This window comes from Canis lupus, chromosome 21 (genome assembly GCF_003254725.2).
Source record: "Canis lupus dingo isolate Sandy chromosome 21, ASM325472v2, whole genome shotgun sequence".
NCBI classification, from domain to species: domain Eukaryota; kingdom Metazoa; phylum Chordata; class Mammalia; order Carnivora; family Canidae; genus Canis; species Canis lupus.
This window is the reverse complement of record NC_064263.1, coordinates 22,181,790-22,323,726: the sequence shown is the minus strand read 5'-3', so window position 1 is coordinate 22,323,726 and position 141,937 is coordinate 22,181,790. Positions and strand designations below refer to the sequence as shown.

The 141,937-nt window shown below is 50.9% G+C and overlaps 2 protein-coding genes and 1 long non-coding RNA gene across 8 annotated transcripts in view; 1 reads left to right on the top strand and 2 right to left on the bottom strand.

Moving 5' to 3' along the window:
• Positions 1 to 2,706, top strand: part of LOC112642151 (uncharacterized) — a 7,347-nt gene extending 4,641 nt beyond the window's left edge. Inside the window, exons 1-4 of the long non-coding RNA XR_003125070.3 lie at positions 1 to 351; positions 1,296 to 1,400; positions 2,015 to 2,250; positions 2,341 to 2,706. The exon at positions 1 to 351 is cut by the window's left edge and continues 4,641 nt beyond it. This is a non-coding gene — a long non-coding RNA (uncharacterized LOC112642151). The remainder of the gene's footprint in view (positions 352 to 1,295; positions 1,401 to 2,014; positions 2,251 to 2,340) is intronic.
• A 43,067-nt stretch (positions 2,707 to 45,773) lies between these two features.
• Positions 45,774 to 65,214, bottom strand: LRRC32 (leucine rich repeat containing 32). Of its 6 annotated transcripts, XR_003125069.3 has the most exons (5): positions 65,074 to 65,214; positions 61,012 to 61,363; positions 60,259 to 60,346; positions 53,809 to 56,631; positions 45,774 to 47,518 (listed from the first exon to the last, which is right to left on the bottom strand). XR_003125069.3 is itself a non-coding variant. In XM_035704106.2 (4 exons), the coding sequence occupies exons 3-4, from the start codon at positions 60,340 to 60,342 to the stop codon at positions 54,727 to 54,729; spliced, it is 1,989 nt and encodes a 662-aa protein (XP_035559999.1). In that variant the 5' UTR covers positions 60,343 to 60,346; positions 60,915 to 61,363; positions 65,074 to 65,214; the 3' UTR covers positions 52,645 to 54,726. The 6 variants fall into 6 exon arrangements, 5 of the variants coding, with proteins under 5 accessions (XP_035559999.1, XP_035560000.1, XP_035559998.1 ...); XM_035704106.2 differs by lacking the exon at positions 45,774 to 47,518 and having other exon boundaries at positions 52,645 to 56,631; positions 60,915 to 61,363; XM_035704107.2 differs by lacking the exon at positions 45,774 to 47,518 and having other exon boundaries at positions 52,645 to 56,631; positions 60,972 to 61,363.
• A 14,623-nt stretch (positions 65,215 to 79,837) lies between these two features.
• Positions 79,838 to 119,657, bottom strand: LOC112641940 (guanylate cyclase D-like). The gene is made up of 19 exons (XM_035703664.2): positions 119,603 to 119,657; positions 117,145 to 117,903; positions 114,530 to 114,825; positions 112,152 to 112,506; positions 108,834 to 108,918; positions 108,114 to 108,210; positions 107,899 to 108,027; positions 106,511 to 106,591; positions 103,199 to 103,375; positions 102,812 to 102,968; positions 102,386 to 102,535; positions 98,723 to 98,871; positions 95,507 to 95,670; positions 94,903 to 95,095; positions 88,554 to 88,728; positions 87,438 to 87,536; positions 86,316 to 86,410; positions 84,465 to 84,550; positions 79,838 to 80,144 (listed from the first exon to the last, which is right to left on the bottom strand). The coding sequence occupies exons 1-19, from the start codon at positions 119,655 to 119,657 to the stop codon at positions 80,036 to 80,038; spliced, it is 3,411 nt and encodes a 1,136-aa protein (XP_035559557.2). The 3' UTR covers positions 79,838 to 80,035.
• Between the last annotated feature and the right edge of the window lie 22,280 nt (positions 119,658 to 141,937).

The window sequence follows — 141,937 nt, the reverse complement described above, 5'->3', positions numbered from 1 at the left end:
CATTTCTTCCTTTAAGCCACTCAGTTTGTGCTACTTTGTTACAGCAGCCCTCAGAACCAATTATCTTCTTTTCACAAATGAGCAAAACCAAGATTATGAAGTGACTTCCCCAAGGTTACCTGCGCACAGTGACCCTCTTGGGTGCTTATTTCTCTGCCACTTCTTAAATGTGGATCTCCGCCCCTATCTGAGCCCCCCACCCCCCACCCTAACCCTGTGCCCTCAGCTCTCCAGGTGTTCATCCATCCATACACCTTGAGGCAGACAGTGTGCTGCGCACAGGGGCCCAGCAGAAAAACAAGCAACAGACACAGCCCCCACCTCCACAAAAGGCAACAGACAATATGCAAAGTAAGTGAAATCCAGGTCAATAAATAGTATGTTACATAGTCTCACTGCCACGGGGGACATAGGGCAGGGAAGGGGCACAGGAAGTGTGGAGGGGATGGGGTTTTGAACAGGATGGTTGGGAAGGGTAACCCAGAGGTGATGGTCTGGGTACCACTGCACCCCCCCGGGCTGCATCTCCTACTGAGACACACCTCCCAGACCCTCCCCAGTTCCTGCTCCCCTTGGGGCACCTCCCTTGGGACTCATGCTGCCCAACCTGAATTCAGCCTTTGCCTCCACGTGCTCCACCCCGGGGGCGCATCCCAGCAAACGGGATCACCATCCACATTCAGCTGCTCAAACCAGAAGCCCGGAAGCCAACTAGATTTGCACCCCTCTTCCCCTTCACCCATCCAACCCTGAGAGAGAGAGGTGTTCCTTCCACAGGTGCTGGGGCTGCTGGCTCAGCTGCCTCTCAGCTGGGGCAGGGAGGGCTATTTCTCATAATGGTGGACCCAACACCATTCTAGTCACTGGTAGACCCACCTGCTACCTTTGGTGGCTCCATCTGCAGAGGCCATAGTTTGGGCCCTGAGATCTGTACATCTGCCTCCTCTTCTGTATCGACCAAATGCTGTACCCCTTCCAGGCTTCCGGGGGGCCTTCAGTGACCTGCCCAGGGAAAGCCGGCAGGAGTACCAAGTTCTTACCCTTTCTGTGCCTTAGTCTCCCCATCTGAATAATGGGCACAAATCCCTGCAGGGCTAGCCTCTCAGGTTATCCTGGCTGAGCCAATGGAAGTGAATGGCATTGCTCTGAACAGCAGGTACCCATGGATGGGCTAGCTGAGGGGAGGATGGGGTGGGATGCCATATGTGTCAATGTGAACAAGCCAGAAAGGGCAAAGTGATCCAGGCTGACCAGTCCTCACAACGTGCTCTCTCCTACCCTTGGTTTCTCTACAGGCCTCTTTTCTTCTGCCATCATCCTCTGTAAAAAAAATTCTGGCTCAGATGCCTCCTTCCTCTGGAGGCCACATTGTACAGGAGGCAACTCATCTTAATAATAAGGTATGGTCTGAAATCTGGGATCTTGGGGTTTTCATGGACTTCCCAGGGGTGCTAGAGGCTTTATGGGGGAAGAGAGGGAGATCTAGACATGTTCCTCAAACTGCAACATTGGACAGAGCCTTCTTATTCTCTTGCCTCTGAGAAGCTCCAGGGCAGAGCAGCACAGGCCCCAGGGGGATGGGAGGGAGAGAGAGCAGTCTCTGGCCAGATGACCACATTTGGGTGTCCCCTAGGCCTTGACACAGAGTGGATGCTCAAGGCAGAGACGTTATATATCTGAGGTGGGGTGGTCAGTGGACTTAGATCTTGTGTGATGCTTTTAGCTGGTGACTCAGTTTCTCCATCTGCTGAATGGAGCTGCCTGCCAGTCCCCTATCCAAGCTGAATGGCACCCCCTGCTCTACTCTGTGTGTGTGTGTGTGTGTGTGTGTGTGTGTGTGTGTTCGTGTGCACGCACATGCATGCCTGTGTAGAATAATGGGGAAGGAAGGGGAAAAGCCACATCCTAGTTGGGCCTTTCTGGCACCATCCCTACCAGCCTTTGACAGGGCAAAATAAAAGAGAAACAAGCTGTGCTGTCCACCCCCTTTCTGGTTTCTCACTTCCATGTGAAGGTTGGTGACTGAAGGAAGTTCCCTGGTTGTGCCTGTTCCTCACTTGGTGGCCCAGGAGATCAGTGAGTTCAGCGATCCTGGGGCAGGGGATCCTCCTCCACTCATCTGTGCTCCTGATGTGGGCTGGGCTGCAACATCCTGTCAGTGCTGGGGGAGGACTAGACTGTCATCCTGCTGTGTGACCTTGTGAGAGCCACTTGACTACTCTGGGCTGGCTTCCTCCGCTAGCTAAAAGGGTAATCATACTTACCTCATGGGATTGTTGAGGGGGGATTAAATGACACATGACCAGTACCTAAATCCCTGTTGTCATTTCTGGCCCCTAGCCTGGTCCGCACCTTCTTCACTCCAACTTGGAAAGCCAGTGTCCTCAGATGACTCCTGGGCCTCTGTAACTGTGCTCTCTTATTTAGTAGCTGCTAGCCACGTGCAGCCGTTCAGCATCTGACGTGCTGGCTTGTCTGAATGCAGATGTGCTGTAAATATAAAGTATATATCAGATTTCAAAGACAATATAAAAAAGGAATTAAAATATATAATTAATGGGGGCACCTGGGTGTGTTTCAGTCGGTTAAGTGTCTGCTTTCGGCTCAGGTCATGATCCCTGGATCCTGGGATGGAGCCCCACATCAGGCTCCCTACTCAGCAGGGAGTCTGCTTCTCCCTGTGCCCCTCCCCCAACTCATGCTTCCTCGCACTCTCTCAAATAAATAAATAATAATAAATAAATAAAGAATCTTTTGAAAATGTGATTAATGATTTCAATACTAATTAATATTAATTACATGATTAAATTATTAAATTTTTTACGTATTAGGCTAGATAAAATATGTGAAAATTAACTTCACCTGTTCCTTTTTACTTTCATACTGTGGTTACTAGAGAAATTTAATTAAATGTATGGCTTGCATTATATTTCATTGGGTAACACTGCTCTAGAACTTGAAAGGCCATTTGCAGGGCATCTTCCTAGTGGCTCTCAGAAAAAGCAGCCTTTGGAATTCCCACTGAATTCCACTCAACCTCAGCCACTGAGGAATGTCTGCTTTCCAGACAGCCTGTGGGTTCTGGAACCCACTCTGGGTGGCCTCACTCACTTCTCCTCGATTCCCCAAGCATCATGTGGCCTCCCAAGAGGCTTAGACCCAAATGAGGAACCTGTGCCCCCAGGACAAGTGTGGCCAACAGAGCCTGCAAGCCCCGCCCTTCAAACCCTATAGCTATCCAGCTGGTCAGAACCTCCGAGCTGTGTGGGAATCTGCCTGTGTCGCTTTCTCCCCCCGCAGACCCCAAGGATGTGGCTTTCTCACCCCAGGGCCTGAGTCGGCTCCAAGGAATCTCTGTCCTCTCAAGAGGATAATGAGGGGGGAGAGGCAGACCGTATGATGCTGGAGAGCTTGGCTCCAGGAGCCAGAGAGAGCCATACACCAGATAGTGTGGCTGGGACAGGTCCCCTCTTCTATACACCTCAACTTTCTCATTTCGAATGGGCATAGTTATTGTGCCTGCCTCATGGCGTTGTGGGGGCACTAAATGACACCATCGATGCATGGCCTCTGGCACAGTGCCTGGTTCATAGCACGCTGTAGTAGTGAGAGGGACAGGAAAGAGTTAGGGATGTGGCTTTTGGCCACAGCCTCCTTCAACCAGCCACAGGAGGAAGGTTCCAAGGGGGCGGGGTCAGGGTGGGAAGGAGGCAGTGGACCATAGTTCCCTTTAGACTTTGGGCTATATGAAGCCCGACATGTAGCCCAGCTGGCCCATTTTCAGATGAGAAAACTGAGGCTCATTGCAGTGAAGTGACTTGCCCAAGGATGGCACTAGGGCTGCTGTTGGGGGCTGCCTGTCTCTAAAACCTGTGCCCTCTCCCTTCGACTGCACTGTGAAATCTGAGCATGGTCTTGGGGGTAAGAGGACTTAAGAGAGCTTAAGAAGAAGCTTGAGCTAATATGGCCCCTTTCTCACTGTGACACTGAGTCTTTGAAAGAAAGAGATCCCCCCCTCTTAAAACTGGGTTTCCCCAAAGCAGGCCCTAGGGTCAAGGACTTGGGTGTAGGTTGTTCTTTTGGAGGTGACCCTGGAAAACACTTGGAGGGAAGGAGAAATGAGATGGGGAGGGAGAGAGCCCCGGAAAGTATGTTTGATGAGCAGGGCACCCTGCGAGCTGGTGTACAGAGCACACAGCAGAATTTTCAAACTAAGGAGCTGAAGGCTGGAGTGTCTCTCCAGCTTCCTCTCATGATTGAAGTTTGTCCCTGGGAGTGTGGGATTTCTGGCACTCTCCTGCATGGGCTGAACGAGGTCCTTTGGTGCCAGAGGAAGTCCTTGGGTAAAAAGAGAGGAGCAGGGAAACAGACAAAGTTGGGCTGGTATTGGGCATGGCGTCCATGGAGTTGGCCAGAGGGCCCCATGCCTGCCCATTCCTCTTGAGAAAAGCTTTTAAACTATGCAATGAGATGTGTGTGACAATTCAACATATATATATATATATATATATATATATATATATATATATATATATATGATAGTGGATATTTCAAGTAACTTAAATATTCAGCAAGAGGGATTGGCCTAGTAAATCATGGTGCCTTGGTGAGACAGAGTATTCTGTAACCCAGAGTGAAGACCCTGTTGCAACATGAAAAATATTCGGGGAGGAATGTTAAGTAAAAACCGGCACAGGCACACAGTGTCCCCGTGGATGGTGCATCCTCAGGGCTCCATCAGGGAAGCAGAATCACTAGAAGGGCATGAGGGCTGGCTAGGCAAGTCTGCAGGACAGCCTGGGCTCTCCTGAGGCCACGGAGTCTGCAGATCTCCAGCTGCAACAAGCTGACACTGCTTTAACCTGAGGCTAGATCTTTCCAGAACTTCCTCCCTCTACCCCCCCTACCCCATATAAGGTGGCAGGGTGGGGCCACTTTCTCTTCTGTTTCTCAGCCTTGGCCTCAGCATACATCATCTTTGGGCACTGTGCCTGGACTGACACAGCACAGACCCCCCTCCCCCTCTTATCTCCTGGACCTCTTGAGGCTGGGCCGGGAGGTCTGTGGTGGGGGACAAGACTTAACACACAGATCCCATCAGTGACCTCACCCTGAGTGGCCATCACTAGACTTTCCCTGGCCTAGGAAAGGGCTGGCTTGAGGCTGCCCTCACCCTGGGTGTAGGATTTGTACACTCCAGCCCTCCTGGATGGACCAAGGCAAAATAGAATATGAGTCAGGCTTTGATTGGCTGTGTTACCTTGGGCAAGCCGCTCTCTGGCCACTCTTCACTCTCCCATGGAAAGTGTTTGATATGCCGGTCGGTGGTAGCTTCTGTGCCTCTTGGGGCTGTGTGGACGTGGGGGTTGGTGAGTGGCATGAGCTAGGACCAGCCGGCCTGGGGCAAGGGCATTTGTGGCTGAAGTCTACCCTACTAGTCCCAGTCTCAGGCCTGCAGACTTGCCTAGCCAGCCCTCATGCCTCCTGAGGAGGAGACACAGGGGCTCCCTGGGCCTGAGAGGGTGGCCAGAGGGTGGGAGTTCTTGGCAGGCAAGGCTCTGAGAGGCCAGAGGCTCCTGACTGCCCTGAAACTTCCCGCTCGGCTGCCTGGGAGTGCTCCCAGCCCGGCTCCTTCACCTCCTCCTTCCTCTCTGAGGCTCCATCTCTCCATGCCTTTCTCTCCCTGTTGGGCTATATCCCTGTTGCTCCATTAACTCTGCTCCGCCACGGTCACTTCAGCTTTAGTCCTCATCTTGCCCAGCTCTGTCTCCGAGTCTCTCTCCCTGTCACCTTTGGTCTCTGATTTTCTCCTGGCTTCTGTCTCATGCTCCCTCCTTCAAGCCACCAAAGCCCTGCCTGCTGCTCTGGACGATGCCCCCCCACCTTCTCCCCACGCCCCCCCACCCCCCCGTCTTGTGCACCTCTGGTAACAATTACTTTGGGCTGGAATGGAAACCTCCAGCGCCCCAGACAGACCCACAGGCAGCACATGGGGACCAGATGGTGACAGATTCTTCAAGAAACTAACTGCTTTGGGCAGGGGAGCAGAAGCCCAGGGAAGGCCAAGCCAGCCAAAGAGCAAAGACCCAAGTCCTGTGACAGCCAAATCCCACCCAGGAGCCTCTTGGGCTGCTTTGGCCACTGGGCTGGGATGCACAGGGGTAGTGCTGGACACCCAAGCCACCGGCACCAGAAGGCAAAGGAGCCAAAGGCAAAGCATCGGGGCAGCTGGAAACCAAATAGTCCTGCCCATAGCTGGAGAGGCTGGAGGTCAGAGCCCAGATCTCTTCAGTGACCTTCTCAAGGTCACCAGCACCTGGGCAATAGGCCAAAAACTCTGAGTTAGAATCCAGACTCTGCTCTCAGGAGTGGATTGTTTCGTCTTTGCTGAGTCTTACTCTGGAGCCAGACTGCTTGGGTTGCAGGCCCAGCTCCATGGGTACCTGAGCCTCTCCTTGTCTTCCCCTGGAAGTCGGCAATAGTAGTACCTGCCACAGGGGGCCCATGGGAGGGCTTATGAGTCAATATGCCTAAAGTACTAGCACAGGGCTTGATCAGCTGGAGGGTTCAATCGAATGATAAATAAACAATACAGTATAATTATAATAAACAATTATGATATATTATAATAATAATTATTATTATTAATCTTTCTGAAGTACAGCTCAACTCAAGCCACTACCTGCTCAGACACCTGCCACCATAGACACCCCCCAGTATCTATGGAATAAAGTCCAAGAGAGCTACAGCGATTAATCTTCTGCCTTCATCTTGTTCAACTTAGATACAGAGGCATTTTGTTCACCGGGCCTGGGTCTCTGCCCACCCCACCGGAAGCTTATTGTCCCTCCTCTGCTGGGGATGCCTGACCATCACCGTTCACCCCTTTAGCATGGCCAGCACCTGGGGCTTTTTCCACGCACACATTCCCTTGGCCATCTCAGGTAGGCAGTGGCTCTCCAGGTCATCAGACAGCAGAGATGCCAATGCTCAAACCTGCAGGCTGGAGCCCTCCCCTGGCTCCCCAGCTGCTCCAGATGAGTGTCTCATTGACCTTCACAGTTGGCTCCACTAATCCACAACTTGCGATTTTCTCCCTCGATCCTTTCCCTCCTCTGTCCCTCCAGCTTCTCCTGACCTCATGGCCACTCTTCAGTGCCTCTCACACCTGGCATCCCAAGCGTCAGCAGATCCTTAAGCTCAACCTTCAGAAATACACTCAGGGCCACCTGGGTGGCTCGGTGGTTAAGAGTCTGCCTTCGGCTCAGGTTGTGATTCTGGGGTCCTGGGATCGAGTCCTGCATTGAACTCCCCACAGGGAGCCTGTTTCTCTCTCTGCCTGTGTCTCTCATGAATTTTTAAATAAAATCTTTATTTTTTTAAAAAAGAAACACATATCGAAGCTGCCCGAGCCACCACCCCTCATCCTGGCCATTCCAACAGCCTCTATCTAGCCAGTCCCTCTGTGGCCACGTTTGCCTCCTCCAGCCTTGTCTCAACTCAGCAGCATGTGTGACCCCCTTAAAAGCAAAACAAGAGGTTTACACGATTGCACACATTTGCCAAAACTTGCAGAAGTGTACACTAGAAAGGGTATATTTTACTGCATGTAAATTACATGTTAATTTAAACAATGGAACAAAAAGCAAAACAGATCATGTCACTCTTCTGCACAAACCTGTCCAATGGCTTCCAGCTCACTCCTTGCAGTGGGTTCTATGGCTCTATGCCACTGTTTCTCAAACTGTGGGCCGTGACCCTTTAGTGGGTCAGGAAATCAACTGAAGGATCATAACCAGCATTATTTTTTGGATTAGATAAAATAAAATATATATGATATAAAATAAAATATATACAGATGCATACATATAGTAAAGCTATGTCTTATGAAATGTTTCCTTTGGTGTTATTTTTGTACGTACGTGTTCATACTGGATTATATTATAAAGTTTATGTCTTACTGTAGCTTGTAATCAACAAAAATGTAAAGACACTGGGGGCGCCTGGGGGCTCAGTCGGTTGACCATCCAACTCTTGATCTCGGCTCAGGTCATGATCTCAGAGTCGTGAGACTTAGTCCCACCTCAGGCTCCACGCTCAGCACAGTCTGCTTCTCTCCTGCTCCCTCTGCCCCTCCTCCAGCTCACACGTTCTCTCTCCCTCTCTCTCTCTCTCTGTCTACAAAATAAATAATTTTTTTTAATTAGAAAAAATTAAACGGCGCTGTTCAGTCTGCTTTGCCCCTCAGCCTCCGTTACTCCCATGCTTTCCTTCTCTCTCCCCCTCGCCCACTCTGCCACAGACTCACTTTCTGGTCCTGCACCACTCCTCGCACACTCTTGCTTCAAAGCCTTTATACCAATTGTTTTGTCTGGAACATTCCTCCTCTAGATATCCCCACAGCTCCCTCTCTCACTTGTTCCAGGTCTTGATCCAAATGTCAACTTTCAGAGGGAGGGTGTCAACATTACAGACCAGCCTGTTTATTTATTTATTTATCTTATTTTCTAAAGATTTTATTTATTTATTCATGAGAGACACACACAGAGAGGCAGAGACATAGGCAGAGGGAGAGGCAGGCTCCCTGTGGGGAGCCCAGTGCAGGACTCGATCCCAGGACCCCGGGATCATGACCTGAACCAAAGGCGGATGCTCAACCACTGAGCCACCCAGGTGCCTCCCTCCCGCCCCTTTTTAAGTAGGCTCCACACTCAGCACGGAGCCCAACGTGGGGCTTGAACTTCTGACCCTGAGATCAAGACCTGAGCTGAGATCAAGAGTCAGACACTTTTTTAACCGGCCTGTTTAAAGCAAGCCCCCCTCCCAGCCCTTCCTGTAGTCCCCTTTCTTCACTTCATTTGCCTTCAGAGCACTCATGGCTCCCTGGGATATTATATGTTTACGTGTCCACTTCCCTCCACTAGAATGTCAGTCCCAGGAGGGCAAGGGCTGTGCCGGTTTTACTCACTGCTGTACCTCCGTGCCTAGAACAGTGCTCGGCATAGGGTGCACATACTGAATAAATTTCTGTTGAATAATTACCGTCCTTGCCCTGATGGAACATGCGGTCTGGTTTAGATGGCAAAGCTCCTGGAAGCTGCCTCCGACCTCTGCTGAGAGGAGAGCGGGCCCCCCCGGGAATTCAGGGGGTTTCACCGACCTGGAGAGACCTGACTATCCTCTGGAGGCTTTGCTGCCTCCCGGAGCCCAGCGAGAACGGGCTCCCTGTCCGAGCTCCAGAGCACCTCTGCTGGGGTTTCTTATCATCCTGCCGAGATCCCGGTGGTCCGTGTGGAACTCCTGGGCCTGTGCCCTGTCGAAGTCAAGAGCGTGGAAATGCTGTGGTTGGGATGTCTCATTCCAGTTGACAAGACTTGCCGGCTGAACGCCCCAGCGGAGAGGGAGAAACCGGAACCAGATGGCTGGTGACACGGAGGCCTCCTCACTTGGGAGGTTTGGAAGCCAGCCCCACCCCAGCGCCCCATCCCAGGGGCACCAGCCAGAGAGCCCGGCCCTCGGGAGCCCGCACCTGCCTCAGTGCCAACTGGCTCTGTGGGGCAGGATGGTGAAAGGAGGAGACCGCACCTCCAGGAGCTAGAGGGCCAGAGCGTGTTCTGTCTTCCAAAATGACCTTATGCCCCCAGATGGTGAATCTCAGGTTTGGCCTCCGGGGAGCCCCAAGAAGTCATGTCCTACAACTTCTCCATTTCACAGGCAGGGAGACTGAGGGCCTGACAAAGGGATTACACCCCCCAAAGCCACACGGTAAATGGAGGCTGGAACCGCCTTCCTCCAATCATCAGTCTGGGCGTTTTGAACCAAGCAGAAGTTCCAGAGAAGGCAAGCCCAGGGACCAGGGACAGAGAGCTCTGCCCCGAAGCCGATTCCCCTGAGCCCACGGCAGAGGAGGGCCTCTGTGGGTCAGGTAGCATTTGAACTGATTTTTTGCAGACTGGCTGCATTTCAACAGAGAACAAAGACATTCCTGGGGTGCGGGTGGGGGAGGTGGGCAGCCCTGTGCCCGGTCAGGATCTAAGTGAACAGTGTGGCTAGTGTTGGGGTGGCATGGTGGGGGGAGTGGTGGGAGATGAGGGGCACGGCTTTATTCTGGAGTCCAGTCAGCCTTAACGCACAGTGGAGGAATTAGAGGCCAAGAACTGTGCTCAGAGAGGATCAGGGAACTCAGAGTGTGCAGGCTGGGAGGTTTCTTTCCAGGCGATGCCCCCCTTCCCGCCGCCCCAGGCAGCTCTAGCCCTACAGGTGGCCATCTCTCCTTGCCAAGTGCTGATGCTATTTTGGGATGCGGAACCTGCCAGTGGAGGGGGGCCTCAAGCTTGGGGCCCCACCTCCTGCAGGGATTCAGAGGGTCTGGGAAGCAGGAGCAGGGCCTGGGAAAACAGGCCATCAAAGCTGCCCGGGCAATTCCCTCCGGCCATGGGCAGCGCAGGGCTCCAAGGTCACAGCAGAGTGCTAAATATAGGGACACTCGGAGGTGGAAGTGGTTCCTGCCGGCCACAGGGGGCTGTCCAGTTCCTTCTCAGAGGAGCAGGGGTGAGGCTCTTGGGAATGGTGTTTGTGGCGGGCTCAGGTGCTTGGAGGCTCAGCCTGGATTTGGCTCATGATCCTCGTCTACAGCTGGGGTCATGGTGTGGGTTACCCCTGAATTATTTGTCAGTTCCCACCTTATCTATCGGCCCCCTAATCTGGGCTAGGACCTCCCTACTCTTAGGAACAAATGCTTTCCTGGGGAGACAAACTTGAAAATAGCCAACGACCTGTGGGTAAGCAGCAAAAGGACTGACCCTACAACATCAGCGTCTACCCCACTAGAATGCCAGCTCCCAGAGAGAGGGATTTTTGTCTGTTCGGTTAACTGCTATATGCCCTGTGGCCTCTAGATCAGTATCTGGCATATAGTAGGTGCTCAGGAAGTATTTGTTGAATAGTTGAATAAGTAAATCTGGCCAGAGAATCAGACTCTATAGGCGGGTGGCCTGGGGCTGGCTCTTGAAGAAAGGATAGAGTTTTGAGCTAGTCCACTGGGAATGGGCATATCAGGCAAAACATCTTGTACTAGAAAGACACAAAAATGTGCAATGTACTTGGAAACACTGAATCTAGTTTTGCATGGGAACCAAGATGTGAGAAAGACTGACACAGATCCTGAGGAGCTGTGAACATATGGCCAAGGACCCTGCTGTGCAGCCAGAGGGATCCAAAATGGGGTGCACAAGGTGATCCACTCATGTAGAAAGAATGTTCTAGAACTTTCATGCAGACTTATTTTCACCTTTTTTAAAAAAGGAAGAAAAACTGAAGGTCTACTAACATTTAATAAATAGCCTGGCAGGGCACCTGGGCGGCTTAGTGGTTGAGTGTCTGCCTTTGGCTCAGCGTGATCCCCAGGTCCTGGGATGGAGTCCCACATCAGGCTCTCTCCGCAGGGAGCCTGATTCTCCCTCTGCCTGTATCTCAGCCTCTCTCTCTCTGGTCTCTCATGAATAAATAAATAAAATCTTTTTTTAAAATAAATAACTAAAATCTTAAAAAAAAAAAAAAAGTGTCTGCCTTCATCTCGGGTCATGATCCCAGGGTCCTGAGTTTAAGTCCCATCGCATCAGGCTCCCTGCTCAATGAGGAGTCTGCCTCCCCCCCCACTCATGCTCCCTCTCTCTCACACTTGCTCTCTCTCTCTAATAAATAAATTTTAAAATTCTTAAAAAAAAAACCAAAATGAAAAAAACAGGGAAATAGAATTTTATAAGCTGTTGTAAAATCTTTTAAGAGTTTCAGGGGGTGGGATCCCTGGGTGGCGCAGCGGTTTGGTGCCTGCCTTTGGCCCAGGGCGCGATCCTGGAGACCTGGGATCGAATCCCACGTCGGGCTCCGGGTGCATGGAGCCTGCTTCTCCCTCTGCCTATGTCTCTGCCTCTCTCTCTGTGTGTGACTATCAAAAGTAAATAAAAATTAAAAAAAAAAAAAAGTTTCAGGGGGTTTTGAATTTATCAAAAATATCAAAAAATAACCCCATTTGATTAGTGTCCAATTACCAACTGATCTCATTTAAACCAAATTTCAGCAAAAACCTCTCACAGAACTGAAAATTGCACTTGCAATCTAGTCAGCATGGCACCAACACACTTCTTCCCTGTGGTGCTTCTGCTCTTGCGAGGTGTATTTTTCAACTACAACAGGCATTAATCCAAGTGGAAAATGTGGAGTTTAGTACCAGATTCTCAAATGAGTGCATCGCATCTTTAAACCTAGATTCTTTTAAAAAATGAAATACACTGGGAGCACCTAGCTGGCTCTGTTGGTGGTGCATGCGATTCTTGATCTTGGGGTTGTAAGTGCAAGCCCCATGTTGGGTGTAGAAATTACTTTAAAAAATAAAAATTTAAAATAAATAAACAACAAAAAAAACACACTTAATCACAATTTTGGGTAATAATATAGTTAGAGCAAGAAGCTTTGTTTAATGCTATTAAATACAAAGAAAACAAAACATAAATAGGCATTTACCCTTCGATTTTTTTCAGTTTCTATTTTTTGGTATGTATTTTATTATTTATGATATTTGTATGGTGGCACATGTATATAATTTATAAATTATTAAGTGTTAAAAAAATAAATTATTAAGTGTTTATATTGGTTAGACTGTATGAACTTTGCTTTTCCTGGTGGGGGAGATGGTGAGATTCATCCCTGGCTGAGAATGATGGAGACACACTTTAGGGTCTGGAGGCCTAGAGTCTAGAGGGAAGGCTGAGTTTTGATCTAGATTGACTCAGGGAGCCTGAGCTGGGCCTGGGGCTGAGGGCAGGGAGGAGTGGAAAGGAGAGAACGCCAGAAGTTCTGGACAAGGCAGAGGTACAGGCTGTGTGATGGATGGGGTGGTGAGGGAGAGCTGGGGAGGTGCCTACGCTGCTGCCCGGCACCCTGGTCCATGCATTGAGGTGCCCTGCGAGGTCCCTCCAGGCTGAGCTGGCCCCAAAGGCCCAGACATCTCCTCCCCGAGCCTTATTCTCCTGCATAGCCCGGCGGAGCCAAAGAGGGCTGTACTGTAATGCTCATGCCAGCAGCCAGTACAGGGTGGCCAAAGCCCCAGGTCCCAGGCCGCTGGGTCTGGAGGTTGCCCTGGCAACGGGTTCTGTTTTGATGCTTCCCAGAGCCAGGGGCTTGTTAGTCAGAGCCACACAGGAAGGTCCCCTCTGACCCTGGCAGGCCGGAGGCCAAATCCAGACACCCTTGGGGGTGGTCCAATGACTGACCATTGTCTGGCCTTGCTGCCAGGCCAGGAGAAGGGCAGCTGGTCAAAGAGGAGAGCTACGTCCAGCAGGGATCAGAGCTCAAAAATCAATCTATTGCCCATTAACAAACTGTACTCAGCCTTCGGGTAAATCAGGTCTTACCTGGGGTGGGGAGGAGGGGGGAGGATCCCCGAGTGCCAGGTGAGATGCTATAACAGAGGTGGCCCCGGTACCGGGACATGCCCTTCCAATATGCCTCGGCCCTTGAACCAGTTCCCTTGGGAGAGTGCAGCACTCATGCCAGTGATGAAGCCAGGTACCTACATTTTGGGACTCCGAATGGGGGCTGCTTCAGGGCCACAGGAGGAAGGCAACTCACTTCAGCTCTGGGCTGCTGTATTCTAGTTGAACCTAGAATAGACAATCCCCCTTTTCCTGGACCACGGTCTCCCTGTAGTATGCCAGCAGGTTGCCCAGGACACCGGCCCCCTCACCCCCGCAGAGCCCACCTTCCTCACCCGAGCACTACAAGCCTGCATTCCACACTGAGCTTTGCCCGGGCCACCGGTCTCACGCCCACATCATTGCACATGTTCCTGCAGTTTACTGTTCCTGCTATAGGGCCTGTGGGGAAGGCAATGAGAGACCCTATGTCCAGCCACCCCTCCCAAGACTGGATTAACGTCCCCAGGCTGTGGTTTCCTCCCTGCTATGTCCAGATCTGCCCCCCCCACACACACACCACACACAGATGTCCCTCGGGGCACAGTCTCTACATGACTGGCTTCGGTGGAGCCACTTCTCTCCGTGAGTCTCAATTTCCTCATCTGTGGAAGGAGGGTAGTGAGAGTGACCTCACAGGAAGGAGTGACACGCAGAGTTAGCTCCCATGCTTCTGATCACATTTAAGGAATTATTTTTATTAACGTGGGCGTCTCTTGTTGGCCTCTTTGGGTTGTTTGATGAATAATTTGGGCATGGGTCAAACCCCACTTCCCTTGATCCTCCTGTGGGTTGAGGAGCTGCGGGGGTGGCGGCTGGGAGGCCACGCCCTCCAGGAACCTGCCCCTCAACATGATGTCAGGAAGCTGTGTCAACAGCTGAGCTGACCTGAATCACGAGGCCCTCCCCATCCCCTGGGAACTCTGAGAATAGATCCAGGAGCCCTTCCCAGATGCGGCCCAGAGCACTGGGGCGGCAGACAGGCCCCAGTTAGAATCCTGCCCCTGTGGATGACTCAGAGCAGGTCACCTGAGCTCCCCGCAAACTCAGCTGCATCCTCACCCCTACCTTCTTCCTGGACTCCCCTCCATGAATCCCCCCACCCCAAAGGCTCCCATCTCTCCAGCCCTGTGGTTTCCTGCTGCCATACTCTTTTCCTTTTTAAATTCAATTTATTTAAAAGAGAAGAGTTCAGGGGTGGCTGGGTTAAGCAGTTAAGCATCTGACTCTTGGTTTCAGCTCAGGTCATGATCTCAGAGTCTTGGGATCAAGCCGCACTGGGCTCGGTACTCAGAGCAGAGTCTGCTTCTCCCTCTCCCTCTGCCACCCCCACGCCCTGCTCTCACTCGCCCTCACATGCACTCCTACTCTCTCTCTCAAATAAATAAATAGAATCTTTTAAATAAAGAAATAAACAAACAAAAAGAGTTCCCTCATTTTTACCACACCTCACTTTGCCTATCTCTGGCAACCAGCAATCTGTTTTCTGTATCTAAGAGCTTGGGTTTTTCTAATTATTATTATTTTTTAAGATTCCACATACAAATGAGATCATACAGTATTCGTCTTTCTCTGTCTGGCTTATTTCACTTAGCATAATGCCTTCTAGGTCCATCCATGTTGTCATCACGACAAGATTTCATTCTTTTTTCTGATTGAGTAATACTGCATTGTATACATACAAAGATACACTGATTTATATCTACATAGATCTCATCTTCTTTATCCATTCATCCACTGATACACACTTGGGCTGATTCTGTATCTTGGCTATGGTGAATCATGCTATAGGGAACCTGAATATGCAGATTATCTTTTCTAGTGTTTTCGTTTTCTTTGGGTAAATACCCAGAGGTGAAATTGCTGGATCATACAGTAGTTCTATTTTTAATTTTTATTTTTGACTCTTTTGGAGGCTCTCCATACTGTTTTCTTTTCCTTTTTTTTTTTTAAGATTTTATTTATTTATTCATGAGAGACACACACACACACACAGAGGCAGAGACACAGGCAGAGGGAGAAGCAGGCTCCTCGCAGGGAGTCTTATGCAGGACTCAATCCCGGGACTCCAGGATCACGCCCTGGGCTGAAGGCGGCGCTAGACCACTGAGGCACCCGGGGGTCCCTCCATACTGTTTTCCACACCAGCTGCACTGGTTTACGTTCCTGCCAACAGTGCACGAGTTCCTTTTTCTCTACCTCCTCGCCAACACTTGTTATTTTTTGTCTTTTTGATTCTGGTCCTTCTGACAGGTGTGAGGTGGTAGGGGATTGTGGTTTTGATTTGCATCCCCCCCGCCCCCCCCCCACACACACACCATGATCAGTGATGTAGAACAGCTTTTCACATACCTGCAGGCCATCTGGGTGTCTTCTTTGGAAAATGTCTCTTCAGATCTGCCCATTTTTTTACTGTTGAGTGGTATGAGTTCTTTCTATATTTTGGATGCCAGCCCTTTATCAGATAGATGATTTGGAAATATTTTCTCCCATTCAGTAGATTTCCCTTTCATTTTATGGATGGTTGCCTTTGCTGTGTAGAAGCTTTTTATACTCTCACCTTTTTCTGCTTTTGTTGCTTGTTCTACTGCCATGCTGTTGCTTAGGCTGTTGCCTCTGTCTTCCAGATCGTCCTGGGCCCAGCCACTGCCTCCAGGAAGTACTCCAGGCTCCCCCAGGGGGTGGGGGGCTTTTCCTCATCTTGTAGGAAAGCTTTAAAGGCTTTAAAGGCTCCAAAGAGGAGCTCTGACTGCCCATGTTCGGAAGGGAGCAGTGCCTTTCACGTGTAACATCTCATCTTCTATTTTACAGATGAGGAAACTGAGGCTCAGAAGGGTCGACTAACTTGCCCTGGAGTTTGCCACACTAGGATGCACTGCATGGGGACACAGAAGCCCCTGTGCTTTTCTTAGCTGCTCCCATCACCCCCATCCCACACATTCCCATTTCTATGCCCTCTTTGTCTAACCAGACTATTGAAGATAATGTCCTCAAGGAAATCGGAGTTGAGCGACATTAAAATTTAATCCAAAGTGACTCCCCAATTCACCGATGACTCTTCCAAGTTCATTCCTCCAAACCGCTAGCATTATAAACCTCTTTTTGATTCTGGTGGAAATAGAGTTCCTAAAACAAAAGACCCTCCACAAACTCAAAGACCTGAGAGAAATATGGAAGCCAATTATCCCCTCTGTAGGGCCCTAGATCTGTTCCTCACAGGGACTAGGCAAGGGGCCCAGCTGACAGCTTGCCTGGCACTAAGGACAGTGTGATAGCTGCATCCATGCAGGGCTCAGAGGGCTGAGGTCCTTGCTCATTTCACCCTCACGGCAACCCATGACCCTCACAGCAACCCAGCCATGTGAACACCGTGACCCTCATGGCATGGGACAGGGGAGACTGTGGGTCAGAGAGATTGTGGCCACCCCAGCAGATCTTCCTAGCTCACAGCTCATGTTCCTAGCCCACCAAGTGGAGACCTTGCCTCCCACCATGGCCAGGGATCTCTTCCTGGGTGAAGCATTGAGCCTTCTGCCTTTGAGAAGCTTTGGCTTCTCTTCGGGCTCTCCCTTCTCCCAAGGGCTGCAGAGCTTGGCTACTGCCCAGCACCTTCTGGTCTGGTCCTGCCCCTGTTGTCACATGGATGGTGGCTCTTCATAAGTGCACTGGAAGCAGCTCTTGAAGGGAGAGTCGGACTCAGAGTCGAGAGCCTGGGGTTTGAGTCTTTGCTCTGCAACCTATGTGCTGTGCCACGACCCTGGATGAGTAACTCTCCTCCCTAGGCCTCCCAGGGATTGTCTCCCAGGTGAAATGAGGGTAGGTGACTTGGGCAGGAATATAGCAAGCCTTCCTGGAAGGGGGCTGGGTCTGAGATCAGGGTGGAGGGACAGGCAGGAGAAGGCTTGGTCCAGAAGGCCAGGCCATTCCAGGTCTGGGTCAGGAAGCTGAGGGGGGAGGGAAGAAGAGCAAGAGAGCAAGGACGTGCTTATCAGTGGTGTTCGGGCAACCTCAGGGAGCATCACTCTCCTCCCATGGACAGAAGGAAGAAAGAGCTTTCCCCTTTGGAATGTGGCCCTCCGCCTCCCCCACGCCACAAGACACAGACCTCCAGCATTTGGGCTGAATTAAGAGCCTCAGACATCAGCTGCCTCTGAATCACGGCTGCTCTAAGCTGAGCCTGGGAAGCATGTAGGAGCATATCCTGGACAGTGATTTTCAGTGTGTCCTGTCTGCTTTGGGGGACCTCGGGTGTGCAGTTCCCTTTATTTGTGTTCTATATGGGGTTCCTCTTATTTCATTCAGGTGAAGAGAAAGTCCTGCATCCCCATAAAGGAAAGCAATGAACCACCTGTGTAGCCAATGGGTTGGTTTAGAGTACCAGAGAAGTCACACAGCCAGAGTGCCCTCTCTATGCCAGGCATGGTGCTGACCCCGAGGATTCAGGGGAAGCCACAACAGATAGGATTCCTGCCCTCAAGGAGTTTAAGGTCTAAGGAGATGATAGTGATCACTCAGAGCTCATACATTCAACCTTATTACCCCCTACAATGTCCCTTACATATATCAACTCCCACGACAACCTTATCAGGTAAGTGAATCCTCTATTCACAGATGAGGAAATTAAGGTAGACGAGGCAAAATGATACAGCAGGCTGCTAGGAAGAGGCAAAACTGGGATTTGAAGCTTAGCTGTATGTCTCTAGAGGGTATGCTCATGACGACATTATATGGACCTATAAATATCATTTATAACCTACAGTGCTACCTATGTGTTTTGTATCTACTGGGTAACCTGGCTAAGCAGAGATTGAGCATTATCAACAGAAGCTTCCCCGAGGAAGTGATGCTTGGGTTCAGACAAACGATGACATTGACAGGCAATTGATTTTTGGCAATGATGCCCAGACCATTCCATGAAAGAAAAGACGGTCTTTTCAGCAAAAAGTGCTGGGCAAACTGGACATTAACATGCGAAAGAATGAAGTCAAGCCCCTATCTCAGCAAATACAACATACACGAAAATTACCTCAAAATGAATCAGTCATCTCAATGTAAAGACTAAAACTACAAACTCTTAGAGGGAGACATGGTTGTAAGTCTTTGTGACCTTAGATCAGGCAAAAATTTCTTGGATATGGCATCAAAAACATAAGCAACAAAAAGAAAATTAGAAATGTTGGATATCATCAAAATTAAATACGTTTGGGGTGCCGGGGTGGCACAGTTACACATCTGACTCTTGGTTTCAGCTCAGATCATGATTTCTGGGGCATGAAACAGAGCCCTGTGTTGGGTTCTGCACTGAGCACGGAGTCTGCTTGACATTCCCTCCTGCTATCCCCCCTGCTTCTATGCTGTCTCTCTCTCTCTCCTTTTATGCTTCAGAGAACACCATCAAGAATGGGAAGACGTGGAGGGCCTGGGTGGCTCAGTGAGTTAAGTGGCTGCCTTCAGCTCAGGTCATGATCTCAGGGTCCTGAAATCAAGCTCCATATCTGGCTCCCTGCTCAGTGGAGAGTGTGCTTCTTCCTCTCTCTCTCTGCTCTGCCCCCATCCAGCTCTCTCTTGCTCTCTCATAATCTCAAATAAATAAATAAATATGATCTTTAAAACATTTTTGCAAATCATATATCTGATAAGGGATTTGTATCTGAAATATATCTGGAATTCTTAAAAGTTAATAACAAGAAGACAAATTTAAAACTTGGCAAAGGATCTGGATAGTTATTTCTCCAAAGAAGGTGTCCACATGGCTAAGTACATGAAAAAAATGATCTGATATCATTAGTCATTAGAGAATGTAACTCAAAGTCACAGTGAGATACCGCTTCACACTCACTACAATACAAAAACAGATAATAAAAGGTATTGATGAGAATGTGGAGAAATTGGAACCCTAACACCCTGCTAGTTGTAATGGAAGATGATGCAACCTCTGTGGAAAACAATCTGGCTGTTCCTCAAAATATTAAACATAGAATTCCCATATGATCTAGCAAGTCTACTCCTAGGGATACATGCAAGAGAAATGAAAACTTATGTCCACACACATGAATTTGTGCATGAATGTTCATAGCAGAATTATTCACAATGGCCAAACTGTGGAAACAACCCAAATGTCCTTCAATTTGTGAATGTATAAATAAAACATGTTATCATCCATGCGGTGGAATATTATTCAGCCATTAAAAGGGATGAGGTCCTGGTATTTGCCACAACATGAGTGGATCTTGGAAACACTATGCCAAGTGAAAGAAGCCAGTCCCTGAAGACCACATATTATAAGATTCCAAATAGTATGAAATGTCCAGAATAGGCAAACCTATAGACAGAAAGCAGATTAGTGGTTGTCAAATGAATGATGTGTACGTGTGTGTGTGTGTGGTGGGGGGGGGTTGCTGGGAGACAGTGACTGCTGAGTATATTTTAGAAGGGGATGTAAGTGTCCTAGAACTGATTGTGGTGATGGTTACCCAGATCTGTGGATATACTAAAAACCATTGAATTTTATGTTTTAGATAGGTCAATTGTCTGATATATGGATTACATATCAATAAAGTTGTTATTTTAAAAAGATGGAGGGATAAAGAGGCATTAGCTGTGGACATGGAAGGGGTTGGGGCTTGGGGCATGCCTTCTAAACTAGGGGAACTGCATATGCAAAGGCCCTGTGGCTGGAAGCTTGGTATGTCTAAGAAAGCAAAGAAGACCATGTGGCAGGAGCTCAGGGGACAAAACGGGAAGAAAGGAGAGAAGAGGCCAGACAGCCAGCTGGGCAAGGCGGCCCGAGGCCTTGAGGGCTCGGCATAGCCTCAGGTCCATGCGGAGGCAGGGTAACAGGGTGAAACTCCCACATTGGTGCAGGTGATGGCAATATGGTATGCGGCTCACCAAGCTCAGGTTGTCCTGCCTTCCTTCTTCCTGACCTCTCCCATCTGCCTGGGGGACCCTAGGATAGGATGTGAGTTCTGGAGGAACTGTGGGAATCAGAGTCAGAAGTCTCTGCAGATGATGGGTTTTGTGGCAGAGCCAAAGTCTGAGTCCCAGCTCCATAACTGCTGTGGGACTTTGGGCAAGTTCTTTCCTCCGAGAGCCCCAGTTTCTGCATCTGTGTAGTAACAGCTCTTCCTTCCTGTTCTACCTTCCTCAGAGGACTGTGGCCAGGGGGCTCCATGTGAAAGAAAAGAAAGTTTAAAAACCCAGACAAAGGTCATTGTCTATTTGCTGCCAGCTGCCATCTTTCTGAATTCCAGGGTGTGCTCAGAGTCAGCACACCCCTGCTCTGGGTTTGATGGCAGTTTTCTTTCTTTTTTTTTTTACATAATTTTTTTTTAATTGGAGTTCAATTTGCCAACATATAGCGTAACACCCAGTGCTCATCCCATCAAGTGCCCCCCTCAGTGCCCGTCACCCAGTCACCCCTGCCCCCTGCCCACCTCCCCTTCCACCACCCCTAGTTCGTTTCCCAGAGTTAGGAGTCTCTCATGTTCTGTCTCCCTTTCTGATATTTCCCACTCATTTTTTCTCCTTTCCCCTTTATTCACTTTTACTATTTTTTATATTCTGATGGGGTTTTTCTGAGGAGCTGGCTCTAATCCTGAGATTGGAGGGAAAGCCTCAGGCCTGCAGGCTCCTCCTCTCTGGCTCCAGGGCACTCAGGGGGGTCAGGGAGCTGGAGGGCTGGGAGCAGACAGGCTGTGTCCATGTCCTAGGAGCTGACTAATTGAGAGCAGGGGGCAGGCCAACTGTCCTGTGAGGCAGGGCTGAGTGTGGACTCCTGGAGAGGAGCAAAGTCTGGGGCTTTGGCAGCTGGAATCTGCTGGCTTTCTCTTTGAACAAACACTGAGGCCCTCTGTGCAACCTTAGAGATCATTCCTGTCTAATACAGGCTCTGGATTAGAGGCAGCTGGGGCCCAGAGTCGGGGGAAGCCTTGTATAATGCTGCACGGTCAGTAAGGGCCAGAGGGAAACAAAGAAGCTGGAAAAAGTCAGAAAGGGAAGTGGCTTGGAGGTCTTCTAGTCTAACCCCCACACTGCACACACAGAACAGAAGCCCATATAGCTCAGATCATCTACAATTATAGGGTGAGGTCAGCTTGTGGATGGAAGGATGGGCCGAGCCACCCATGCTACCTACAGGTTTCTGTTATCCTATCCCTGAAGCCTCCTCTCCAGACCCTGGAGAAGACACCTGGGACATCTTCCCAATGTCTCATTCCTTGTCCTAGTCACTCCCCACTACACTCCCTCTGCAATGGCCTTTCTCATCCCCTCCCCACCCCCACATCCCATTCCCATGCTTGAAGTGGAGCCTGCCTGCCCTGAGCCCAGGATCCAGCCACCATATAAGAATGCTTTGTGTGTCCCAAATAGAACCTGTTTCTGGACCCCAGTAACACTACCACTTTCTAGCACCTGTCAGTGATGACACCATCACCCACACTGTCCAAGCCAGACACCTGGGGTCTCCTTCCCCTGATAACCACCCGAGCCCCGAGGCCTTCCCTTCATCTCTGAAATAGCCCCTCCTTGCCTACTTCCCTTGACTGGGTTCTGGTCTCCTCTCTTGCCTATGTCTCTGGTGCCCTCCCAGCCTCCCATCTCCCCACTCTGGCCCAACCTCTAACCTCTGAACTGCAGCCAGAGACACATTTTGGACGCACTGTTCTGATCACATTCCTCCTCCCCTCAAAACCATCCCATGGCTCCCCAGCACCCTGAGGGGAGAGCCCAGGCTTCCTAGCCTGGTGTTCCAGGCCCTTCCTCTTAATCCTCTGGCTCCTGCCTCCTGCTGACCTGGTGAGCCCCTGGGTTCTAGCCATCCATCCTGGCTGGACACACACTCTCTTTCAGATTCCCACCTCCAGGCTTTGGCCCTTAGCTCCCTCTACCCAAGGCTTTTTTTCCTCCTTCTCCCCCAGTCTGCCTGGCAAACACCCACCCATTCTTCAAGGGCTATGTCCCCAGGGATTTTCCCACAAGGAATCTTGACCCCTCTCTCACTCTGTGCTCCCTCTTTCACTGTATCCAGTATAGACCTTGATCTGAGCCCCTGTGACACAAAGCTGACAGCTCCCTGCCCAGCCTGGGGATAAGATCTAGTTGGGCTGGGAGGAGGGTAAAGCAAGGGAGGCAAGCAGGGAGGAAAGGGAGAGGAAAAATATATATATTTCAGGTTCTTGCTCAATGCCTCCTCCCCCAGGAAAACCAGCAAATGGCCCCTTGCTTGCATTTCTGCTGGTTTTGACACAGATGCTCAGGTTCACACAGTCTGGAATGTCAGAGCCCAAGGCCCTGGAAGAGCTTCTAGGCCACACCTTGTTCCACAGGTGGGGGAAAATGAGGTGCAGGGATGAGCAGGCCCTACTGAGCATCGTTCTGCCAGATTGGAGCAGAGCCAGAATTTAAACTCCCATCTCTTGGATTCCAAACCCCAAGCCCTTTCCCTGCTCCCGCTGCCTGATGTGGGCACCTCTGGGTCCTGGGAGCACATCGTGAAGGGGCCTCATTGACCTGGGAGCCCCAGGCCATAGGTCCCAGCTCGATGGACACAGCAGGGGCCTGGGAGCAGGTGGTGGGGAAGGGGCCTGAGCCTTATGGGGCACGCACTCGGGGCTGACCCCTCTCCATCTCACTCCAGCTCAGCCAGCAAGGGCTATTTATGGTCGGAGCCCCTGATCACAGCCCTCACCGCACAGTCTACAGAGCTAGGCCTCTGGGGCTCGAATCCCAGCTCTGGGAACTTGTGTAAGTGCTGTCCCTCCCTGTGCCGGGGCTTCCTTCTCTGGGAAAAGGAAATGTTAACAAAGTTACTTAAAGGGCTTCTCATGATTTCAGTGGGTTGATGGGAGCTGATCACTCAGCAGGGCACATGGCATAAGAGTAAAGGACCCCCAGGCCACTGGGGAGGCTGGGATTCCCTCCCCACCCCCCAGCACAGGGTTGCAGACTGAATGGGGGCAGGGACAGGGGCCACCGCCCTGCGCATCTGCTCTGTATCTTCCCAGGGCTGGCTCATCACAGGGCTGTGTGTTTACATTCCCAAGTACCCCAGACGACGGCAGCCTGATAAGGATGTCTCTGGCCTGGGAGCCTCTGCGGTGACTTTATCTCCCTAGATAGAGCTGGGCCGCCGGGGTTGGGGGGAGGGAGGGCTCCCTTCAGTTTCTGAGCAGCCTCCAAGCCCACGCACAGGTGCGGCTGAGCCCACCTGGCTCCGGCGGGATTTCCCTGTCCATCCTTCTAGATCCTGCTCGCTGTGCCCTCCACTACTTCTCTCAATCATCCTTGACCAGATCCTGCCACACCTGCCCAGCCCCACTCCCCTCCTTCCCATAGCTCCATCAATCTGTGAGCGAGCTGAAGGCCACACTCCTGCGGACCTGGTCCTGCAGGGAGCCCGGCTTCTCACCCGTAATGCAACCAGAACTGACCACTTTTCAGCCTCCTGGAAACACACTCCTCCTCCTCCCCTTGACCAAGTCAGAGACTGGAGCCACATATCATCCTTCCTCTCTGGCCTCATATGCCTGCATCCACCTAAGGAGCACTGTAATGAATCCCCCAGTCTCCTGGGAGGTACTATTGCAGTTCCCATGTGACACAGAGGAACCTGAACATCACAGGAGTTGGTGACTTGTCCAGGGGCACGTAGCTGCAAGTGACAGAGCCAGGCCCAGCAGCTCTGTCACTGAGGACTGAGGTCTGGTTTTGCCTGCAGGGTGGGAGTGGGACACGGGGAGGGGCTCACCTCTACCTGGCTGGGGTGACTCCGAGGGCTGCCGGGCTGCCAGGGAGGAAGAAAGCTCTTCTCCTTACTCAGTGCTGTGCATCCAAAACTTAAGTGCTTGAAACAATGACATTGATTTTATTCTCAAATCTGCATTTGGGCAGGGTGTACAGGGGATAGTTCATCTCTGCTCCACTTGACATTCATTATCTGGGATGGTAGTGGTCAGGAGCAGGAACCATTTGGAGAATGGTCCATGCATTTGTCCCACATTGAAGCTGGGCTCGGCTGAGACCTTAAGTGAGGTTGTTGGCCAGAGCACCTCTAGTGGCCTCTCCATGCGGCCCGGCTTCCTCATAATATGGCTGCTGGATTCCAGAGAGAGACGGAGACAGATAGATAGACAGGGAGAAGCTGTATCACCTTTGAAGATTTAGCCTGGGAAGTTATGCAGTGTCACTTCGGCTCTATTCTGCTCACTGAGGCAGTCACAGAGTTAGAAGGGGCAGGGCAATCAGCTCCATCTCTTGCTGGAGAATGACAAGGCCCCAGTATGTGGAACTGGGCAATACCCCTGAGGCCGTGTTTTGGAAAGTATGCTGGACCTCCTTTCCTGTGTGTCTCCAAATGTCCTCTCCTTGCCCCTCACAGCTGTCCCCAAGCTCAAGATAAGGAAGGGGTGGAGGGTGAGGGACTAAGAACATGGGCTTTGGGATCAGAACAACTGGGTTCTCACTGGAGACCTTTGACCTTAGGTGAGTCACTTCATGTCTCTGTGCCTCCATTTCCATATCTGTCCAATGGGGTCATAACCTCTATACCACAGATTTTAAAAACAAACCAGTGAAGTGAAGGAACCTTGTCGCCAGGTTGGCACACACAGCCTCTGGCACGTCGTACATGTGCCCAGAGCATCCAGCGCCCCCCCACCCCCAGACAGGACCTGCGCATCTGTGGGCCAGAGCAGGCTGCGGCTGCCTGGGGGATGGGCATCCTACCACTCACCAAGGGGAGCCCCCGGCTCCTGGTGGCTCAGGGCGGGCAACCACAGAACCACATGTAGGGTTTACCACGGCCCGGCCAAGCCCGGAAGAACAAGAAAACACATCTGATGACAGCGGTGGACCTCTGAAGTCAGGTTGGGCCCCCGCTCTTTCCAACATCGCCAGGTCGATTTGAACAAAGTGGGAGAGCCTCTACGGGGCTCTGTTTCCTCACCTGTAAAATGTGGATGACTGTAGGCACAAGAGCCTGCCTTTTGGGGCTGCTTCCACGGGCCTGATGTGGATGGGCCACCTCCTGGCATCAGTTCAGGTGGCCTCACATGACTCTCGCCTTGAGGGAGGCTAGCAGGCAGAAGTAGCCCGGATAGAAGAGGAGGCAGGGGCGGAACCAGGCCAGTCCTGGACACTACGCTGCTCCCGGCCTCCTCAAACAGACTCCAGGAAGTGTACAAGGACGAGCTGAGATGATGGATGTGGGTATGCTTTGGAAACTGTAAACCAGAATGGAAACTGAGCAGGCCAGGGACAGCCTAGGCTTTGAGTAGAACCGTGTTCCTGGAACCTCTCCTGGCCTCGCAATCCCAGCCGTCAGCCACATGCCTCCCACTTACCCTTCTGCTTTCCACCCAGGAGGTCCTGCTGAGATGTTATGTTAGCTCGATGAGAGGAAAGAAGAAGAAAGAAGAAAAAGAAACAAGAAAGAAAGAAAGAAAGAAAGAAAGAAAGAAAGAAAGAAAGAAAGAAAGAAAGAAGAAAGAAAAAGAAGAAAGAAAGAAAGAAAGAAGAAAGAAAGAAAGAAAGGAAAGAAAGAAAGAAAGAAAGAAAGAAAGAAAGAAAGAAAGAAAGAAAGAAAGAAAGAAAGAAAGAAAGAGAAAAAAAGGCTTTGAAAGCCACCGAAGTGTGGGCTGAGGCCTCAGGGTGGCAGTAACACTCCCCAGGGCACACAGCAGGCACTGAGGTCCCCATGTGTCCCCACTCCCTCAGCAACCTGGTCCACAGCAGTGACCCTTGGGGCCTCCACCCTTGGGCCACCTGCTTCCTCACTCACGGGGGACCTCTGACATTGGTACCCCCCAGGTCCAGGAAACCATGTTCCTGGAAGAGCTACCGGCCATGGTTAGGACTCAGAAGCTCTGTAATCCCCCAAGAGGAAAGCAAAGCAATGGGCAACAAGGGAGGGTTTGTATGTGCACACACCTGCAGCCGTATGTCCTCGTACATGCCACACACATCACACATGCAGGGGCACACACCACATGTGAATTCACCTGTACACACACATTTGCGGATCTACGTACACACACCTGCTCACAAAGGCACCTACAAAACACCCCCACAGGCACCCATACCTCCACACCACACCTATCCATACTCCTACATCAAAGTGTGCCTCCAGAATAATATGCACCCCACACATACAGGTGTATCCCATACACTCATATGGATGAACATAAATGCACAGTGTGTATTTATGCAAACAGCACAAATATGCACACATACATCCCCAATCATCATACACTCCCATGGATAAACAGATGCATATATTCAACATACTTGCATTGTGAAAACTTGTGTATAAGTGGATGCTCACACAAACACAGCCGTGCCAGTAGGAGTGTCAGTACACATATGTTCTTCATTTATACGTATTCAGACACAATAGCAATCAACACAGATACATAAGCATAAGCATCTGTATCTACATAACAACACATCGCAGCTCTCCCTACACCTGTGTGCAAACACACCCGCACACCTGCACATTTGCGCACACACACTCCCCTTGCACGTACATGTGTGAACTCACACTGCCGCGTGCCAGGTATGCACACTGCCTTTTCTGGTTCTGTTGTTGCCGAGCGAACCTGCAAAGATGCAGAGACATAAACACCTAGTTCCACTTCACCTGAAAACCCCCTGCCCCTGGATGTGTGGGAGGGTGAACCAGACGCCCTCCCTGCAGGGGACATGATGGAAAGTATGACCCAAGTTGACTTTTGCAATAAGAGCAAAGGTGAGGGTTTTTTCCACCGTTACCTCACTGTGTCAGGGGATGACCGGAGCCACCACTGCTAACCCACCTCCCATCACCCTCTCAACCCTCAAGGACGTTCAGGTCCAACATCAAAATTCCCTATCTTTAGTTTATTCAGCAATTAACTTGCCAATGCCTGACCCCATCGTGTGCCAGGCCCTGGGCCAGGCACTTGCAGCAGAGGGAAGAGCTGGGCCTGGCCCTCCTCACAGTTAGGAGGAGGGGTGGAGGGGCTCTGAGTCAAGTCCCTGAAAATGTATTCACTTGTTGGCCAATTTACCAAGTGATCAATCTTTTTTTTTTTTTTTTTAAGATTTTTTTATTTATTCATGAGAGACACAGAGAGAGAGAGAGGCAGAGACACAGGCAGAGGGAGAAGCAGGCTCCACGCAGGGAGCCCGATGTAGAACTCGATTCTGGGTCTCCAGGATCACGCCCTGGGCTGAAAGCAGCGCCAAACGGCTGAGCCACCAGCGCTGCCCCCAAGTGATCAATCTTTCAAAAGACTGGTTTGCCAAACATACCAAATTATCAATTTATTACTAATTGTTTCTTTCTGTTCAAAAGTATACAGCAATTTTATCCGATGCATTGAAATGTGTTTTTATTTGGTTTTCATAATAGCATTCTAAGGAGTGTTCAGATGTTCAAAAGCTAAGAGTCAGGGAGTGGTTTGGTTTAATAAAGGCACTTAATAGTTATAACTGTAGCAGTGCATTCTGGGAGCCCTGTGGCATGGCAGGCCTCACGGGCCTCTGACCTCCAGTGTCTGTGACCTGTAACCGGGTTCTCATCTGATTTCCCTGTGATCCTGGCCATGTTCCTTCTCCTCTCGTCTATAGGGCCTTGCTGACATTTAATGAGCCCCCAGAGCCCCCTGTCACCTCCGTCTCTGCGTGTGGCCTGGGTCAGGGCCCAGGAGCTGGAGACAGTGCTGACTCTGTTGGTGGTGAACTAGCGCGGCTCAGAAGTCAGCACTGTGACAGTCGGCACTCACCCATACTGTCTGAACCGTGGCATTTCTGGGTCCTGTCCCCCGCTCCAGCAGGAGGGCCTGGTGTGCCGTGGGGGGTGGTGGGGGAGGAACGTGGGGCTGCAAAGGGTGGGGCCCAACTAACTTTCCTTTCCTGGTAACACGCTTGCTAACCTCATTTCCTTTTTCTGAAAGGAAATGCCATTGACATCATACAACTGGATTTTCAGTGAGGCTAAATGAGAACTCATGACCCCCTCGCAGGCAAGAAGGATGCACACATAGGCTGGCTGCAAATCTGTCTGGGATGGATGGTCTCAATGACCTGTACCCGCCCCCACCCCCGTCTTCCCCTGATCTGCCCCTTTGCTCCTTCAGTGCAGACATTACTTGCCATCCCCAGACTGTGGAACTTTCCTGTACTGGCTCACACTGTTCCCTCTACAGAGAACTGCCCTCCCCCCCCATGCACGTTCCTGCCTGGGTTCACTCTGGAGGGAGTCAGCCCTCCAGCTCTGCCCCAACCCCACCTTGGAGGGAACCAGCCCACGTCTTCCTCTCCACTTCCCTGAGAGCAGCAAAGACATCTTATTGTGGAAAACTCCAAGCACACACAAAAATGCACACCAAAAAAGGCATATTCCTCAGTCAGATTCAACCCTCACCAACTCGAGGCCACTCTTATTTCGCTGATAACCCCGACTCCTCCCGCACTGAATTACTTAGAGCAAATCCAAAACATCAAATGATTTTGTCCACAAATATTGCAGCCTGTGAAAGATCAAGTCCTAAAAGAATAGCACTATCATACTTTAATTTCAATAACAATTTTTTATTTTCACCCAATATTCACTAGTGCTTACACTTCCCCAATCTGTCTTGTAAATGGCTTTTGAAGTTGGTTTGTTCAAAATCGGGATCCAAATGAGGTCTGTACATTTCACTTGGTTGCTGGGTCTCTTAAATCTCTTTCAATGTATAGGTTTCTCCTCCCTCTCTTATTTCGTCTTGCGTTTATTCACTGACTAACCAGGTTGTCTGTCCCCTGTAGGTTTTCTGCATCCTGGACTATCCCCGCTGCATCCTCCATGGTATTGTTTATCATATTCTTCAATCCCCTTTTCTACAAATTAGCAATTAGATCTAAAGACTTGATTAGGGGTGCCTGGGTGGCTCGCTTGGGTTAAGCATCTGCCTTCGGCTCAGGTCATGATCTCAGGGTCCTGGGATGGAGCCCCGCATGGGGGTGGGGGGTCCCTGCTCAGCGAGGAGCCTGCCTCTCCCCCTCCCTCTGTCCCTGCTCATGTGTGCTCTCTCACTCTCTCTGTCTCTCAAATAAATAAATAAAATCTTAAAAAAAAAAAAAAAGACTTGATTAGATTCAGATTCAAAGTTTTGGCACAAATACTTCCTAGGAGGTGTGTGGCCTTTCCTCCAAGGCACATAATGTTTGGTTACCTGTCTTTTTGCGTTTTCAGATGACTTTGGTGATCACTGCCTCGATCTGTATTTGGCTAGAGATATCGTTTCTTCTTCATTTATTAGCTGGAATAGTTCTGTACAAAGAAACTCCTCTCATCAGCTCTGGTTTCTCTGAGGTACAATTTATTTAGGAAAAGCAGGATAAATGCTGGATGCTTGCACCTTGTTTATCAATTTTCAGAATAACAAGTTGATTCTCTAACAACTTCTTTGAAGATATCCAACAAGGATTTTTTTTTTTTTTTTTTGTATCACGGTTATCTCATAGTTTGTAATACATTCGATATTTCTATCCATTTCAGTTAGTATCCTTGTTATCCCTCAAAGTGTCCCGTGTCTGGCCAGAGGGGATCTCTTTAATTGGCTTCTGAGTCCTTCTGACCTGACCCTGGCAGTGTTTATTTGCTTCTGACTTTCTAGTATGATGAGATGTCCAGGTTTGTCTTGTGCATTTTCTGCCCAGACATGGAATCAGTCAGTTCTCCAAGAGGCTGTGGTTCTTTTAATGAGAAATGGTATTAAAAAAAATAATAATAATAAAAAAAAAGAAATGGTATTTACAGACCACGAATCTGGATGCTAGGAGTGCTCAGTGCTGCTTGGTTGGTCGCTGCCTCTAGCCTCTTTGGTGTGCAGAGCTGGGAGATTTTTTTTTTTCGTAAGAAAAATAAACATCAAACGTTCATACTGATATTTTAAATAAAAGCTAAGGCTATAGGTTTTTTAGTTTACTTTTTTGATCTTATATTTGTATGTCCTTTTCTTTAATACTGAAAAGCTTTGCTCCTAACTATTAACAGGATTACTAACTTGTTTTCTCCTACTCTCTTTACGTATTACAGAAACTTCAGAACAACAACCTACCAGTAGTATTACTAACTATATGATGACTGAACACATTTATGATTTGTCTGCAGTTCTTTTGTCTTCAGAATGCATACACTACTGGTGATCAGCAGTCAGGGCACCAAGTTTCCAAATCACTTGAAATAATTCAACTCTGCATGGTGAAGCCATCAGCTCAATATACAGATTCATTTATTTCATTTTGCTTTTGATTTGGAGGGGATTGCTTTAGACTTTATTTTGATTTAATCCTGCCCTATTTTTATGTAAAGTGTATGCCAACCACATTCTCAGGTGAATCTACACAATAAGGCATACTCAGAGAGGTCTAGCTTCTGCCTCAATTCCCTTTACCATATTTCCTCTCCCATTAGATAAAGAACCATCTTAATATTTTATTTTTTACATTTTAGCTGCTTGTTTTAATAAAGAAAACATGCATTTTTTATATTCCTTTCTCTTTCTTTCATAAATGACGATGTAGTATACACATTTTATTCCATCTTGCCTTTTTACTTAACATTGTACCCTAGAGATGATTTTATCACAGCCCCTTAGAGATCTTCCTCATTCCCTTTCCTAGATGTAGAACTGTCCATTCTATAGTCAGCTAATCCCTACAGGTGGGCATTTAATTGGTTCCTAGGGTTTTCCTATCAGAAATATGGTGCTTTCATGAATAGCTTTATATATACTCTTGTCTAATTTTGCCAGTGTATCTTTGGGATAGATTCCTAGACGTGGATTTGCTAGGTCAAAAGGTAAACACATAAGTAATCTTGCTAGAAGTTACCAAATTTCCCTTCAGCTGGGCTTGCACTATTTTGTACTCCAACCAGGTTATCTATGAGAAGGTCTGCTTCCCCACAGTCCTACCAACGAAGGGCATTGTCCAATTTGGGGGTTTTTGCCAACCTGAGAGATAAGATTTTGTGGCTTGGTTTTAATCGGAATTTCTCTGCTTATGAACAAGTTTATGTGTCTTTTTGATATGTTTAGATTCTGATTCGCTTTCAGGTCCCTAGTGCCTAGCTGGCTCAGGTGAGGCTCTTAGGAGAGATTTCTAGAATGAATGAAGGAAGGAACGAATGAACAAACCAATGAGGAAATTAAGTCATGAAGAGAGTGGTTGACTTGCCCAAGGCCATGTGTCCAATTATCACCAGAGTTGGGACTAGAATTGATCTCTTTTCTCCCCATCGTCTAATTAATTTTTCCAGCTATAAAATGAGTGTTTGTATATATGTATATGTATGTATGTATTTATTTATTTTTAAAGAGATTTTATTTACTTATTCATGAGACACACATAGAGGGAGGCAGAGACACGGGCAGAGGGAGAAATAGGCTCCATGCAGGGACTTGATCCCAGGACCCCGGGGTCATGACCTGAGCCACCCGGGTGACCCCCAAAATGAGGAAATGTTTACAGCAGAGGTTTTCAGACAATAGAATGAAGACAAGTTTACAGTAGAAATTTTGGAGAGTGCGGGGAAGTTGAAACCAAGGAAAAATTGTAATCTTTCCACCACAGGTCAACCATTTTTAGCATTTTAGTCTATTTCCTCCCGGTCTGTGTGCATTTTTTTCAGTTATGATCGTACTACACATATGGTCTCATACTCTGTTCTTTTTCACTTAATGCTTTTCCGTGCTAAGAACAGCTTTCAAAGATAATTTTAATGGCCACACAATATTTCACTAGCTGAATATATGTTAATGCATTTAACCTTTCTGCTAGTGCCAGACTTCTAGATTGCTTCCAGATTCTTGCTATTACGAATAAGTTTTGCCATGTTCATCTTTGTTCACATTCTAGATTTTTCCCCTTAGGATTAATTCCTGGAAGTGGAGCTCCTAGAATCCCAGCACTGAGTTCCAAGTTCAGGGCTTTTCTTGGCTGCACTCAGAGAGGACTGTTTGTTAAGATTTGCCCCTGTAATATCCCAGAGTCCCGGGCCTGGCTTGGTTTTCAGTGTCTGTGATCCTGAGTAGAGAGAGAGACACTCACACCCAAGTCAGATTAGCAGATAGGCTGAACCTGGTGCAGGGTGCAGGCAGCCAGTGGTGTTGAGTGGACGTGTCTCTGTTTTGGAAGCGTTCACCATCCAGTGGAGCCAAACCATCCCACCCTGAGAAGGGCTCCAGCACAGCACCATTCAGAGATGGAGGGATCTGGGAAAGCTGCCTGGAGGAGGCATCGATTGAGTTTAGTAGTAAGGAAGGAATACAGGGCTTGTTTGACAGGTGAGGTTAGGCAATGGCCAATCCGAGGGGCTTGTAAGCTAGGTTATGTATCCTGGATCTTGTCCTATAGACGGAGAAGCAGGGGACAACAGAGTTAGGTCTGTGTTAAGGACAATCCCCCCCAAAAAACAAAACAAAACAAAACAAAACAAAACAAAACAAAAAAGGACAATCCCTCTGGCTGCTAGAGGAGGGAACAGCAAGATTACAGGTGGAAACTGTATAGACTGTTAGTTAGAATGAGGCCAACCCTCAGGCAAGAGGGTATAAAGCCTGAACCAGACCAGTGGCCATGGGGATGGAAAAGAAGGATCAAGACAAGAGACACCAGGTATATAGTCGATACTCAACACAGAAAAAGCTGTGTCAATGTATAACCTTCCTCTAGCCTATGGGAAAGACTCCTGGACTGAGAATCAAGGCACCTGGGTTGTGACCAGGTAAATTTTCTTGCTTTTGTCTGGGCCTCAGTTTCCACTTTAGTACACCAAGGAATCTGTACTGGGTCATCTCCGAGGGGGTCTCATGTTCTAAAAATTCTATGATCTGAAGGCTGCAAAGTGGCCACGGTCCCTGCAGATGAGAGGAGGGGAAAAAAACCAGAGGCTAAGCAGAGGGAGAAGCTGGGGCTGGGGTCTCAGGGTCCAGGCTCTCGGTCTCCCCACCTCATCAATCTTGCAGCGTTAATGTCAGTGGGCCGGCCTGGGCTGAGGCAGAGGCCAGCTGCGGAGAGGGAGGAATTGTCTCTGGCTCAAGGAACAGAGGGGAAAGAATGCAGAGCTTCCAAAAAGCCGCGAACAAGTCGTCAGCCCTGGCCAGGAGCCCAGAGGTTTCGCAACTGTCTTCCCGGCTTAAGTATCCAGAGGGAGCCAACGTGGGGAGGGCAGCTTGTTTCCCCTCTGTGCATCAGAAGCTGCAAGGTGATGAGGAGCGCTGAAGATGCCTTTGGCTGCAAATAAGAGACAGCTGCCTCCAACATCTTAATAAGACACGGAACCTCATGTCCCTCCCCTGCAAGTCCGGAGCTGGTACCAGCGGCAGCTCCTGCAGTCCTGAAGAGCACAGGCTCTTCTAGTTCTCTCTTGTCCGTAGTTGACACCCTGGTGGCCCCATGATGGCTGTCACTCTCCTGGGAGTGGAGACACTGCTGCCAGTGGCGACGGGGGCTACGTGCTTCCGTGTGCATGTCGGGCAGGAGATGGCAAGAGCCTTGTCTCCCAGTCCTGGACCATAAGACCACCTCTTCCGTCTGGATAGGACAACTGGGTCATGTTTGCAATCAGTAACAGTCTCTGGGGACCTGCCATGTGCTGACTGGCTTAAACTAATTGGGATCTTGTGTTGAACCTGGGGGTGGGAGGAATGAGCAATATTGGGGTCCTAGGAAGAAGAAACTGGTGTTGGATGGGCAGCCAACGCGTCCAGGTGATGATGAGCTTCCTCTCCCTATCAGTTCATCTGATTCCTACCCACCCCGGGCCTTGGCAGAATGGACATCTCCAGATGACCACCGAGGTCACTGAGGTAGAAAAAAGTGGACTGGCTCCCTCAGGTCATGCTGGGTAAGTGGCAGAGCCTGAACCAAGAAAAATAAATGCACAGCAAACAAACCAAGCAGCCAGCTCTTAAGTCAAGCTCCCGACTCTACTCTCCCAAGCTCAGGGCATGCTGCTCCCCTGGGCGTCCGCAGCGCCTGCCCACCAGCGGCCCTCTGACTCAGAGCCCACCTTGCAGGGCTGGGTGCTGCCTCCCTCCTTAGCAGGCACACTCTCCTTCATGGTGTGAGGCTTCCTGAGAGCTTCGGGATACAAGGTCAAGGGTGTGGGTTTGAATCCTGTCTGAATTTCTGGGCCCCACTCTGTGCAAGGGGACTGTGCACCCCACCTATACCTCTTGGCATAACTATTGGGGGAGCAAATGAAATGAGGAGATGACGCTTAAATAATTGTGAAGCTCTGTAGAGCCATCGGGTTTCCCGTCTTCTTGTGAAAAAGGGTCCTTCCATGGGCTCATCTACACTGGAAGACACCAAGAGACAGGCCACCAGAGAGCCCCATCAGATGGCCAGATGCGGATCTGTTCAACTACAGATGCATAGTTTGAATCTGTCATTTGACAGATGAGGAGATATGTCCAGAGAGGGGTGGTAATCTGTCCAAGGTCACACAGGACTAGAACCCCACCACCCTGGCTCCCAGCCCTGTCCTCCTTGACCAGACCCCAAGGATCGGGTGAGGTCCACTAACCAGCCTGAGGTGGGGTGCTGCAGCTGGAACATTGGTCCATGTTCATCAGCATGTCTCCGAGTTTCTTGGGGGCCACTCTTCAGGGGTTTGCTGAGGTGAGGCCACACTTCCCCTTGGGCGGCTTCCTGTTTGGGCCAAACAATGACTTTTGCTGGGACCTAGTGCCAGCTGGCTGCAGCTGTTGCCAACGCCTCAACCTCTTGCATGCAGAGAGAGGAGATCCTGGCTCCCCAGGATCTGCTGTGGGCCTTTCCCAGCCAGGAACCCTACACTCGGATGGGTCTCACTGAATTCAGTCATCCCTTCATGTACTGATCACACACACATGAGCACCTTCTGTTTGCCAGGCTTCATCTGGATACTCAGGATACAGTCCATGAGGCAAGAGTAGAACAATTCTGCAAATATTTATCCTCTACCCATGAGGCGGAGGAGGACATTGTACTAGGCACCAGTGATGCAGACGTGAATAAGATACACCCTATAAACTCACTGACTGACTCATCTGCTTGTCCTCCCTGTCCCTTGAAGAACTCAGAGTTGGTTGTCGTTAGTCATTCAGTTGTGTGAATTAGTGAAGGCAGCTCCTTCCTGAAAGAATAACTCAAGGGCACATGGGGAAGGGGTAATAAGGAATGTGGGTAAAAATAATAAGATGAAATGTTTATAATGACTTTTTCTAATGGGCGAGAAAAGCAAGATGCAGATATGTAAAGGGAGTTGCTAAGGTACGGGATGGCGCTAGGACCCTGACCCAGGTCTTTAGACTCGAAGCCTTGCACACCAAGATGCTTCGGATCTAATTTGAGGATTCACAGGACTGGAGATGCTGTAGGGTGCCCGTGGGTACGTGGGGTGGGAGGCTTGCTGCTGAATAAAATGTAGGGGGACTGGATGACAGAGGGAGTTATGGAGGGCTTGTATGTATGTGACCGGCACCCAGCCTCTTGCGGTTGTACCTATTCCCCAGATGCCGAAAGTAAAGAGGCAGAAAATCTCCCTGAGCATCTGGAAAGCAGTGCGGCGAGCACTTTCACCCAGGTTCCATGCTGTGCCGGTCACCCCCATCTGCCCCAGTCTGTCCCGTGCCCTGCTCTGCGTCCTAGGGTGCTGACTTCTGTGGCTGCTTTACTTTTCCAGCAGGTTTGGCCAATGGGAGGCTGTGGCAAGAGACCAATGAGAGGGAAAGACAAGTCCACGCATTGCATTTGGTCTCCCTGCTCCTCCCTGCCTGGCCACACTCTTTTTTTTTTTTTTAATTTAGTTTTTATTGGTGTTCAATTTGCCAACATATAGAATAACACCCAGTGCTCATCCCATCAAGTGCCCCCCTCAGTGCCCGTCACCCAGTCACCCTAACCCCCTGCCCACCTCCCTTTCCACCCCCCTAGTTCGTTTCCCAGAGTTAGGAGTCTCTCATGTTCTGTCTCCCTTTCTGATATTTCCCACACATTTCTTCTCCCTTCCCTTATATTCCCTTTCACTATTATTTATATTCCCCAAATGAATGAGAACATATAATGTTTGTCCTTCTCCGATTGACTCATTTCACTCAGCATAATACCCTCCAGTTCCATCCACGTTGAAGCAAATGGTGGGTATTTGTCATTTCTAATGGCTGAGGAATATTCCATTGTACACATAGACCACAGCTTCTTTATCCATTCATCTTTCCATGGACACCGAGGCTCCTTCCACAGTTTGGCTATTGTGGACATTGCTGCTAGAAACATCGGGGTGCAGGTGTCCCAGCGTTTCACTGCATCTGTATCTTTGGGGTTAAGAAGTGGAATTGCTGGGTCGTAGGGCAGGACTATTTTTAACTCTTTGAGGAACCTCCACACAGTTTTCCAGAGTGGCTGCACCAGTTCACATTCCTGCAGTCTTGACAGCTCCCCCTTCTAGAGCTCCAAGCGCTCCTGGCCTCAGAACACCATTGCCACCTCTTGACCCAGTAGGAAGGTAACGGCTTCCTGCTGTTGCTTGTCCGGGTGCTCCTCCCTGTCTGTTGGCTCCCTTCACTCTGTCCATCTGTTCATTCATCACTCTTCAGCCCCTCACTTTGAGTGGCCCCATTTCCTGCTGGGGTCCTGCCTGCCAGAATCCTAGCCAGCCTGAGCTGGACCCTTCTCCCACCATCCTGCCTTATGCTCTGTTTCCATTAGGATGCCCCCCACGACCCCATCCACACCCGCCTGAGACAGGGCAGTGACTTGGCAAAGCCTGCTTCCCCCTGGGCCTCTTGAGTTGTTTCTGGGCTGGTGCCACTGTGCAAACAATGAGAGGCAGGCTTCCAAGGGCTGGGACTGGGTCTCTCTGTGTCCCCCACCCCCTGGGACAGGCTGGATGTCCCCGGCTCTAGGCTGAGAAGAGGCAGAGAGTCCTGCTGGGGGATCCTGGGAGAGTAGAGATCTGGACCTAGTTTGTTCATCCTCAAGTTGGTGGTGAGGAAGGTACCAGAGACAGGGGAGCTGCAAGACCATTAGGAGACATCAGGGCAACCCCTCTTGGTTCAGCAGCAGGAAGAGGCCCAGGAGTGACAGACAGCACTGAAGTCCCTAGGTAGACACTGCCACACCTACTTCAAGCCCAATCTCCCTCCCAGGAGCAGCACACAACCCAGATACCTTCATAACCCATGAAAACCCACACCCAACATGTCCCCATCCTCCCCGACTCCAGTCTCACGTCCCCTCCAAGTTCTGACCAAGTGCAGAAGTTTGACCTTCTAAACTACCCTTGACCCCATCCTCCTCTCTCCCTCATCTGGGTCTCATCATCTACACCTGTATGACAGTGGCCTCTTAGCTTGTCTTCCTGACCCCAAATCTAAGCATGTCTCTTCCATGCTTATGTGAGTCCAGACCCTTTATCTTTTTTTTAAAAAGATTTATTGATTTATTTGAGAGAGATGAGAGAGAGAGAGAGAGAGAGGGAGAGAGTCTCAAGCAGATTCCCCGCTAAGCGTGGAGCCTGACCCAGGGCTCGATCCCACCACCATGAAATCACAACCTGAGCCAAAACCAAGAGTTGGATGCTTAACCAGCTGAGCCACCCAGGCGCCCTGAGCCTAGACCTTTTCACCTGTGTGCATGCCAGGCCCCCCTCTCCAACTGTCCCTCTACAGCAAAATCCTATGAGCTGAGACATAATCCACTTGACTTTCCTGGCTTCCTGCTGTGTGGCTCTGAGCCCGTCGTAGACTGGCCCCTTGGAAGGGGCTCCTCCTCATCTCCTCCTGTGCCAGCACCACTATATTAGTTTGGGTTCCTCTAAAAGCAGAGTGTTATGCCAGGTCTTGGTGTGAGTATTTTACCAGGGTGGTGAACCGGCAGTGGGGAAGTGGGGAGAGCAAAACCGGGAAGGAAGAAAAGCCTGTGCTAGGGCGTGTTGCATCGTCTCCACAGTGGGTGACGGGGCTGCATTCCCCAGGACCCCGTGACACCTGCAGAATGCCCCCCAGAACCTGCCACCTGCAGGACGGGAGCTGGATGTCTATCTGCTGCCCCACTCCCGTTCAGGCAAGGCCCTTCAGACCTCTTGGCTGTGCTCGCCCGCCCAAGCCAACTCCTGTGATGCTCAGGAGCCTGGGGCTCGAGCTTGGGGTCAGATGCTGCCCAGGGGAGGTGAGCTTCTGCTGAAGTCCAAGGTGAGCCAAGGGATGTGACCATGGCTTTGGAGGTGGCTGCGCGACAACAGGCCTCCATCCGCCCATACCTCTGGCCTGTTGGAGCTCAGCTGTGCACGAGGTCCTCCGGTGGCCGCAGGGAGGCTGTGGTCAGAGTGCAGCCGAGGAGCTCTGGAAGGAAGATGGGCTTTGCTGTTGAACTTCCTGGGTTCAAAGCCCTCTTTGGCTGGTACCTGCTGAATCAAATGCACCCTCAGAAGTGAACACGTACGGCAGAGTCCGATGCCAGATACAATCAGCGGTGTCTGTTTCTTCTTCCCTCACGAAGCTGCCGCCCTGGACCTTCCTCACTCCACTCCCTCCATCAAGAGCCCCCAGCGCCGTGGGTGTACCCACGTTACCCAGGGGCCCTGGCGCCCGGTGGGCAGCACCGATTTGGCCCGGTCCCGCCTTTGAGGCCAGCACGTGTGCAATCCCCTCCCCTACTCCGCTGTTCAGAGCATAAATAGCTTTTGTGGAAACACGGAAGAGTAGACAGTGCATACCACACAGCAATAACTTTTTATTATTTTTTTAGCCTCCATGAGCTGATTCTGTCTTTCTCCCAAATCCCTCTTCTGACCTGGCTGCCTTTCTCACTTGGGCAATTGCGGCTTGAGCTAGCACCTTCCATTCTATTCCTCTATGCTCATCCCTGCCCTTTGGGCCCTGGCCTCTATTTACCTGTTACAGGTTGAATTTCATCCCCCAAATATTCATATGTTGACACCCTAACCGCCCCCCCCCCCACCTCGGAATGTGGCCTTATTTGCAAATAGGGTCTTTGCAGATGTTGATTAATTAAGAAGAGATCCTACTGGAATAGGGTGGGTCCCTGACCTCATCTGACTGACACCCTGGGGATTTGGGGCGGAGACAAGCACACAGCAGAGGGGGAATCCCTCTCCAAAGACTGGAATTATACCGTCCAATCCAGGGAACAACAGAATCAAGGAGTGGAACCTGGAGCGCCTCCTCCACTCATGCCTTCAGAGGGAGCCTGGCACCATCTACACAGTGACCTCGGACCTGCAGCCTCCAGAACCAGGAGACAGAGATTTTTGTTGTTTGAAGCCACCTAGTTTGTGGTATTTTGTTCTGGCAGCCCTGAGAAACTCATAGACCACCTGAAAGGGCAACTTAGTTTTTCTGCTACAAATAGCATTTTCCAATCCTTCCCTTCAAGTCCCATTGTGTCTGTGTTGATGGGCTTATCTTTCTCAGCTCCCTGGTGGATGCCCGTGTCACCCTCACTGCTGTGCTCTCAGGGCCCAGGACAGACCCCAGCCCACAGGAGCCCTCCAGTAAAGTCTCTCTGAAGACTTCTTGAAGGAGGTGACTTTGATGCTTGCCCTTGAAGCGCAGAGCTGTCAGGGGAAGGAATTCCAGTGGGGAGAGCAGTGTGGGAAGGAGCCAGCAGGCTGAAGATAGGAGGCCAGGGAGGTCAGGAGGCCACAATCCAGGGGCTCAAACACTTCCCAAGGCCTGAATCCACCAGCCGAGAGAAGATGAGAGACACAAAGGAGGATGAAATGTGGACCTGATGACTGATCTGAAGCCATTTCCCCTTTGACGTGCCTGCCTCCAAGCTCCTCCTCCTTCTGAAGATGCCATACTGAGAATTTCCATGATGTCGGCAGGCAGTGACTTATAAGTCACCCTGCTTCCGGTCCCCTGTCTGACAGCTGGCAGTCTTGGTGAGGGAGCAAAGGAATGAGCCACCCCCGGCCCAGGCTGCTGAGGTTTCTGGTCCACAATTCAAAATGTCAATTCATGGAAGCAAGTCATTTTTCACCTTTTTAAAAAATATCATTTTTCTCTTATCGCTCCTGAGTAAGGTAAGTTCACTGTATGTATATATATATATATATCTCAAAATACAATGGCCCTGGATCTTAGGAGCACAGGGTGAAGTTGCATTCAGCGAAAATGATTCTGGATAATCCCTTCAGTGGAAGGACCTAGGATGTTAGAAATTCAAAAGACAAAGATAACACTGTGTAATTTTCTTTACCTCTTGACTGTGACCTCCTTAACCCTAGAGCACCAAAGGCCAAAGTGCAGGGGGTGAGAGGGCAGGGTTTGGAGGTGGGGGGTGGCTGGATGCAGGGTTTGCTGGATGCGAGTCCAATAAACACGTAAGTCAAAGAAGGAAAGTAAAAATCACCTGAAATCCCCCTCCCACTCTTATTTTTTGGCCACTATCCTCCTTCTAGTCTTTTCTCCCCCTAATATATAGTAAAAGCCACACTCAGTGATGAGGGCCTTCTGAAGTGGTGACCGGAGAAAAACAAACATCACTTCTGTGACATTCCTGTCCAAAAGACAGGATCTGACAGACGAAATGTCAGACAAAACCGAATTGAAAGCCAGTCTACAAAATAATTGGCCCAGACTCATCACAAGTGTCAATGTCATAAAACACAGTGAAAGACGAGGAGCTGTTCCAGACTAAATGAGGCGAAAGAGACATGGCAACCAAATAAATACAGGATCCTGGATTATGTCCTGGATCAGAGGGGAAATTGTTAAAAGGACATTATTGGGGCAAGTCTGAAATTTAGATCTGGCCTGAAGATTAGATGATAGTATCATAGCAAGGTTACATTTCCGGGATTGATAACTGTACTGTAGTTACATAAGAGAGTGTCTTTTTTCCTTCGGAAATAACATGTTAAAAATTTGGAGTAGTGATGTATGCAATTTACTCTCAGATGGTTTGGGGAAAATGGGTATATTTAGAGAACATGACAAAGCAAAATGTTAACAATTGCTAACAGCTGGGGAATCTGGGTGAAAGCTCTATGGGCACTCTTTGTACTATTCTTGCAATTCTTCTGCAAGCCTGAAATTGTTTCAAAACTGAAAGTTAAAAACAAAACAAAACAAAAACAACTCAGTCCAATTCAACTGAAACTTCAGTCTCTGGGAGAAAATATTTGCAAAAGACCTATCTGATAAAGGACCGCTCTTAAAAAAGTCTGTCTGTAAAAACAACAACGACACATACACCCACAGAAGAAACTTCATTCTCCCACTACACTCCTATTAATTAGATCCATGAACAACAATACCAACTGTTGGGGAGGATGAAAATCAACTAGAAATCTTACATGTTGCTGATGGGAATTAAACATTAAACAATCATTTTGGAAAACAGTTTGACATTGGCTTTGAAAGTTAAACATACACCTGGCTTAGGATCCAATAGTCCCACTCCCTGGTTTTACCCAACAGAAATGAAAACCTTATGTCTGAACCAAAACCTGTATGAGAGTGTTTATTGCAGGTGTATTTACAGTTCTAGCCAAAAACTGGAAACAGCTTAATTGTTCTTCAATAGGTGAATAATTACACACCTCATGGTACCTCTTTTTAATGAAGCCCCGTTCAGTACTAGGAAGGAACTTTGATCCTTTCAACAACATCGATGAACCTCAAGTGCATTGTACAAAGTAAAAGACTCAAAAGGCTACATACTGTATGATTTCATTTATATAACATTCCGGGAAAGACAAAATTATAGCAGAAGATAGATCAGTGATTAGTAAGGGCTGGAGATGAAGGAGGTGGTTGATTACAGAGGGTCACAAGGGAACTTTCCAGAGGGATGGCCATGTTTTATATCTCAGCTGTGGTGGTGATTACACAACTGTAGGCATTCGTCAAAACTCGTAGAACTCTATACAAAGGGTGAATTTTACCATATGTAAATTATACCTCAATTATACAAGCCAACAAATGAACAAGCAAACTGGAGTTTCTCAAAGCTTCTCTCCTCCCCTACTGCTCTCAGCCAGAGTTCAGAAACCTGCGGTAAGGAAAGGAAGGATCGTTTGCCTCTCCTTCTGTTCTGCATTTTTGAATCAAGGCTCAGAGTTTAATGGAAGTTGGGGGACGGTAAAGCAAAGTGCTAGGTCTGCTCAGAATGGGGTTTTGTAAACCGATGTTTGAACCCTCTGGGTGGCAGATGCCCAAACCCTGGCCCTTGCTCTTATGAGGCAAACACTTTTGGGGGTGCATAGACCCTCTTCTGTGGTCTCTTCCCACTAGTGGTGGGCTTAGGGGAGCTTGGGGGAAATACACCCGGCTGACCACCGGAGCCTGTCCTCTCCACGCCTGCTGACAAGTCCTTCTGTAGAGACAGGACAGACATCTTAGGCAGAGATCTTTCAGGCTGACTCACACTCAGCTATCATGCAGCTGGAAATGTTCTTCTTTTACTGTCAAGCTCTGGAAGCGCAAGCTACTCTTGCAGCAGCCCCCATCCCCACCTTGGGCTGGCACCAAGGCACCTGCCACCTTGTTCTCATCTTCAAATTTTTCCATGCAAGAGGTGGACTCAGGTTCTGTGTCCTCTAAGCTCCAGAAAGCCCCGGTTGCTTGGCTTGAGCCATGTGGGGTGGTGTCAGGCACTTGGATAATTGACCCCCTGGAAAGCCTTAGCTACCATCCTCCTTTCCTGGATCAGTGCCTACTGCAAAGTTAGAGGGAGCTGAGGCAGGTGAGGACACTACTGTCTCTGCTCTAGTCCTGCTGGCTTGTGTCTGGTGCTACTTAGGAGGCTCTGGGAGACAGCAGCAATTCTGAGACAGGACAAGTCCCATTTAACACCCTATTACACGTAACTAGAATGTTATTTTAACAAACTGGGATCCTACATATATTTTATAACTTGTTTTTTTCATTTCATACTATGTTTTGAACATCTTTCCATGTCAGTAAATACACCTCTGCATTCATATCATTTTAGAGATTTTTTAAAAAGATTTATGTATGTATGTATGTATGTATGTATGTATGTATGTATTTATTTATTTATTTATTTATTTGAGAGGAGAGAGAGAGAGCATGGGGTGGAGGGAAGGACAGAGAGAGAGAGAGAGCATCTCAAGTAGACTCCCCACTGACTGCAGAGCCCAGTGTGGGGCTTGAGCTCACAACTCTGAGATCATGACCTAAGCCAAAAACAGGAGTTGGATGCTTAACAGACTGAGCCACCCAGATGCCTCTCATATCATTTAAATAACTGATCAGGGGATATGTGGGTGGCTCAGTGATTGAGCATCTGCCTCCAGCTCAGGTCATGATCTTGGAGTCCTGGGATGGAGTCCTGCATCAGGCTCCCCACAGGCAGTCTGATTCTCCCTCTGCCTATGTCTTTGCCTCTCTGAATAAATAAATAAAATCTTAAGAAAAATAAATGATCAGTATTCCCTTGTATAGATATACTATAACTTACTATATCAAACTCCTAAAAAAAAAAAAAAACTCCTATTGTTGGCTGCTTTAGGTTATTTCTAATTTTAGATTATTATTGCTAATGCTATGATTGGGTCAATTTATGTGAAGTTAATGAAGCTTCAGTTGCAGGGTCTCTCTCAATTGTAGAAAGTCAGGCCCCACAAAAGCTGGATGTGCACTTGGCTCTGTTAAACATCCTCACACTCAATTTTCCTTTGGCTACATCTTTATTTCCTTAGGATAAACTCCTAGAAACAGAATTGCTAGGTTAAAGCAGATGCACATTTTTAAGATTCTTGGAACATATTGCCTAAGGGTCCTCCAGAAAAAGTGATCTAATTTACACCCCAACTCCACCCTAAACGAGAACACCCAGGATTGGGGTGGTTTCTATGGGATTATGTTTCTCTGTTATTGTGGCTCTATCGTAATTGTCATTAGCACCTTCTTCCAAAAGCAGAGTCCTTGAACTGAGATCCAGGGGACCCATGGGTAGAATTCTTGAGGTCTATGACCTCAAATGAGAAAAAAAAAAGTGCATTTTTATTTCCATCGTTATCTTTGAATTGAAACATAACAGCTCTTTCCATCATAAGTGTAGGCCTTAGGCCTTGTACAAACCCCTGTAGTATTAGCAGTAGCAGTCCCTTCGCCAACAAAAATCACAGGTGTTTTCATGCCTTATTACAGTGCTTTCACTGTGATCACTTTGAGTAGTCACTTTGAGTGCTGCTGCAGATCACTCGAAATATTGTTTATGCTCATCGGAGCTTTGATTTTACAGTGGTTATTAGACCTACCACTAGATCTCATTATTTAATACATTAATAAAAAGCATATATTACTCAATCACGATTATTTTCTTAAATATTTTGATAACTGCATTCAATAGAATTTATTTCCTTCGTAATCATATGTATTTTTTGTCTTACAAATTAAAAAGCCTCATTCTGAGAAAACGTCCATAGGCTTCAACAGATTGCCAAGGGGTCCATGGCACAATAAATGTCAGAACCCTTACTGTAAGAGACTCTTACTTCACAAGTGCTTGAAATCTATGCATGATACTGAACAAAAGAAATTGAACTTTCATGACCCCTGCCTGGAACCAAGCTTTGTGTCAGGTGCTGGAGTACAGAGGGGACAGGATGACACTCAGCTTTTGAGAAGCTCATAGTCTAGGTAGGAGATACGGCACAGCTTCTGCCTCTCATTGCCCTGTTGGCTGGCATCCAGTTTCTCAGATTTTCCAGGATTTTAAGAAAAATCAGAAAGCCAGATTTTATATGCTCTCATATAAAAAACCTTCCAATTTTTAAGTGTTGGCAATTAAGCCAGGTTTTAATAAACCACTATGTGGGCCAAATAAAGCATGCCGAAAGGCTAAATCTGACCCCTAGGCCACCAGTTTTCAACCTTTGGTCTAGGAGAAGGATAGAATTCCAGTTGGGGTAAAACAAAGCAGTAGGGATTCTGAGCGCCCCCGACCCACACCTCCATTCTGCCCCTGCAAATCAGGGAGACAGAGGATGAGACCCTTGAGTCTTGAGAAGAGAGGCCCTAGAAGAAAAAGCTCTATGGTGGGCAGTGTGTGTACATGTGTGTGTGTGTGTGTGTGAGGGGGTGTCCCTGGAACCTGCTGTAGGCCAGGCAAGGAGAGGCCTGGCTGAGGCAGATGCTGCTGTGGGGAGGGTATCAAGGGAGCTGTGGGAACAATGAAGTCATTAAATGACTGTATACCTAGAAAACCCAAGAGTCTCTAATAGAGAAACAGAAAGCAAAAACACATGCAGAAACAAAAGAAACAAAAGACTTTATTTGAATGAAGAAAAAAATTGATAAGGCTATTGGGTGCAAGGTAAATATTAAAAACCACTTTTCTCTGTTTTGAAAACAAACACATAAAAATGGAAATAGAAAAATATTCCATTGACAATATTGCCAAAAAGCACAAAATAGTTAGGAATAGATTAAACAAGAAAGGCACAGGGCTAACATGAAAAAAGCTTGTCGAAGGATTGAAAACAAGTTCTGAACAAATAGAGAGACATACCATAGTCTTGGATGGGAAGCTTTGATATCCCAGAAATGTCAAAACTCCCCAGATCAATTCCAAACAGCATGAAATGTTTATTTGGAAGAATTAATGCCTGAAAATAGCCAAAAATTTATGGATGATAATAGCAATGCAGGAGGACTTACCTTATACATCTCAGAACAAACTCTAAAATCAATCACTAGAGCACTAATAGAGGAATAGATCTAGATCAGTGAAATATACAGAGGAGGAAATCCAGAAATAGACACGAAACATATATCAGAATTTAATATTTGATAGAGTAACCTTTGATTATTTAGTAAATGATGCTGGCACAATCACTCTTCATCTGGAAGCAAAATTTGACCAATTACCCAACTGCATAATCAAAAATCCATTTCAGATTATTTAAAGATCTAAGTGTAAAAAAAATAAAAGAAGAAAAAAAATTTAGAAGACTATACGAACAATCTGAGTGAAACAATTGAATCAAGCTACAAAGGAGAAGTGAGGCCGAAAAGCATTGTGGGGCAAAGATACACAATCACAGTCAACAGACAAAGGAGAGCTTTGGAAAACATTTGTTATAAAAGTGCTAGATAAAGTTGAATAACTACAGTGTACAATGAGGTTTACAAATCGACAAGGAAAAGATAACAGAAAAATGGGCAAAGGATAAAAATGGATGTTTCATGGAAGAACCCATCCAAATGGCAAACAAGGAAACGAAAAGCTGCTCAGATCCAGCAGTAGAGAAATGTGATTTAATGTAACAATGAGAGGGCCGCCTGGGTGGGGGTGCCTGGGTGGCTGGCTGCCTTGGGCTCAGGCCAGGATCTCCTGGGATCAAGCCCCAAGTTGGGCTCTCTGAGCTCAGCAGGGAGTCTGCTTCTCCCTCTCCCATGGTGCTCCTGTTCTCTCTCTCTCTGTCTCAAATAAATAAAAATAAATCTTTAAAAAAAATAATAACAATGAGAGACGACTCTCTAGACGTCTCTCTTTATATCACCCGCATTCTGGCAGGGAAGTGCAGAAAAGATACTCTCATAAGTTGTTTATGGAAGGGTGAAACAGGACTCTTTTTAAAAAGTAAGATTTATTAAAATCATATACATCATATATATAATATCTATCCATTGATCTAGAATTTTACCTGTAAGAACTTATCTGACAAATACAACTCCCAGAGATATGGGCATATGAACAAGGATGTTTTTGCAGCATGTTTATAGTTGAAAAAAAAAAAGATTAAAAAGTGAATGTTCCATTAAGTGGTAAACAGCTGAATAAATTATGGAATATTCACACTATGGAATATTATGTACCGTCAAAAATGAATTAGAGGGGAGGATTTCCTTGAAGTATTGTTCAATTAAAAAAGCAAGATGCAGGGGCAGCCCGGGTGGCTCAGTGGTTTAGCACCTCCTTCAGCCCACGGTGTGATCCTGGAGACCCGGGATCCAGTCCCATGTTGGGCTCCCCGCATGGAGCCTGCTTCTCCCTCTGCCTGTGTCTCTGTCTCTCTCTTTGTGTCTCTATGAATAAATAAATAAATAAATAAATAAATAAATAAATAAATAAATAAATAAATAAATCTTAAAAAATAAAAGCAAGATGCAGGAAAACATACTTACTATGATCCTATTTTTATAAAACTATGATACATGTATGTGTGTATTCGCAAATAATTTAAATGTGTCTGTCAATGATAATTATGGAGAAAACACACAGGTGTTACTAAACCCACATAGATATGAGAAGGTTTGAAGTTACCTAGGATGGAAGAGAAGGGTTGGTCCAAGCTAATATGGTTGGTGCCGGAATGGAGGAGGGCGCCAAGCCCATGCTACCTGCCTCCCCCACCGGTCCCAGAATTCAAAAGCAAGGGTCTTTGGAACTGGACTCTCACCCTGCAGCCTAGCCCCCCCACCCCCACGCTGCTTGACTCCTGGGCCCCCTCCCTTGGCGATCACTCCCACTAATCTGTATGTGGCCTTTCCTATTTTTCTAGTGATTCTAGAATAGCACAGTCAACGCATTGCGAGGCAGAGAAGACAGAGAAGGTTTCAGTGGAGGGGGCTGCTTTCAGTGCATGAAAACTGGCCTCGGGGTCTAGCACGCGGCTCTTACTCTCCTGGGCATTCTGGCAACTCCACAGGAAGGAGGGCCAGAGGCGAGAAGGACTAATACTAATCCACTCTCTCAACAAGTCCTCCTCGAGGCTCAGCTTCTAGCCGGAGTCCTCAGGGAGGACATCTCAGCCTGCCCATCTCGACTACACCTCCCTGCTGTGTCCGGCATAGGACTCATCACAGGTGCCGTGCTGTCTTGATCCGAGTGCGCGTGTGTGCGCGTGCAAGCCCCGGTGTGAACGTGCATCTCCTCCAATAGGCAGCGAGTGCGGCGAGGGGCGGGATCGCGTTTGCCCAGCACCTAGTGTGAGTGAAGCCGCTTAAGAAACGTCCCTTGAATGTAGTAATTCGCTTACTCACTTGTTCTCCTTCTCATTGACTCACTCTTCTATTCATTCCTTTATACATTTATTCCCTTGTTCATTCCAGAAACATGTGCTATTGGCCAGTGATTTTTCCCTTGATCTGAGTCTTCCACTTTCTGGGGTGGCTTTCGGTGGGGCGCTGGAGGGTGGGGTGGGGTTGGGACATGACTGCCGAATTCCAGGAACACATCCACGGCTTGGATGAGTCCGAAGCTCTCCAGGGAAGGAAGGACGATTCCAGGAGGCTGGAAGGCTGGGATGGAAAGTGCTGAAGGTCCAGAGAGGACAAAGTTGGGAGTCTGGGGAGGAGGCTGGCATAGGCACACTCCTGTCTGCCCAGTCCAGACCCAAGTTTGCTTGGCTCCCATTTGTTCTGCCTGGAAGAGCCTCTCCCCACCTCCGTGAGCTGAAATCCTAGCCTTCCCCGCCTGGCCAGCCCAGATGTGCTCCAAGCCTCCCTTCACTCCTCCAGCTGGAAGGGCCGCTCCCTGCTGCAAACAATCTTCCAGAGCACAAAATCTGGACCTCCCTCACGGCGCTGACCACTTCCTGCCTGTGATGTGGTGTGGCCTCTCCTTCCACCCAATAGGCAGAGGCCCTTTCTGGCTGTTCCCAGGAACCCTGCAGGGCCTGGCACAGAGTGGGTGCTCAAGCGACTCGGGCCTACAATGTGAACAGCACTGTGCATTTGGTGGGCAGTGACTATGACCCCGTTTTCGGGATGAGGAAATGGAGGCACAGACAAGTGGCAGGACTTGCCCTTACACCCAAAGCAGAGCCTAGACTTAGCCCTGCATTTCTGGTCCTGGAGGCGAGGCTCTTTCCAGGGCAGAGGGAGGTGGGAGGAGGGTGGGGTGGGGTGGGAGCTGGGTCCTGAGAACCAGCAGGCCAGAGAGATTTGAGTTCGAATGGCCAAGTTCAGGAAAAGCACAGCTGGGGAGGAGCCAAGGTATTTATTATGCTTGGTCTCCTGCTCCAAACAGAGCTGATGGATGGAGCTGCTCCAGTTCCTATAAACAGCTCGGGCCTCACTCCCTCTCTCTCCCCTCTGCTCCTCCCCACCCTCAGCTACCACGGCCCCAACTGCTTCTGGGTTAGGAGGGGGATGATCAAGGGAGGGAAAGGAGAGATGAAGAGGGGGAAGGAGGAAGGGAAGAGAAGATAAGACAGGGTCCCAGAGGCAAGAAGAAAGTGGAGGGAAGTAGAGGATGTCGAGAGAAGATTTTTCCTTTGCCTCCTCACTGGTCACTGCTGCCCTGGGCAGACCACATCCTGCATCCCCCTCTGTGTCCTCCACGTCCCCTGCACCTGTCTGAGAAGCCCACGACCCCCTTCTCTATCTGAGGGCCGATCTTAATCCCTACAAATGTCTAAGTCCTGCAGGGCTGGGGTCCTGCATTCAGGAAACCTTTTCTGAACTCACAGTCTGTGTTGGCTCACAGGGCCTGGGGACACAGAGAGGGCTGAGGTAGAACTTCCCTCCAGGAGTTCTTAATTTGGTGGCATATCAGGCAGAGATCCTCATCACTGTGGCCCACAGCAGCCTGGGGCTGTAGAGGAAAATCAGGGCAGACTCCCCAGAAGAGGTGGTACAGGCCAGGGTTGACATAGGAGTTTGGCAGGTGGGTCAGGGCGGGTGAGACATTTCAGGTGGAGAAGGTGGGAGAGAGCCTGGTGTTGGGAGGTGGGGAACCCCATGGTTAAGATTGCTGCTCTGGAGCAGGGCATACCTGGGTTCCAGTCTCAGCTCTCATGCTTTACAGCTGTGGGACCTTGAGTCTCAGTGTCTTTATTTTTTTAAGATTTTATTTATTCATTCATGAGAGACACAGACAGAAAGAGAGAGGCAGACACACAGGCAGAGGGAGAAGCAGGCTCCATGCAGGAAGCCTGATGCAGGACTCAATCCCGGGACCCCAGGATCGCGCCCTGGGCTGAAGGCAGGCGCCAAACCACTGAGCCACCCAGGGATTCCCCAAGTCTCACTGTCTTTAAAATGAGGTTAATAGTAATAGGAATCTCTTCAAAGATGATAAGAATTGCATATAACAATGTACATCAACTGTTTGGTGTAGGGCCAACCGGAAATGGCCAATAATTGTCAGCTCTGAGCACAGGGGCGGAGGTGGCCAGAGAGAGATGGACTGCAGGGTCCTTGTGAGCTGCCTGAAGGGCAGGGGCACAGAAAGCAGACCTTGCCTCCCTGGAGGGTGGGGGTAGGGGTGTGACAGCACAGGGGACCAAGAAGTTGAGGCAGTTCGTGGGCCCTGGGTGCTGCCTTCCTTCCCTCCTGCCCACCAGGCCTGTAGCCTGGCTCCTGCGGGGCCCCGCACCTCCAGGAGCCCCATAACAGCTTACTGAATTGAATGGGCTGGGTGACCTGGCACCGCAGGCTGCGACATGGGTAGCCGAGGGCCTCCCCTCTCTCTGGGACTTGCCGGATGCTCTGATGACCTAGTTGGCAGCTGTGTCCATGTTTGGCTGAAAACAGGAATTTCTGCCTTGTTGGGGGTCTTGGCCAGGTGAACAAACTCCCCTGTTTGCCAGGAAAAGGGGCCAGGGACCTGGTGGGCTCCAGCTGGATTGGAGGTCTGCAGAGCCCTGGGCTGAGTGCAGCCTATGCTCTTGACTTCCCTTAGGCCTTCACTGAGCACCTGCTATGTGCCAGCGAACTGAGTCACATGCCTTCTCACCCCCCAGCCCCATCTATGAAATAGGCATTTAAAATTATCCTTTGGAGTAGGAACTGGGAGGGGAGAGGTCAGGGCCCAGAGAAGCTGCCATGGAGAAATCTCCAGGATGTTTGGGGGATAAAGGAGGTGGAGCATCACTGAGCTGGAATTTGTGGGAGAGGAAGTAAGGAAGGGAAAGTAGGTGCCGCCAAAGAGGGCAATGTCTGGGTGTCAGGCAGCTAAGATGGGGAGACAGGGCCACATGAGGACAGGCACAGGGGTCTGCAAAGTAGAGGGTGGGGAATGCCCTGCCCTCTTGACTCCACCTCAGAGCCCCTCAGCCCCACCCCCACCATGGGTGAAGTGGCTCTTGTCCCTTCCCCAGACCTCACAGCCCACACCCTCACCATCCAGCTACCTTCCAGGAACCAGGAAAGCTCTTCTTCCTACCCTCACCCCCTGCTCCCTGGCTCTTCTTCCAAGGTCAGTCTTGAACTGCGGCCTGGCCACTCACTCAGTTCTCTGGCCATTGGGAGACCTTTAGCTCTCCAGCCGGGGAGGCCTCTGGGATTCAGGGTATCAGGGCCAGATGCTCAAGGCCGGCTGGGGCCGGAGCCAGAGATGTGGGCATCATTAGAGCAATGGAATGGCTATGACAATGAGGGTGATGACATTCCTGAGGGAAGACGGCCTGGGACAGAGTCCTGGTGATCGCCATTCAGATGGCTTGAGGAAGGTGATCCCGTAGCAGAGTCTGAAAAGGAGTGGACTGAGAGGAAGGCAGAAACCACGTGTGGGAGGCCTGGATGCCAGGAGAGTGTGCCAAGGGGAGGGCATGGGTGACGGGGATGATGGGGTGAGGGACCCCTGCAGCGAGGGGTCGAGAAGGGGCAGTCCAGAAGGTGCACAGAGTTCAGCAAAGGATCTTCTTGGTGACCTCAGCCAGGCCAGCGTGGGAGTGGGGTGGGTAAAGTTACCCCAGGCGAGTTGAGATTGGAGGGGAGAAGGAGGGGGCTACTTCGCCAAGAAGTTTACCCATGAAATAAGAGAAGGAAAGGGAAAATGGCTTAGGGGTCTTTTTACTATTTTTCAGATCGGCAAGTCTTCCACACAACCACTAGGGGAAAGGAAATCACGGAGAGAGAATTGAGCCTGCAGAGGGGGCCCCAGAGGGCGGGTAGGACAGACAGGATGGCCTCTGCCATGAGGCAGGGGGCTGGGCACAGGGGCTGCCCAAGCAGGAAGGGCAGGGTGGGGTCAGCACTGGTTGAGTGAGAGGATCAGGGGGATGGCAGAGGAATGAGGGCTGAGGCCCCAAGGGCAAGGGCGGTGAGGATCCAGAGCCTCAGTCTCCCCTCAGCGGCCCTCAGCCCATCTCCCCAGGGGTTTGCCATGAAGATTCAAAGACCCGGATGGAAGTAGAGGGAGCAGGGTTCAAGTGGATGCAATAATGCCCATGATCTGCAACAAGGAGGACGCTGGCAGGCCCCACTGTTTCTCCAAAATTATTTTTTTAATACATTCATGTGGGTTATACAAAGAGCTGGTCCCCAGGCCACACTGTGGCCTGGCTCCTGGAGGTGAGAGCAGCATTGTGTAGTGTTTTCAAAGATCAGGCCTGAAGGGGCCCACCCCGTCACTCCAGGCCTGAGGAAGAGTGTTTCTGTGCAGTGAGCACCTGTGGTTGTGATTCCCAACCAGGACTGGGTCCACCTGGCTGCCCCACACACCACCAGGGCCCCAGGCTGGGGCCAGGACACCAGCTTCTAGCCCCAGCTCTGCCACTGACTCCCTGAGTCCTTGACCCTCTCTGGGCCTCAGTTTTCTTGTCTGTAAAATGGGGCAGAGAGAGGGCTGTTTTCATTGTCTCACACTTTACCAAGCACCATCATGAGCCAGACCACGGGCCAAGCATAGGTAAGATAGTGAAGACAACAACAGAGGGTCTTGGGCTACCCCCAGGGCTTCCTAGACAGCCCATGATTCCAAGGCCATGAGGAATAGAGGGTTATATCTAGATGGGTTTTTCTACCACTTTTCTAAGGGAAAAAGTCCCTGCATGATGAGGACCCAAAAGTGTTTGGGGCCAGCATTATCTTGTCATATGACAGCTGAGAGAGAAGAAAATCACTCAGGTCCAGCTCCCAATTTCCCTTGACACCCTCAATGAGGTCTGAATCCACTTTTGTCACAGGCTTTGCCACTGGCTCGTGAAGCTCTGAGCAAACTCCATTCTCTTCCTCAGTCTCAGTTTCCCTATCTGTACAATGGGAAGGTTGGACTCAATGGTCTCAAACTGCCAGCTGTGCTCAATGGAGGACCAGGGAATGCAGGAGCAAGAGAAAAAGATGAACACACATCGGTCTACAAAGGAGGGAATAAGGGAAACTGAGGCAGAGAAGGAGAAGAGAGCCTGTGTCTGCCTGCCTGGGAGAGAGAAGGGAGAGGAGTGGGTGGGAATGTGCAGCACAGGATGCTCCCAGGCCCTGCTCCCTCAATGTGGGGCCGTTTCCTGTCCACCTAACAGCAGACAGCCCCCGCAGTGGCAAAGGGCAGGCCCTGGAGACAGGAGGATTTTAGCCTGAATCTCAGGTATGGCATTTCTTAGCTGGAGGACCCTGGAGGGAGTTTTTGTAAAATGGGTTAAAATACCAACCTCAGAGGGCTGTCCGAAAGAGGCTGCCAATGTTCCAGCTGCCAACAAGCCTGGTGCAGAACAGAACCGGATCGCTTGGGTTCTGACTCCTGGCTCATCAGCCGGGGTGGGGCTGGGGATGAACAAGGGGCCTGCGTAGGGAGCTGGGGGGCTAGGGCAATTGTGTGCAACCCCAGCATGCTAGGCAGGGAAAGAGCCTGTCGGGAGCAGGAAATGGAATGGTCCAGCACAGGGCCAGAACCCGGGCAACAGCCTCTTAATCAGGCTCTGCTGGAGCCGCTGTGGCCTCAGAGCTGAATCCAAGATGTACTCATGTGGCTCCAGTTCTCTTCCGGTCACAAGCTCTACATGTTCCAAAGAAGCTGAAAGTCATTATTGGAAGATGTGACAAACAGTCTGCTTGGAAACGTCTCAGACCAGTCTTGTTGGTCTTGTCCCTCCTGTGCTCCGGCCCCACCGGGGCAGGACTCTCCATAACTCAGCAGCCCTGGAACTTCCACACTCGGCGTGGTCACTGCATGGCTTTGGGACCACCTCCCCACCAGGACTGGGGGACACTCGAGGGCAGGGATATGTCTCATTCACCAGCGTCCCCAGTGCCCAGAGCAGGATGTGGCACAAAACATGCTTGGCAAACATGTGTCGGTCAGATCTGTCAACCTTATTCTCTGTCACTCCTGAAACTGCCTGACTTCCGGCTGCCACAGCTGGACCACATGTGTGGCCTGGGAAGTGGGTTGCCTACCAGTACAGCACGACATAAGGGAAGGAGCCCTGGGCGGGGAGTTAGAGACCAGAGTTCTCAGACTCTGGCTCACTGTGTGACCTTGGGTCAGTCCCCACCCTTGTCCGTGCCTCCGGCACCCCAGCTGACCTGGGAGGTCTCCAGGCTGAGCTGTCCCGCAGCTCCTGGCTTCCCTAAGCTTTGTACTGTTGGTTGAACTTCTGCCGACGGACGCAGCAACAAGTGGCCAGTGTGGTGAGGAGGATGGCAGAGACCAGTGCAAAAGTGAGGATGATAATGAGGTTGACATTCTTGAGTCCCCCTTTCTCACAGTCCTCAGGACGCACGTGGCTCAGGGATACCTCCTCCTGGGAGCCAAAGCGGCAGGTCAGGTCCTGGGTGGCATCCACGTCCACACGGCCCTGGTGCAGCTGGGCAGCCAGCCAGGCATTGCCACAGCAGCTCAGTGGATTCCCCTGCAGGTAGAGGCGCCGGAGGCTGGTCTCCAGGCCGCCCATGGCGCTGCCCGGCAGCAGGCTGAAACTGTTGTTCCGCAGGTCCAGTACCTCCAAGGACACGGCCTGTGTCCAGGCAGGCAGGTGGCTCAGGCGGTTCTCGGCAAGATTGAGCTGCTTAAGGCAGCTGAAGCAGGGCAGGTCTACTTGCAGGATGGCTAGCCCATTGCCCTGCAGGGCCAGGACCTCCAAGGAGGCCTCCAGGCCCGCCAAGGCCCCCGTGACCACATCCAGCCCTGGGTTTGCAGAAAGGTCCAGCTCGGTAAGTGGCGTGTGGAGGAAGGCACCCGCCCGGAGCATCTCCATCTCATTGTCCACCAGGTTCAGGACTCGGAGGGAGGAGATGCCAGAGAAGGCCACACATCCTGAGGGGCTGGGCTCACCTGGCCCCCCACAAGGCCTGACCCGGTTTCCCTGAAGGTTAAGCCTCTGCAGATTGGCCAGGCCACCAAAAGTGTAGGGGGGCAGGTCCCGCAGGGCATTGTCCTGGAGGAGGAGCGTCCGCAGAGACCCCAGGGCCCTGGAGCCCAGCTCTAGCGTCTCCAGCGCGTTGTGGCCGATGTCCAGGTACACAAGGCAAGGCAGGAAGCCCGCGCGCTGCACCTGGAAGGCTCGCAAACAGTTCCGGCTGAGATTCAGGAAGCGAAGGGAGGTCAGGTGCTCGAGAAAGCCCTCAGGGACCAGCTCAATCTCATTGTAGCTCAAATCCAGGTTCAAGAGCTGGGAGAGGGGGTGGGTGCTGGCGTTGCGGCTGGGGTGGGAGAAGGGCAAGGCCGACCAGCCCTCTGAAGGCGCGTGGATGCCCTCGCCCCCCTGGGATGGCCCTGCAGGGAGCCGGATGAGGTTGTTGGACATGTTCAGGTAGATGAGTCGCGGGAGCGCAGCCAAGTCCGGGAAGCGGAGCAGTCTGTTCTCCCGCAGGTCGAGCCAGGCCAGCTGGTACTCAGCCTGGGGCTCTGGGGCCACCTGAAAGGCCTCGATGCTGTTGCAGCTCAGGTCCAGTACCCGCAGCTGCTGGAGACTGAAGTCGGAGATGCAGGTGAGGGAATTCCTGGACAGATTCAGGTGGGCCAGGTGGGGTAGGGCCTCGAAAGCACCGTCCTCGATGTCCATGAGCACGTTGCTGTGGAGGTCGAGCCGCTCCAGCGCGGGCGTGCCCCGGAACGTGTGGCGGGCCAGGCGAGTCAGGCTGTTCTCGGCCAGCGAGAGGGTGCGCAGGGCGGGCGCCTCCCCGAGCAGCTGCTCCACCAGGCCACTGTACAGGCTGTTCCCGGACAGGTCCAGAGATGTCACATGAGGCAGGGGGCCCAGGCTGGGGGCGTTCAGCATGGTGCCCACTGCCAGGTTGTTGTGGGCCAGGTTGAGGTGCTCCAGGTGGGGCAGGGCCTGGAAGACCCCGGTGTAGATGAAGCTGATCTCATTGGTGCTCAGGTCCAGGCGTCGAAGTGCTGTGTAGAAGCCCAGGGGTGAGGCCAGGATGCTCTGCAGCTGGTTCCCAGATAGGTCGAGGGCCTCGATGTCCAGCGGGAGCATCGAGGGGACCTGGAGCAGGCCAAGACCCTGGCACAAGACCTCCTTGTCTACCTGGGGTGGGTTGGAGAGGTCAGGGAGAGCAGTGGGCATTAGTGGACACAGTAAGGGGAGGAACCAGACACATCTTCTAGGAAGGATGTCTCAACCCCAACCCCTACCCAACCCCCAGCCTAGCTTAGCTAGGCCTCTCCTCTGGCTCCCAAGATGCTCCACATTCCTCCACCCCAGCCCAATCATCTCTCATCTGGATGATCCCTAGCTTTCTCCGTGCCCCTGTCTCTGGCACTCAGTACTGTGCTGGGTATCAGGGAGGGACTTAAGGAAGTTTGATGGATACACAGACATAGAAATGACAGACAGACAAGAGGACAGATGAACTCACAAAACACCCTACACTGACTATTGCCCCATTTTACAGGAAACTAAGCCATATATCACCCAGAACCACCCCAAGCCAGAGAATAATAGGACTGAGCAGGAACCTGGGGCCTTCTGGTTCACATCCTGGGTTCCTTTTATGTGCTCAGATAGTTAAATTTACCCAACTGCTGTTACACCAGAAACCATTTTGGGGGAGAAATGTTTCCAAAATGCAATTTGCACTCCTCTCAACAGTTTTTATTTTGGCCTCCTACCCTCAGACCTCATTCAAGCCCTCATTCCATGGGGCAGAGTCCCGGGTCCTAGTGCCTGCCTTTCTCACTGCCTATCCCCAGATGAGACCTCCTTTTTGCTGCTGCTACCTGACCCACTTCCATCAGTGGCCTTGCCCACCATGGCCTGGTCCAGACTGGCCCCTGGAGAGGGGAGGGGGTAGGAAGCAGGGGAAACATGGCCAGGGTCCCAACCCACCTTCTTTGGTGACAAGACTAGGATTTTGCTGTGTGAGCCTCACCAAGTCACATTACCACTCCAGGCTTCTTATCCACAGAGTAACACCTTTCCCCAGCACTGACTCAGTGTATTACATTTTATTTAGCTCATTCAGGCCCACTGTCTCACTGGAGCCTCACAAAAGCAAGCCCATCAGATATGGTCACCCCTCTTTTCAGAAACCCAAACTCAGAGAGGGTAGGGGGCTCTGAGATCACTCAGCTGAGGAGGAGCAGAGCTGGGGTTTGAACGTATATCTGTTTTAGAGCCAAAGGCCAACTTTGTCCTCCTAGCACATGTGACTTCGAAGGAGCCCGAGTTTTTCTTTTTTTTCTGTGCAAATACAATCTCCCTCTCATCTTTTCAAAGAGCCCAGGAATCCAGACTTTTCCAGGAAATGGTCTGACTTCCACAACCACCCAGTGCAGGCCCACTCCTACCCCGGACTCTCTGTATCCACAGACCCCTTCTGACCTCTCCAACTGCCAAATTCCTGGCAATTGCTACAAGAAACCTCCTCTCCATGCTACTCTCTGCTTAAACCCTCCAGGGCAAGTCCAGGACCCTCAGCAGGTTTTAAGGCTGTTTTTAGCCCCTGCAGACCTGTCTCCTCTCCTCCCAGCCCCCTCCAGCCCAGCCCTTGCTGCAGTAACCACACCTGACCACTGCCCTCTGTGCCCTCCCACACCTGCCTCTGGGCCTCCTCCCTGCTGGTCCCCACTCTGGTTATCCTTACCCCTCCCCACCCAGATCTGCAGGGCTTGAGCTTGGTGTTTGGGGCACTGAGCCTGGAGGTGGGGAGCCCTCCCTGGGCTCTGAGGGAGTACCACAGCCCTGTGCTCCCTCTCTCATAGCTCTGGCTCCTGACTGTGGCAGTCTGGGCAGGACATGCTAGGCAGGGAGCTCAGAGTCAACAGGGGTCGGTGTGATGGATGTGGATGCCTTGGACCTGGCCCACTAAAGGTACTCAATAAATTTTTTCAATGAATGAAAGAGTCACGGACACCACAGTGGCTTGGTAAAGGGCTAAGGGACTGAATCATCACCTTTCTAAAAGGAAAAAATAGAGAATCCATGTATTCTAACCAGAGTTAAAGACCAGTAGAGTAAAAAAGACTCTGGCTTGCCCACTTCCCAGATGGGGAGACAAAACTGAAGACAGCAGTGACCAGCACAAGGTCACAGTGAGTGGCGGAGTCCATGGAGCAGGAACACCAGCCTGGGCACTCCCTGCCGGCCCAGCTCTCAGCTCCTTCCCCAGAGCTCCAAGGTGCGTGGGAGGGTGGGAGTGGGATGGGGGGCACAGACCTGCCCTCATGGGACCTGCCCTCGTGGGGCACCTGACTAATCAGTTGTCCTGGTCCTGGCAGTCCAGTCACTTGGCCCTAGCACCTCCAGCCAAGCAGCATCCTCGAGGGTATCGGGCAGCTGAATGCCCCTCTAAACCACATACCTAGCCCGGCCACCTTGCCAGCCCTGCCTGGCTCTTGCCCCTTGGTCCCTCACAACGTCTCCACCAGCTTGGGCCACTAGGTACAGCCTCCTCATCCCTATCCTCAGCAACCCGGCCCATCCTGACTTGAGAAAGAAACAGCAAAAGGAACACCATGACCACCACTGTCATGGCACACTAGTTCTGTGGCAGGCTCCATGGCTGGGTACACAGACCCCTTGCCTCGTTTAATCCTGGCATGCATTATTTACCCTGTTGAACCCACCTAAGGAAACTGAGACTCAGGGGTGAGCTTCCCCTGGATCAGAGAGTCAGAGGCGCCCAAGTACCAGTGCAAGTTCCTTTTCCTACTGTTCTTCAGCACAGTATATAGTATCAGCCAGCACTTACTGAGCATTTGCGGGGGGGGCACTGTACTGGGACCCTCGTTACCCCCACTCTGCCTCACCTCAGGATATTAAAAGCTGCCAGGACACCAGCCTCTGAGAGCTGAGCCAGGACACAAAGCTGGCCAAGCCCAGGGCCTAATACTTGCTTTCTACCCCAGTGCCCATGAGGCCCAGCGGGGGCTGCTGGTAGGCAGGGCGGCACTGGGCTGCCCAACCAGGAGGAAGCTTGCAGGCCAGGGTGGCTCACAGAACTTGGTTTCTAAGGGTGCCCACTGCTCCCTAAGCTCTGAGCTTCCAGACAGAGCCAAGTTCAGAGCTGCCCTTGGACAACCTGCTACCCAAGAAGAAGTTCTTGGTCCAGCAAGTGAGACAGGCTTGGATGCATTCACCAGCTATCCCATTTGCTCAGTATGAGAGTCCAGGACGGGGAGCAAACAGAAGCACATCAGCCTGGGAGCGGTCAGGGTGGGGCTTTCTGGAGGAGGCAGCTTTGGATCTGAGCAGCAATGAGTGAGAGGTGTCCCACCAGGAAAGCAGCATTTGGGCCCAAGTCAAGAAAAGGGGATTTGGCCCAGGAGGGACCCCGCTAGCCAACCTCTAGTTCCCTACACATACACATATTCTATATCACCCAGGGGGTCTGCTGCCCTGCAGGGGCAACTTGGGGAAATAGAGTCCAATCTCAGCCCCACTGGTCCTAGCCGGTTGAACCTGGACAAGCCATCTAACCTCTCTAAACCACAATTTCCAATTCTATCAAATGAGATAGAATGGTACTTACCTGACAGGATTCAGAGTACATAATAAAGTGTTTAAACATCCTAGCAGGTACTCATTAAATGCAAGGTTTAAATGTGTTCAATGCATTCCCTTTCCTCTTCTAACTCCTCTGACTTCTGGCCTGTAGGGCTGGGACAGGAGGACAGTCTCGGGGGCTTAGCCCACCTGGGTGGGGCTGCTTACCATCTTACAGGGCACCTTGTCTCGTTGGGAGGTGGCCAGGCCCAGGGTCAGCAGGGCCAGAAGCAGCAGGATCTGGTGGCTCATGGCTCTGCAGAGGGTGGGGAGAAAAGGGGAACACTGTAAGACCACTGGTTTCCACTGCCAGCCCCCATTGCTCCCATCCTTCAGGGAGCCCCACATCACAGCCAGAGCTGGACAAAAGGTGCTGTGAGTGAGGCAGCCATGGGTGCTGGGGTCTGTAGCCTATCCCAGAGGGTCTCTAGTGCTGGGCCAAGGAGCTAAGCTGTCACTCCAGACAGCGAGAGCTTTGAAACAGCGGTGACTTGGTCAGATGCAGGTTTCAAAAGACCCTACCTGCTGGAAGACCACCTGGAGGGGGTGAGCAGGAGACAGAGGGACTCTAAGGGCTGCCCTGGGCCAAGCTCAGGGCTGGGATGGGGTGAGCTGGGTAGCTAGGCCTCTGACTACATTTCCACCCAGGTCAGAAGCAGATCCCCCATCTTACTTTCTTAGGCCCTCGAACGGAATTCCTCAATCCCCCCACCCCTGGACTTTTATTTTGCCCTTTTTCTTTTGATTTTCTGATTCTGGAGTCCCTGCCATTGTTTGAAGGCTGGGCCTGGAGCCCTGACAGGAAGCTCCGCCAGGAGGCCTACCCTGCCCCCAGCACTGTTGCTGTGGACTTCCCCAGGAGTAGGCTCCAGGCTCTTTACTTTCACTGAAGTTACCGCCAGTGCAGGGGGCCACTCAGACCTGCTGGTGTCTTCTCTGTGTGCAGCTGAGGTGGAGTAAGGGCAACCTCACAGGCCCTGAGCAGAGTTGATTCCCTGTGCTGTTAGGGGCTCACTCACTGAGGACCTGGGCCAAGTGCTAGGAGTACACATCAAGCCTTTTCTTTTCTTTCTTTTTCTCTTCTCTTCTCTTCTCTTCTCTTCTCTTCTCTTCTCTTCTCTTCTCTTTTTTCTTTCTTTCTTTCTTTCTTTCTTTCTTTCTTTCTTTCTTTCTCTCTTTTTATTTCTCTCTCTCTCTCTCTCTCTCTCTTTCCTTCTTTCTTCCTTTCATACTTTAACTGAATGCCTCCTCAAGTTTGGCTCTGTCCTCCGACCTGGGGCCATAATTAAATGCAGAGAAGTGTCAGAATGCATACTGAGTGTTAACAAGGGAGGACACATAAAGCCTTCCAAGAGCACTAGACTCAGTCACCCGTAACTGCTCTCTTTCCCTCCACTGACCTGCTCCTGCTCCTATGGGGCCTTGTACAAGTCTTGAACCTCAGTTTCCTCTTTCCAGGTTAATGCCAATTTGCCTAAGTTTTGCTAAAGATCAAATGAAAGTGCCCTTACAAAGCCCTTATCACGCACCAGGCACTCTTCTCGGTACTTTACATGTATTAACTCACTTAATCCTCATAGTAATCCAAGGACTTGGTTCTAGGATGACGATTCCCATTTTGCAGATGGGGAAACCGAGGCTTGGAGAGATCAAGTAGCAGGACCAAGGCTACACAGCTTACTAGTGGCAGGCCCAGCAATCTGTACCCTGAACCTCTACGCTAGAAGGTTACTCAATAAATGAGCGCTGAGTTGCAACTCTGAAGGGTGCTTTAGAAGAAGAAGCATCTATAGGACCTGTGAGGGCTAGGTCTTCGACTTTTAGGATCCACTACTATCCTTGTGATGAATTTTAAGTGAAGATGGCTACTCTGAGGCTCTTTCTCACCCAAACACACACAGGCCACCATGCTGTGTTTTCAACCCCATTCCCTGGGTTCAGCTCGGGGCCTTGGGCCCCCTGCCCCCCACAGCTGCTCGCCTCTCACCTGTGTTCACAGGAAATTTGGTTCTGCTGTTTAAAAAGCAGAACATCACCACCCATTTGAAAGCTAGTGTGTTCAGAATTGAATGGAAACCTCTCACTGGGACCTTTGAGGCCCTTGGGGAGCGTGCCTGCCCAGCCAGCTCTTCCCCCTCGGCTTCACTTCTCACTGTCCCCTCTCCCACTCTGGCTTATGGCAGCCTCCTATTTCCTTCGGTTCTGTGAGCACCTTTTCACTGCCCTAAACCTTCACTTCCTCCCCTCTCTTGTGCTGAATGCCTCCTCATCCTCTGGGTTTCAGCTTAGATATCACTTCCTCCAGGAAGCCCTCTCTGATTCCCCAAGGCTGGCCAATGTATAGCTCATCCTCCAGGTTCCACAGACTCTGAGGTTCCAGTGGGCACAGCACTGAGCTCTGCGGGGTTAGTTCCTCTGACCCACTCCTGTGGGAAGTGGCCCAGGGCAAAGAGGACTCAGTCTCCCCTGGGATCCATCTCACATCACCAGGCAGGCCAGTGAGCCACTGAGAACTGACACAAGGTGACGGTGGCAAGAGCACTCCTTCTGGACTCTCCCTTCATCTCCCAGACACACTCCTTCCCATCAGCAGGTTACGTCTGCCCTGCCTGAAAAACAGACGCTGGGTCGGCTACCTCCCTCCTCCACCACTGCTCCGCACTGAGGTACCACCACAGCCCTGGGCTCGAAAGCAGCAACAGCCCCGCTCCCACGCTGGCCCCTCCAGGTTGTCCTCCATACACAGCCAGGCTGATGCCTTTAAATCATGTATTGGAGCGTGACTCTCACTGCTTGAGCACTTCCAATAAAATCCAAGCTTTACACAATCTCCTCCCTGACCACATCTCCCATTTGCCTTGCCCTTACCAAATTCTAGCTTTCTCACCATTCCTCAAACATAGCAAGTGCATTCCTACCCCAGGGCCTTTGCCCCTGCTACTCTCTCTGCCTGGAATGCTATTCTCTGGATTCTCACACATTTCATTGTTTCCTTGCATTGATCACTTCCTGCTAATGTATTTTTGATTCTATGAGAACAGGGGTCTATTAAGTGGTGCTCACCAAACATCTATTGAAAGAATGGCAAAGAGAGGGGTAGAAGCTCTACTTCAGGAGGCTGTGAGGTCAGGACAGGAGGGACCTGGCTTAGTTCTGAACCTGAAGGCAGTGCTGCTCAAAGGCGCCCTCACCAGCCCCTCTTCTGCCTGCCAAATCTCTCCCCACCCCCAAGGTGGGCATCTGTGCATCCTGCAGAAGTCCCTCTAGCACGGGGAAATCTGCCCTGGCATCTCATCTGTGGGCACCCTTCAGGACTGCCCCAGACTCGGTGTGTAGCATGTGACTTTCAATAGGGAAGACTGTGGTCACTTAGACCCAGGCTTACATCCAGACACTACTGTGTATTGCGCTCCCCAGGTAAGTCCCTTAACCTTTCAGGGCCTAAGTGTCCCATCTGTACAGCAAGTCTCCTGGTGGCTGTTCTGCCACTGGCTTCCCCTAACCATTGTGATGATAAAGCTGAGAATGGTAATGAAGGTGTCCTGGACACACGGTCTTTCCCACCTGGGGCAATGACCCAGAGGGCCAAACGGCACAGGTGAGGCATGCCGAGGATAGGGGCCCCAGGCCTGCAGACTAGTAGCCTAGGCAAGAGAAGGCAGGAGACATTTCAGGACTCTGGGAGGACCAATACCAGAAAATACCCGAGTGTGTGTGTGAGTGTGTGTGTATGTGAGAGAGAGGGAGGGAGAGTGTGTGTGTCAGGGGGGCAATGCCTACTATTGTAATAAGCCTATCCCTACTATTTCAGGGTGTTAGACACTCTTCTAAGCACATGATCTGTATTATCTCATTTGAAGTCACAACCCAATAAGGTGGTTACCATAATTTCCATTTTACAGATGAGAAAACTGACGTTCAGAAAGAGACCTAGCACACAGTTAGCCGGCTCATAAGCATTTGAGGGTGGGGGTGGGGGGTTAGCCCAGGTCTACATGACCCAAAGGCTGTGTTTTCTCCATCAGGTGCCTAGTAGCCTGCTCCCTATAGAACTGTCCTTATTTTGCCCATGAGGAAAATGAAGCTCAGAGAGGTGACTTACCCAAAGTCACACAGGCAGTAAATAGATGAATTCAGAATCTGGTCGGTCTGCCTCCAGAGCAAATGTTTCCACTACAGCAGGCCAAGATCTCCCTCCCTAACCACATCCAGCGACCCCCCACCGGCACCCCTACCACCCCTACCGACAGGCAGGCTCCCAGGGCTGGGCTCTGGGGTGCTCCTCTCCCTCCTCTCAGCCCCAGTCACCAGCAGAGTGGGGTCCTGGGAGAGCTGCTGTGGACGTTCATACCAAGCAGTGAATCACTAAGGGCAAGCCCCATTCTGGAGACATGTGCATCCCACGGGGGAATTAGACCTTAACCCAAAGGAATGTAGCTGTGATGGCGGAATTTCAGGCAGCTCGGGTGGGGGTGGGGGTCGGGGTCCCTCACATCTTACCACTCACCAAGGAGGCCGGCTTGCGAGCCCCTCGGGGAGAGGTGGGTGCCCCTCCGCCCGGCCCCAATCCCACCCCAGAGTCGGGCCAGCTGCTAGGTGCGGTGCGCGGGGACGCGCCCGGCCGGCGGAGTCCCGCGGCGGTAAGAGCCTTGGATTCAAATCCTGCTCTGCCCTCGACTGGCTGTGAGTTCCCGGGAAAGTGCGTGCCGGCCCTGCTGCCGCAGTTTTGCCATCTGTCAAATAGGAACGCCGGCCTCCGCCTTCGCGGGAAAGAGCAGCTGCGACGGGAGCCTCGGGGGCGAGGGCGGGTCCTGCCGGGCTCGGCGCGTGGGGGGGGGGGGGGCGGGAGGCGCCCGGGATGGAGCCGCGGCGGCCGGCGCTCTGCAGGGGCGCACGGCGGGGTCCCCCGGCCCGGCCCCGGCCCGTCCCGTCCCCGGCCCCGTCCCCGTCCCCGGGCGGCACCTCGCCGGCGGGCGCTCCTACCTGGCTCAGCGCGGCCGCCGCTCCTCTGGCGCGCAGCCCCGGCACATCTTGCGCAAACCTGCCGCCCAGACCCCGGGGTCACGGCCCGCGGCGGCCCGCGGCTGCTCCACCGCCCCACGGGAACCCGACCCGCGAGGGGGCGGCTCGGGCTCCAATTTAAATACCTCTCCCGCCGACCCGCCCCACCACGCCCCCCCGGCCCCGCTGCGGGGTCCTAGCGCCCGGCCGGCGCGCCCCCGCGTGACTCGGTTTCTCCGGAACGCGCGAGGCGGCGAAGCATCTTCCCGCTGGAACCCGGCTGGGGGGGCGGGGAGGCAGGGGGCGGGATGGAAGGGCCGGGTGGGGGGCGCTGGGGAGGCGCCGGCGGGCGGCGGGCGAGGCCGCCCCGACCGCCGCACGTGCAGCTCGTGGCCCCGCGGGGTCCGGAGGGGAGGGAGCGGGGCGGGGGGGGGGGGCTCTAGGAGCTGCAGGTCCGCAGAGGAAATCCGGCCTGGCCCCGATTTCCCCCGCTGCCGGCGCCGCCGCACTTAGGGGTGGGCAAACAGGAGAGGTGCCGGCGGGGCTGAACGCGGAAGGAAATGACCCTTCACTGGCCCTGGGGCGGCCACAGGGTTCCCCACGCCGCGGCCACCCCCTCGGCCGAGTCCTGGCAGGTCACTTCCCCTCTCTGATTGTGCTCTTGTATCCACGCTCGCCTTCCTCCATCAGCTCCGGGACTCTGAAGCAGTCCTGTGAAATGGTACCGTCGAAGTCCCCAGTTCTCAGATGGAGAAACTGAGGCTAGGGATGGGAGGGGAAGCATAGATAAAAACCAGTTGTCTGGGACTAGTAAGGTCCCCATTTATGTTTGGGGAAACTGAGTCTCAGGAAGGTTACATGGCGTACCTAGAGTCCCACAGCCTGTTAGAGCGGGGATCTGAGCCCCATCTGTCCACAAAGCTAAGTCCAGGCCCATCTGGGTGCTCTCTTCCAGGCACCACCTTGCTCAGGTTGGTTTCCAGTGCCGAGGGAAAGTGGCCTGGTGGTAGTCTTGTCTTTTGCATTAGAGGTTGAGGCATGTCTACCTCTAAAGCCACCCCTTCTCCTAGATGCCTTGGCCCTCGGTAGTCACAGGTGCTCTGCCCTGCTAGGTGTTGACCCAAGGGTGAGGGTGCCTGGGAGACAAAGCTCATGGCCCTCCTCTGAGCCCTGGTTCCAAGGATAGAATTGTTTCCCTTCCCAGCCCTGAATGTGACACAGGGTGCCCCATTTTACAGATGGGAAAGTGACCACCCAAAGCCTTGTGGTAAATCAGGGTAAAGCTGGGAGTAGAAGCTGGAATCCCTGAGTCCCTAGGTGGCTGCCATCGTTACTTCCTCCCAACTGGCTCACTGTGGGTACAGGCCTGTGTAGATGGGGACAGTCCAGAGAGGACAAACTTGATAGCACGTGGCCCAGGAAGGAGGTCAGGGAAATCTTCCCTAAGGAGAGGCCTGAACAGCAATGAAAGCATGAGTAGGAAAGGGTGCAGGAACAGTGAAAGATGTCTAAACCTCCCCCCACCCCCACCCCGTCCCTCTTGGCCACTGGAGAGCTCAGATTTATGCGCGTGGAGGTCCCAGCTCCTCACCCCAACCCTCTCTCTGGACTCCAGTGCTCTTCAGGTCAACTGGAGCCTCTGTATCCCTGTCTGTGAAGTGAGGAAGATAGTAGCTACTTCTTGGGGTTGGTGCCAGAATGAAGTATGGCGAACCAGCCTGGAGCCTGGACCCGGTGCATGTCAGGTAACTTCTTGCTGTGTTTATTGGTGATACCTCTACTGGCTTCCTTTTCCAGATCCTTGTCCAAGGGGCCAAACATCCAGAAAGTGCTTCGTGACATCCCAACAGCATGGGCAGAGCATGGCTGAGCCGGACTCAAGCATTTCCCAGGTTCTCCCTCATGACCTGCTCCTGCCACATCCAGGCCCAGGCCGGCTGAGAGCCAGCTTATTTTTCCTGAGCTGCTGCCAAGCAGAAACCACTGGGCTGGCACAGAGCTTTGACTGGTGTTGGGGTAGGGCGGGGGTGGGGCTCTGACAGGCTAGGGGACAGCAGTCGGCCTCCCACACACCTCCAAAGGCTGTGGTTGTGGTTAGTTAGTTCATGGGGTTCCACCTCACTCAGTGCCCGGATGGGGCTCCCCAAGAGTTGGAGACGGATGGGCAACCAAGTGTGCCTACCTGCCATAGGTGCCCCTTGGGCCTGGTGGCCAAAAGCCAAGAACGCACGTGCTCAGCCACCCCTCCCTTCATCTCCTCACTTCTTTGGCAGTCACGTCACTGTGTGACTTTTGGCAGGTTGCTTGATCTTTCTAAACGCAGTTTGCGGATCTGCAAAGGGAGACTAATAGCATCTGACGTCATGGCTTGCTGTGTATGTAAAGTACCTGGTCAGAGAGGCCTGGCCCACGGCACTTGCTAGGTAAACATGACCTCCTTGCCCTGATGGGCCGCAGAAAGCTGAAGAGTAAAAATGTCCAGAACCTACCCTCATGGAGCTCACAGACCAGACGGGAGGCAGATGAGAATGGAGGACGGTTGAGTTCACAGGCCTCGAAGGCTGAGTTCAGGAGTCTGAGCTTGATCTGAGGCGGGGAGGGGTGGGAACTCCACAGAGTCCGGGCTGCCTGGCAGCCATGTAGAGAGTGGCTTTCTTTAAAAGGCCACCGAAGCCAGCTTTCCATCCCTGTTCCTGGAGGTTCTCCTGAACGGCCCATCAGTGGGCGGCTCTGCCTTGATTGTGTTGGTATATTTGTGACTATGCTTCTGTTCCTTCATGCATCTGTCAGCGAAGACAGTAGACGTGTCTTTTCCAGTGTCCTTAGGACTGCCATGCCCAGCTGAGAGGACCCTCTCAGGCACCGAGTCAGGCTCGAGGCTCCCCAGGAGGGCTTCACCTCAGGCCAAGATGAAACCCAAAAGTCTCAAGTGTAGAGCAAGTAGCCCCTGAGACCACACAGGATGGCCCAGGAAGGCAAATGATGTACACATCCTGTGTGACCTTGGGCAAGTCGCTAGACCTCTGGGCCTTGCTGTCCTCATCTAACTGTAAAAATGGAATGGAAAGGACCATGGTGCCTTGGGGTCTCGATTTGGTTTCCACTGCTGTTTGCTGGATACCCACTGTGGGTCAGTCTGTTTCGCCTCACGTGGCAAATCAAGATAAAGACAAGCAGAGACTGCCTTTCAGTTAGGTGTCTTCATTAGCAATTACTGACTAGGAAACAGGTTTAGAGAGGTTAAGTAACTGGCCCAAGTCACACAGCTTTAAAGTCAGGAATTGAACCCAGGTCTGTGTGCTCCCAGGCCAGATCTCAGTGTAAGGATATAGCTGTTCTCACTCCCTGCCCCTGCTTAGCACCTCTGTGGGCCCCTGGGAGTCAGGAAGTCCCTTATCAGCCCCTCCTGGGGCCCTGCCTTCTGGGGCAAAACCCTGGGTTCCCCGGTTCTTTTACCGCCAACCCTCCTTTGCTCCCTAGGGCAACTGGGTCAGACCCTATCAGCTATGGGCCATCTCCTGGACTTACAGTAGGAGAGGAAAGCAGACATTGCTGGGTGTCAGCTGGAGGGAGTTTGAGAGCCAAAGGCCAATGTTGGGTGCTTGGGAAATTAACACTTATAAAGGGACGAGAGGCGTATCCCTTGCTCTGGGGAATAGCTGATGTGTTAAATGCGAATAATGAGGGCTTGCAAGACCAGGCCCGGGGCTAGGTACTATACTCAATGATCTCTTCCTCATGGCCATCCCACTAGGTAGAGACTACTGTTGCCCCCCCTTTTACAAAAGAGAGACCGAGGCTCAGAGGGATGGTGTGACACAGCTAATGGGGCAGGCACAGCAACCATTGTCATCGGAGTCCTCGGACTCCAAGGCCCTCAGAGACTAGCTTGGCCAGGCTTCTGTGCTCAGCGGGGGAGTGAGCGATACTGGGGAAGGCGAGGGCCTGTGTACCCCTCCGCTGCCACACAGGAGGCTCCTGGCTCTGAGTCTGCTCAGCAAAAACTGGTTCTGAGGAGTCTGGAGGCTCTGGGAGGCCCCAGGGGAGAGGGGGATGGTAGGCAAGACATTTCGAGACTGGGCAAAGCAGGCAGGCAGGATCAGAAGCGTCTCCAGAGCTTGACTGGGCTGTGCCGTGGACCATGAAACCACAGCTCTCTGCGGCACCCAGGCTGCTGAGAACTTGAGGGTTTGTCCCTTTGAGCCACACAACTTTCTCCTCCATAATTAACCATTTGAAGGTTAAACCTGATGCAACCTCTTCCCGATGATCCAGAGTTATCAGTATGGGCTTGGGTTATAGTCCACGATGTCATAAGGTATAATGTTCCAGTTTCCAGCAGCAGCACAGCCAAGCCTGGGGGAGGGCCGAGACGACAGCAAGCCTATGAGCGTCCCTGAAGGCAGCATTAGGCAGAGGCCAGGCTGCCTCGGGGACAGCCCGCCACAGGCCAGCTGGACTACCTCGGGCAAGTCCTTCTTCCCTAGTAGTCTCAGTTTCTCATCTGTGTACTGGGGACCGTCATTCTGCCACATTTAAGGGACCGTTGAGATGATACTATGGAAAGATGAATGGAGTAGGTGTTGGGTCAGTATGACTCTTGATGACATCTTCATCACCTGAGAGGCTGTGACTTTGGTTGATTGAAGGGACCTGCTGTTGGCAGATGAAGCACTCAGTGATAGGAGACAATGACTGGGAGGGGCTGAGGTGGAGGGATCCGAGAGCTGTAGGCAGAGATGGGCCCTGGGCTCCTCAAGCAAGGCTCAGCTCCCATGAGGGGAAGGGCTGTGGCCCAGGGAGGGCATCCCATGAGGGGTGTACCCTGCATCCAGGGGTTCCCTGGAGGTCCCTTCCCAACGTCGAGTTCCCCACTGTGCTGAGATCTCAGCAGGCTCTGGGCTCCTGTCTCCCTTGGGTGGGGATGGGGTGGGGAGGGTCAAAACCCCAAGGTCTGGCACAGCTTCTAGAAACTGGTTCACAAGTACCCAGATGACCCCATAGATAAAGATCACCTCCTGAAGTTTCAGAGACTCTTGCTTGCCTCTTCTACTTCCACTCCAAGAGAAACAGCAGATTCTAGGCCCCAAGAGGGTGCTGAGGGGGTGATTCCTCTCTCCCACCCTACTTTCTTTGACTTGCCCCTTAAGAGGTACTCCTGGTTTCACACCACAGGCTTTTCAGAGGTCTCGCCTAGCTTCTCTCAAACTGTGGAGACAATGGGAATCCCAGAGCGCTTGATAAAACAGACTCCCGGGTACCCCCAACACTCTGCTTCAGTAGGTCTGAGGTGGGGCCCGGAAGCTGAGTCTCCCGCAAACCCTCAGTGGCGTGGGTGCTGCCTGGCTACAGGCCGCCCTCGGAGAAGCGCCACACCTGTGAGGCAGCGGGCGGCCTTCGTCCTCTGTGGGACGGAGGTGACCATGGCCCCACGTCACGGAGCTGCCGAAATGAAGGCATGGAATGGACAGCTGTGGTTAACAGGATTATGAGTCTTTCTTACCATGAGTGAAATTCTGAGACCAGTGTGGGGCCTCTGTATGCTTTCAAGTTGGGAAGGGAACGGGCTGACCCAGGCAGTTTTCTAATGCAGCTTTCCTAGTGTAACTCATTTAGTCCTACAACACCCAATGAGGTCCATATTATTATTATTATTATTATTATTATTACCTCCATTTTATGTAGATGAGATATGAGGAAACCCAGAGAGGTTAAGTGATTAACTCAAGCTTGCACAGCCAGTACAGTCGAGTCCAGGCAGCAGGGCTCCATCACCTACCCATTTAACACTTTAACGTATTGTCACTTGATGGGACGTTAATTAGCCAAAAGAGCAAGTGATCTAAAACTCTTTAAATTTACCATGATGCCCCTTGTGTGGAACATTGTATTTTCTCCCCTCTTGGGTGGGATGAGGAGTGGCCTGAGGAGGGCAAAGCTGAGGGAGAGAGCCCAGATTTCAGAGGGGGGACCCACCTGGGTTCCCAGCCTCACTGTGCTGCCCACGGCTGTGTGGCTTTGGACCGGCGGCCTCACCTCTCTGAACACATTCCGTCTCTGTCAGGTGGAGCAATGATGGACCATTAGGGCTGTTTGAAGAGTGCGCTCCTTTGTGTCAGTGCCTGCCCCTGCCTGTGGCATTCATCCAGTCGATGGCACTGCTTGTGACTTCCGGCTGGTTATTGTTTGCTTTTTTTTTTTTTTGGCAGCAGCTCTATCTTCTTCATGCCGGTTTTGTTCAGGGAAGGAGTGAAGTGGTTTGTGAAGTTTCCCCTAGCTGTGCTTGGAAGATGTGGGGAGGGAACCTGTCTAAAAATGTATCTGTGGCCACCCCCAGGCATGAGAGTGAATGGCATCCCCATTCCTCAGGGGGACAGGTGGGGCCTTCAGACGTGGGCCCGGGGTCAGAGGTCTAGGCACACTCAGCTCTTATTGGTGCCATCTTCTTTGGCATAGGCCACTGTGACCCCCCCATCTTGTCCTACTCACCTGGCCTTCCTCATGATCAGAAGGCTTCCCTAGAATACTTCAAGTACTGGTCTTTGGGGGGGAATCTGAAGCTTGAGGGGGCAGTGCTAGCTCATGTCACACAGCCAGGAGATGGCAACGTGGAAGCTATAAACTTTGCCCGTCTCTGCAGTGTTGGACTGTCCTGCCTCCCGCCATGAAGTCCCTTCACACACCACAGACACAATGCACCTGCAAAAGCACATGCCACACTCCCTAAGCACACACACACACACACACACCCTTCATATATCCCCTCGACAACCATACAGGACACAAAGGGCTACAACTCATGAAGACAACATGCATCAAACTTTTTTTTTTTTTTTAACATGCATCAAACTTACACAAACATTTCACATGGGTGCACACTGTCCACTAACATTTCAAACATTCCACAGAGACACCCTTGAAAGTCACATCGTCACAACACACAGATACCTACACCCTCGCAGATTCAACTCTTGTGTCAGCACTACGCGTGCCGCACACATCACACACAAACGTGCATATGTGATGTGCACACATCATCAAATGCCAGTCACAAACACATCGTGCACATTGCCCACAAACATACTTCATATCCTATGTACACAGCAAAGACTTAAAATACCCAGGCTCCCAAACCCAGGGCACATACATAGACACGTGGGCTCATGCGTGGGAACTAGGCTGTGACCTCACATCTCTTGTGACTCTGATTTTCTCCAAAGCAGATCAGACACGAGTCAAGTGGCTGATTTCCTGGGAGTGAAAGTGAAGAAGGGAAAGGACACAGTCTGACCGAGAGTCATGGCCTTCAGGGGAGCCGGTGATTCATCCTGATGGGAGGCTGTGAGCTCAGGACCCCGGAAGGTTAGAGGCTGGGCTGGGGCTGCAGGATGCAGAGGGCTGGATCCTGTCTCCTAAGAAGTGGATGCCTGTCCCTGTCCCCAAAGCCAGCCCCTCTCACTGGAAGCTTGGGAAAGGGTATTCCATCCTACAGGCTGCGGTTCTCTGGGCTCTTCTGGGCTGTGTGACTTCTCTCTGCTTGCTTTCCCTCTCCGTGTATGCTGAGGGTGGGAGACCAGGCCTTGAGGCCTGACCCGGACCCTAGAACTAGAACCATCCTCCCCTCTTGCATCAGGGCTCACCTGACCTCCTGGGGGCTGGGCTGGGCTTCCCGCTGGCAGGGGCCCTCTCTCCAGAGAACTGCGCAGACCCTCTCCCCACAGGCTCTCCCATCAGCAGGGACACTCCTCTATTTCACGAACCCCTTCCAGGCTGACCCATGTCTCCTCCAGCTACTGCCCGGTCCTTTTGCCTCCTAGTGAGACCTGCCCGGGCTGCTGCCTACCCTTGCTGTGTCTATCCCACCTGTCCCCAACCCCCTCCCGCACACACATGCCTCACTTCTCCCTCCGCCTGTCTCCAGCCTCATCACTCCAGCCCCCTCATCCCCAGCCTCCACGTCCAGAACTGCTGCGGACACACACTCTTCTATCCCTAGGTCCCTCGGTCACTTGGTCACTTGGCTGCATTCTTCACAGCTGCCCACTCCCTCCATCCTGAATCGCCCTCTCCCATTGGCACCTTGGGACTCCCTCTCCTAGCTCTCTTGCCACCTCTCCAGCAACTCCTCCCAGATCCTTCTCTGGCCCCTCCTCCTCTTCCATCTGATCTTTAAACGTGGAAGCTCCTGGATCTGCCTCTGCCTTTGGCCTGCCTTGTCTTTCTCCTTGCCCTCCCTCCAGGAGACCTTCCTGCCCCAGGGTCTCCCTTTCCTGTTCATCCATCCAGCCATTCATCCTCCACGTGGCGGCCAGATGGAGTCTTTCCAAAACACAGATTTGACCAGGTCACTCCCTGCTGAAAACCCTTTGATGGCCCTGGGGGGTCCAAGCACATGTCAAATTTCCCATTTTCCTGTCTCTTTCACTACTCACGGGGACCAGATTCCATATCACGCACCCACATACATCCTCCATCGGCTCCTTTCCTGCTGTCTCCCAACTGTGCTCAGTTATCTCCGCCACACTCCTGCTCTCCCTGCCCCCCACTCTCCCCTGCTCTTCCCCATTCCTACTTCTTCCTTGTGTCTCTGCCCCTCTCTACATTTAGAGTTGTCAGAGGACCACCCTCCCTAGGGCTGCTTGCCTGGAAGACATCCTGCCCAATGCCTGGGAGGCCCTTCGAAGGCTTCTGGATGGCCAGAGTTCATTGGCGCCCTTGCTATTTCATTCTCCAACTGCCCTATTGACACCTCAGACACGGACCTTGACCCCTGTCCACAACACACTCTGATGTCTGCTGATTCAGCTCCTCCATCTGCCATCCGGACACCTGGCTGTTGGCCTTGGCTTCACCCGGGACCCGGCCTCACCTGCTTGCTCCTCTGGACCTCACCCAAGAGCTCACCCCATTTCCTTTGGCTGGTCCCACCCTGTAGCTGGCGGCTGGGCCACCACCGTGTCCACGTCAGCTTTTTCCATGTAGCATGTAACTGTGGCCAACAAAGCAGGCAGGATGGTGCATGTGGTGGGGGCTTTGAAGTCGAGGTCTGGCTCTGCTGTTGGCTTGCTGGATAACCTTGGACTGAATCTCTAGAGCTTCATGGAAAATATGGGAGAATAACGCCTACCTTGCACAATCCTACTAAGGCTTCAAGCGCAGCTATTCATCCATGTCAGTTGTTTCTTCTCAGTGGAATGAAGACCCTCCCAAGGGCTCCCCACAGGCAGGTGAGCCTTGAGGACAACTTGCCCAGTGCCTGGGCAGGCCTGATTCAGCCCTTTAAAAGGCTCTTGGGCCTTTGATCAATCTTATAATCGCTCTTTGGGTAGCTCCCAATGAAGCAGGAAGCAGAGGCTGGGTGCTGGTTATCTTGGGATAATGGGGGTTTGGGGGGTAGGGGCTGAGCCTGGGGAAAAGGAAGGGGTGGCTCTGCCAGGGAAGAGCCTGGAGGAAGAGCTGAGAGGCTGGGAGGGGTTCACAGAGCCCAGCTGTATGATGTGCAGTGATGCACTCTCTTCTCTGGCTCCTGGGAAATCTCCAGTAAACTCTCCATTCTCACGATGCGGCAGGAGGTGGAGTCTGGTCTTAAGGTTGTGCCGAAGTGCTGAGTGTGGGCTCCAGGTGGACACACAGGGAAAACGGCCTGGCTTTCCCCAGGCCATGCATCCAGTGACAAGTGGAAAATGGGTCAAATGGATATAGTGATGGTCCTCAAGTTAGGATTTAGGACTTGGACATAACGGTCTCCAGGCCCCTGAGGCCAGATCTTGGAGGGTTATTAAAACTACTCATAAGAATGGTTCACAATAACAATCCTCTAGTTTGAAACAGAGGGTCTGAGCAATTTAGGAGGACAAGGTTGGGCCAGGCACGTGAGTGGGAAAGGGCTGGGTGCCAGAGGAGATGGTGGGTGGGTCCATAGGCAGGAGCTGCCTGGCAGATGAAGAGCCCTGGCCATCAGCAGTGGGGAACATGCTAAGTAGGAAGGTGACTGGGGATGGCACAGGCCAATGGGGAATGGAGGCAGGAGAGTGGCCCAGAGGTCGATGCCATCACTGAGTACCATCCTGATGATGGGGTCTGGACAGAGGGAGAGGCCAGTAGGGTGGGTGGGCAGATTTGGAGATTGATTGTGGGGACAGGGGTCAGGGAGAGTTATGGGAAGGACAGGGATGAGAGGGTGATCACTCCTGGTTCTGGCCAGGGGACAGCACAGTTAGGGTGATTGGTGCCTTACTGGGGAGATGCCCAGCAGGCAGCCAGATGCTGGGCCTTGAGCCCAGAAAGATGTCTATGTCAGCAATGGAAGAGAATTGCCAGCAAGAGCTTCATTCTCCCATCTATGCATGGGGACCAGTACACCTGCCTCCTAGAAGACCTGGTAGGCCATGTGGACATCACCTGGATGTTATTTCATAGGAGGGCAAATGGCTGGAGACTGGACAAAACTCTGACGTAAGCCAACTTGGGCTAGGCTTTTTGGATGAGGACAGGACACTGAGGTCGGCTATCCTCTCACTATGCCTCACTCATCGGAGAGTCCCTCAGCAGGATTCCTCTGTGGGGTGAAACCCCCCCCCCCCCATGTATCGCTCTTCGCTCTCAGCTCCTGGAGCCTGCTGGCTGGGGAGGGGCCAGGAATCTTGGGGTGGCTGGAGGGGCTCCTGCTTCTCTCAGGAATAGCTTGCCTGCCCCCTAGTGGACTTCTGAAGAGTCTCAGGGACTCACAGAGACTGGAAAGAGACCTTGGAGATTCAGTCCGCCCTGTCCTCATCCCAATGGGGAGACTGAAGCCCCCAGCAGGAATGACTTGTGCAAGTCCGGGCAGGAGCTGGGACAAGAGGTGGCATGGCTGGCCCTTGGGAAAGAACCCAGGCTTTGGCGTCCTACAGCCCCAGGTAAACTCAGCAGCAGTGGGGATGATGACAGCCCCCGCAAGGCTACAGGGACTGCTGAGACAACACACACACAACATGTCCAGTAATGTGTAGCCCTTTCGTCCTGCTCTACAGCGTGTCACCTCCCTCTGTAAGACCATAGACTCAGCTCTAACAGTCTTTGAGCAAACCTGGATCTTCGTGGAAGTGGATTTCCTCAAAGTGAGGTTCACCTGCCACCATAGTGGCCTCCTTTATCTCCCCTGCCGTATTATATTTCTACTCCTATGGGGGTCACAGAAAGAGGGCTTAGACCCAGCCCTGCCTTTAGGAAGCCCCCAGTCTACAAGGACAGGGCTGGAAAGGGTGGCTGGGAGCTGAGGGGCCAGAGGAGGTGCCCCTCCTTGCAGTAATAGGGGTGACATGAGGGTTTCAGGGAAGGCTTCCTGGAAGAGGCAGAAGAGGAACAGAAGTGTGGAGGGTGAGGAGGAGTTGGTCAGAACGGGTGGGAAGCTGGCGACTTCAGGGGTGGAGGTGAGAGCCACAGGAGAGATGGTGGTAAGGAGAGACAGGGCAGCCAGGAGAAGCTGTGGACTGATGCATTGCCCACACCTGGCGTGCAGGGTCCCAAATAAGCATTAGGCTAAGCAAGCCCAATGCAGAGAATAGCAGAGGAGAAACTAGACAGGAGAGCGTGGGAGCTGGCATTGCAGAGGGGAGACTGTTCACTGCAAGTCTTCGGGCTACCTAGTTCTTTAGTTTGTTAGTTCATCCATTCAGTTTCCCACTGCACACCTCCTCCTGGGCATTGGACTAAAGGAATGAACTAGATATAACTCCTGCCATCCAGTGAGGGTCAGGCATAGCAACGACAAATTACGTATAGAGGGTGGTTTGGGAAAGTGTTTCAGGAGGAGGTGGCCTCTAGGCGGGCTTTGAACAATGTTTGGGAGTTCACCAAATGTTGAAAAAAGATAAAGACATGTAGGTAGACAACAAGACTAAGAAGTGGCATCACTCGGGTCTTGGGGAAGAGGAAGCAGTCAGTCTGCCAGGACCAGAGTTGAGTGGAAGGGGGCAGATGAGGTGAGGCCAGCATGAGAAGAGGAATGCCAGGCTAGGGCAGCCCGGGTGGCTCAGTGGTTGAGCACCTGCCTTCAGCCCAGGTTGTGACCCCGGAGACCCGGGATCGAGTCCCACATCGGGCTCCCTGCATGGAGCCTGCTTCTCCCTCTGCCTGTGCCTCTGCCTCTCTCTGTGTGTGTCTCTCATGAATAAATAAATAAAATATTTAAAAAAAGAAAAGCAGATCTTAAAGAAAAAAAAAAAAGAATGCCAGGCTAAAGCATTTGGTTTTTCCAAGGAGTCCGACCTAAACTGTGCCTGCCTGAAGAACCATGCACCAAACACTTCCAGATCACCAGGCCGGGCAACGACCTTCTGGAGCTCTGAGGTTCTGTCTGCCATCGTGAGAACTCCACTCCTTAGAGGTGCCAGGAGAAGCCCATTGCTGGAAATGGACTAAGGGACAGGAGGACAGCACAAGGTTGATGGCAAAGATGGAGGACTTCATGGGGCCCCAAGTCATGAACCCATCTCTGGGGTTCCACCTGGGGGTATGCGTGGAACCCCAGGTAAATGCCAGGCTGGCTCCTGGTGAGAGGAGGATGAGCACCTCAAAGCCTCCTCTGCCTCACCAGGAAAGTTCTGTCCTTACCCTCCCTCAATTCACAGAAAAGCCGTGTGCCCCCCTGCTGCTGCCTCCTCTGGGAGCTTTCCAGAGACCACTGCTATTTCTCTGGGCTTTTGTCATGCTGTGTAACCACCTTGGATCAGAAGACAGACAGAGGCTGGCATGGACAATCACCTCACCCCTCTGAGCCTGTTTCCTCATCTGGAAAGTGGGCCAATAACTTGTGTCTTGATTGAGACAATGTACTTGGAGGCTCCAGGCACAGGCTGGGTAGTGGGTGAGTATGGAAAGAAGAAGCCCTAATGTCTCCCAGCACCAAGGAAACCAGCCCAGCCCCAGTCAGAGGCACGATGCAGGAGCCAGGTGGGTGCTGGCATTTGTCCTCCGTGACCTCGCCCCCAGCTGATGAGGGAAAGTTGGGTAAAGGTAAGGACCCCAATGTGGGGAGCATCTATTCATATGCAGTGTGTCAGCCTTGGAGACAGAGTTCTCCCCCCCACAGAACCCCCAAGTTCTGCCCTGGAGCGTCTGTTCTCAACGTGGGCAGCTCAGAGGGTGGGCAGGACAAGGCGTACTCTCCCCACACTGTTCTGCAGGATCCGAGAGCAAGGACCCCCCGCCCCCCACAGCTGGATCCAGGCACAACAGGACATACACCCCCATGTACAAGGCATGCACTTGGACACGCGCCGCAAATGCTGAACACACATTGTGGGCACGGACACGAGCATATGGAGATCTGCCATTGCTCCCAGATGTTGGTGCCCAGATGCACACACACGGGGGCCCATAATACCCGGCTAACGTGGTCCAGGTGCAGACACCCCAAGGCTGGCATGTACACAAACACACACTGAGACACATAAGTGCACGTACAGGTGCCCTGACGCACGCATCCGTAGACAAGCGCGTGCACACAGACGCGGACCCGTGCACAGGAACAGTGTCACTCGCCCGCTGGGAGCCCTGTCACCTCAGACATCCACATGATGTACACAGAGCCACGCAGGTCTGTTCACACTCGTGTGTGCCCCAAGTCCTTCCCCAGGTGGCAGCGTGCCTCCCAGCGGTGCCGCCCTCGCCCCACAGCAGCCACACTAGGCAGGCAGGGCAGGGGCTGGTCCCTACGTGCGGTCGGGAGCCCGGGGCACAGAGGGACCCGCTGCCCAAAGGCAGGTCAGGACCGGCAGTGGCATCTCCCAAAGCTGAGTCTAGCACTTTCCACCACACGGCTGTTTGTGGCTTCATTCACACATCATCCACAGGCTTCTCACATCTCTCTCTTGCTCCAGTACGTGGGTGTATGCACACACACACACACACACACACACACACACACACACACACAGCCTGGCTTCTGTGAGCGCAGCCCCTGCCAGAACATTTTTCCAACGACCCCCAGTTCGGTATCGTGCCAGCTCTGCTTCCCAAGGGGTCTTTTGAAGAAGGACAAGTTTGTTTAGGGCTGGCCCGGCCCCCTGGCCCCTGGCCCTCTGCCCTCAGTCAGGGAAATGAATTCCACCTGCGTCTGTCTGCCCGCTCTGAAATCAGCCTGGGGGCTTTGGTGAGCACGCTTTGATGTGAGAAGCCAGTTTAATGAGCTGGTTGCGGGTTTGTTTGCTTTTTTTTCTGTAAGACAGAAGTCTCATTTTCCTAAGAACTAAGGTATTATCACTCTACTCCCCTTCCTTCCCCTGAGATTCTGGGAGCCCAAGACCTGGACTCCCAACACAGTGCTCACAGGTACCCACAGGGTTAGGCTGGCGAGGGCAGGAGAGGCAGAGAAGGAGGCAACATACTTATAGTGTTTGCTGTGGTCGAGCCCTGTTTCAGGAACAGGTCTTACATGGGCCTTGTCAACACATTTTAGAGATGACAGTCTCCCAGAAGGATGGTGACGTCAGTAGGCTATCCATCTAAATCTGGGACCCTCATCTGCCTGGCTCTAGCTCCTGGTCCTTGTCTTGCTTTTCCCTGTGACAGCTGTGCCACTTGGGGCACAGGGCCTCCTCCCTCGGGGCCCAGGCCCCTCAGCTACACAGTGGGAACAGTGTTCTTGATGTGGGGAATAATCAGCTCTATGATAACAAGCTCTCAGAGTCAAAACGATTTGTCAAGAACAAAGCACTGCGTGAAAGGGAGGGAATATTTCTATTTTTATTGTTTTTGTGTCAAGAGGCAAGTTTACCCACAGGATTCATACTGGAATGCATCAATTAATATCGCTCTAGGGCACTTAGTAATGAGTACCCTATTGGCTGCCAGGTTGCTCAGCAAGAGAATTCTTTGTGGGGATTGCAGCAGGGAGAGGGTTTGGGGGTATCCAGGCACAAGAGTTTCTGGGCTGGCACAGGCCTCTGCCCCTCTGTCCTCCTCAGGGCCCAGCGAAGGCCTTACTCGAGCTCCCAGGCCTGGCCATGCTCTGGCGTGCTTTGTCAAAGGCCACCCTGATTTCTTGGTTGATCAGGTCCTGCCAGGGATCCCTAGGGGAGAAGGAGAAACAAGGATAATAATACCACCACCCAGAACAACAGGGTGCCCTTCTTGTAAGGAGCCCCTTCTGCTTGGGCTTCTCCTGATCCCTGCAGCAGTCCCTCCAGGGGCATACCCAGACCAGGCTCAGAGAGGTGAAGTGTCGCAGACTCATGTGCATGTGGGGCTTTCGTGCCCAGCAGCCTTCCAGGAGATGGAGAGCCAGCCCCAGTTCCATCCCCCGCTCCACATGTGAGCTGAAGAAGCCAAATGCCGTGGGCTGAGGGGGCTCTGTGACTCTTGGGGCATGAGGTATAACTGGGATTGGGACCCTGGACCCCCACCCTGCACACACTTTCATTTTCTTATTTGCTTTTCTTCAGTGCCTAAAGGAGGGCAGATTAGAAAATAAATAAATAAATAAATAAATAAATAAATAAATAAATAAATAAATAAAAAAGGAGGGCAGGTTAGGGTTATGTCCCTTGCTTGGAAAAGAGAGCAAGGCTTGACTGACAGCCAGGGTGTCACATCATCCTGGCAGGAAGCACTTTGGAGCCTGTATGGCAGGGGTAGGTGGGGAGAGAAGGGACCATTCTGTGGAGTGTTTCTGTGACATGAGACAGAAGGCACTTCCATGGGCACTTCTGTTGTGGCTACACCAAGACATGGGAGGGGGGCTTTGGTCCTTGCCCTGATCTTCACCAGCTTCCCCAAACATCCCAAAGTATGAAGCTAAATTACTTCTGCAGGTATGGCAAGTACAGAAAGTGAGGATAAAAGCAGCTTTAGAAAACTCTACTTTAAGAAAATATATTATAGCATCTAGGTCAAGTAAAAATTTGGTAACTGCCTTATAAATACAACTCCAAGATAAGTCTCCCTAAGCCCTTCCTGCAGAGATTCTGTGTGTGTGTGTGTGTGTGTGTGTGTGTGTGTGTGTGAGAGAGAGAGAGAGAGAGAGAGAGAAAGACGTCATCTCCAGGCAAGCAGAGGGGCCTCAGGTGGCCTTGCCACATGTATTGTGCATGTATTGGATGCCCACGACAGATGTGATGTGGGTGTACACACATGGATGCACACCTCCGTTTGTGGGCCCTGTCTTAGGTCTGAGTCCGTGGGCTAGGTGGGTGCCGATTCTCCCCTGCCTGCCTGAAGGCCTGAGGGGCTCCCAAGTCAGGCGGAGCTCACTGGGACTAATCTCAGCTCTCTTCTCTCCCTGAGCCAAGACGATGAAAACGTTTCTGGCACTTTCTAAAGTTTCCATCAGGGAGTGGAAAAGTCATCAGCTGAGGGAGCTCAAGATGACAAATGTTTGCCAGACCTGCTATTCCTGCTCCTAGGATGGGGTGAGCCAGGGCGCTGATGGGAGGCAGCGGGAGCTTCAGAGAGCCCCTTCCCTAGGCTGCTGGTGCTGGAAGACCTGCGGGTGCATCAGCAGCCATATCTCCTGGGGCTGATGCAAGCAGGGGAAAGTTCCAAAAATGAATCAAAAAGAAGTGTCAGGAAGCAGCAAGTGCTACGGGGATGTAGTGCTAGGAGATGAGAAGGAGGTGACACCAGGGCTTCCTTTCACACGTGCAATCAGAGCTGCCTGGCGAAGGAGCAGCATCAGAGCTGAGGCCTGCAGGGTGGAAGGGAGCAGGCCAGGGCATTCCAGGTACAGGGGATAGCAGGAGCAAAGGCCCTGAGTTAGAGAGACTTCCAGGGTGTTTTAAGGCCACTGCAAGGAGGTCCCAAGCAGGCAGTATGCTTGTGTTCCAAAGAGCCAAGGCCAGGAGCAGACCCAGGCCCAGGGGAGCAGGCCTCCAGGCTAGGGTGAAAGAGTTTGGGCTCGAGCCTCAGAGCAGTAGGAAGCCCTAGAGGGTGTCAACCAGGGCATCTTCTATGGATCATGGTAACTTTGTACTTAAGACCTTGATCCAGGGACACCTGGGTGGCTCAGTGGTTGAGTGTCTGCCTTTGGCTCAGGGTGTGATCCTGGGGTCCTGGGATAGAGTCCTGATCAGGCGCCCACAGAGAGCCTGCTTCTCCCTCTGCCTATGCCATTGCCTCTCTCTGTGTCTCTCATGAATAAATAAATGAAATAAAAAAAGAAAAGACCTTGCTCCAACTGCCAGGTAGTCTGGGTGGAGGGGCACAGTGGAAGGGGGAATGGTGAGCAGCCCCTGCTGCGGGCCAGAAGAGAGATGCCAAGGTGAAGCCCTCAGGCGGGGGTGTGTTGGAGGCAGGGGTCCTGGGGACTTTAGGACAGCGTCCTCCACCTTTCTGACTGAGGATGGCAAGGCCACCCACAAGGAGAGAGCTCTGAAAGAGGGCCAGGCTGCCAGGTGGAGCTCCCGAAGGGTCTGGTGAGGGACAGCATGAGCTCTACAGCCCAGAGTTCCAGAGGGGAGGCCAGGCTGATCAGCCTGTGACAGATGTCATCAGCACATCCAGATGGAAAGGGACCACCCCCCCACCACCACCACTCCCGCATTGCAGGGTCACGGAGAGGAGCAGAGCTGGCTGGCCCAGAGCCTGAGGAGGGAGAGCTGAGAGCTGGAGAGGAAGGAAGGAGCACAGCTGGGAGGCCTGGGGCAGATTTCTGGGAAGAGGGAGGGCAAAGGGGAAATGCTGCCGAGCTGTCAATCGGATTGAGAACTAAAACTGCCCACGGACCTAGTGACATGGATGGAGGTCACTGGAGACCTTCTGGGCACGTGGGGTAGAAGTCAGACTGCGGGGGCTGGGCAGGGAGCAGTGGGTGAGGAAGTGAAGTCACCGTCAGCAGACAGGCCTTCTGAGAAGAGCAGCTCCCTGTGGGGGCGGAACCTGGGAGCACCTGGAGGCTGAGAGGCTGGGAGGCTGGGGGGCCGGGAGGCCAGGAGGCCAGGGAGGCTCCTTGAGGGGCACGAGAGGTGGGCTGGAGCAGAGGGCCTTGGTGGAAGTGGGAAGGACGCAGTGGGCTGGAGCTGTTCTCCTGGGGATGGGTGAGCCAGGGTGCTATGGCACATGGGAAGGCCCCAGGCCATACCATGCTCCTCACCCCACATTGCTGCCCCAGCAAACCGTCCCCACAGAGGCAGTCTGCAAAGTGGAAGGGACCCTGGGCGGCGTGGAGGCCTTTCTGTAAGCAGAAGCTTTCTGTACCCAGGAGGCTGGGGTGTCCTTATAAAAAGGGTGCCCCTGTGTGTCCTGCACCCTGGCCAGTACACCAGCGTGTGTCCGTCCACCCCTTCCCCCCAGCTCTGCTGCACTGGAACCCTCCCCAACTCCGTGCTGGGGAAGGGTACTCAAGAGATTCCCTTGGGCCCCCCAGACAGCAGGTGGAGAGGAAACGGCCTCCATGAGCATCTCCCTGCCAGGAGCCCCTGCCCACACCAGCCCGTCCTCCTGGGCCGCTTTAGTGCTGGTCTTTTCCCAGGACACACGTGTGTGTCCCGCATACATCTTGTCCTTAAGAGATGGGGCGGGGCAGGGCGGGGGTCATCCTGGGAGAGTTGAGAGAAGCCAGTCAGAAGTTCTGATGATGGAAAACCCTGGGCTGGAAGCTCTGATGCGCTGGTGCTGTGGGACACTCGTGGGGCTCAGCCTCTACACCTGCAATGAGTCTGTGGGTCCCTGCGGGGAAGCTGTCACTTCAGCCATCGGCAGCCCCCAGACGCCCTGCGCTGGGCCCCCTGTGGCCTGTCCTGTCTACTGCTTGAGAAGAGCACGGGGCAGTGCAACAGCTTTTCCTGCCACCCATCCTCACTGCCCTCAGGGAAGGACATAGGGTCACAAAGGACAGAGGACAAGGGGAAGAGCCAAACTGCCAGGCAGGCACAGGCTCTCTGTGGATCTGCCTCACTTGGCCCTGAAAGCGTGCCTGCTTTTTGATCTCTAAATCCCTCATCTGCAGAAATAGCCTGAATGGCGACAAACCACAAAAGTGGCCCAGTCACTTTTTATCCATGCATCCCCCGTGACCGGCTCAGAGTGGGAGGACTGGACTCGTGCCGTCGTGCCCAGCGAGAGAGGCCGAGCCGCCCACGGCGCACCCACGTGTTGCCATCCGAAGCCCGGAGGGATGCGCGGTTCTGAAGTGCCCGGCCCGGCCCGGACCAGCGGACCAGCGCACAGGTCAGCGAGGCCCTAGCCAGGCAGCCCGACCTCCCCACGCCAACGTCAGCAGCAGGCTGTCTCGCAGCGGAGAGAGGTGACCGACTTTCTCGTCGTTAAAGAATCCTGTGTTTTCCAGGTTTCCCGCATTGGGCAGATAACACTCTTATAATCAGAAAAGAAAGAATGAATATCAAATTTCAAACAAAAGGGGGGCCGAGCTTTGGGGGGAAACTCCTGGTACTCACCCAGGTTTGATGTCCAGAGGCGTGGGGAGGGACCCAGGGAAGCCTGCCTTGCCCACCAGCCAGTAGGTCTCCTCTACGCCCTTCCCCTGGAGGAGAGAGGGAAGGGGATTGAGCGCACCTCCTGGGCAGAGCGAGGCCAGAGGAAAGGGCTCAGTTCTAAGCAGAGCGGCGGGAGTGGGAGCCACACTCTTTGGGTCCAAATCCTGCTCCATCCCTGGCTAGCTGTGTACTCTGGCCAAATTCCCGCACCTCTCTGTTCCTCAATACCTCATGAGTTGTTGTGAGGATTATGTGAATTAATATTTATCTATTAGAGAAGTAAATGAATAATAAATCATGAATTCTATGACCAGCAGATCTGGAAAACTGAGATCCCAAGATGCTACGATCTGTGATTTTTCCCAAACTGGTTGGGAAGGACCTGGTTGCTTCCTGGAATGAGGGTACGACTGCCTGGAACTTAGGAGTAGAGAGAGCATTAGGGGCCCTGGGGCCAGGGCTGGCTGGCTATAGATTCTGTACCCCACCCTTGGCCAGGGATGGGTATTGCCCTGCAGAGCCCCCAGGCCATCTTGAAGAATGTGAGGTTGGCCTGTTGCCCTCCCCACCCCCTCTCTGCATTCCCCTCTGGCATCAGAATCCTCTGTTCCTCAGGACATCTCGTGCCAGCTCCCCCCATACAAGACTCATTCCGGCTCACTCTGCCATAACCTCCAGAGCAAAGGATTCCACACATGCCAGCCCTCAGGGGCTGTGTGACCATGGACAAGTTGCTGCTCCTCTCTGAGCTGCACCCTCCTGCTCTGACATTTCACAGCGAGATGAAGTGAGTTCCAGGGAGCAGGCAATTTCTAGGGCTCACTCATAGTTCTGGGCCTTGAATGCCTAGGCTGCTCTTGTCATACCACCAGCCTGACTGGGAGGAATGGGAGAATGAGAGGTGGTAGGGTAGGAAGAAAAGTCACTCACTCGTAGGAATACGAGCCCTTACCGTTATTGAATGTTAACATTTTAAAAATGCAGAGGTGCTCATGGGCAGGTGTAACCCAGTGACACACCTGCAGCAGCAGAGGGCGATCATGGGACCGGTGGGGTGTACAGAGAGAAGGCATGATAGTGACTGCTGGGGAGAAGGAAGATGGGTGTACCTGGGTCAGGGCAGGCTTCCGTGACAGGTGAGATCTGCTCCTGGGCTCTGAGGGATGAGTAGGAACCCGATCATGTTATGGAGAAAGCACAAGCTTTAGAGCCATCAGATCTGGCATACAAGCTATGTGACTTTGGGCGAATGATTTTGCCTAATTTCATTTCCTCAACTATAAAATGGGGCCATTGATCCTTCTTTCATTATTACTGTGGCAATAAATATGTTAATGTTGAGCACCAGCCTGCCGCCCAGGTATGTCATCAGTAGAAGTAATTTCTCAAAGGGACGCGTGGGTGGTTCAGTGGTTGAGCATCTGCCTTTGGCTCAGGGCATGATCCCAGGGTCCTGGGATCTAGTCCCGCATCAGGCTTCCTGTGGGGAGTCTGCTTCTCCCTCTGTTTGTGTCTCTGCCTCTCTCTGTGTGTCTCACAAATAAATAAATAAAATCTTAAAAAAAAAAAAGTAACTTCTCAATCCTGGTCCTTCTTTCTATGAGGAGTCATTGAGGGAGTGGTTTCCAGGAAGAAACAGTTCTTGAGAGTTTGGGGAGTGATGAGGATGTGTAAGGTGATCAGCTCCAACCTCAACTACAGGCAGGCATTTCCTTCTATATCAGTCAGATGAGTAAGAATCTCTCATGCTGCCCACAGAAACTGGATTCGGGGGGGATTTTTCCATCAATTCCAGGAAAGAAAGTCCCCTACCTTTAGCTCAGTCTGGCCTCTGATGTCAATTCTGTAGCCTTCATCCAGGCTGCGCAGTGTCTGGGCTGTGCTTCCGCTGACGTGAATTCTGTATGCTGATGAGAAAGATAGTAATCAAGTCACCACCTGGTGGCAGCATACCTGGTGTTTGGTAATACTAAGACCTGTAACAGCCCCAGTTCCAGCCAGTGACATACACAATTCTGGTCCATACATGCCCTTCACCTGACCTTCCTGTCCCTCTGGTAGACTGTTGGTCACTAAATTAGAGGCCTTGAGGAAAAACAAATTATATAGAATGAGTGTTAAGAGGAACTCAAGATGAAATCAGAACTCCTAGGAACATAATTTTCATTTATAAGGAAGTCTGTGAAGGCTGAGTCAGAGCAGATAAGCAGTTATTTTTCTTTTAAGAGCTGGGCTCCCACTAGAGCCAGCACATCTAGTCAGGCAGGATGTGTACCAAATGACACAACAGAGCACACAACTTACACAGCCAGAAGCAGAGGTCCTAGGACTTCAATTTTTATACCTTCTCTAACCAAGCCATCAGAGTGGCCTCTGCTGCCAGCAAGGGCCTAAAATGGCATTAAAAAATTGAGAGGGGGGATCCCTGGGTGGCTCAGCGGTTTAGCGCTGCCTTCAGCCCAGGGCATAATCCTAGAGTCCGAGGATCAAGTCCCACGTCAGGCTCCCTGCATGGAGCCTGCTTCTCCCTCTGCCTGTGTCTCTACCTTTCTCGCTGTGTCTCTCATGAATAAATAAATAAAATATTTTTTAAAAAATTGAGAGGGGATCTCCTAGTTGTAAAGATGTGAAAACCAAGACCTAGAGGAAGAGTATTTTGCCCGAGGACACTTAAGCAAGCCAGTGGCAGACAGGGCTAGGACCCAGGCTTCCTGCCTCTCAAGTCATGTCTTCCCTCATGAGATCATCGCAAAAGCCCCACGGAAATTTAAAAGAACCAGTGACATAGGTTATCCCCATATAATTGTTTTACTGACAGCTGAGGTACACTGCCACCAGGTGGTGGTTTGGTTACTAAGCACTATTTCAAATAGCCAGGCTGCAGGGGTCATTGAGCGTCCTCCCCCAGGCAAGATAGAAATATAAGACACTCACGCAGTCCTGTGGACTCCATCCGGGATGCAGTGTTAACAGTATCACCAAAGAGGCAGTACCGCGGCATGGTGAGGCCCACGACCCCTGCCACGCAGGGCCCTGAAACTCAAATGTGCCCAGTGAACTCCAGGAGGTCCTGGACCCAAGAGAGGTTCCGTGACAGTCTTGCCCTCCCCTCCAACCCCTACCATCTCGGCCCCACTTCCAGGGCTCCAGCTTGGGGGTGAAGATAAAGCTATATGCTGTCTGCAACTATACCTAGAGAAGAGATGTATCTGTGCCAGGCTCTGGGCCAGCAATAGGGGGACACAGATAGATCAGAGGCAGTTTTTGCTCTTGAGGAGTTCCCAGCCTGCTGGGGGTAGGAGGAGACGTGTAAACTGTGATCAGTGTTGTAAGACGGAAGCACCAGAGCTGTGGCAGCCCAGAAAAGGGAGTCTGACCCAGCCCAGAGGACTTTCTGGAAGAGGTAGTGTAATGAGCCGTATCTTGAAGGACGAGAGAATGAGTTGGCAGGGAACAGCAGGTGCCAAGGCACAGAGGCAGAGAGGCACATGTCTGTGGGAAGCTGCAAGCAGCTGAGTGGGGTTGGAGTGGCAAGTGGGAGGTGGCAGGAGACGAGGTTGGATGGAATCTGGGAAGCTGTGGGGGGGGGGCAGGAATTTGGACTTTATCCTGCAGGTGAAACCATGGAGGGAGGAAGGGGTGGGGGCCCGAGAAGCCTGTATTACAGACTGTGAGATCTCTCCTAGACTCATCCCAGCAAACATTTAGTTGTTTGCAAAGCCACAGAAGGTCTCTGTCCTGCCTCTTCCATCAGACTATCAGCTCCTCAGCATGGCCTCAGATGACTTTGACAGATGCTGAGACAAAATGTGTGTGTGTGTGTGTGTGTGTGTGTGTGTGTGTATGAAACTGAGCATCACAGATTCTTTGACTTATAACATCTCAGAAGCTTCAAATAATTAGAAGGAAAAAACAAATGTCAAATTTTCTATCATAGAGTTTTAGAATCTCAGAATTCCAGAAGCACACCACTGGGGTTGCCCCGGCCAGTGCCCCTGGCAGGGTTGGGAGGGTGGTCTGGCCCGTCACCCCCCACACCCCTGTTTATACCTGAGTGCAGGCCAGCCCGGATGTAAATAGGCACCTCAGGTGCATGCCTCATCCGGAAGCCTCTCACAGAGCTAAGGATGTCCAGGGCCATGTTGGCGATCTCAGCCGCGTGCCGGCTCCCGTTGCGCCGGGGCAGCCCCGACGCCACCATGTAGGCATCCCCGATGGTCTCCACCTAGAAGTCACAGCCCTCATGTTCCAGTGCAAGAACACGTCCTCCCTGGACTATCCCACAGTCCGCACAAGGCCCTTCTGAGGACCCCTGACCCACCCCTCAAGTCTCTGGCCCACAGTGCCGTCTCTACCAGGCCTCCCATCCCAGTGCTCTAGCAACAGTTAGATCTGCACACTTCAAATTGCCTTGGTCTGAATTGCAGGTGACCGTGCCTATCTGCTGTCCACCGGCCCCAGGCCACGAGCGCCTTGGCAGGAGACATAGGCACCCTGTCTCCACAATGCCACAGCGACAGGTCAGGACTTCTTCATCTGGAGAGGAGCGCGTGTACATTGGACCCATATATACCCTGGGGGGTTTAGAAAAGGAGTACACCTAGTAGGCTTTCCAAAATGTACTAGAAAAAAATGTAGGGTCGGAATCATATAAATGTGGGTTTAATCCCCATCTCTGCCATTTACTTTGGGCAGCCCACTTGTGCGAGCCTCAGTTTCCTCTTAGGTGGAATGCATATTAAAGATAAAGTATTGAAAGAACTAGGCCCTGGTTACCAGAGGGGAAGTGGGGGGATGGGTGAAACAGGTGTTGGGGATTAAGGAGGGCACTTGTGATGAGCAGCAGATGTTGTATGGAAGTGTTGAATCACTAGATTCCACCCTTGAAACTAATAGTACACTGTATATTACCTAAACAAATTTTTTTTAAAGAACTAGGCTCATCATAGATGCTCAATGGATAGGAGACTCCTGTCACCACCACGGTCATCATCATCATTTCCCTGGCTAATGGTTTTGGAGATGAAAGAATCCCAGAATCTCAGAACTTGGATGGGCTTTGAAGTCCACCCACCTGCCTCCTGCCTCCTCAGTGGCTGGCCCAGCGTGCTTACATCTTGTGATAGGAAAGTTCCCCCCTTCTAGAGGTGGCTGCTTCTTCCTTTGGGTAACTCTGATTTTCAAAAGTTGAGTTGAATTGAAACCTGCCTTTCACCCGCTGGTTTCAGCTCCACCTCCTGAACTCCAGCCACAAACCCTTCCCAAGCTCCTTCTCTGTTTCAGGTACTGGGGACACAGATATGTACTGTGGCCTTCTTCTCTGCCATGGGCCAGGCCACTCAAGATGGCAACTCTACCCACCACCGGCCCCACCCAAGTTTTCCCCTCTGCAGGCTAAAGAGCCCAGCTCCTGCACTGCCTCTCCTGAAGCCAGCAAATGCTGGCACCCCCAGGACCCGGGGAGCAGAGCAGTCCTGGCCTGGCCTATCTGCTCTCCTCAGCACCTGGTGGGTAATAATAATAATAAAATAATAATATCCCTGCCCATAGGGGGCGTTGTAATTCAATAAATCTCTCACACATTTGCTGTGGACTGTGCCCTATTACCTGCACCCTCCAAACCTCTCCCTCACCCAGGCTATCTCTACCCCAACCAGGGAGTGACCTGCCTGAATCATGCCACATTCTGTTCAGATACCTTCATCTGCTCCCTGGGCCCTGGCAATCAGGAATTCCCATGATTTGGAGAATTTCCTGAATAATTCCTAACAGTTGCTCCTGGTTCCCCATGTTTCTGCCCACGGGAATCTTTCTGCTGTCCGCAGAGACACCCAGTGCTTACTTGATGGCCTGGTCCCTCTGCCCAAAATGCTCGCTCTCAGTCCCTGTTCGTTGAGATCCAAGCCCTCCATCAGCCCGGCTCCCACTTCATCATGTCCATAAAATCTCCCTGGTCACCAGATGTTTCCCTCCTCCGGGCTGTGAGCTCCACCTTGCTCTCCATCACCAGCTGTTGCCCACCCAGCGCTGGTGGGCTGGCAACAAATGTGGCACGGACATGGCTACTCCCCTCTGTGCACATTTCCACGGAGGACCTCCCACCCCATACCCCAGGAGGGAAAAATATGATCAAGCCCGGCTTTCCCTCTGCCCACCCACTTCTCCCCCATGGGAGGAAGAACACATGATCTGTCAAGTTTGGAAGAAGGACGTAGCACTTAAGTACTTGGACAGCAGCTCTTACATGCCAGATGCTGTTCCAAACCCTTCACAAATATTAACGCGTAGACCTTTACAAGAATTCTGCGGGGTAGGTTCTATTACCACTTTGCAGGGGGGCAGCTGGCCAGAGAATGAAGTCACTTGCCAACGTCACGCAGTGCAGACTTGAACTGGGTCAGTCCAGCTCCAGAGCCTGTATGCTGTGCTGCCTCTTGATTACACATGGCTCGGGCCCTTTCCCTCTCTCTTTCGGGGAGAGTGGCTGTGGTGTGGGGTTTCCCTCTGCTCTTGCCCTGCACGTGGTAAGCACGTGCCTGTAGGTCCCTCCTGCTTCCCAGGGGCTGCCCTGGAGACCTACAGCTCACTGACCCCACTTCTAGCCGCCAAGTGTACAGCTGCCATTCAGGGAGAGTATGTCTACTTTGGGGACCCAACGCTGCCTCTGTTAGGTGACCTAAGACCCAGACTGGGGATGAGGAACATGGTTGTTGTTCTAAGCTGTTAAACTGACCTCTAGCCCTCCATCCGCCTGCCTCCCACCTGAGCTCACCTGATTGGTGTCATTAACAATCACCCCTACAACTCCAGTGACAAAAATACGACCAGGCACAGGCCCCTAGGAGCTCAGACCCATAGTGATGCTGACTCAAAGACCCCTATGATAGTGGGCACTCAGCTGCAAACAAGGGTATACACAGCTGCGGTCCTTTTGCAGATGGGAGAACACGGCCAGAGGAGTGAGGCAAAGGTTTCCACACTAGCAAACACAGATGTGAATTCCAACTCTAGACACTGACTTGCTGTGTGACCTTGGCCTAGTTACTTACCTCTCTGAACCTGTGTTGCATCTGAAAGGATAATGGCCCATTCTTCTGCGGGCCATTGGGAGGGTTAATGACATCCCTGTGATAGTCCCTAGGCTGCACCAGTCCTCTGTAGATGCTTGACTGACACTGGGCCCCACCCCCGGCCCCTGCCCCACTCTGTTTTAGCCCCTGAACATGGTGGTGCTCGGCTTGAAGTTGGTGAATGAATGAACCATAGCACGTCCTCTCGCATTGCTCAATCTGTGAAACGCTTCTAAGCCATGGGCACTTTCGTCTCTGTTTTACAAACGGGAGCTTGAGATTCAGAGAGGCCAAGTGATCTGCCCAGGGTCGCTTGGCAGTGTGGCCAAGGCCAGTCTCGCCCACTGGGGCTGTTGGCTGGGGTAAGTCCTCTCTGCCCCCGTGGTCCACCTGGGCTCTGCTCTGGGGCGATGTCCATAAAGTACTTATTCAGTGCGTGCTGGCAGGGAACCACAAACCCCAGCGGAACCAGGAAATGATCGCCTGGCTGCCTCCCAACCCAGGCCGGATTAGAGAGCGGTAACCAGATCCTGCTGGGGACGGAGGGGAAACCGAGGCGGATGGCGTGAGTGATGAGAGACGCGCTCGCACATCGTCAGGAACAGGCTGCCTGTTCCCCCACATCTGGAGGGGCGTGTGGGCCTTGTTTTATTTCATTTCATTCTGCCAGAAAGATGCAGACCTCTTGGCCAGGGTTCAGAGCAGATCAGAAAGCATGATTCAGAGCTGGGAGGGACACATGTGTGAGAAAAGATTAGCAGGAGAAGAAGAGACAAGGCCAGGGGTGACTCAGGGCACATCAAAGCTGCAGGGCCGAGCAAGATGAGATGAAGAATCTTTTCCTGGGGCCCACAGGGCCAGGGCGGCTCTGGAAGTAAGACGGACATGCAGCCAGTGTGAGAGACGACACCTCCAAACCAGGGGCTGGGGTGGGAGTGTGGGCTCCTGAGAAGGGAGCAGGAGGGAAGCCACGTCCATGCAGTGTTGGGGGCTCAGGTCTCTGAGGCCCAGTGTGAGGCTGTGCACTGTAGCAGACAGAGCCGGGCAGTGGTGGTAGACGTTGCAGGTCTTGTCCTGTCTCTACCACCTACCGGCTGTGTGACCTTGGGCAAGTCACTTTCCTCTCTGGGCTTCAGCAAGCTCCTCACATAGTCAATATATATTTCCAGAGGACCTACTATGGTTTGGACATTGCCATGCTCTAGGGACAGAGTGATTTGGGTTAGAGCCATAAAGTGTGGCTATGCTGCCCAGGGGTACTTAGGAGAGCACCACACAGGAACTCCTAACCATGTCTTGGAGGGGAAGGAAGCTACCCCAGGGCCAGAAGAATGAGTAGGAGGGAACCAGATGAAAAGGTGGGAGAGCAGTGTCCCAGGAGGAGGCAACAACATATACAAATGCCTGGTGGTCCTGAGAGCAAAGCACGTGTGAGGAATGCAGAGGTCTATGTGGAGTGGCCAGAGGTACAGTTGGAGAGGTAAAGGGGGCCAGCTTTTAGGGGGTCTTGTGGGCCCCTATGAACCTGGGCTTTATCTTAAGGACGTCCATGTCATGAGGATGGTGAGCCCCCTGGAGGGGGTCTTGGGATCAGAATGCCCAAGTTCAAATCTCAGCTTCACAACCCGTTGGAAATATGTAATTAGATAAGCCTGTTAATCACCCATTTCATCTATGCATTAGGGGCACCATCTCCTACCTCACAGATTGTTACGATGGTTAAATGAACTAGTACATATAAAAGTACTTAGACTAGTGTCCAGTATACAGTAAGCACTCAATAAGTACCGGCAATTATTGTTGTTGGGATACTGTACATAATGCTATCAGCAGACTGCCTCTGAAACTTCCTGCCCAGGCCTCCTGTCTGTCCTGGCTTCTGCTCCAGGGCCTGACCCTCGCCTGTCCCTGCCTCCCTGGAGGCTGTGGCTGGAAGGTGACTGGTGGGTCACAACAGAAGGCTGAGGTCAGTGGAGTCTGAGTCTGGTGGTTTCTGGGGAGCTCTCTCCCAACCCCACCCTCACTGTATCTGGAGTGACCCAAGATCCAGCAACTGGATCAGCATAAGGGGCAAGATCAGGGTGGGGTCCACACAGCAGGCACAGAGGGCTAGGATGCTATTCACTTTTACAGTCTCAATTTACACAGCACTTCTTCAAGGGGGACAGGATCCACCATCATCTGTAAATGCCTAGGGCTGGGATCATCATTCCTATTTTATAGATGAGGAAACAGAAGTCCAGAGAGGGGAAGCCATTTTCCCGAAGCTACACAGAAGCTGGTGGCCAAGCTGGGACTCAGACCCAGGATGGAGAGATGAATAGGAACTCAATCATGGAAGGTCTTGACAGCCAGCCACCGCCCACTCCACCACTGGGCCACTTCATGTCCAGCCATTACAACCCATTCAGCACTCCTCATACTCACTGGGCCCATCCTCCCAAGGCTCCAGCTTTGGCACATTGCTCCTCCATGGCTTGCCTGGAGCAACCACACCCAGATCGGACAGCACTAGCAAGACAGCACCTCCTCCGGGAAGCCTTTCTTGCTTTTTACTGTACATATCTATCCCTAGCCGGGTTGGGGGCCCTCTCGCCTCCTCTGCCTGCCCTGATCATCATTTTTACTATGGATTGTCTTCCTCTCTCATCTACAGCACTGAGAGCTCCCTGACGGGAGGCATAGGAGATGAATCATCTGTTGGCCCTTGCCTAGCACAGGTGGATTTTATTCCCCCTTTCTTGAATCTGGGTTGGCCTTTTTTGTTAATTCAACTCTATGCCCAATGTGGGGCTTGAACTCATGACCCTGAGATTAAGAATTATATGCTCTACTGACTGAGCTAGCCAGGTGCTCCTGGGTTGACTTTTTAACTTCCTCTGACCAATAGAATATGTCAGAAACAGCCACACATCCAATCCCAACTTAGACCTCCAGAGGCTTCTGTGCTTCTGCCTTCTCTCTCGGAACCCTGCCACACCAGGTGAACGATACCAACCAGGCTGCTTGAAGCTAACAGACCATGTACTGTTCCATTCAAGGTTCCAGAGATGTGAGAGAGCCCAGCAAAGATCAGCAGAACTTCCTATCTCACCCACAACTGCCCACAGAGTGGTCCAGCTGAGTCCAGAGAACTTTCCAGCTGACCTATAGGTTTGTGAGCCATAATAAATGCTTATAATTTTACACTACTGGGTTTTGGTGTTATTTGTTACATGGCAATAGCTAACTGATACAAACACACAGATAAATGACCAGAAGTGAATGTATACCACAAACCCAGCAGTAAAGAAAGGAGAGGTGGGATGCCAGCCTCCTGGTCTTCTCACCTTATACACATCGTGGCTGCCCAGAACAGCATCGAACAGTGTATAGAGGTCGTTGAGCAAGCCGACCACCTCAATGGGCTCACTCAGGGCTGAGATGATGGTGAAGCCCACAATGTCACTGAAGTATATGGTGACCTGGTCAAAGTACTCTGGTTCCACAGGTACCCCCATTTTCAGAGCTTCAGCCACAGACCTGAAATAATGGGAAGGACCAGAGTGACGAGGTGGGAGGACCCTCTTCCCACAGTTTGGAGGTGAGGGATGGATACTGGGGGGAAATTTCTGGGTTGAGAAACAGGGGATCTGGGTCAGGTCTGCTTGTGTGCTGGGCACCCCCCAACAAAGACCTATTTCTTTCTGGACATTATTTCCTCTGAAATCCAATGGGGGACACCATGCTCTCTCCTTGCTCTCAAGGGAGTGAGGTAGCAGAATTAATACTTAAAAGTGCAACATAGTGCCTGGCACATAAAAGGACTCTATGAAAATATATTAGATAAATAATGAATAAATTGAATGAATTCATAGAACCTAGATTTACTGAGCACCTACTATGTCCCAGGTCCCATGCTCAGAGCCAATCAAGCCCTAAGGGGCCACTCACGAAGGGAGCATCTGAGAGAGCAGTCTCTCTGTCTTCTGCTTCTCCACCTCCAGTTCCTCAGTCCTCTCCTGGATCAGGTCCTCCAGGTTCTGGGAATACTTCTCTAGCATCCATAGCATAGAGTCAGCAACACTGGTCTTCTTGCCTTGATTGATGCTTTTGAACTGAAAAATAGAACAAAAATCCCCATTCATCCTTGAAGGTGAACACACTCTCAGGTTGGAAATCTGGGCCACGGGAAAGAAGCAGACATAATCCCTGGCTGGAGGAGCTCTGCTGGTGGGGAGCAGATATGGAACAGACAAGGGATGGCAGCTCTGAGAAGGGAAAGCACAGACAGATGGGAGGAAAAGTGAGTTAGTTCTGTATGGGGCGGGCAGGCAGGGAGATGACTTTACAAAGGGGACTGTGCCCAGCATAGCATTACCATTAACAAACACTGATCCTACTGCTCTGGTTCTCACAACAACACTATAGAAGAGACATTCTCTGTTCTTCTCAAAGGTGGATGGATAGATGGACAGATGAGTGGATGGATACACAGATGATAGATGATAGACAGGTGGATGGATGGATGATTGGATGAATAGTTAAATACACAGATGGGTGGATATGATGGTTGGAAGGATGGATGCATAGATAAACAGATCTATAGAAAGGATATAAGTAGATTATTTATGTATATAATCATTTCTACCTCTCCATTTCTCTCCTTGTTCAAAAAAATTTTGTTTTACAAAATAAAATGATAAAACACTGGGACAAAAGGAGAATAAATGCTTTCTACTTTGGTGTAGCAAAATGCATGCTAGAAGTGTTCACAATTTTGGACATGAGCTTCCTAGCAACAAAGAGGGAAATATAGATTACACAATCCAGAGTCCATGAGACAGTGGAGCATTAAATTGGTTGCTCAAAAGAAACACAACTACTGCTGATTGCTGAACAAAGAGAAATACCTCTCTTAGGTCTCCATAGGAGGACATTCATGTGTGGTCATCAATCATACCTTCAATGAAAAGCTTACAGGAAATATAGCAGTGTGTTCCCAAAAAAGGTTTACTAGAACCTTCCCCAATCTGGTTCACACCTTCCCAAAGTGCAGTCAGTGAGAAAAGGAAATTAATGATGGCCAAAGTGAAGGAGTACATTCCTGCTAAATCCAGCAGCTTAGTGTGTGTATGTGTGTGTATATGCATGTGTGTGCATGTGTGTAGATGTGCATATCTTACCTCCATTAGTACCACTTCTCTCAACCAAACGCCTATGAGGTGGGGAGTGGCAGCAGCCGCTAACGTGCATCTATTTTGTATTGCCTGTTAAAAGCAGGGGTGCAAGCTTTAAAGATTACTCAGGGTGGGCATGGCAGCTGCTGACCTTGAGACTCCAAGGACACAATGCTGACCGGAGGTTCACTTTGGCAAGGAAGGCTCCCATAATACAAATGAAAAAACCAAGATCAAGGTCAAGAGGTAAAATAACTTGCCAAGGACCTCATAATGGCGGGACTGAGTTTCAAATTGAGATCTTCCATATGTTAATTTTATCATCAGCCACGCCACTGAATTATTTTAAAATTTTAGATGTGTTTTCCACTGTTTCTCTCGGGTTGCCCGGGAACACAATCATAGGATTTACAGATAGCAATCATTTTCTTCTCCCTTTTTGATATTCATTTTCTTGCTTAATTGCATTAGCAATATTAACATATCCCAGAACAATGTTAAGTGAACATGAACCCAAGCCTTTTGATTTTGGCATCAGTATTCTTTCTCTAATGCCTCATCCACTATCTCTTTCTCAGAGAACCACCACGTTTTAACTTAGTTATCCCACTTGATGGTCACTCCAGTATGGCAAGTCAGGCCAGAGTTAGTCTTTCCAGGCCCACTTTTAGGGAGGTTGAAGTTCAATAGAGCAATCAACTTGCCCAAGGGCAAGGAAGTAAATTGCAGATAGATGTGAATGCAGGCATTCTGGCTCTTAGCAGAGCCCTCCCCCCAACCCCCCATCCCCCCCCTCCATTCCACCCCCCACCCCCACCCCCGCAATGTGATGCAATTCCTGGAGCTCTTGGAGCCCTCATGGTGCTCACCCTACCTCATGTCTGTCCCTGACTTCTCTGCCCCAGAGCCTTGGGCAGGATCTGTCCCCACAGTCACCTGCCGCTGGCCATGGCAATCTCTGATCCCTGGATAGACTCCAGGCTCGTGTTTTAAGAATTGGCTGCTGGTCCCAGCTCAGCAACCCACCCTCACTGTGGCCACTGAGAGCTCATTTACTCTGAGACCCAGATTTCTCATCTGTGGAAGGGGGACACCACCCCTGATGCCAGAGCTGAGGTGGAAAGAGGATGTGGGAAGTCAGGGGTGGCAGTTCTCGGAGGACACCTGTGCATTCCTCCTGTCTGTCTTCCTGGCTCTCGCTCCCACATCACCTGTCTGGACGCCCCTCTTGCTTGCTGAGCCTCTCCTTGGCAACGTTTCCCTGCGGCTGGGGAGTGGAGGGCAGAAAGGGGAGGCATGAAGCTGTCACCGCAGGCTTGATGGGTTGGTCCTGTGGGAGCCTGAGCCAGCTCAATCAGGCCCGCACACTCCACCACCGCCCTGCAAACTCGTACAGACTTGCCTCACCCCTCTTGTGGCAAGTCCCAAGGCAGACTTTGGTGGGGGGAAGGGGAGGCACCTGTGCCCCTCACAGGTTCCACTCACAGACAAGGGGAACCAGCACTGCCTCCACAACCACAAAGGGCCTGTGTGCTCCGGTGCCGGGAGGCCAGTAAGGGTTGAGGTGTACAGCACCAGCTCTGCAGAGAGGCCAACCCGAGTTTGGATTCCAGCCCCACTTTTCACTCCCTGAGTTACCTTGGGTGAGCCCTTCACCTCTCTGTGCCTCAGTTTCTCTCCTATGAGGCCAAGATAATAATAGTGCTTCTTTGGAGGGCTGTTATAAGATCAAATGAAGTAAGCATAACACTTAGCATGGGGCTTGACACTTAGGAAGGCACTCAACCAACATCCCCAGAACCTGGGGTTCTGAGAAAGCTTTCCTCAGGGGGTAGACCTCAGGCCCAGCCCTCAAGAGTGATGGTGTTGGCCTGTGCCCCCTTATTACACAGGGTTTCTAGGCCCCAGAGGTAGAGTCTGGCTCCTACTGGGCAAAGTGAGGTGAACTGATCAGCCATTTCATGTGAGCAGTGGCCTGGGAAGCACTGACCTGGGTGTAGATCTGGTCTAGGCTGGGTCTGTCCTCTGGAGCCTCCTCCCAGCACTGCTCCATCAGCTGGATACACTCGGGTGGCCCATGGTCAGGAGACACCCGGGGCCGGCACAAGGGAGGGGGTGATACCACCTTCCTGATGATTTCTGCAATAAACACCATGTGGATGACAGGCTCGAGGTTCCCAGGAAGGCTCGTGGGAAGCGGTTGGCCTGGGGTCCTGAGAGAGAAGGCAGGGAGGCCTCTGGGGGTGCAGGGATCGGGCCTTGAGGGTACTTCTCGGCTCCCCTGTTCCGTACCCCAGAGCAAGCTATTAATGGAGCCAGGGTTGCCCAGGATGTGGCCAGGGAAAGAGTCTCACGCTAAGAGGCTGAAAGAGTGGGTTTTGATTTCTGGATCTCCCACCATCTCTTTAGGAGCTGGTGAACAATAGAGTGATCTCTCTGAACCTCAGTCTTCCCATCTGTGAAATGAACTTAATAAACTGCCTTCTTAGAGCGCCTGGGTGGCTCAGTTGGGCAGTTGGCATCTGCCTTCGGCTCAAGTCATGATCCCAGAGTTCTGAGAGGGAGCCCCACATGGAGCAGGGAGCCTGCTTCTCCCTCTTCCTGCTGCTCCCCCTGCTTGTGCTCTCTCTCTCTCTGTGTCAAATAAATAAATAAAATCTTAAAAAAAAATTAACTGCCTTCTTGAGAGGGGTGTAGAGGGAAGAGATGATGGATGTTAGACAGCCAACACCTAGCAGGCTCTCCCCTAACCCCAAACTCAACTGCTGCTGCTTGCCAGTGATGCCCATCCATGTGCTTGAAACCCTGACACTGTGGCTCTTTCCACCAGCTCTGCCACCCAGACACTTTCTGGTGCCACTTCCCCATGTAAGAAACCGGACCGTCTGCTTTCATTACCATCAACATTATTATTTCCCAAGACAGCCCCTGCCATGATCTTCCTGCCCCCACTCCCTGTGGTAAAGACTACCAGACCAAGTTGAGGTCCAACAGATCAGTGTTCTAGTTCTGGCTCAGCCACTCGCTGTCACTCTGTGCCTCAGTTTCCCCATCTAACAACTGCCCAATAAAGCTCTGCCTCAGGAAGCTGTTGGGAATACTGAGGGAGCTAAGAGATTCACAAGGGCACTGTGAGGAAGTGAGGTTGGGTACCAAGCTCAGACTTGCAGTGGATCCGGAGGGGACTTTTAGATCATGTTCTAAGTTATGTCACTTCCCTGAGCCTCAGTTTACTCACATATAAAAAGGGTATAAAATAGTACAGACCCAGAGCTGTCAGAGCTACAGCAGGTTTCTCTCCGAGGAGGACTGGGATCCTCCTCTCTTGGCGGAGGAGGTGGGAGCCCTTGGCACCAGTAAGAAGTTTCTTTCTGGATTTCAATACGCACCCCCCCCCCCCCCACACACACACACACACTTCTGTTGGCCTCCTTGTCAGGAATACTGCTTGAGCCCCTGTCTCATTTTACAGATAGGGAAACTGAGGCTCCTGGGAATGAAGTAGCTCACCTACAGCTACAGGGCTGGTAAAAAGCCAACTCTAGATCTGAGCCTGATCTCCTGGCCTGCATAATTTTCTTTGCCTGGAGGCTTCCAGCCTGCAGGCATCAGACCCTGAGGGCCTCTGAGTAAAGGGTCTGGAAAGCTGTATGTGCTTTCAAAAGAGTGTGGGCAGATGGAATCAATAATACATCACACACACACGTACAACTTTTTTTCAAGAGTGTCCGGATGGTGTTGTGATGAATAAAATACAAATCCATTTCCAAGTGTTGCTGATTTCAGAGCAGATTCTGTCTTTGGGTATTGTCTCAGTCAGCGGATATTAAAAATCAAATAGTGGCATGTGAGGCCCCAAACGTTTTTGACATTAAAATGGAGCCCTTATATGTGAACGTGCTGCAAACCGCCGGCCCAGGCCAGGCCAGGTCTCGTGTTCCCTCACCGTGCCAGGCCCACTGTCCACACCCAATGCATCACCGTGATTGACCAGCCACGCCAGTGGGTGAGGAAAGAGGCTATACGCATCCAGCAATGTGGGAACATGCCCCATGGATGACTCTAGGAGATTTTAGGGCAAGAGCACTGACCCACTGCTCTCTGCTGAATGAGAAGTCCCTTCACATCTCTGAGCCTCACTTGACTACCTATGAGGAATGCACTACCCATTTCACAGGGGCTGCAAGTGTTCCCCGAGGGTCTGCTTCCAAGTTGGGAAGTCAGGAGAGAATGTGGCACATCCCTAAAACCAGTCAGGCAAATATGTATGGAATGCCCATCATGTGTCAGGCACTTTGTATAAAGAATTTATTTCACTGAATCCCCACAACCACTCTGGGAGGCCGGCAACATGGTCCCCATTTATAGATAGATGAAACCGAGGCTCTTTGCCTGAAAGGGATTTACTCAGTTATGAAGTGGATTGGCTTGGAGCTGGGCTGAGGTTGGTGTCCCCCAGTACCGGTGCTCTTTGCATTTAACTCCCTGAGACCAGGGAAGGCACTCCCCAGGAAGTAGCAGGCCCTAGACAGCCCAATCCAGTGGTGACCATCCGAGCATTCCAGGCCTGGTCCATTCCCCTTAAGGCTCATGGAGTCTAGGCCCAGAGGGCTGTGCACTGGCAGCATGGCTTGCACACCCCATCTGGCTGGTCTTCCCTCTCTCGGTGGGCAAATGTGGGGGGCCGGGCTGCTGAGGAGTGTTGAACAAATGGTCTGACAAAGGCCCCTCTCTTTCTCACTCCTCCACCTCATAAATTTGGGGCCTGGAATGCTCATTACTCATTGAGCAGTGCTTTGGTGGAGACAGGAAGTGAGCCAGGCCTCCCATGAGTTAAAGATTATCCACTGGGGGTGGGAGGGGATAGTAGGCTCGGCTCCATCGCTGTCCTGGACTGAGGCTGAGAAGCCAGGGTGGCTGTGGGGATGGCTGGAAGAACTGCCCAGAGTCTGGGTCACCCTGACAGGGAACACAGAAGGGGAGAAAATGTTTCTGAAATTGGGCCCTGAAACTGACCCAGAAAAGAAAACGTCTAAGATCAGGTGATGATGGGGAAGCTGTGAGTGACAATCCTGCACACCTAAAATATAGGGACTGAGATGCTCCTGAAGGAGCCCCATCTGGGCAGAGAAGCAAGTCCCGCAATACTGAGCAGCCTGGCCCCTTCTGACACGGACCAGATGTCTGGCCCATTCTTTTTTATTCCATCCCCATTTTAAAGATGAGAAAACTGCGGCTCAGAGAGGGGAAGTGATTTGTGTAAGACCGTGTAGTAAGTAAGTGACACAGAGGGGGAAAACAGGTCTGTAAAAGCACAAAGTCAACACTGGGCAAGGGGGCTAGTTAGGGCATGAGCACCCGCAGACACGGCAATGACTCTGGCTGGCAAAGGCAGAAGGGAGTGGAGGTTTCCTTCCAGACACCAATGTCTTCGGCCCTGGAGCTGGTCGGCTGCCATTTGGGCCGAGCTGCTGCAGGCTGCCTGGCTTAAGCCAGAGAAACTCAATTCTCGTGGTCAAACCAAGTGACCACAGGGCAAGTGCGTCTGTGTGGTTATTTCCAGGCCTCGCTCCGCTGATGGCCACAGGGCTCCCCAGCTACATGGGGACTCCAGCCAGGGAAAGGCCGAGGAGGGAGGACAGGGGTGCCGTACCTTCTGCGGAGAGCCCCGAGGAGCTGTAGGGTGGGCCTCGAGTCAGCACCTCCTGTAGGACGATGCCGATGCTGAAGATGTCTGCTTTGAGGGTGCCCCGCCCAGGCGCCCCCGGCGCCCGCAGCAGCTCCGGAGCCGTCCACAGCAGCTCTGCAGTCACAGGGCAGGGCCACGCCGTCCTCACCCACTGACCACCAAGCTGGGCCGAGATGGGCGGTGCTTCACGCGGGTGGCGTCCTCGCCCAGGAGGAGGTAGGTACTTCGGTTCTGCCCCATTCACAGGCAAAGGGCCTGAGGCACCCTCAAGGTCACACCATGGAAAGTGCTGGAGGATCAGACATCTCCTCCCTCCCCTGCCTCATAAGCATCTGATTTAAACAGAGGCCTCAAAACCTACTGGCAGCCCCTGCCTCCCCCTGAGCTGACCTTCTGGGGCTGGCCGGGGGCGGGGAGCCCGCTGAGCATCCAGGAGTTCCGCATAACCATGGTCAGTGACCTTGAGAACAAAGCGTCCATCCACCACACAGTTTCGGGACTTGAGGCGGCCGTGAGGGAAATGCCGATGGTGCAGATACCTCATGCCCTGGAGTGGACATAAAGGTGGTCCATGAGGGCTGTGATGAATGAAAGGGACCCCTGATCCTCTCAGAATCCCATAGACCTCAGAAACCCTTCCTGCCTGCTCTTACCTTTTCCCACCTATTCAAATTTTTCTTAAAGGGGAAAGAGACCAGGTCTTGGGAATATGAGCATCTCTTGTCTCCCTCCCCGCCCCATGGCCCCCATAGTTCCAGGCCCAGGGACGGTTCTCACACGGATCAAATCCAGCAACAGAGAGGCCTTGAAGGTCCAATCCAGCCGCAGAGCTTCATTCCGCAGCAGGTCCTCCAGGCTGCCCCGGGCACAGTGCTCCAGCACGAGCGCGCTGACCCCAGGGGCCACAAAGACTCCCAGGCAGGCAGCAACGTTCTCATGCCTCAGCTCCCGCATCTGTTGGGGCAACAGGCACAGTAGCAGCCCCCAGGGGCTTGTCCAAGGCTGGACCAGGTACAATCCACACCTGGGCCTCCAATATTTAGCACCCAGGACAGGGCAGAGCACAGAGAGGCACCAGAAATGTTGAATGGTTGGGTAGATGGATGGATGCATAGATGCATGGATGATGAATGGATGAATGGATGGTGAATGGATGCATGGATGATGGATAATAGATGGATAGATTATTGATGGATAGATGGATGGATGGATGGATGGATGGATGGATGGATGGATAAATGGGTGATTGGATGGATGGATGATGGATGGATGATAAATGATGGATAGATGGATGATGGATGGATAATAGATGATGGATGGATAAATGAGTAGGTAAACAAGTGAGGGGAGGGATGCCTGGGTGGCTTAGTGGTTAAGCGCCTGCCTTTGGCTCAGGGCGTGATCCTGGAGTCCTGGGATCAAGTCCCATATCAGACTCTCTTCATGGAGCCTGCTTCTCCCTCTGCCTATGTCTCTGCCTCTCTCTCTCTGTGTGTGTCTCTTATGAATAAATAAATAAAAATCTTAAAAAAAAACAACAAGTGAGTGGAAGCATCATGAGTAAATAAGTGAATAAGTTGTAACCAACTGCACAGTATAGGGATCTAGGCCTGTTTCCCAACCTAACTGGCAAAATGTGCCTGAAAACTGTACATTCTCTCCCCGCAAAACTTAAGGCCTGATGAGGAGAGGAAGAAGATCAGAAGAGGTCAGTCTCATGAAGAAAACAGCTTCCTTGATGGCTGCCCAGCAAGTCAGAGAGCCCCAACCCAACCAGCAATTTTAACATTTGTTCAAGCAGGAAAGATAGAAGGCTTATTTGATGCGGCTTTCCTCACAGAAACAGTTCGAGTCAAGTGAGTGGGGGAGACCTGAATACAAGTCACAATCATATTAATATACACGGTGAATTGAGAATGACATCAATCCTATGACACTCCTGACCTCAAGACGTGGGACCTCTGTCCTTTCCCCTTGAATATGAGTGAGCTCTGTGATGACCGTGACCAACAGAACATGGTGGAAGTGATCTTGTGCATGTTGGGTCTGGTTCTTAGGACACTGGCAGCTTCTATTTCCTGTCTCTTGGAGCCCTCTCTGTTGGAACCCTGAATGACTGTAAGAAGTCCCTCTCCCCAGGAGGGCCTGCCTTCAACTCAGTTTGTGATCCCAGCGTCCTGAGATCAAGCCCCACATCAGGCTTCTCGCTCATCGGGGAGTCTGCTTCCCCCTCACCCTCTACCTGCCACTCCCCCTGTTTGTGCTGTCTCTCTCTCTCTCTCTCTCTCTCTCTGTCAAATAAATAAATAAAATCTTAAAAAAACAATCCCTCTACCCAGAGTCACCACACTGGAGGGATCACGTGAAGAGGCCTGGGACTACAGAGTGGAAAGTCAGGTCTACCTGACTTCCAGACATTTCCAAATGACCTGCCACGCATGTGAGTAACCGAGCATGTAAGTAAAGCCATTTTAGGCCCTCTGGACCAGAGGTCAGCAAACTCTTCTGTAAAAGTCCAGTTAGTAAATATTTTAGGCTTTGCAGCCCATACTGTCTCTGTCACAAAGACTTCTTACCTCTGCCATCCAAAGCCAAAAGCTGACATAGACAATATGTAAAGGAATAAGCATGAGTTCCAGTAAAGCTTTCTCTATAAAACCAAACAGTAGAACTGGTTTGGCTCACAGGCCATAGTTTGCCAACCTCTGACAGCCCATTTACAAGCTGAATACCATTGAGGGACTCCCAACCAATGCCAAGTAGGACCAAAGACTTGCTCAGCTGAGCCCTGCCCAAATTTCCAACCCACACAATTATATCATAAAAATGATTGTTGTTTGAAGCCACAACATTTTGGGGAATTTGTTACACAGTCAGAGATAATCAGAGCATATTAAAGATTCTGAAAAGCCCAATGGCTAACCTAAGCAATTTCCAAAATTGGAAATTTGACCACATATAAGACCTTTTCTTTTAAGGAACATCTACTCATTCTGGTTGCAAGATGCCCACTGGGAAATGCCTACCCTCGCCTCTAGTCACTTAATCTTTCCAAACTTGATTTTAGATGATAGTCATATGGGAAATAATAATAATAAAATTCACCATTTATCAAAGGCCCACTCCTGGCCAGGGACAGTTCTGGGTTATTTCATATGTTCTCTCTAAACCTCATGATTCCCCAGGAGTGGACTTAATTAGCTCCATTTTACAGGAAAGCTAAGCATTTCATGGAGGCAGATTTCTACCTGGGACCTTCTTTTTAAATTTATTTTATTTAATTTATTCACGAGAGATGCACAGAGAGCGGCAGAGACATAGGCAGAGGGAGAAGCAGGCTCCCCGCAGGGAGCCCAATGTGGGACTCCATCCCAGGACCCCGGGATCATGACGTGAGCCAAAGGCAGACGCTCAACCTCTAAGCCACCCAAGTGTCCCTACCTGAGACCTTCCTGACTCAAATCCTCTGCAATGTCCCCTAACCCACAGTGCCTCTCAGGATGATGGCAATCTCAGGGGTGAAGGGGCTTATGTGGTTAGTGATAACAAGTAAGTGGAAACTCCCTGAAGGAAGGAACCTTATTCTTCTCAGCTGTAGCCCCAAACCTAGAACATGGCCTGGCACATAGGGGGTGCTCAATACACAGTGAATAAATGGGTATATGGATGGAGGGATGGAGGGCACAGGATAAGGTCCTTCGGGGGTATTGATGATACTGACAGAAGGGACGGTGCCCCTGGTGGTCATGGTGATGGCCATATTGGGGTGGTGATGTGACTTTAGGGATGCTGGTATGTAAGGATGACAGTGATGGTATGTAACTGTGGTTGAGGTGTCAGCCATGGGACAGTGATTGTGACAATAAGAAGGACTCGGTGGGATGCCTGCTTCTCCTTCTGCCTGTGTCTCTGCCTCTCTCTGTGTGTCTCTCATGAACAAATAAATAAAATCTTTTTAAAAAAAGAAGAAGAAGGACTCCTTGCTGAGACTAGAAGCTTCTATGTTGAGTGGGGACTACTCCATCCCACTAAGGGTCTCCTGACAGCACCCCCTCCACAACCCACTCCCCACACCCCCTGCAGCCCTACCTTTCTCAGGAGGCTGAGGCAGCTGGGCCGCAGCTCCGGGGCAGTCCCCGCTTCAAACCTCTTCAGCCACACCCACTCCCCCTGTTCAAGGAAGAACAAGAAAGAATTCACTACTTGCTATGCGACCTTGGGTAAATCCCTCAGTGTCCCTGGGCCTCTCCTTCTTCCCCATCAATGTATCCGTTCTGTGTGCTCCTGGCCAGCAGAAACCAAAGACTTTCACTTTGGTGGGGCAAAGCCAGGGGCCTGGCTTTGGCTGACAGACCCGAATTCAGTCTTAACTCTGCCACTGTCTGGCTCTGTCACCTCGGACAAGTGACTTTGGTTCTCTGAGCCTCGTGTTCCAACTCTGTAAAGCGAGGATGAGAGCCCCACCCACACTGCCAAGGGCTAACTAACAATGGGTGCATGGAGCGCATGTTAGCTCCCGGTCTCAGGGTCAGCTTTACTCTGCTGGCCTCGGGCACCCACAACACCCCAAAGCCCGCGAAGTGACCGGGCCTCGGTGACCCAGGGCCTGCAGGGGAGGGGCGGGCGGGAGAGAAGGAAGCGCGGGCCGGGGCTCTGTCCTCCCTGACCTGGCCCAGAGCTGGCTGCAGCCTGAGCCCTTGGTGCTCTGTCACTGATGGCTTTCTGTCTCCTCAGCCTCACCCACAGCCTGTCAGCTAACTCAGAGGAGAGACAAAACACACTGTGTACATCGCGGAAGCCTCCTTTCAGCATCAAAGAAATAAAAGAGATGCGATTTCCCTGGGGAGAAGGTGGAAAAGAAAGAGCATGAGCCTCATGCTGCTTCCCGAGTGATTAGCCCGGCTCATCAACTACTGAGTCACAGAATATGAGAATCAGAGTACCAGCGGATTGTCGAATTTAAGAACACAGCACCCGAGGAGCCGCGGTGTCCTCAGCAGCTTTAGAATCCTGCGGGTCTAATCCCCCACTTTGCAGCCTCCCTATCAGCTGGTGCTGAGGCTCTGCCCACAGGCTGTCTGGGGTTGTGCGTGGCCCCACACCTCGGGGCTCCAGGGACCTGCGATCTCACTGTCCCTTGCTGAACCAGGCAAGAGGGTGACCCAGGCTGGCCCTGGTGCTGAGCGAAGCCCACATGCTGGGACTGCCCAGCCCCAAGTGGCCAGAGCCTGGCCATTCCCAAGGTCAGATCACAAATCATGCTGAACTGGGAGCTGGGAGTCCTGCTTCCCCACTCCTCCCAGGCCACTGATATGCTGTGGGACCCAGGAAAGTCACTGGTGCTCTTCAAGCCTCAGTTTCTCACTCCGTAACAGGAAGAATGGCATATGGAAGACCAAGAGGCTGTGGGCTCCCTCGGCTTCTCCCAAACTGACTGCAGCTCCTTGGGCCTGGACATGGGTGGCAGAGGCCCTCACCTGGTACAGGGCCACATTGGTGGGTTCCTGGGGAGCTAGCAGGCTCCTTGCTGACCCCTGGGCCACCGACCTCAGGCTCCCACCTTCCACCGCACTCCTTGAATCGCTCACACTGTCCATGTGCAGCCGCTGGAGGGGGGGCAGGCATGGTCAAGCCCCTGGAGCAGGGTGCGGTCAGCGCCTTGCCCAGCCAACCCCAGGCCTGCCCCGCCTACCCGTCTGCTCGGGGGCCGATGGATGAAGGTGAGCTCCTGGGCTGTCAGCAGGATCCGGTGGGGGCCCCGCACCAGCCGCAGCTGTTGGATGCCCAATCTGGAGGCAAGAGAAAGTACAGGATGGAGGGATGGCACACACGCCACTCCACTTTGATCTGGCCCCTTGGACCTACGCTGATCCAGAGTTCTCTTCCTGTCTCCCCGGGAGTCCCAAACTGGGCTGGGATGGCACCGCTGAGCACTGCCTCCTGCAGAGGCCTTGACCTCAGTTCTGGGCTCGGCCCCTTACCTGATATGCCTGCTGGTCCCTAGCCTGGAAGTTCCCAAACTGCCTGGGAAGGTTCCTGGGGAGTCAGAGCCTGGGGTGAGGGCTGAGGGCGGAGTGCAACCCCTCCCAGTTGTGGCTGGGGCTCAGACCCAGGAAGAATTGTTTTCAATGCTAAAGGGCCCAGGGAGTCATCGTGGTCAAGCCCTCATTGCCCTCAGGGAGGGACAGTCTTGTCTAAGGTCCCAGGCTTCTTCCCCAACTTTCAAATAGACCTTTCCTAGAGGCACCCCAGCCTCCATAGGGCCCTGAGGGAGGCTCTAGGATGGACAGGAGTGCTGGGTGGTCCTGAGGTCCTGGGTTGGAGGGTAGGAAAGCCTCCTGCAGGTTGCCAAGACTGTCCCTACCCCTGTGGGGTAGGGAAGGATGAGGCTCCCGTACAGGCAGAGTCTCACCTGATGAGGCAAGTGAGGGCCCCGCCGGCCAGTACCAGGATACAGGCCAGGGCAAAAGCGATGAGGCTGCCCGGGGGCTGCACATCTGTGGCGGAAGCAGGGCGCATGTGAGTTCTAACAGTAACAACCACACAAGGAGGGCAACCCCATTCCCCCAGCTCCTGCACCTACTCCTTGTCCTTCCTCTGGGAAATGGGAGCACAAACCCCTATCCAAACCCTCCCCAGGGATGAGGCTCAGAACGGCCTCCAAGTGGGAAGGTCCGATCTGTGGCCTGGTCATCACACACAGATACTAATTCCTAGCACTTCCAGCTGGGCTCTTGGGCTCCCTGTCCCCAGGTCCCCATGGATCCTGCCCAGATCCCTTTACAGTCCTGATCATACTATGGTCTTTTGTCTGTTGGCTTATCAGGTCCCTTCCTACTAGACAGAGTAGCTGGATACCAGGGCCTGTGTCTTATTCGCCACACTGTCCCTGGCACCCAACACAGGGCCTGGACAAGGCAGGTACTGAATAAAAATTTTGTAACCCAGTCAATTGCTGTCCTACTTCTTACATCCATGCTGTGATGGGCCACTCACTACCTTTTATGGCAGCCAGTCTCATTGTCCTTCACTCTGACTGTTAGGAGAGCCCTCCTTACACTGAATCCAAGTCTCCAGCCCTCGTGTCAGGAGCTGGATGTAAAGAGGCTGCTAAGGATCACTGGGCAAGATTGGGAGGGCTACTTTGCTCAGGCAACCCTGGCCTCAGCTTAGGCTGCCAAGGAAGCTAAATGCCCAGCCCTCTTGCTGCCACAGGAAGGGAGCCATCCCTTCTTCCTTCCATGCCTCCTCCCTTCCCTGGTGCACTGCTGTCTGCCCCCTGCTGAGGCCCCAATCTGAGTTAACGCCATCATAATAATAGCAGTGAATACCCTGCAATCCTATTATACTATTGTATTGCATTAAGCACGTATTCTGAGGATATTATGTATTTCATTTCAGTTATTCTGCACAATGACCTCTGGAAGTAGGCATGGTCATGATCACAATTTTGAAACAGAGGAGTTGAAAACAGAAGATGAAAACAGAGAGAAGTTACTGTCTATGAGTGGCAGAGCCTGGGTTCAAACCCAGTGGCAGTTTTTCTCTGGCATCTGGGCTTCTAACCAGAGCACCAATCTGGCTCTCACCCCGGGTCCGAGGGGGTAAGCTCTGAGTCTTTCTGGAGGGAGCCAGCACACAGTATGTGGCAGAAAAGCATTCCAGGCCTAGATGGCAGCAAATGCCAAGATCTGAAGCAGGAGCAGCCTGGTGTGATCACGTGAGGGCAGAGCAGAGCAGAAGACATGCCAAGGAGCCCAGGGGGCCAGGGTGCTGTGAAGCTTGAGGCCAGGACTCCTACTTAACTCCAGGCAAGGCCAAGCCTCTGCAGGGAGAGTGTCAGACCTGATTATGTTTCTAAAGGATCCTCCAACCTGCCAGGTTGTACAAGGACCAGGGGTAACAGGGTATAATCCAGCAAGAGATGTCAGGGGCCTGGTCCAGGGTGGGGGCAGTGAATGATGAACGGCTCTGCTTCTGGCCAAATTCTAAAGATAGAGCCCCCAGGGTATGTTGACCCACTGGATGTGGGGTATGAGGAGACAGAGGGCTCCTGCGCCTCTGGGAGGTTGGGGGTGCCATTACCTGCAATGGGGAAGATGGTGGGAGGCAGGTTGGGGGCAGATCAGGAGTTCAGTTTCAGACAACATCAAGTTTGAGATGCCTACTAGACCTCCAGGTAGCTCTTTACTGTCAAGTAGGAGATTGGGGAGATATGGAGTTCAGGCGCTAACAAGGATGGAGATGTCAACCTGGGACCATAAGAATGGATAAGTTGCCAAGGGAGCGAGCGCAGAGAGAATGCAGAAAGGCTCAAAGCACCGAGCCCACAGGAGTCGGTGGTAACAGGTCAGCACTGTAGGAGGACAGAAAAGGTGACTGAGAAGTGGCATGAGCAGTGGAGCTGAGCTCTCCCTGGCCCTGGCCAAGCAAGGCAAAGACTGACATGACAGTTGGCCCTAGGCCTCAGCCCCATGGAGGCCATTGGTGGCCTCCATATGGCTGCTCTTGTTAAGAGAATGGTGGACAGAGTCAGTGGAGAAGATTGAAGAGAAGAGGGGAAGTGACATTTAATCCACTTAGCATGGACGCTGTTTCAAGGAATCTTGTTGCCAATGGGAGTCAAGGAATATGGCTTGGGCTGAGAGGAGACGTGAACGAATGAATGAATCTCTAAGGTTAATATTTCAAGAGAATCAGATAAAACAAAGAACGTGGCATATCCTCTTGCCAAAAGAACCCTGAGACTCAGGCAGCAGAGAAGCCAGCCCTGGATAGGACAGTCCAGCCGGTCCCCAGGGTTCCCAGGTGTCACCTGGGGGAGTGGTTTTCACTGAGAACACCTGACCACACAGCTCGTTCTGTCTCCTTGAAGTACAAGGAGACAGAACCTGCTCCTGGACTCGGCCTTGCCCCTCGTGCAAGGACAGGTGGTTGAGGGTGCTAGGTCTTTGTTCCTATTTATGTATCAGAGATGGAGACCTAGAGAGGGTATGCAACTTGCCCAAGGTCACACAGCTGGTCGGCAGCAGCACTGAGCTGTAACCGTAAGTACATTTGCTCCAATGCCGCTGCCGTCTGTTCTCTCAATCCATGGTGGCTGATCAGTTGTATTGGGGATGATCATGACAATCCTGGGCTACAGTGTAAGTCACCGTGTTTGGATCCCTGAGATAAGGCCCATCCTGGGGCCAGTGCTGCTGCTCAGCCTCCCATCACCCTGGCTTCCCTATTCATAGCTCTGATCACACTGTGTTATGTTGTTTTCAGCTGTCCCTGTCTCTGCCACCAGACCGAAGCCCCTGGAAAGCAGGCTCTGGGGCTGGTCTTCAAGTACATCAGCTCTATGGGGGCAGGGACATCTTTTCATTCACTCCTAGAGCCCTGGGGCTGTGCACAGTGCCTGAGACTTGGGAGGTCCTCCAGCAGTATTTGTGGAAGAGAAGGTGCAAAGAAACAATTGGGTGAATGTAGCTTCATGAGTCTGGGGAACAGATGACACTGGTCCTTCTCAGCATAGGACACACACCCTATGAACATAAAGCAATTCACTCACGTGCTGTGGGGAGCACAAAGGAGGGGCCTTCAGCCCTAACAGGTAAGACAAGTAAGATTTAACCAGGCAAGGTGGGGAGCACTCCAGGAAGAGGAAAATGCATTGGTTGGGTGGATGGATGGATGGATGGATGGATGGACGGAGAGATGAATGGATAGATGAATGGTGAATTACCTCTCACGCATAGCATTTTGGGGTCAAACCAGCAGCTGGAGTCACGTGCCGGAGGGGCCCCTCCTGGAAAGTGTATGGCCCTGTCCAGGGGCTGCACTTGCCATGTGCCTGTGTCCAGAATGTGAGTGGGGACCAGCTGGCTTCCCCGACCATCTGTGTCCAAAATGACATACTGAGCCAGCCTCCTGCCCTTCTCATCTGTCCGGATCCTCTGGCTAAAGCCAGCCACATTCAGAGCCCCAGTATGGTCCCCCAAACGGGCCCCTGAGAGTCCTGCACCATGGCTCTCAGAGCGGTTCAGGGCGTGGGCCAGCAGGACAACAGCATCATAGATGGTCCCAAAGAGCGGGGACACCTGTGGAAGAGAAGGTCCCTCAACTCTATAACCCCATTGCACAGGCTCCCAGACATCTCTGAGCCCCACCTGCAGCAATTGGGTGGATTATTACCCCTTCCAGGCCCCCAACACAATCCTCTCTGGGGTCCCACAGACCTCAGTCCCCTACTCAGTGGTATCACAGTCTCCGAGGCCACCACCAACTCTGATGTCTCACAGGCATCTCAAATCTGCCTGATATGTCTGAATTGGAACCCTCTTTGAGGTAGGTTCTCTCTGATTCTGCTACACAAACCCCACTCTTCCCACACTTTGGGAAATGGAACTACCATCTATCTGGTGTCTCAAGTCTAGGTTTGATTCCCAATTCCTCTCTTTCTCTTGTCCAGTTCATCTTTGAATCTTTTTGGTTTTATTTCAGAATTTATTCCCAACCCAATTGACTCCTCACCCCCTCTGCTCCCTCACTGCTCACCCAGCCCACACAGGAAACTCCTAAAGGCCTCCTTGCTTCATCTGGGTCTCTTCAAAACATTCAGGCAACCAAAGAATTTTTTTTAAAAAAACATAAATCTAGGGGCTCCTGGGTGGCACAGTCAGTTGGGTGGCCGACTCTTGGTTTTGGCTCAGGTCATGATCTCAGGGTTGTGGGATGGAGCCCTGGGTCAGGCTCTGTGCTCAGCACAGAGTCTGCTTCAGATTCTCCCTTCCTTTCTCTCTGCCCCTCCCACTTGTACTCTCTTTCTCTCTCAAAAAAATCTTTTTCAAAAACATAAATCAAATGATTTCATACTTAACACCTGTTGATGGTTTCCCGTTTCACTTATAAGTTGAGACTCCCTACCCTGGCATACAATGCCTCACGTGGCTTGGCCCCAAGCTCATCTCAGACCCCTGTTCCCACCTTTCATGACAATCCAGCCTCTCCATGCCCTCTGCCTGTTCCTCTAGCCTCCAAAGCTCACTCTGCCCCCAGGCCTTTACACCTGACACTTGCCCTGCCTGGTCACTCTCACACAGATCTTCACCTCCCTGCTCCTTCCCATTCAGGACTCAGCTCAAGTGTCACCTCCTCACAGTGGACATCCCTGCCTGTTATAAAGCTTGTTACCCACTATTCCATCCCGACCACTCTCTGTTATTTAATCCCGTTTAATTTTTTTGGCAACATTATTGTGATTTGAATTTGGCTATATGGTTGCTTGGGTATTATCTGTTTGCCCCAATATAATGGAAGCTCTCTGAAGGCCAGGGCTGTCTTATCCATCACTGTGTTCCTGACGCCTGGCCCAGGGGCACAGCAGAAAGACTCAGTTCACGTCTGTCAGATGAATGGCTGGTTCTAAGGCCCTCCATCAGCATCTGCATCCCTGTCACCACCTCCAGACACTGTTTCCTTCTTGTCACCAAGAAATAGACATCCCAAGAGGGACTTAAGCAGCTGAGTCTTATACATCAAAGCTGAGCCAGCACCCACACCCCCACCACTGGCACTCCTCAGATTTATAGCAGTGACTCCGGAAAAATTTCCCATTCTCCCACACCCCAATATCTCTCCTACCCATCTGCACAATTTGCTAGGCAGATGCAGAGGAAGACAAGGGACAGTGTCTGAGAGAAGAAGAACAGCTGGGCCAGAAATGAAAATTCCGGGCACTGAGTTGGAGATAGAAAAATAGAAGCATAAAGTCACAAGAGAAGGAAAGTTGACAAAGCAGGCCGAGAGCAATTAATAGACACACACATGCCTGAACACACGCACACACACACACACACACACACATAGACATGAGAGAGAGAGAGAGAGAGAGAGAGAGAGAGAAAGAGATAAAGAGAGAGAGAGTTGGAGAACATATATCTAGGGACTAGGGAGAGACACTTGGTCCGACAAGGGACAGGTCATGTACCCACAGTGGAGGTGGGACTGGTTGGCCAGGTGGTTGGCTGGCCAAGGCCAAGAAGGCCTAGAGTGGGTGAGAAATGCACGTAACCTGCTTGCAGCCCCACACCCTGGGCCCTGTGAGGGCCGGTACTGACCTACCTGCTCTGGCTCCAGGTGGGCAGCCACTTCTCCACTGGCCTTGGCAGCTTCAAAGGCCTTGTCCACAGGGTCAGACTCCAGGCTGATGGTGAGGACTGCATCATAGACCTCCTGCAGGGGCCCACTGTTGCCAAGGGCCAGGTAGGAGTGGTTGCGGTAGGGCAAGGCGAAGAGCATGGTATCGTAGGGCAGGAAGACCAGCCTCCCATCTGCTAGGCCCTGGGCCCACGCTCGGCTTAGCAGGGCAGTCTGCTCCAAGCCCCCCAGGAGCGCCGAGTGCATGCACAGCACCACAACTAGGGGTAGAAGCGGCAGGCTTACCTTGCAGGCCTTCCCTGAAGCCCAAGGTTTGTGGCCCTGGAGAGCTGCTCATGGCTCTCAGGTCCACTCCCCTACCATGAACACATTGCTCTTTACCTTAGTGAAGGAGATAGGGCCTTGGTGATAAGGCAGCCAGTTTTGTCCCCAGGCACCCAGGACAGAAGAGAGCCCCTGTCCAAGGCAAGGGCCTCACACACCTCTCCCAGGTAGAGATCCCCTGGGTCTTTCCTCTCTTCTCCACTTGGGTCCCTGGCCAGGGCTACAGCCTCACCCAACAAAGGGTCACCACTCACCTTGGCCGTGGTCCAGGTTCCTACTGCAATCCCCTTCTCTAGGAAATCCAGGGAAACGGAGCCACCAAGGAAGGCTAGGGGTTCCCCTGCTGGTGCCTGAGGCCCTCTGGTCATGTGGGAGTCAGAGCCTGGAGCCCTGGGCTCTGCGGAGCCTCTGGATGCTGTGTGGGCCACGGACCACGAGCCACTTGCTCCCTGTCCTGGCTTAGCAGGGAGGACCCTCAGAGACTCACTCACTAAGACTGGGAAGAAACAGAACCAGGGCTTCCTTTGCCCCAACTCTTCTGCCTTGTGCTTGTTCTGGCTTCTAACCCCAAAAAAGCCTTTGTTTTATAAGTTGGGGGAGCTGTTCTGCAGTTGGCCACAAAGGAAAGCTGGTGGCCACATCCGGGAGGAAGCATGGACTGGGCAAGTTCCACACTGATGGCAAGCGGTGGTCACTGATGCTGGGCACTATTGTAAGCCCCTTATGTGCTGTAGGCCTCTCATCTCCACAACCCTATGATGGAGGGGGTTTATTAGCCTCAGGTCACTGATGAGGACACTATAGCACAGAGAGGTTCAGTGAGTTGCCGGAGGTCACACAGCTGGTAGGAGGTGGGGCCAGGAATGAGACTCTGGCAATCCAACCTCAGGGAATGTGTCCTGAACCAGTCTGACTCCTGGCCCCCGAAAGCCCCCAATTTGGTTGGAACTCAATAACCTGCAGCAGGGGTGGAGGAGGAGTCTGATGAGGTGTCCTCCACCTCCTGCCACCGTGCTCTGGCCACACAGAACTGAGCTGTCCATTTTCCTAGTCCCATCAACATGTTTCCTCCATTCCTTTTCTCTAGCCCTTTGCCTGGAACACCTTCCTCTTCCTTGCCGCCTGCCATCAACTTCTTCTCAGGCCCTACCCTGGTGCCACCTCCTCTGTGAAGCCCTCCCTCCCCCAGAGTAAAGCGGCTCCCGTCCAGCTCCCTGGGCACCCTCTCCCCTCCACCTCCCTAGGCTCCTAGCCAGGCTCTGGCCCCGAGTAGCACTCAATGTGGCTGAATAAAGTGTTTACAAAGTGCTCAGCATCTGCTGCTCATGACCCTGCGAGAGAGGTGTCATTATCCCCATTTCACCTGCTGGAAAACCAGGGCTCAGAGAAGCGAGGTCCTGTTCCTCATGGGCAGCAGGCTCACTGGGGCCAGGTCTCACTGCCCACCTGGCAGGAGCTCCGGATGCGGCCACACCAGCTCGGGGGCCGCCCACCCACCCTCCCCGTGCAACGGCTTTGATTCGCTCAGATGGAGGACACAGTTGGGGGTTTCAGAAAACACTTTCCTCTGCTACCTCCTGAGACCTCCAGGGCCCAGCTCTATTCCTCCTCTGATTCTCCAAGCTCTATTCCCTTGGACGGCCTTGACCTCTCTGTCATAACCACCTGCTTATATACCTGTGTCTCTATTAGATAGTCTCCCCAGAGACCCTCCCCCTTGTCTGTCCTGTTCACCCATGCGACCCAGCACTCAGCACAGCAGGGACTTGATAAATGCAAGAAGAGATTTATCAGGCCACCCAGCTGGCTCAGTAAGTGGAGCATGCACCTCTTAATCTCCAGGTTGTAAACTCCAGCCCTGCGTTGGGTATAGAGATTACTTAAAAATAAAATCTTAAGAAAAAAGTGATTCTGACTCTAGCTGCCTTCCTGGGCTCAAATACTGCTACATTCTCATTTCCCTCAGTTTACCAGGCAGGAAGCGAGAAAGCTTTTGGCTCCCACTCCACAGAGCTTGAATCAGAGCTCAAAATCTGACTGCACGGCTTGCCAGCTGTGTGACTTGGGCAAGTTACATACCTTCTCTGAGCTGCAAAGTGCAGAGCTCCACAGGACTAGCTCACAGAGCTGCTGTGAGATTAAACGCAGGGCTGTCATCAAGTGCTCAGGCCAGTGTCTGAGGCAGAGAAAACTCTCCATCAGCGGCCATATGAGGCCCTGTTGCCCGCGGGAGGAAGGCACCCATGTACACTTACTTTTCAGGCCATCCACGCTGCAGAGCTGCTCCAGGACCTCCGTGGCCCCCTGCTCTCCAGGTCCTAGAGAGGTCACCAACCCCACAGGCAGCCCATGTGTCCTGAGAGTCATGGCCACCTGCCGGGCTGTGGCCACCCAGATGTCCTGGTGGGAGGACACAATGGCCACGTGAGCCCAGCCAAAGTGTCTCATGATAGACAGCAGCACATGGGCAGCAGAAGGCAAGGTGGGCACCAGCTCACTTCCTCCTTCCGGAGCTCCACACGCCCAAGAGAAGAGGGTCTTGCCCCAGCCTTGGGCCAGCAGGGCTGCTGCTTGGCAGTAACCAGGATTGACGGGACCCACAAAAGCAGCTATGGTATTCTTGTGGGCCAGAAATGTGGCCAGGGCGTGAGGGGTGTCACAGCCTGTGGGAAGGACCACGGAAACCAGCCTTGAGCCCAGCACCAGGGAGGAGTCCTGGTTGGCTTGGTCCACAGCCAGTTGGGCAGCCACACTGGGGAGGGCCTGGGCAAAGATGGGGTCACAGTCCCAGGGACCCAGCACCCCTAAGGTGAAGGTCCCTGCCCCCTGGGCCAGATCAGGGAGGGAGCCGGCCCACAGAAGAGCACCCCAAAGCACCACAGAGAGAAGAGGACGGAAAAATGCTGTCCTCAGATGACTGAACGTGGACCCCCATGGGCCCTGGCAAGGCAGGCACATCTTCCCATGTGGCAGCATCCAGTACCAACCTTCACGGTACAAGCCTCCCTCTAGTCCTGGGAAAAAGGGACAAGAATAAAGTTGCTTTCTAGCATTTTCTGCCATTACTCCCTGCATGATTCTGAAGCAGACAGCACCTTCCCCCAGAATCTCAGCCTCCTCATTGATAATATGAGGGATTTGGGCCCATCATATCTGAAGACATCCCCTGCTGCCCCCACTCGAGGGGCCTAACATCCTCTCTGAGACTGTCTCACAGCCTGGTGATGCCCACGCACAGTCCTGGGCTGAAGTTCAGGCTCTGGACTCAGAATGTGCCAGCCCTGGCTCACTGCTTCCCATCCTTCTTGCCCTAGACCAATCCCTGAGGTTTCTGAGTCTCATTCCCTATTCCTGTAAAAATGTGGAAAACAAAGCCTACTTTATGTGATGACTTAGCATAATCTCTGGTCCTTAGGTGTTCAATAAATCCTGCTTTTCTCAACCTATGATTTGTTTCCTGCACTCATCATCCCAGGTGGGCTAGTTCTTCGGGTGCCCTTCTGAGCCTGCCCCTGCCCTTCCCCTCCAGCCCAGCACCATCCCACAGCACTTGACTCTGCTGGACTCTGGGGCTCTGTAGTGCTACCAGGGCCTGGATACGGGCAGGGACCTCATCGTGTTTGCAGCAAGTGGGTTTACAATGCACATGCGCAGTCCCATCTCTAATCCCCTCGGCCCTGTTCAGACAACGATCTTTCTATCTTCACTGTACAGGTGAGGAAACTAGGGGAGATGAATGGAGTTGGCGGAGAGACAGGATAAGGACAAGTCTCTCCAATGCATCCTCCAACCCATGCAGGACCTCCTTGACAAGGATATTCAGACTAGAGCAGCCCCACTCCATCCTACTGTCCCCGACTTTGATGTCCACCCTGAAGCCCTACCACTTCTGCTTAGCCTCTGCCAACAGCCTTGTTGTGGCCCATTCCCGATCCATGGCACTCAGCCAAGTCATCCCACCTCCCTCATGCAGCCAGCAGCCTTCCACTATGGGTGCCCCAGGAAGGTGTAAAATCCAATCTCACCCTTAAGAAATTGCCAGGCCGATAGGGAGGTAGTTTCCAGCCAAATGAAGAGCTGACCACAAGTGCAGGCAGTAGGCAGGACCAGTAGAGAGGTACTGTGAGCTCATGGAGGGCTTTCCAGAGGAGGCAGGCTGGAAGCAGCCTATACTTGGAAGTGCAGGTCAGGAGAGTAAGGGGATGCCTTCTCAATGCCAATAACAATGGTCTGTGCAGAGGAGGTCTTTAGAAATTTTATTCCTGAGCACCTGACTAGCGCAGTAGGTTAAGCATCCAACTCTTGGTTTTGACTCAGGTCATGATCTCAGGGTTACAAGATTGAGCCCTGTGTGAGCTCAGTGCCCACTGGAGAGTCTCTCTCCCTCTCCCTCTGCCCCTTCTGCTCATGCTCTCGCTCTCTCTCAAATAAATAAATAATTTTTAAAAAAGATATTATGTTCAGTGCAGAGGAATAAGAAGTTCCTTGGAATCATACAGAGGAATAAGCCCTGATTTTATCACTCCCTTGTCCCTAACCCTGGATGAGATGCTTAACTTCTCTGGCCTCCATTTTCTCATCAGTAAAGTGCAGACGACAATAGCTATCTGGCAGATATTGTGCCAAAGACTAAAATGCGTAGAGTACCTACAATGGTAGGGAGGTAAGAAGTAGTAAGTAGTACTCGCTAAATGGAAGTAAGTGGATACTTACTATGTGGAATAGTTATCATCATCACCAGCACTGTCATCGCCATGATCATCACCATCTTGAGATCTTTGAGGAGCAGCAGGTTAGTATGGTGTAGAGAGAGCTGGACTGCGAGGTGGAGGCCTGAGTTTCAGCCCCAGTCCTGCCCCTGCCCTCCTTGAGGCCTCCGCCTCCCTGTCTGTGAAAGTAGCCGGGCTGCAGTGCTAGCCAACCTCGAGCTCTTCAGGCCTGTGATGCTGCTGTTCTCTCAGCTCAGGACTCAGTGACTTGGGGAAGGCTGCTCTCCTGCAAGCCTCTGAGGAGCACGCTCTGTGCCCTCCCTCCTCTTCTGCTATGATGCACCAAGTGGTCTCCTAGCATCCCCACCCCTCGGGATGAACCCCTCTGAGCAGCTGGGCTTGTTCTGGGCTCACAGAGAGCTAATTGTTTCCGGTTGGAAACGTCAGCATATATGCCTGATGCTAATGACAGCCACCTCTCCCCCTAATTTGTACTTTCCAAAGCACCTGTGATCCACTACTTTGCCTTGTCCTCCCAGACACCCCAAGAAGAAACCTTTTACCCTCTTTTCTGGAGCAGAAAATTGACTCCGAGGGAACAGCAATACGTCTAAGCTCTTGCCAAAAGTTAGGACTGTGTTGGGACTGGAGCTTGGCTTCCTACCTCCCAACCAAAGACAAAAATCAACTTTTTATCAAACGCCTAGAATATCACAACTGAAGGATCCTTGAAGATCTAAGTACTTAAACCAACTCCTCTATGTACAGATGGAGAAACTGAGGTACAGAAGGCATATGGATTTCCTTTAGTCCCAAAAATCAGGAGCAGGTTCCCATGGCACCCAGTCCTGCTGGCTACACTCAGCATCCCAGAAATCCTGCAGCTGATGGCATGCAGGGACTCAGAGTAGACTCAGGCCCAGAACTACTTTTAGCTCAGCTCTGCTGCTGACGTTTGGAACAAGAGTCCACACCTCTTTCTGTGCCTTGATTTTCCCATCTGTACAAGGAAGACTTAGTTTAGATGTGTAGGTCTCCAAAGATCCTTCAGCTCTAATGCTCTCCTTGTCAGTAAAAATCAGGAAATGAGTGGTTTTTGTCTCTGAAGTTGGCCATATCTCCCAGCCCTTCCCCCAGGAGTGTGTGAGCTGTCAGTGCTTCTGCCTCCAGCACAATGGGTTAATTCAACACCCTCCTAGGGAAAACCATTTGTATTTTTAGACTCTAGGAGATGGATGCTGATGAATAGGCACAGATTTCTTGGCTCATAGAGCCAAGCCCATGGAATTAGTCAACTCATAGTATCATAATTCAAAAAGAGAAAGATGCCTTTGGCTGCATTAAAAGACAAATGAGCAAAATTAAAAAGTAATGGGAACACAAGGAAGGAAGATGGAGGATTCCTGTTAGAGCCAGGGCTCCTTTAGCTCCTATAGCCAAGGGTCATCCTCATGACTGGACCCCACACCACCCCTGCCCCCAGCCTGGCCATTCTTGTCTTCCCAGCTGCTATGCTGTGCCATTTGGACTGACTCACCATCTCATTGTGGATCCTAAGGTTGTTGTGCCAGGGTCTCAGAGGTCAAGTTGGCTCTGACCTGGGGAGCCCCCATTCCCACCACAATCCCCACAGTTAACACTCCAGCTTCAGTGGCCTGTCAGCTTCCCAGGGCTCTTGCCCAAGGAGCGCCTCATATATGGCTCATTTCCTCCCTGTCCCCTTCAGGGGCCTGAAGAAGCCACTTGGAAAATTCAATCTATTTAGATGCTAGGGCTCTGGGGAGCCAAGCAGAGAAAGGAAGGAGAGAATGAAGGAGAAAGGAACTGAGGGAGGGAAGGAGGGAGGATGTCTTCAGCACTCCGGACAGCTCCAGCCTGGAGGAAGGAAGGCTGGGCAAGCCGCAAAAAAGAAAGCAGCATTACTGAGCATCCAGTATGTGCCAAGCCCTGTGCTGGGCAGCGTTTATACAACCTAGTGAGACAGGTATTATTGTTGTTCTCACTCTATAGATAAGGAAAATACTACCCAGAGAGGTTAGGTAAATTGACCAAGGGCACAGAGCTAGTAAGTGGCAGGGCCAATTACATGTCCAGGCTTCTGCTCCTCACACCACATTGATTCTTTGGGATTATAATGGTGATTTTTCTATCTTCCTTTCTGGGGTGAGTCCTTTTATGAAGATAGATACTATAGTCCAGTGGATTTTCAGCTTTTCCTTCTCTACCTGTTCTCTCCTACCTAGGTGAAATTGACTAAGTACACTAAGTATTTACCATGTGCTAGTGATCCCAATTCATTTAACTTTTACAACCTTATAAAGTGGGTGTTGTATTTTCCTTACTTCACATCACTTTATTCATACTAACAATATTGACTTACCACCTACTATGTTTCAGGCACTGTTCACTTAAGATAAACAAACAAAAAAAGCAAAAAAAAAATTTTCCCCTTCACAGAACTAACTTTGTAGCAGGGGTAAGCTATTAAAAAACAATAAACATGGTAAATAGATTTATTTTTTATTTTACATAGTGATAGTTGGTATAAAAAGAAAAAGTAAAGAAAGATAACAATGTAGTATAATTCAACATAAGTATTTTATATATTGCTACTCAATCTTCATATTTATAAACTTAATGGTCAAGGAACACACTGGGTGGATGTGTCATAAGTCAGTAATTATCTTTTTGTTGTATATTTTTAGCCCTAATCTTTTTCTGGAAGGATTTTAGGGCCCTTGTTGATGTGCCCGACTTATGCTTTTTGCTCTCAGATCCATTTGCTGACTTTCCCAAACCCGACTGGGCTCCCAGTAGGGAGGTTAAGGAGGCAGCTCTATCCCACAGAGAGCTGACTTGAAAACTTCACTCCCAGCATCCCTTGCCTCTGGCTTCTGGCTGGATCTAGCCAAGAGGAGACATTCAAAGGAGAATGATGGAAAGGAGAAAGAGAGAAGCCAGAGATTCCCCCACCCACGCCCACATGTAGAGGATATCCCAGCAATGGCTGTGTCTCTCTGGTCCTGGCCTCTTCAAACATCCTTCCTGATGTGGCTCAGGTACTATACCACTTTCTTTCCCCCTTTCCCCTTCCCCAGTAGGGGTGGTAGAGGTTTTCTGCTGTTGCTGATGTGTGAACTGCTTCATATCCCAACACTTTTGTAATTGCTCTCCTACTCTAATTTCCCACTATTGATGAGGAGTGTGTTTTCCAGAGTATACCATGACTCATATATTATATATTTGAGTTGTTTGCAATTTCTCATCAATATGAATAATTCTTTAATAAATATCATTCCTGTATCATCTTTTTAATTTTTCTTTATGATAAAACTTAGAATAGCCAGACTAGCTCAAAGAAACATTTTTAAGGGACTCACTACATATTGCTTCATATTGTAATGTATTAATGTCAACATTATTGTCAAAATATTCTTCAGATAATTGGAGACATTTGAAGATGGACTGAGCCTCAACTGATACACAGTTATTTTTAAGATTTTTAGGTGTAATAATGGCAAGGTGGTTATGTAAAGAAATTTGCCATTTGTTTTCAACTATGCATATTTGAATTATGTAGAGGGAAACGACATGATTTCTGGGATTTGTTTTGAAATTATTATACAAATTGGGAGAGATAAAGTATGAAAATATCTTAATTTTTTAATGTAGGCTATGGTTGTACTTGGGTTGGTTATAACTATTCTTCCTACTTTTGCTTGTGTTTGAGAACTTGCATAATAAGAGAAAGTAGTGTTAATACCAATTAACAATGTAGGTATACAAGTTTCACCAAATCCTCTTCAGCATTCAGTACAATAATTTTTTAAAGATTTATTTATTTATTATTTATTTGAGAGAGAGAGTGCAAGAGCTAGTGTAGGGTGAAGGGAGGCCCAGAGGGAGAGGGAGAGAAAATCCCAAGCAGATTCCCTGCTGAGTGCAGAGCCTGACATGGGGCTTGATCCCACAAACCTGAGATCATGACCTGAGCCAAAATCAAGAGACCGACTGAGCCACCCAGGCACCCCTAATTTTTAAAAATTCAACTAGCATTTAAAAAAATCATACATTGTATTAGTTTTGTATGTTGTATGACAAATTACCACAAACTTAGTGACTTAAAACAGCATATGTGTATTATCTCAGTTTCTGTGGGTCATAGGTATGGGTGCAGCTTAGTGAGACTTCAGGTTAAGGTCTCACAGGGCACAATCACAATATTGGTCAAGGTTGAGGTAATCTGGAGGCTCAGCTAGGGAAGGATCTGCTTCCAAACTCCCTCAGGTTGTTGTCTATAGGATTCATGGGAACTTGCTTCTTTAAAGCCAGCAACAGAGTCTGCTAGCCAGATAGTCTTACAAGATATAACAAAATCTAATGCAACAGAATCATCAGAGTAGCATCATACTATATTATTTACCATATTCTTTGGGTTCAAAGCAAGTTGCAGGTTCCACTCACACTCAAAGGGAGAGTTATACAAGGGCACAAATACCAGGAGGCAGGAGTTGTGGAGGCAACCTTAGAATCTGTCCACCACAGGCATATAATAGTGGAAGAAACTGAGAGCCTCAAGGAGTTCTTTCCACAGCAAACTGGGTCAGGGCTAGAACTAGAACCCATGCTTCCTATGAAAATCATCATCACTAGCTTTATGATTCTGCTAAGGGGAGAGCCAGAACCATCTTCTTTCCTTCCCTCCATACTCCACCACTAACTTCTATCATCTTCCTCTTGCTCCCTGCCATGCTCCATGCACGACCCCATTCTCTAGTCTAAAATCTTCTCTTAGGAGGACATAAAGGTCATTTTCGCACTAAGGGACTGATGGTAAATATAGACTTACTAGGATTTCCAGCCCAGGGTATCTGCTGGGCTGATACAGACAATAAGGCAACAAGATGATTTGCTCCAAGAGAATTAAGGTTGACTCTTAGACACTTGGGACCATAAATAATCACTGGGGAGAGTTTTGGGATGGAAGAAATAATCAGTTACGATTTAAGAGTGGATAAACCCATCATGGCACAGTAACTAGGAACTCTGAGGTCTATAGACTTAGGTTAAAATCATCAACCCATCATTCACTTTCTGAGTAACCCTAGGCAAGTCACTGAGCCTCTCTGAGCTTCAGTTTCCTTATCTAAAAACTGTGATACTATTATAGTATCTATCTCACAGGGAAGCTGTGAGGTGAATGTTAAAGCATTTGGTAAACGATGAACACTAATAATGATAATAATCACCATCATCACCGTTACCAAGCACTTACTAGATGCAGGTACAGATCACATAATTCTAAAAAGAAAGTGCAAGAAATACAAAGTAAAAAATAAAATAGAAAAATAGAAAGTTCTCAGTGCCCTTGAGTCATACAGGAGAGGAGGGTGTTTAAAGAAAGGAAAGATTATATCAGTCAGGATCCCAGCTAGAAGCAGAGGTACACACAAATTTGGATAATTCAAGGATGATTTATTTACCAAAGAACTGTTCACAAAAGGATATAGCAGTAGTGAGCTGCTACCATTCTTGGCTGCAAAGGGAGGGGAGGCACAGTTACTAGCCCCTAGGAGGATAAAGTCATGAGAGAAGGCTGCCTTGATGGAGGCAATGACCTTTGGTTGAAGGATACAACCAGTTTGAGACAACCCTGCATGGAAGCAGCAATGGAAATAAATATCTTGACCTTGCTCCTTTTGATCTCCCAGGTCTCTACTTGGTCAAACCCAGGCAGAAGCCAGCAGGCACGGAGGTTTGATGGTGTTTTCACACATGCCCGCTTCCCAGGTCAGAGTGAGGGAGGTGGAGAGATCACCTGGCAGGCAAAGGGAAAGTGTGTGGTACAGCCCACCTGTCCTTCATCCAGGAGAGGTTGTCACTTAGATAGAAGACATGAGAAGTCCCTTCAGCTACTATATTAGGGGACTGTCAATTCACCCTACAACCACTTGAAACTAAAACATTAGTCACTACTAGTGTTCTTTGTATAGGAAAGTGGGTACAAAAGAAATAATTTACATAGCACATGGCTGCTACAGTCCCCATCTCCAAAGCCTATTGGTCATCTGAGGTACCAATCAGAGCTGCCTCCATCTGCCATTATTCTATGTACCCTTAGCCTCTTACAGCATCTCAGGTGGGGCTTCTCTACCTGGTGTAGTGATCCAAACCTTCATTCCTGAAGGAACTGAGTCCTCAGTGGCCTGCTCTTTACTGATTTACCCCATTTACTATTGATCAGGACCGAGTGGCAAGGGAGGACTAACAGGGTCCCCAGTTAATGTCCTGGGTGCTGGTTACAGTCCTCCCTGCCACTGTGAGGCAACAAATGACATTTCCTCATAGCAACTGGGACCCATCACTTGGCTTCTATAGTAGTGATTCCCTTCACTGCCTGTTGATTCAGGGTCATAAGGACAAAATGGTCAAGGGACAGCTTCAGCTTCCAATCCTTAAGATGAATTGTTGCATTCTCCAGTGGAACTGTTTGTCTCCTAGAAAATAAATGTTCCAGACTGCCAGGTCCAAGATCAAGCACAAGTGGCAGCAAACATTCTTCCAGTGGGTTAAGAATGAGAGAGGCCACTGCTCTTTATTTTGGTTTCCAACTGTGCATTCTGTCCACAGGAAGACAACACACTCGGTCATAGTATAAAGCATATATTGCATCCTGTAAGTACAAGCCAGCGTTTCCAGCTCATTCTGTAACTGAGCCTCAGCAGACCATCCCACAGTCCCATCAGGCCAGATGCTTCTGGATGATGAGAGTTGAAGTTAAATCAGCAAGTCCACTGCTGCTTCTTTGCAGTCAGATGCTCCCCTTCTCAGATCACTGTTGTAGAAGTCACTACAGTAAAACCAGGAATAACAGTTCTGACAAAAACAAAGTGGGCAAGGAAAGCAAATCTATATACAGTTATAGTCCTATCTCTGTGAGTAGAAAAAAGTATTGCATCCTCTATGAGGGGAAAGATCTGATATAACAGGTAGGTGGCTGAGCCTCCTAGGGAAATGGTGCTAGTTTGTGTGTTTAGCGTGGCCTCTGCTACTGGCAGGTTGGGCACTGAGCTGTGGCAGTGGTCAGATGAGCCACAGAAGTCCATGTTATGGAGCCCACACACAGTCTCCATTCTGGCTGCCATGGCCACTTTGTATATGAGCCCATTAAACAAGTGCCTGGAGTGGCTGGGAAGAAGCTGACTGATAACCACAGCTCATCTTGTCCGTCTAAGTATTGAGGGCTTTCTCTGGCATGCATGCCCTCTGGTGGGGCATTTGCATGGGATGTGTATCTTCATACCCTGTGCCTATTCTGAGAGAACTATCCACAGACCTCATTGACACCAGTTTTCCTATAATGAAATAATACAGTATAAATGAATATACTAAGACCTTGGCCATCCAGATGACCCATTATCAACTACCCATGAGTCAAAGCAAATTAGTTCCTCAGGCCATCTCTCCTGCACAAAATAGACAACAAGAGGGACCCCCTAAAGTTCTGCCCACTAGGAAGGTCTCCTTCATCATTTGTGTTTCAAAACTAGCCTTTGCTGGGGGTTGTAATGCAGCTGCCATCTGCTCCTGGCTGATTCCAGTGTATCATAATATCCATCCATAAACCAGGCCTACTTTTAACTCCTCCACTAACTATGACAAGGAATTCCTAATAAGGTCATGAGTACAGGTTGAAGGAGAAGCGGCAAAAAGCAGGGGTAAGTACCATGGGAGTCTGAGCCATCTCCTTGGTCTCCTATTTGCCACCTCTATTTTATTAAGGAATGCTTCTGTGCATGTCAGTATTATGGTTCAGTGGATCAGATAACACTCAGTTCACATGTCAATTCTGATGGTGTAGTCACTGGGTGTTTACAGTGTATTTCAGTCTGTACCAGGGTCAGGAACAAGTCATAAATTGCTTCTTAGATGGATAGAAGTTGTCTGCAGAAAAGAATATGGCTTTACTGTACCACTAGCACCCCCTGCCATGAATGCATCCCTTATGCTTTAGTGAAGGAAGTACACCCCAGCTTCTCCTAGGGGTGTGAATTGGTTGCATATAATAGATCCATTTCTACATGTTTACTTTCCTGAGGCTTTAGGCTCTTTCTTACAAGAATTCCAAGGAATTTCTGGCATGTCAACCTCATCTGGTGAGGCCATCATTGTGTTCAAATTTCAGTTAGGCAAACTAGCAGAAGATTAAAACTACTCCTAAAATTATTTCTAGGTGATCAAATGAGAAAACTAAACCCCAAATCCCAGGCTAGGACATTTGTCAGTGAATTTCGTCCAGTCGAGTCTTATAATTCTTCCCCTTGGTCTAACATCCTTGGAATCTACTCCCACAGGTTCCTGCCAATATAGATTGACAAAGCTTTCTAAGAATTTCACTGTATGGACAATTTTCCTGAGGTGTAGGCTTTGTATTTCTCTCTATGCCACGCCAGAATCAAGCTCCAGTTAAGGGCTTGAAGGCTATGAAGAAGGATGAGAGTGTGTTCTGAGGAGTGTAGGATGAGGTTCTGGAAGGACTGCTCCGTGTTGGACCACCGGAGGCTTTTATGCAGAGGAGGGAGCGCATTCTGACAGGAAGGGAGGGGCTGCCTCTGCTGGCAGAGGAGGTCCAGGGGAATTTGCAGGTCGAAATTCTCAGCCCCAAACATATCTCCCCAATGCCCACTACTTCCTTGTTAGTACCCTTCATTTAAGGTATAACACCTGGGCTGGGGAGGCCGTGACCCTGCAGCCTTTACCACCTGAACCTGGGTTTGTCCAGCTACACCTTTCCTGTAGCCCCAGAACATAAGGGACTCCTTCAAGCTCTCATAGATGCTTTCTGCTATTCATGCATCTTCTCAGTTATGTGGCTTTTCATTTATTTCCTCTATATTTTCTCTTGGGCCATAAGAAGAAGCCAGGTGCTTCCACTGTCTTTATAATGAGTATTGTTGCCACAGTGCTAAGTGCCACAGCCACTTGCTATGCCAACTGGCCTTCCAACCTGCACTGCATCCCATGCTACTACTAATGATCATTTGAGTCATGGTGATACTACAAGATGCCACAAGTTGCATCCTATTTGCCTCAGCAAGATTATCCCTGCGTCGTTCAAATACAAGACCAACCGAATTCCAGAATCCTGTTTGAAGGGTCTGTTTCCTAAAGCAGCTCCTGGTGCTAGTCAGGGTCCCAGCAGGAAACTGAAGGCACACTCAAATTAGGATAATTCTAGGAGGGCTCCTTTATGAGGACCTATTATAAATTTTTTAAAATTTATTTATGATAGTCACACACACACACAGAGAGAGAGAGAGAGAGAGGCAGAGACACAGGGAGAGGGAGAAGCAGGCTCCATGCACTGGGAGCCCGACGTGGGATTCGATCCCGAGTCTCCAGGATCGCGCCCTGGGCCAAAGGCAGGCGCTAAACCGCTGCGCCACCCAGGGATCCCTTGAGGACCTATTATAAAGGTGGAGATGGAAGTATCATAAGGAATATTGCGATAAGTTGAGGCAATGGTAGCAGAACTGCTGCTTCCCCAGGCCCAAAGAAATGGGAGGAGAGAGCTTTCTGGAGCCCAGAAGCAAGCAGGCTGCCTTAAAAGGTGAAAGAGCACACCCAGACTGCAGCACCCCGTCAGGGAGGAATCCAAGGAGCAGTGTAACCCTGGTGACATTGTCGATACAGGCCAGTCCTCTGGAGCTCCAAGGGGTGGGTAAGGTAAAGAGTTGATCTGGGTGGGTGAATGGAAGACACCGGTACAGCCACTTTTCCCCAAGAGAGTCAGGGGCAGGCAGCTTTAGTCCATCTAGGCCTCAAAGAAGGGGAGGTTTGCCCAGGAGCAGATCACAGGAGAGCACACAAGGAGAGGGAAGTAACACAAGCAAATGTACAGAGACCAGAGAGTGCCAGGTACACCAGATGTTGGCTGTGTACCTAGAAAGAGGGTCGGGGTCAACACATACAGCTCACGGGCAGGCCTGGCTCAAATCTCCATTCATCTGGAAGACTTCCTATTTCTGGAGTCTGTCCATCTTTCTGGGTTGGGGACCTCCTGCACTAGGCATCCAGAGACCTCAGGAAATTCTGCTCACAGGACTGATAGCTCCAGCGAGGACTCTGCATGTCCTGCCCTGCTGTCCACCCAGAATCCACAGCCTTCCAACCCTGCTCTCACCAGGGCTCATCTGACCAACTTAGTCTTTAACCAATTTGTCCTGCTTGCCCAGCCCTGCCATCGGACAAGGTCTCCATGCCCAATGGGGCCATAGTCTGGTGTCTGCCTCCAGAGAGAAAGTCTTGTGGCAATCATAGCCCTGACAGAAGAAAGTGCAAGGTGCACACAGAGCCCTGGGAGGGGACCAGCTGCCTGGGCAGAGGCTAGGAAGGCTCCAGGAGGAGGTGTCACCCGACTAGGTCTCAGGTGTCTGCAGTAGTTCTGCAGGTGGATAGGAGAGGAAGGTAGATGAGGTAGTGGGACCAGCAGAGATAAGTGTCTGGAGGTATGGGAGATGGAGAACACCAGGCTTCCTGGGGCTGGGGACATGGCAGGGGAAGAGATTGGAGGGACCTAATGAAAAAAGCCCTCAAATACCAGGCTCAAGAGCTTAGATTTTACCCTGAAGACAAGGGCAGGTGGGGGGGAGGTGGTACATAGAGTGCATTTTCAAGACCTTCCTATTGAAAGTACATTTGTACTTTCAAGATGTTATTATTGTTGTCCCCATTTTACAGATGAGGAAACTGACACTCAGGGAAAGTATGTAACTTGCACAAAGTGACCTGGCTTGTGCAAGATGCATCCATACATTCTATAAGCATACTATCTCTCAATTCCTGGTCTAGTCATCTAATGCTGGGAAACGTCCTCAAATGTAAAGGCTTACCACGACAACCACCATTTATTTTGTCCATGCATCTGCAATTTGGGCAGAGGCTGGCAGGGAAGGTTTATCTCTCAGCCACATTGCATCAGCTGGGCAGCTTGTCTGAGGCACGTAGGGGTGGAGGCATGTCTAGAAGCAGGAGGCAGTTTCTGGGAAGGCCAGTCAGGTTTCCACTGGTCTCCCAGGTCCTGGTGGAGACCAAGTCACAAGCCTGGCATTGGGGTTGAGACCAGGAGGTGGCTGTTCCTCTCTATCTTAGGGCACTCTCTACAGGAGTATTAGAGTCCACACCATCTCTCCTCCAGAAAAATGGAAGCCTTTAGCTGAGGAAGAGGCTGTAAGTGGCCTGTGTGCCACCTCTCAGACAGTATCTCTATTCATGCTTGCTCACGTCCACTGGTGAGCCACTCACTGCCCCAGGCCAGCTGCCCTGCTGTGGGCTGCATGGCGGGTAAGCCTTCTGTCTTGCTTCCCTCTGGCCTCAACACCTGGGTCCCTGTTCTACACTCTGCCCACAGAACAAGCCTGCTGCCTGTCACCCTCATCAGTCACAGATAGTCAAGAAGTGACACCAAACATAAAGTATGTCAATAAAGAGTCAACAGTCAGGATAATCACAATAGCAAACACAGTGCACATTATGTTTAGGACTGTTCTTGGTGCTTGGCATGTAATAATTCATGTAATCATCATACTCCTATAGGTAGGACAGATCTCCCCTGCCTTGTTCATTTCTGGGTCCCCAAGGCCCTGTCCAGCACTTAATAGCTAGATAATAAGGGTATGTTGAATTACTATCCCTATTTGGTGATGAGAAAACCGAATCGCAGAGAACTTAGTACTTGCTGCAGATCACACAGCTCTTAAGGGGCAATGCTGAGATTTCAATTTAGGATTTAGCACCAGGTGGTCCAGCTCCAGCCTCCATGGGTGCCCTCAACTCTAATGAGTGCTGCCTTTTTTTTTTTTTTAACATAACATCAACCATCCTCTCACCTTTTTTCTTTCCAACAAAGCATCGCCAAATCCTTTCCTGTTCCTCATAGAGGCAGTGACAATGATGTGACATGAATGGCAGTTATATGGCACGGTGATGTGTCCTCATCTCTTTTAAGCCTTATTGTAACCTCTGCAGTGTGGGTTTGGAGAAGCAGGGGCTGTCCCAGCCCTGCTCACTGCTGTCGCCCGAAAGCTATGCCTGGTACAGAGCATATGCACAATAAATAGAAGTTGTGTGAGATAATTTTACAGATGAGGAACTGAGGTTCATATAGCTTAAGAAACTTGCCTGAGTTGGCAGGGACGCTGGGGTGACTCAGTCAGTTGTGCATCTGACTCTTGATTTTGGCTCAGACCACGATTTTAGGGTCATAAGATTGAGCTCCATGTCAGCTCAGTGCTCAGGGAGAGGAGTCGGCTTGAGATTCTCTTTCTCCCTCTGCCCCTCCCCCATCTCTCAAACAAACAAACAAATAAATAAGGTGTGGATTTTTTGTTTTTTAATTTTTTTATTTTTTTATAAATTAATTTTTTATTGGTGTTCAATTTACCAACATACAGAATAACACCCAGTGCTCATCCCATCAAGTGTCCCCCTCAGTGCCCGTCACCCATTCACCTGTTTTTTTGGTTTTTTAAACAAAGGAAGCTCAGGGCACCTGGGTGGCTCAGTGGGTGAAGCATCTGCCTTCGGCTGAGGTCATGATCTCAGGGTTCTGGGATGGAGCCCTGAGTCGTGCTCCCTGCTCAGCGGGAGTCTGCTTCTCCCTCTGCCTCTCACTGTACTCATGCTTGCTTGCTCTCTTTCTCTCTCACTCACTCTCTATCTCAAATAAATAAATAAAATCTTAAAAAAAAAAAAAAAGGAAGCTTGCCAAGGTGGCAGCATTAGTAAGTGATAGAGACCTGCTTTGAAATCAGTCTCTGTTCCCAAAAGACTGTTTCTACTGCACCCTGCTGCTGGGTCTCTCCCTGGGGCTCAGTTTCCTCATCAGTTTAATGCAGATTCTAAGCCTCCTTAGGGTAGTTGTGGGGACAAAGGACACAATGGATGTGAAGGCGCTCTGCAAACAAGAAAGGACATGGTGTGGGGCTTCCTCATTTCCTTCTCATTGCTGAGGCCGTGCAAGGCCAGGTATAGAAAAGGAGCTGGGGGGCTTCAGTGGGCCCCAGAGAGTGACGGGGATGTTACAGGATGTCAGTAAAACTGGGATGGATGGATGGATGAATGGATGGATGGATGGGTGAGCACGTGGGTGGGTGAATGGAAGGCTGGACAGATGGATGGTTGAAGAAGTAAGTGTCCTTCTGAAGATGTTAATGTAGCACTGTGGACTCAGGCTAGTATTTTAGTCTGTGTGCAGCAGAGGGCACCAAGGCCTCAATAATCGGCCTAGAGGAGCATTGCTTGGCCCGCCGGAGGACACTGTCGCCAGCAGGGGGCCTGGCCTGTAGCTTGCTAGCAGCTCTGGCAGATAAAAGGATGCAGACATAGGGGACCACAGCAGAGTCCCAGGGGTGAAGGGTGAGGAGTAGAGTCAGGCTAGAGACAGATCCAGGAGCCCACCTCCAGTAACGGGGATCTTGGGGAGTTCTTCACACCCCAGAGCCGTTCCCTTTTGTGAAATGCGAAAATAAGTGTACTTTTAGGCTTGTGAGAATTAGATGAGACATACCCTACGGTGTGCATATCCTCGGCTCAGAGAGGTTTTTCTGATTCACCCAAGGCCACCTGGCAAGTATGAGGTGGTTTCTAAGGATCCTAAGGAGATTTCTATGAGAATGGAGTCATATTAGGATAAAAGTGGTTCTGGGGAAGGGAGTGAGTTCTAGGTGAGTGTGGAAGTTTTGTGGGGAGGGAAGCTGCTCAGAAGCTGAGGAAGATTCTTGGAGACTCTTGAGTTAAGGGAGCTCCCCTGCCACCCAGGGTGGATAACCAATACCCATCTAACAGCCAGCCCAGGAGCTCCAGGTGCATCTTGGTAGTGTGGGAAATTAAGATTTTAATGTGGAACTTGACTCACACATCCTCTGGCAGCCGGGTGAATTTGCCATCTTAACGGGTCTTTCAGGAGTTCTTCCGTTGGCATTTATTTTATGTGTGGCTGTCACTCCTGATCCCTGCCAGAGACTTCTCTCAGGGACCAGGCCTGGCTTGAGCTGCCTGAGATTGAGCTTGACGACAGGCGGGCCCTGCAGAAAGCCAAACCCAGCTCTAGATGGTTTCAAAAACATAAACAGAAGACCCATGCCGTGTTTCCCTGGAGCAAGCGGCCTTGCCAGACTGAGGAAGTGTCCAGGCCTGAACACAACAGCAAGTGAGTTCCCAGTGGGAAGCCAGTCCCCTGGCCTTGACCGTGGCCCTGATCTTGAGCAAGAATATTATCCACGCTGCAGTGCTCTTATTTCTGAAAGTGGCTTGCACAGGATAGGCCTCCCGTTTTGGGAGAGGATCCAAAAGTGGAGCCATGATGCTTTGTTTTGCCTTTTTTCTTTTTGTAAGGCAGCGTATAGAACCTTCCAAGGCCCTGCAGGCCAATGTAGAATTGGGTGGGACCGTAGCCAGCCTGGTGTAAATCTGCTCCCACAGGCCCCACCACATGGAGGGGGGGTGAGCCCACAGCCTCCGCCACCCGGAGGGCCTGCCTCACCCCTGGCTGCGGGACTCCCTGTCCTGGGCTTGAGCGGGAGCTTTGCACTCATTCTTGATAAAGTTCCTCCAGGCATATCCTAGTCACACCCGTGACGTCAACATTTTCTGCTGTCCCACTCGGGGCCAGCTCCATCTTTGGTACTAGGAGAGATAGGGTGGTTAAGCCAGGGTCCCTGTTATAATCTCATCTCATGAGGGAGGCAGGGGGTTGCTACCTAGTGGAGGACAGGAGCCCAGAAGAAGGTGGGAACAATGCTCTGGAATGAATCTTGTGGTCTGGTGGATCCCAGCCCCCACCTCCTCATGCTGTGCAGTTTGTCGAGCCTGCCCACCACTGCTTCACCCCCACCCCCAGCAAGCTGACTGAGCAGAGCAGAAGCCACGGAGGGCAGGCTGGCGGAGACTCTCGCCTGCTGACAGCCAGCCAGCAGCAAATGGTGAGGAGTAGATGGGAGAACCCAGAAGGCCAGAACAACAGTGTGATGACAAAGTGAAGCACCCTTGTCACATGGGCCGCTGCCAGTGCCCTGGGGGGTGTGGGGCTGAGAGTTTGCAGCGCGAAGCGCTGTCGACTTACCCTCTGTGGGCCCAGTACCCCAGCCAGGGTGGGCCTGGCACAGTGTCTGTAGAGCTCACCACTATGGCTCCATGTCGAGGGGCTCTGGGCAGGGAGGGAGGAAGGAGGCCACTCCTCCTAATGCTGGCAGGCCACCAGCCGGGTGCCTCCAAACGGGCGGCCTGCCACTTCCCACCCTGACATCCGGGCCCACTCTGGCGCTTCTTGCTTCCCTGAAGGACACACTTCGTGTGATGTGACCTGCTCCCGACCCCAAATGAAGCACTCCCTCACCCCTAAAGGTATAGATCTCGAGCGTTTCATCAGAACTCTGACAGTATCAGGGCAGCTGCTGGGGTATCAGATCTGACTAGCCTCGTCCCTATTCTGGCTTCTCCAGGACTAGAACCAGCCATTGAGGTCTACTCCACAGGATCTCTCGGCTTCTCCCACAGCCACTTTCATGTCTTTGGGTGGGGAGAGGAGCACATAGCAGGTCAGACTCGTGTGGGGCTGTTGGGCCTGTGACCCTGGGAGCCTAAGCCTCCTCACCTGTGAAATGGAGGACATAAATGTACCTGCCTCTCGAGGCTGCTGAGTCCTGAGTGAGGTGACGAGTGCCCTGGCACTGGGAGGGAGGTGCCAAGGGAATGTCTGCAAGGCCTGGATTCTGGAAAACATGGGTCCAGACTGCAAGGTGCAAAACCTGTCAGTTTGAGGGGAATGAAGCCAGATCCTAACCCTTATTGGTCAGAATTCTCTATCCCTACTGAATCTTGATCCATGTGTACATGGAGAACATTCCAATGGCTGAAAGCTTGCAATTAAGGCCAGAATAGACTTCAAAGAGAGAAAACACTGTTTACATGAACCTGAGAGCAAACAGCAGTTCTTGATGAGAAATGACTGCCAGTGCTCATGCCCTACCCCTGTGTGTGTGTGTGTGTGTGTGTGTGTGTGTGTGTGTGTGTGTGTGTGTGTAGTTGGGATTGCTTGTGCAGCCAATGCCCGCTATCTGGGTTTGGGCTGTGATGGGATTGGACATCCTCTCTGAACTCTGCGTGTGACTTTCTGAGCCTTCTGTGAGCCAGAGACAGCCAACAGGGCCCAACATGTGTGTCAGAGACAGCCTCACAGCTGCTTCTTCCATTATAGGGAGGAGCCTGGCGCTGGTAGGGGCTGCGTGGCAGCGGCGCCCGGCTCCTAGCCCCAGGCCAGGGCATGGATGGAAAAGGGGACAAGGACAGGGTGGGAGCAGGGACAAGAAAGGGGTGGGGATCCAGACACATTGGCTCAGGAATAGGCCGAGAAAGCAATGTGGGGCAGGGAGCCAGGAGGCAGTGATCAGAAGGAGAAACAGAATTCAGAACAAATCACAGAGAAGTGGTAGAAAGCCAGAGCGCAGGGCAGAGAGAGACAGAGACTAAAGAGTCAGAGGCAGTAGAAACAGAGAAAGGGAAGGGAGAAAGAACACAGTCAAGAAAGACAAATTAAGATAGGAAGTCAATGTTTGGAGTCACAGAAGAGAATAAAGTCACAGAAAGAGGAAGGAGAGAGGCTCCCAGAGGATCAGAGGCAGAGAGAGAAGAGAATACGATAAGTAGACAGGAAGCATAAAAAGAGATGGCAGAGATGGGAGGTAGGAGAGGGTGGAGCCAGGAGGGGCCTTAATATCTACATTCAACCCTCTCCCCATTTTCCCGATGAGGAAGCCGAGGCCCAGCAAGCCAGTGCCAGAATCAATCTTAGCATAGAGGAGACAAGGATGGTGAAAGGAGAAAGAAACCTGGAGAAAAGATGAGAGCCTGACAAAAAGCCCCCAAGTCGAAGGGAGCAAGAAAAGATGGGGGTGACGGGGCTGGGGTATGGCTGCAGACCAGGCTGCTGAAGCAGGGAGACCCAAGCACCCAGAGCCGTGCACACCCACCTCTCTTTCATTTGGGGCCTCCGGCAGGGGCCCACGGAGCCAAGGATCTCCTGCCTGACCCAAGTACCAGGTGTAGGCAGAGAAACTGGGGATGTGGTTTGGGTTGAAGAAACCAATGCAACAATATCCGTTTTCATAGACTTATCAGAAGGGAGCACATGGAGGTGGGCGTGCTGGCAGGTCTAAGTAATGCCAGCTGACAGCAAAGTCGGGGAGGGTACAGTTGTGAACAACAGATGCCAGAAGTGACCACGTTTACCGCTCTGGGACCATGCAGAGCAGGAGCATCAGAATTTAACAGTGAGTGTGCTTCACAGTGATTCATAGTTATCAAGAAGGTAACCCACCTTAGTGAACATTGCGCACAAAGTTGTGGAAATATAGCATGCATTTGAGGAAAAGTGTCTCAAATCAAGAGTCTGGCAATATATTCTGAGGGTATAAGGTTTTTTTTTTTTTTCAAGATTTGTCTATTTTTAGAGAGAGACAGCAGGAGGGGCAGAGAAAGAGAGAACCTCGAGCAGACTCCTTGCTGATTTCTTTTGTTTGTTTTTTAAAGATTATATTTATTTATTCATGAGAGACACAGAGAGAGAGAGAGAGAGAGGCAGAGACACAGGCAGAGGGAAAAGCAGGCTCCATGCAGGGAGCCCGATGTGGGACTCGATCCCAGGACTCCAGGATCACGTCTTGGGCCAAAGGCAGGCACTAAACTGCTGAGCCACCCAGGCATCCCGCTGATTTCTAAGGGGTTTTTTAACCGTGTGTTTTCCTTATTTTATATTATTTAAAAAATTCTCTTCCCAATTGATCAAAAGTACACCTACCATGATGAGCTCTGAATAATATATAGAATTATTGAATCACTGTATTTTCCTCTTGAAACTAATTAACACTGCATATTAACTATACTGGGATTAAAAGACAAAGAAAAAAACAAAAAAAATTATCTTCCCAGTTATGAAAACAAGTGATCTCTTGTTCACTGACAATTCAAAATTAGAAAAGATTTTTGTAGCATACAGCTTGAATTTCCTGGTGAGGGTTACTCAACAAAGACTGAGCATTGAGTGGATCGATTCAACAAATGTTGACCTTTACTTCCCCATTGCCAGGCCCTGGGACCACGTGGGGGACTAGCCCAGCATGGGGTAGCAGAGCACAGAAAGGGTTGAGGAAGCCATCCACACAAAGGAAGGGGCAGTGATCATGATGGGAGATTGCTTATATATATCAAATAAGTAAATATAATCAGGTTAATGGGAGCTAGGTTTCTCACTGTTGGAGGAGAAAGTAACAAATATGGAAAGAGAAATACAGAATTAGCTGTGTGGTATTGGAGTGGAATTGGAGGTAGTGGGGTGAACTCATGGTTTTATAGATAGATGTGCTTTTAGCTCTCTCCACTGAGAAGACCTGGGAAAAGTAACATGCCATTAGCAACGAGCACCCTAAATACCTAGATCTTGGCTTCTAAGAGGATGCAGGGCTCCTTGTAGAAGTGGCTTATTCCTGAGACCAGAATAAGATAAGCCTGTTGTCCTGGAAAGTGAGGAAGTACTTAAAGATGGGGATATATTAAAAAAACACAAAAGTCACTATGTCTAATCTGGAACATTTTGTGCATCAATATAAATAATGATAGTAACAGATTACAGCTTATTGAATAAAATAAGAAACCATGAGTCTAAGCTGTCAGTGAGGAAGGGAAGGGAGGAGGAGGGGAAGGAGAACCTGATGGAGAACGGGATATTTATATCATTTCAAAATACCTCCCCACGGATCCCTGGGTGGCTCAGCGGTTTAGTGCCTGCCTTAGGCTCAGGGCATGATCCTGGAGACCTGGATCAAGTCCCTCATCGGGCTCCCTGAATGGAGCCTGCTTCTCCCTCTGTCTGTGTCTCTGTCTCTCTCATGAATAAATAAATTAAAACTATATAAAAAATACCTCCCCACAAAAGTACTATTTTGTTGCAGATGGAAAGGGAATAATTTTCTGAGTTATTTTCCTGTGCAGAAGAAGCTTGGCAAACACTATCAAGGTGATCAAACAGCACCAGTAATGAGACAAATTGAAATCATGTGCCACCTGATAGCATGAACTGAGAACACAGCATCACTTCTGTGAGTATTCCTGCTAAAGATTCAAAACCTGAATCTAATCATGAGAGAACATCAGACGAACCAAGATTGAAGGGCATCCTACCAGGGCAGGGCAAGAATGGCTGGCTTATGCTCTTCAAAAGTGTCAAGGTCATGAAAGTCATGAAAAATGGTTTCAGTCTGAAGGAGACTAAGAAACACGACATAACAGGAGATTCTGAACTGGATCCTCTGGCTATAAAGGACATTATTGGGACAACTGGGAAAACCTGAATGGGGCCTAAGGGGTAGATTATGGTAATGTACACATGTTCATTTCCTGATTTTGATGGTCCTATTGTGGTTATCTAGGAAGATGCCCTTGTTTGTAGGAAACACTAAAATATTCATTAGGGAAAAAATATATTATGTATACTCTACTTGCAGCTTTTCTGTAAATGTGAACATTGTTTTAAAATTTTTTAATTAAAAAAATTTCTTTAATTAAAGGGTGCCTGGATGGCTCAGTCGGTTAAGTGTTCAGCTCAGGTCATGATTTCAGGGTCATGAGACTGAGCCCCACAACAGGCTCTGCACTGGGTGTGGAACCTGCTTAAGATTCTCCCTCTCCCTTTCCCCCTCCATCTGCTTTCTCTTTCTCTCTCTCTCTCTCTCTCTCTCTCTTAAATAAACAAATAAATCTTTTTTAAAAAATTCCAAATAAAACACAAGGAAAGTGTAGGGCACCACACTCCAGGACCTTTCCTGAGAGCCAGTTGGTTGGCCCCTTGCTCCTGAGCAGGAGCCTGTGCAGCTGGGGCACCATCTTGGGTCATGAGGGCCACCCTGGTTGACAGGTGACAGGGTGCAAAATGGGAGAGCCTGGGACATTGAGGACTTCCTGGAATACAGTTGCCCTACAACCCCTGAATGCTCACTCCAGACTTGTATGTGAGGGAGACATAAACTCCTCTTATGTTTAAGCTATTATTTTGGCCTTTCTGTCATTCACTGCTGAATATTATCTCGCCTAATACTCAACAATAGCAGATTAAAGGAGAAAAGCCATATTTTCATCCCGTAGATGAAAAAGAATTCAGTAATATTCAATATTCACTCATGACTAAACAAACAAAACTGAGTGTCTTTGACTCAGAAGGCAGAAAAACTTCCTAAACTTCACAAAGAATACCTAACAAAGCCTCCACCAGCAAACCATATTCAATAGTGAGATGTTTAAAAAAAAAAATCCTCTTTAAGATCAGGAACAAGATAAGGGTCCCTGCTGTCACAGCTTCTGTGGAATTGAGTTCTGTAGTCCCTAGCCAGCAAAATAAAATAAGAAGAAATGAGAAGTATAAAGATATCAAAGGGAAAAAACAGGACTCTTGTTGTTTACAGATATTATTGTCTATGTATAATTGACAAACAACCTTCAAATAATAAAAATCAGAGTTTAGCAAGATGAGTTCAAAGAATATAAATACATAAATAGCAGCAGCATTTTTTATACCAGCAACATAAAGTTCAAAAAGGTAGTTTTTCTAAAGATGCGTTTATAATAACAAAAATTAAAATGTGCCTTGAAATCAATTTAACAAGGACATACGAGCCCTGTTATGGAGAAAGATTTTAAACTCTATTGAAAAACATTAGGGGCATCGGGTGGCTCAATGGTTGAGCATCTGTCTTTGGCTCAGGTTGTAATCCTGGGGTCCTGCAATCAAGTCCCCCATCGGGCTTCCCATGGGGAACCTGCTTCTCCCTCTGCCTATGTCTCTGCCTCTGAGTGTCTCTCATGAATAAATAAATAAAAGCTTTAAAAATAAAAAAAAAGAAAAACATTAAAGAAGACATTTTAAAAATGGGGACTCATTTAGGATTCACAGATAAAAACTGACCAATTATCAGCGTCAATTATCTCCAAATCAATTTGTAGATTCCATATCAGCCCACTAAAAATTCCAGCAAATCTTTTAGAGAATTTTGCAAGTTGATTTTAATGTTTTTGCTTTTAATCAACAAGCAAAAAGGCCAACATACTCCCCCAAAAAGAAAAATAAGGAGAGAGGCCTACCCTACCAGCTACTGAGACTTATCATAAAACGATAGAAATTAAGAAAGTCGGTATTGGCACAGGTGATAAACAACTAAAGCGATGAAATGGGATAGAAGTAGGCCCCTGTGTGTATGGAGACTTGATATCTGACAGCTGCATAACAGATGAACAAAGGACTATTCACTGAATGCGCTGACACTTCTGGTTATCCTTCCGCAAAAAATGAAATGCAATCTGCACTTTACGCCACACACAAAAATCAATTCCAGATGGGTTGAGGGTTCAAATATGAGAGCCAACTTTTTTGTTGTTGTTAAGTTTGGGGGAAAATATAGGAACATTCCTTTATGAACTTCCTTTATGGAACAAGAAATTAAAAATGCAGACATAAAGGGAAAAGTGCAAGAAGTCTGATTGTCACAGACGTTAGAACTTCTGTTCATCAAAAGATACCATAAAGTCAAAATGCAAGCTACAGGGTGGGTGTGGCAGATTTTATTTTCCCCAGAGAGCTGCAATAATATCTCCCATCCCACGTGCTCTTTTAGAACCTTGCCCCTCACCATGAAGAAGTAGAGTTTAGGGGCACGTGTGTGGCTCAGTGGTTGAGCATCTGCCTTTGGCTCAGGTTGTAACCCAGAGGTTCTGGGATCAGTCCTGCATTGGGTTCCCTGCAGGGAGCCTGCTTCTCCCTCTGTGTCTCTGCCTCTCTCTCTATGTCTCTCATGAATCAATGAATAAAATCTTAAAAAAAAAGAAGAAGAAGAAGAAGAAGAAGAAGAAGAAGAAGAAGAAGAAGAAGAAGAAGAAGAAGAAGAAGTAGACTTTATACCCTCTCCCCTTGGACCTGGCAGGCTCTTGTAACTGCCTTGACTAATAAGGGACTGCCAGAGTGATGCCATGTGACTTTCCGGGCTAGTTATCAAATACGCCTTAACCTCCATCCCTTGCTTCTGGCTTCCCCCTCTCCCCACCTGTGCTTTGCAGGTGATACAGAGCCCTTTCCGGCTCAGACTCTGTCTTCAGAGTCTGATATGCTAATATTTGCATGGGCTTGGCTTCTCCAGTTGTCTCAGCAAGATCCTCCAGCAGGACCACCTGGCCTGGAAGCCTGCCTTGGCCTTACCTGGGACATATATTTTCACAGTCTCCAACCTGAGAGATGGAGAGA

Excerpts from the sequence above, each read along its gene's own strand:
- LRRC32 (XM_035704106.2), bottom strand. The coding sequence starts at position 60,342 with ATGAGCCACCAGATCCTGCTGCTTCTGGCCCTGCTGACCCTGGGCCTG. Across the intron at positions 56,632-60,258 it reads ACAAGGTGCCCTGTAAGATG|GTAGACAAGGAGGTCTTGTG; the intron begins GTAAGCAGCCCC and ends AACCCACCCCAG.
- LOC112641940 (XM_035703664.2), bottom strand. The coding sequence starts at position 119,657 with ATGGTGATGATCATGGCGATGACAGTGCTGGTGATGATGATAACTATT. Across the intron at positions 102,536-102,811 it reads CCCCCGGCCAGCCCCAGAAG|AGCTGCTGTGGACGGCTCCG; the intron begins GTCAGCTCAGGG and ends CTGTGACTGCAG. Across the intron at positions 95,671-98,722 it reads TAGACCAGATCTACACCCAG|TTCAAAAGCATCAATCAAGG; the intron begins GTCAGTGCTTCC and ends TCTATTTTTCAG.